The following is a 125,188-nucleotide window of genomic DNA, read 5'->3' as shown; positions in this document are numbered from 1 at the left end:
GGCAGTGCTGTGCCCAGCACCCAGTGCAGGGGTCGCACTGGAAGGCACAGCTCACACAGCTCCTTATTGAGGATGAAAGCCATGCATGCCAGCAAGAGCTGGCTCTCACACAAAGACAAAAACGCATCTCAAATCTCAGCCACGACTGCTAGGAACGAGCCCAAGATACAATCAGATGGGAGAAGCAAGGAACCGAGCGGCAGGAGCAATTCCTGCAGGCTCAGGGTGCTCCTGAGAGACGGTTCTGCCCCTGGCTGCCCTGCCTATGGCTGTGGGCTTCTCCTTCCCACCCCTCTGCCCTTCATTCCCACCCTTTTGCTGCTCTCTGCTCGGCCCAGCATCCAGCTCTTCCTCCCCCAACCTGGACGGCTCTCGGCGCTCCCTGCAGCAACAGAGGGAGATTTCTCTCCCTGTTAACAGCAGTGCAGTCAGTGCCAGGAGGGTTGAGCAGAATCGATTCTTGAAAATGAGAAGGCAAAGCAGAGCCAACGTGGTGCCAGACAGCTGGGGTTGGGTGCAGGGAGGATGCAGAGCAGCCCCTCACTGCTGCCTCCTCCAGCACTGCACCCAGTGCAGGATTCCTCCCACACCAGGAGCTGCTCAAGCATCACACAGCAGGACTGCACAAACCCCAACCTCCTGAAACACCGCGGTGGGGGAAATATTTATTATATAGCAGCCATCACCAGGAGCCTTCCAGTGGAATACGGGCCAACGTTGGAGCTCTTTGGGCCTCATAGTATTTTGCTCACCTCTGACCCAAGCAAAAAATCTTCCTGGAGGTCAGCTCTGCCCAGAAGGGCCAGCAAAGCAAACAGCTCTGCGGCTGCTGCAGGCTGAGCAGGGCACCGAGAGCCCTGTGGCACAGCCTCTGAAGGTGCTCTTCCTCAGCTGGGCTTTTAAATCCTTCTAATGCAAAAATGCAGCAATTACAAGTCTAATTAGGGAAGAGGCTAATTGAATTCTTCGCAACATCACAAAGCGTGGAAAACTGCAACAATTCCCCTTTGAGTCAGAGTGTAGTTTGAGCTTTAATTGTAAGCCCTTCCTCTTCTGCTCGGGGAAGAGCATTCTCTTGCTGCTCCCTAGTGGTGGGCAGATTGACAACATTAATAGAAGATGCTGAATTTTGCAGCTTTCAATGTTTCTGTCCAGCAAACCTGCTGAATTTGCACAGCGTAGAAACCAGTGCAAACGACTGTTGCAGAGAATTAACTGTACATTAGGAAACCTTTCAGTCATGCCGTCCTTCAGAGGACATCTGACACAAAATGTCTGTGCTGCCCCTCTGACCTCACCTTCAGTTCCTCATTTCCTGACTTTGAGGCACTCTGCAGCTCAGGCCCCCGTGTGCAGCACTGCTCTCAGCCTTTGCACTCTCACTTCTGGCCCCAGTATGAGGGGGCTTTCAGCTACCATCAACACACAGCTACCACAACGCTACCATCGCAGCTGGAAACAAAGCACTGAGTTGTTTTCCATTGAAAAGCAGCTTCTGCTCACACAGAGCTCTACAGAAGCCAAGTGACTGCATGTGCATCGCCAGGAGCAGCCTGCCCAGCTGGAATGAATTCCAGCTTTGCTTTACGTGCAACCTCAAGGGATATTTGAGGAAAACAAAACCAAACCCAGCTATTCTGACAGGCTGGATGGAGATGCCACACTTAGGCCAAAGTCTGAGCAGTGCAGGCAGGCCTTGAGCCTCTGGTGAAGTAAGTTTTATCCAGGAACAAAACCAAAACCACTGAAGCAGCAAAAAGAAACGTATTTGCATGGAGTTCTTAGCCCTAAGAAGACAACCTAAGTCAAAGACTTGAGGATCTGAGAATTTATGCCCCAGTAAACAGCAGGGGGGTGTTCTGTTGTATTCCAGTGGCACTGCAGCTGTTCCTTGCCATGGCCTCAGCTGTGGATACATGAGATACATGAGAAGCAATGGAGGAAAACAAAACAACCACAGAAGAAAACAGAGGTTAACATTTTTTGGGGAAAAAAAAACAAACAAACCAAACCCATGCACACAGCCAAGTAAAATCCTGTACATTAAAAACCTGTTTTATTGTGAAATTGCACTGCAATTGGTACCAAAGTTCTTTATAAACACAATATACAGTAAAATATTTTACACAACACGCTGGGCATATGCTTCAGTTACAAAATGCACACAATTCTCTGACAGCAAGCAACCTCAGGATGTGAGGCTGCCTTTAGTTCTACAGAGCAGGCCACTGTGCTACCATAACATGGCAGTTCATTTAAACACACTCAGCATCTCCTCAGAAAGGCCAGAAATGCTGTATATTCCACCTCAAGTTTATTTCACGCTGTTTAGAATGGCTGTGAGTAATGGACCTTTATTCCAACCCCCTCCTTGCAGAGAGGGCTCTTCAATTCTCACTGTTCAGAAACAGATTGTTTGTGAGGAAGAGCACAGGGTGGGTGAAAATCAGGGCTGAGATTATTTCCACCACTTTTCAGTTGGGCAAAAAAAAGCAAAAATGAAGAAGTAAAGCTCCACATCTCCTTTTCCTCTCCCACATCTGTTACTCACATGCATGCGTATGAATATGAAAAGGAAATGTGGAAGACATTCCTGTCACGCTGCCTCATGAAAGGCTGGGCCCTTTTTTTTTAATACATAAATTACAAATGTAAATTAGAGCTTCTGAACTTATGAAGCTAATAAATGCTTAACAGAAAATAACACACTGAAGGAAGCCATGGCTCCTTAGTGCTCTAAGTGCAAACAACTCTGTGCATCCCAACGTAATTAACGCTGCTGTCTTCTTACCTAACACTGCAGAAATACTTCATCTGTGCCTCCAGCTAACTGCAGCATTTCTGCATCACACCTACCACACATTTCCAGATGAAAATGTAACACTGAAACACGAACAGCATCCTCACAGCTGTGTAAGTTCCCTTAATGCTTAGACCAAGTTTGCATTCATCCCAAACCAAGCATGGATTTTGTGCTCCCAATTGCCATGGAGTGCTGAGTGAAACGGGAACAAACCTGACCACTGCTTGGAAAGCACTGGGAAGAAGAAAGCAGGAGCAGAGAGAACAACGTACAGCAGTTTGTTTACCTTCCTGATAATTGCTGGCAGAGATTTGCAGATCAGCCTGCAACTGACAGAGAGACAAGATGCAACTTCTGGCCCTACACAAAAACATTCAGCTCTCCAAGTACTGGAATATGCTTCGGCTTCGACTCGTTTGCTCTGTGCTGTCAACCCTGGGCCGTTTGGCAAGAGAAGTTATAGCTGCAGAAGGAGCTCTTTTTGTCACCTGCAGAGGAAGAGAGCACACGTGAAGCACTCCAAGATTCAATTCTGAAGGACAACAGAATTATTTGGTGTGAGATCACATTGCTGCACTGCAGGAAATCACAGAGAATATTTCCAACAGCGGTGCTCCCAACTGCCTGGCAGTGTTTGGTGTCTGCATGTTCAAATAAGCTGCAGAACTGGAGCACAATCGTACACAAATCTTTACCTGATGTTTTGATTTCTCCTTTGCCTCTTCATTCTTGTCTGGGGAAAGTGTGTGAAACACAAAGTTCCTGGAGTTCCGAGGTGCATTTGGGTTAAGATCTGACATTGCTGCTAGTTTCTGAAGGATATCTTTGGGTCTGTTCAAGAGAGACCCATTTTTAATCTGAAGAACAAAGAAATGTTGCATTAACCACTCGCATGAACAAGACAGCTCTTTTTAGCAGCAGATTACCCTCAATAGAGAAGAATATTGTGTACCAAAATGTTATTGCTACCACTATTTCCTCACTACCTTACAAACCAGTCATAGCTGGAATCTAGGCTCAGCTGACTCCAGTGTTCCAGATGCAGTTTGGAAATGCCATCTTCCAAAACCAATACCAACCTGGATGTCACTGGCAGGTCTGAATGCTTCAAATGGGTTCGTGGGCAATAGCTTTGCATCTTGTACCACTACTGCAGGGCTTGCTAGCAGACACAAACAGGAGAACATCAGTTTATGAACTTACTTTGCAAGAATACAACTTTATATCAAAAGGAGGAATTTAGAATTGACAACATACTGCAGACAGAAAAAACCCAACAAGCTGCACTGAGCTACACCACGAGCTGCACAGCTGGTAAGATTGCTCTGGCAATCAGTATTGACATTTAGAAGGGAAAATTTGGTTTTGAGACAATTTTGCACACTTGAAAGAGTCGTGCTTTTACTCCAATCGGGGAAAACCTGAATGCATTTTCAGGACCTTACAGTTTTTCCTTAAGTCACAGATATTTGGAGTAGCTGCTAGGAAACACATCACTTAGATCTGTGATTTAAAGGATGACAAAGAATGAGACTAAAAGATGCAGAGGAATTGACTTTAACTCCATAGCACTTGTTTTCCAGAGGAAACAAAGTATTTCTTAAGTACACACAACTACTAACAAGCTTGCAGATTGATGCTTTTCTGCCTTCATCTTTTTGAAGCTCAAATGACAAAACCTTGGGCTGGTGTAAGAAAACAAGGTACTGGGGCTTGCTGATCCCCAGCCTGGTTCCCTGGAGACCAGCTAACCATGACTGGAAGTTAAGCTCTCTTCTTTGGTTGTCACTTCAGTAAAAAAAGAAAAAAAAAAGATAAGCCCACCTCTCTTCTGTAGGGACTTTGCAGTCACTTTTTTGGCTAGTTTCATGAACTGACTGTCCTCACCAATGTCTTCCTCCTCCTCCTCCTCCTCCTGCTCTTTATTTTTTTCCTTCTGTAGCAGAGAGAAGATATTTTGTGAAATTGAAAGAGCTCTTATTAGGAATGAGCACTTCATTCAGTAATTTCATGTCTTTCCACTGTAAAGATCAATCTATGACTGGGTTTTTTTCCAGAATGCCACATCTGGTAATGCTACAAAGGACTGAACGAGGTGCCCTGCTGGTACCTGCTCACGAAGCCACTGCTCTCGTTCAAATCTCTCTTTCCTCCATTTTACTTCTGTTTCATCAAACTGTTCATTTTCATCTTCGTTATCAGAATCCCTCTGAAACAAGTCCATCTGGGAAGCATCATCTAGAAAAGGAAAAAAACCCATACATCTTCTCTCTAAGCTTCCATCCCAACTCCCATCTACGGATCAGAAAGGCACCTATGTTTTTCCATCTGAACCTCCTCATCCTGCCAGGCCCATCGCTGTGCAGGTCACCATCAATGAGGTACCTCTCTTGGTACAGGCGTAACTCACGCTTGTCAGCATCAAGCACTGCCTTCCTATCAGGGCAAACAAAAGGCAGAGGCTCAGTGCACATCACTTCTAAGCCATCACCTCAGCCACGCACACAAATGAACACCAGTGTGGCCACTGACATGTGTAATTTCTGTACTTGACTTTCTAACTCCGCTTCGTTAGGGAGGTCCTCGTCAATAACCTCTTCTTCATATTCATTCAGGTCTTCTCCATCATACTCATCCTCACTTCCCACGTCACTTCCTGACAGCTCTGCCTCATCTTCCATGAAATCCTCCAGTTTGCTGTCAAAGAACGGTAGAAGAGTTTAGTTTGGTAGATCAATTATTATCACATAAGTCTTCTGAAAGTCAGCTCTATCTTTGGATGGAAGATCAGCACATATTCTCAAAGAGAAATCATGACTCATAAGACCTGAAAGTTCTTGCACATTTACATATCGAGCCTGCCAACACACAACACCCCCAGATTATTGTCATGCTCTAGACTGCTTGTCAACTGCTTGCCAAATGTGAGATGATAACTGTCACCAAGATGTGTTGCCTGCTAGAATGAATAAAGACCTCAAGACTTGGAAAATGACAGCGATGCACTGCGACCCCATTTTGGTGAGGAAATTCCTGCACTGCTTTCATCCTGACCTTTCCATTTCCCTCTGTAATGGAAATTATAAGGGAAATTTATAATGGAAATCCTCTCCAGCCAACCAGCAGCACTGTTAACCCGTGCAGTTTGGCAGCATCAGTGCAAAAACAACCCCTGGCACTTACAGCTTTTTCTTCGAGCCCTCTCTACGTCTCAGTAGTTCTTCTTCATCACTTACTTCTGCTTCTTCACCATCATCATCTCCACTCTTTTCATCCTGTGAGAGTTTATGGAAATGAAGTTTTATCTAAAAGTGGATTGCTTTATAATGACAGCTTCTTCTGTCCTTCAGTCCATAAACACAGAATAAAACAGCAGGGAACTTAAAAAAGATTTACTTTGTTAATATTATGCTATTCTGGATCTTAAGTTGACATTTTAAATGGTCTAAATTGCTCTCTATTTTTTCCATTAACTTGTTCTGGATGCCATTGTATTTTGCATTGATAAATATATTTAAAAAATGATAAGCTGAGTTCTGAGTCAGAATGCCACATCATTCTGCTTCGCTTTATCATTTCATACCTCTTCACTCTCAAAAGCATTGTCATCTGTTACAAGCTGAAAGTCACCAAGCTCCTCGTGCTCCTCGTCTTCCTCTTCCCTAGGGGAAAATGAGTGAAATGAGACAAGTGCCACCACAAGCTTCTGTAAATCCCTGAAGAATAATGCTAACCTGTCTGTGGGAAAGGAGCCTGAACAAAGTGCCAGTGCTTCTGCCATTGGGTCCTCTAAGTCGCTGTCCTTTTCTGCCTTGGAAGAAACTGATGATGCCCACGTTGGAGAATCTGCTACAAGAAAAACAGTGAGGTGATGACTTACTAGACAGATACACTTTAGCTTTTAGAACGTTGGAGAACATCTTAGAAATGACAGCATGCACCAACAAATTATCACAGCTCTGAGAAGTCTCTCAAGTTCCACGTTCTGCGTTATTGCCCAGAACTGGAACGTGTGTTAGTGTAAAGCTCAGAAACCCAGCCAGCAGCAGAGCTGGGGACAGAATTCAGGACATACTCTGAGTCACAAATTTCCCAGAGCAAAGATGGAGCAGTTCTTCCATGTTTTGTTTCTTGCTGCTGCTGGTACTCGGCACGTGCTCAGCTTGACTGCTAAACTGCCCAGAACACAAGTCCAGTAATTCATCCATGTTGGCATCCATTGCATTCTCATCCATACTGGCTAGAGTCAGCCTGTGCTTTGAGGACTGGTATTTAGTTCTGTGTTGTCCAACATTCAAGAACCTGAAAGAAAGCCTGCAGTTAGCAAAATCTTGCTGTCCTGTATGTTCTACCTCTGTGAAAGGGCACCAAATATCATCCTTTACATCTGTAACCTACCCATCTGCATCCAGCAGCTGGCTCTGGGTGTCATCTTCCAGAGAAAACTGAAACTGGGATTCTCCAGCCCCTGGAAACAAACTCTTTGGTTCAGGAGAGGCATTATACAGGTCCTGGGAATCTTCTATGGGAAGAGAGGGCTCAGACATCTTTCCCGAGCTCTAGGCAAAAGAAGGTAAAGTAAACAAATTAATTACTTTGCAATCCTAGAAATCAAAAGCAAGAACCAGATAAAACATTTACAATATTTTTAGGGATAAAAAGAAGTGAAGGATTTCCAAGTTGCGCTGAAGTCAAATGCTGTGCAAATATATTTAAAGCAGAGATCAAAAATCAGATTACAGCATCTTTTCTTTGAGGCTTTAAAGACATTTTAAACTCCAGGGATGTTTGCTTGCCTGAAATCTTACTCATACAACTGCATTTGGCTAGATGCCTTCTCCTTGTGTTATTTTTCCCAAAAACATGGCAGGATAAAATGCATTTATTCATCGTGTTCATATGAGACACAGCCAGGAGGAGGAGCCTCACCTTGGAAGCAGAGCTGATAAAACTTGTTTTGAAAAAACCTGGGGAAGGTGACCTGAAACCTCCTGCTGCAGGTAAAAAGTTCCCTCCACGCGACGTCTGTTTGTTACAGGGCTGGTAGGATGGAATCATGGAGCCAATCAACTCAAAGCTGCTGTTGTGGCTATTCTCTTTTGCTGGTGTTGGTAGAGAAAATGAATCATCATCTTCTGAAAAGAAAGTTTAATATAATGCTTATTTTCTCTTCTGTGGTCCAGTAATCCCCAGGTACTACTTCACAGCACTGACACCTTGCAAAGAGTTCATGATTTTATGCTTAGTTTGGATTTTTTTCCTGCACTTTTGGAAACTGAATTTAATCTGACTGAATTTTGATTGTTCACATCTTTTTCCCCAGTGTTACTTTGAACTTTACTTTCCTCTTTGTTTTTTTCCATGCTCTCCTAAGTTTTCACTCCTAACTTCCATGGCGACGCCATGCGAACATGAAATGAGATCAGAGCAGTGCCAGAAACAAACCCCACATAGAAATATCTGCATGTGCCACGTGAAAAAAGTAAAAATGAAGCTAACACAGCACTTCTGCTTTACCTAACTTGGCAGGATCTTTGTCTGCAGCTTCTTCACCTTCGTGTTTCTCATCAGCAAGGGAGTACCTGTAATTAATTACATGAAAGGTATTTGTTAACGTACACGAGATTAAGTGCCATTAGCTATCATACCTAATTGCAAGGAATGAGGTATCAAAAGATCTATTAGATAATCATAATGATATCTATAACGTCTAAAATATCTATTGCTCAAGAACAGTTCTCTAAGTTTTGTCATCTTACCCCATTTTGGAGGAGCTGTCCTTGAAGAGCATCAACGTAGACTCAGTTGAAGGCAGTTTGGGAGCAGAAGCACAATCTGCAGATTGCTCCACCTTTTCTCCATCAATTGACTCTCTGTCAGTTTCTTTGTCACCGTCTTCAACTTGTTTCTCTTCCAAATCTTCATTGTCTTCCTCTGCCTCATCAAGCAGAGATTCCACAGCCTAAAGAACATCCCCAAATACAGCAGATACACTGTGGTTATTCTTGGAGCTGTCACCCTTCCTGCAAGTTTTTTTTCTAACACATGGAGGAGAACACTGAGCGACACCCAGTTCTTCCATCCCCCATTGGACTCTGAGACAGTCCAGAAGTGCTCAAAATGGGCACATTATTCTGACCCTCTCTAAAAACAAAGATCTGTGGCAAACTCCACCCCAGGTCAGACAGGTATGCATACATTCCATAGAAATTGTCCACTGCTAGGAACAAGGCCAGACATTTGTATGAGTGACACCAAAAATTGTTGTACATGTTAGCTTTTAATGCTTTTTAGGCAAATAAATACTAATAAATTCAGTTTAAAATACTAAGAAATCTGTACAAGATAACCATAGGGTTTTTTTGGTGTTTTCTAAGGAGATTTAGTGGCAATCACCCAACAGTAGTAGTGTACAAGAGCCTACTTTCACTGAGGAGAATCAGAATTGAGAATCCAAGTGGGTTATGTGGATATGTTGCACACAGACCTCATGATCGCCTTCCTCCTCTTCCTCAGACTCATCTGTCATCTCTTCTTCCTCCTCCTCCTCCTCCTCCAGCAGCTCCTCATTATCCAGTTTGAACAACGCCTGCCGTTTCTGGCGCTCCTCAGTCCTGCGGAGCTTCATGGCCTCCTGCAGTTTTGCTTTCAGCACTTGCAGCTTTTCACCTGGACAATGAATGAATCCATACATCATCAGATGCACTACACTGAATCCTTTACTTGGCCACTTCCAAGCATCCCATCCAGTGCCACTACACACATATCAAGGCTATTTAAAACCAACTCATTTGCAAATGTTCTCATTGATTTGTCAGCTGGAAGAGATGGAGAGTTAGCTTCCATAAATTCCATGTAGAGAGACAATGCCTTCCATGGGCAGATGTGCTGTAGCACATGAAATAATTGTGAGCAGCTAAAAATAGTGCATGCCCATAGGACTGCCCAAACAATTTCTTTTTCTTTTCATAGATACTGGGAGAGTCACATTCCACATACATTTTTCTTTGCAAATATATATATTTAGGAGCTGCAATACAGAATTAAGGAAGCACAAGAGATCTACGAAGTAAGAATAGCTCACAAGGAGCCTGAGAGTTACATTTGGAAGGGAGAACAGCATGAACATATGGCTATGTAAAAGTTTGGTAAAGATGGGGAGAAATTCAGAGCAGTCACAAAAATCTGACTGTGACAACCTGATCAACACTGACCAGTGCTATTTATGAGGCCTATTAAGATTCTTCAAAACCAAACCAAACCAAAACAACAGGATACACATTAGAAAAACATTCCTTCATCTCTCTTTTATGGGCAGCATTAGAAGAAGGGGAAACAGGGGAAAAAAAAATACAGGGTGATTTCCAATCAATCATCACAACCCCCAAACTGACCTGGCTTTGTGTGCACTGCTTCATCCAGGCTCTCTGCAGCTAAAACTGCTGGCACCACGTCTGCTTTTAGTTCCTCCTTTCCTTCAGCCGTGGTTTCCTTACGAATAATGTTCATGTTTATGGTCCTTTCTACTTTGGGTTTCGAAGTTTGAAGAGTGTGCTTCAAGAAACATGCCTTCAAGGCTTCTAAATCTTTAAATACATGTTGATTGCATGCAAATTAAATGAATTTGATAGTATTAAATTTGTATCGAGAGCAGGTCTTGAAATTTTTTCAAAAGGCATTAATTAAAAACTGTAAACCTCAGACATTTTGGTAATTGTAAAACAATTTGACTAATAATCAGTCATGACAGAATATTTTTGCAGTAGTAGTACTAAATGACATTCCCACTGAGTACAATGTACTCACATGAACTCAACTCTACACTTCCAGCCACCAGGAATCTCTAAGTTTCTGTTAACAAATATATTTAAGACTAATGGCTCATCAACAAAGAGCTGGGGTAAGCATTCCTTCAAGCACGTGAATATTAAGGAATCAGAATTTCCCTTTCCAGCATCAGTTAAAAGAAACACATCTATACTGGTAAGAAAACATGCCTGACTCTGCTCTGAACCTGAACATTTCTCAAGAGGTTTTCCTTTTCAATTCAGCTTCGCTCTGCACACTTAAGAAGATCTGACAGTATTACAAAAATAAAAGTGATACCTTTATTCAACTCAGATTCATCGAGGTTTATAAAAGATTCATTGCCAGAGCAGATTCTTGGCTTGATGGTCAAATCGATTCCCAGCTCACGGAGTTTCTCCAATTTGGACTTCTTCACTTTTTCAGGCAGTGCTGCCAACCCAGGCCCCACCTGTTGGTTGTTTCCCAGGCCTGGTGCTGTTTCATCTCTTTGCTCAACAGCACTGCCTCCAACTGGTAGAGGAATTTCACTCTCTTTCTGTTCACTGCAGTTGGTGCTTAGGACTGATTCTTGTTCCTCTCTTTCCCTGGCAGTTGTTACAGCATTATGAGAATCATCATTGTTCTTTCCAGACTTCTCAGCAGAGTCTCCTGTCAAGTTCTCCCCCACACCAAGGAGAGGATCTCTGGCAGCAGCATCCATGTCTCCACCAAGGTTTGCTTCTGGCTCATTAGCTGCTGATTGATCACCTTCTGTTGGCCCATCTTTGCAATCTGTGCTTGAGGTCTTCGTGCCTGCAGCCTCTTCATTTAGGGTGAACTGATATTTAGTGGACCTAACGAAGGCAGGAAGAAATACATCATCTATGGCTATCAGGAAAGGAGAGGAAAGGCTGAGAACAAATTGAGAGAAGAAAATAATTTCCTCTCATTGACGCGTAAGAAAAAGTGAAGGATAAAAGTCTGGAAAACTTCATTTTGAGAAAACCATAGTACAATTTCTCTACACTGTTCTATATAAACAAATTCCTAACAGATTTTACACCTATCTGAGTATTTTACTACATGTTATTCAAAACAAGGTATTTCCAGATGTTTATTGCATCAGAAGACTCTAACAAAAAAGCAGTAGTTTCTTTTTAAGGCTCACCAGCAACAGTGACTGCACAAAAAGCAGGCGTGCATGTGAGACAGCCCTGTAGCCCACAAGAAAGTCTGCTCATCCCCCAGAAGCTAAGTTGGGATATCCTAAATGTTTATGAAAATACATGAGGAAGGTTTGAGTCCTTACTTCAGCAATGCCATGGCATTTCCTTCATACACTGGTCGAGATCTACGCTTGAAGAATTCGTGAACACTTTTGGCCTCAGGCATGTGGTATGGGAGAGACACAGATGATTCTACCAGAGAAACAAGGTGCAAGAAAAATCGAAGTCATCTAAGGCATTTATACCTTTAAAAAGGTCCTTGATTAAAAACAGTCTTTTACTCTTCAACCCTAAATAATTAATGCCAGGTAAAAGAAAGATCTGTTCTTTCAGACAAATCCTTTCTGTTTCTCCCCTGAATTTCTTACTAGTTTAAATCCCACTACATACTAAAAATAATTCAGCTGTACCTCTAATAAGCCGCTGGGTCTCACTATGTAGCTGTTTAATGGCTTCCTTACTCAACCTTGCTGCTTTCCGCTCCTTAAGAAAAGAAATCTGAAGTCAGAATGGAAAATTTGGGATTCTCTATTCTCTGAATAGCTGTTTTTCCTCTTTCAAGTTACAAGGAGGCAGCACAAAACAACTAAATGAAATAGCAAAACAGCAAACCAACAAAAACATCAGATAGCATTGAAAAGATAAGACACAAAAAACTCCCAATGGTTTGAGTAACTGCAACAAACAGAATACTTCACCTTTCTTTTTGGTTCTTTTAATGCACGTTCCTCATTATCATCATCAAAGACATGTTTGTAGCCTTGGTCCTCAGAAAGCCCTTCTTTGTTCTGCAGTGCATAAAGGAGAGATCCATTTGTTTGATAGATAGATAGGCACAGTGAGGGCAAACAGGTCAAAATATATAATGACAGAATCATAACTGGTCACGAAAACAGCAAAAAAAAAAAAAACCAACGAGCACAAATCCTGTGTAACACTATGGCAGATTTCCAAAGCTTCTACTGTAGCCTTATAACTTTCCAATACCACTTTCCTCTACCTTAAAGAACAAAAACCTGAGGACTATTTTACCCTGTTATAAACAACTGTAAAAAGTACAATCGTCAAACAGTTTCACATATGCTCAAATAAAATGCTTCCTGCTAGTATCTAACAATGTTATGTTGCTATACCTTGTATTTCTTTATTTTCTCTTTCACTGCTGCTCGTATTGACTCTATTGACTCTTCATCCCCTGGGAAGGAATCGTTTTCCTCTTCTAAGCCATTATCGAAAAGTTCTTTGTCATCAAGAAGACACCCACTGTCATTAAAAGGAAACCTCTCACCACCATCCACCTGCTGGCCCTAAAAAGAAAATATTTGAATTATTTGTTCCAGGATTTCCTCTTCAGTTCTTTGACTTGCATTTAAGATTACTGTCAACAGATCTCAAGGAAACTTAGAAAAAGCGTATGCCAAACTTAGCCTAGAATCTTCCATGCCCTGTAAGCCAGGCATGTTCACTTCAGAGCACTGCAGAACAGATGAACTAAATTCATGGAGCAGCGTTCCCTAAATACACAGGACTCTCAATAGTCCTTGTGGATACCATACCCTATCTGTTGTAGTAATGAGGACACAAAGGATGCAGAAACATTGAAACAAAACAATAATACTGTTAAACATGTAATTTAATGCAGAAAGCATCTGAGATTTTCTGCCAAAAGCATGTACCTCCGAGCTTGGCTTCTTCTCTTTTATAAGCTGTTTGATGGACTCGGCTCTTCTCTCCCTCTCCTTTCTCCTTCTAGGTTTTCCTACAGATTTTTCAGCTGCCTCGTCTTCAAAACTATGTTTATGCTTTCTGGATTTTTTCCCAGATTTCAGTGGTCTCTCCTCTCTCAGCTCATTCTCAGACAAGACAGACTTCCTGCTCGTGTCAAGATTTTCAATTTGCAAATTGTCACCAGTGTCACTGTCATCGCTGTCCAGCAGAGCCTGGCGAATCCGAGATTTCTTGTTTTTCCGGGCAGTGACCTCTTTTTCCTCTCCATTTTCTGTGTCTCCACCCAGAGTGTCATTCTGCACAGAACAGTCACCATCCTCTCCATCTTCACTTTCGCTGTCCTGAAGCACCTTCTTGCCTTTTGCTTTTCTGCTTACAAAAATCTCTTCTTCTGAATCTGACAAATTATATTAAAAGAAAAGAAGCGATGTGTGCTATGGAAAAGTACATTCCACTGGTTAATTAACAAGCAATTGGTTACTTATAAAGCTACAAATGTTAAATTTTATAGATGTCAATGACTGTAACCGTTGACATCGGTTGTATCAGCATGAAAACAAATATTCAAAATCCACCTCTTCAAAAGGCTGGAAAAAAAGGCAAAACTGAAAATCCTTCACTGATAAATCAGTAATTTGAAATAATAAAACCATAGTTGGTAAAGCAAACCATAAAAAGGAAGGAAATGAGCCCGTTTACCACTTCCCTTTCCATACCTTGAAACCCCCTTTTCTGCAGCTCTCTGGCCACATCCTAAGCAACAAAAGCGGCACTTTAGCCTTGTACAGCAGCCCAGCAGATCCCCACCACCCAGGCAGCCCTGTGTGAAGTCCGGGAGCCCCATTACAGACCTGCATCCTGGGGACACACGGTGCCGGTGGGCGGCCGGCCCGGTGAAGGGGGCTCAGCGCTGCCCTGCCCGCTGTCTGAGTCACTGCCTGAGTCGCTGCCGTGGGCCTTCAGCACAGCCACATCCAGCTCTTCTGGTTGCAGCTACAAGGCAAAGGGCGGCTTTCCTGAGCACCGCGTTTATACACGAACGGCTCTTGGGGCCTAAATCCACCCCGAGGCCTTGGCTGAGCTCTTCCATAGGATCACGCACGCGTTATTGGCACTCATTTATTTATACACTTATTGACACACTCCGTCAATCTTTATTGGTATCTAATCGTGCTTCAGGTGACCTCGCACACAGACAAAACAAGGCAAACGGCGCTCAGGCCGATCCCCCCTGTGAGCGACGCGCCCCAAATAAGGCACAAGGCGCCATCCGAACGGCGGCACCGCCCGCGCGCCCTCCCTTCGTGCACTGCGCCGCCAGGCCAGACCCCGCCCCTCCCTCCTGCGCGCGCGGAGATAGGCCGCTATGAGCTTCCCAGAGTGCATCGCGAGGCGGAAGAGAGCGCCGCCGCTGGGCATGCTGGGAAGTGCAGTTCTGAAGCGAGGCGGGGAGTCGGTGGTCTGAGTCAGCTCACAGGCAGCTGAGGAGGCGCCGCCGTCTCGCTCGGTGCTCATCCCAACCCTCCACCGCGTCGCGGTCACGGGAGCTGCGAGGCCCCCGGTAGCCGCCAGCCGAACGTGCGGAACGGTACGAACTCACCTCAGAGGGAGCAGCCGCCATGGCCCGGATCGGACGCAGTCGCAGCGCTGCCGCGTAAGAAACCTCTTCAAGTCTTCGCGCGCTGCCCTAGCCCCGCCCTGCTTCCGGAACAGCCAATCCTCGTTCATTACGTCCCTTTAAGTCCCACCTCCCCTGTATTTGATTGGGAGATTTTTTTCGCCTTGCCCCGCCCTCTCCAGCTCGCCCAATCACCGCTTGCGCAGTGGGCGCCCTCCCGCTCTCCCCGTGGCGGCGCTCTCCCGGTCAGGGCGGAGCGAGGCGCCCGGTGTGCGGAGCTGCGTGAGGTCCTTCGGCTGTCCACAGCCGCGGGGCACGTGTGGGAGCCCCGGTGCTGGGCCTGCGGAGGTCGCAGCCACACCGTTACCCGAACCCGCGCGGTGTGGGATCCGGCTCACAAATAGGTATGACGGGTCTGTACGTTGTAGAACATAAAATGATTTGTATTTTTTTTTTTTCGTTGAAGTCAAATAACAGTCAGGTGCTGCCTGTCCTGAGGGGGAAGGAAAGGAAAAACAAAACAAAACAAAACTTCAGAGGCGTTTGGTCACGGATCTGTGGGAGATACGGATCTTTGTGGTGGTTCCCGTATCCCCAACGCACCTTAGAACGGAGGGAGCGAGAAAAGCAAACGCGACCTGCAGAGAGGCTGCGGGGCGGCCCGGCGCCTCTGTTACCTCACGGCTGCCTCCGAACAGAACCGGCCTTTGGGTCCCCGTCCCCTAATCGTGAACGGAGGCGGCGTTCTGAGGAGGGGAATTAAGAAAATTAAAAAAAAAAAAAAAAAAAAAAGTGCGGCGAACGGGAGCGGAGCCGCGCTGTGAGGCAGCGCCGTGAGAGAGGCGGGGCGGAGCGGGGCCGCGCGCTCACCTGTTGAAGGCCGCGCCGGCGCCCGAAGAGTGCGTAGCGACGTGCGCGCCCCCGCCGGCAGGGGGCGTTGCGCGTGCGCGAGCCGGCGGCGCCGAGCGGCGTGGAGGGGGCGCTTCTTCCTCCTCCTCCTGCTGCTGGGCCGGCGGCGGGGGGCGCGCACGGCGGGAGGCGGCGCGTGCTGGCGGCGGCGGCGGGGGCGCGCTCGGGCTCGGCGGCGCAGCGGGGGGATCGTGGGGATCGTTTGCGCCGCCGCTCGGGGAAGCGGAGCTCCGGCAGCGCGCCCCGCCGCAACCCCCCCCCGGCCGCCGCCGCTCCCCCCACCGCCGCCGCTCCCCCGGTTTCCGTGTCGGGTCCCCGCCCCGGAGCCAATATTCCCGAGATCAAGCGTTACGCGGCGGCGGCGGCGGCGGCGGCGGGGCCCGGGGCGGCCGGCGGGGCCGGGGGAGACCGCAGCGAGGCCGCCGCCGCCGCCGCCATGGAAGCACTGGGACCCGGTGAGAGACGCGGGCGGGGCGGGGGTTGGACGAGGCCCGGCGGGGCCGTGCGAGCGCGGGGACGAGGAGAAGGAAGCGGAGGCCGCGGCACGGTGCCGCTCGGACGGTGGCTGCGCCGGCGCGGCCGGGCCCGGGAGCCGCTGCAGGCCGCTGGGCCGCGGGGAGCGCAGGGAGCGCTGCGAACGGAAAGGATCGGCGTGGAACGGGCCGCCAAGTCCGCGGGAAGTTTGCGGGGCTGAGCTGTCAGTGGGGCGCGGCGCGTCCTTGGGGTGGGCGGCTGTGAGGCTGAGGTGGGCCGTGCCGGGTGTTGTGTCGGTCCGCAGCCTTTGGCTGAACGCTGGTGCTGTTCTGCATGGGGTGTTTTCCCGCTTGTGTTTCTTTACTGACGTGTGCCTTATCTTGGTGCAGTTATTGGGGTAATTGTTAATTTCGTTGAAATATGAAACGTTTATTGACACCGAGGGAACTGGGCTTGTTTAGCGTAGAGCTGAGAAGGCTCCGGGGAGACCTCGTGGTGGCCATCCAGTACTTGAAGGGAGCAGATAAACGGGAGGGGAAGGGCTGTTTGTAAGGGTGGATGGTGATAGGACAAGGGGGAATGGCTTTAAACTGAGACAGAGGAGGTTTAGGTTGGATATTAGGAGGAAGTTTTTCACCCAGAGGGTGGTGAGGCACTGGCACAGGTTGCCCAAGGAGGCTGTGGATGCCCCATCCCTGCAGGCATTCAAGGCCAGGCTGGATGTGGCTCTGGGCAGCCTGGGCTGCTGGTTGGTGACCCTGCACACAGCAGGGGGTTGGAACTGGATGAGCATTGTGCTCCTGTGCAACCCAGGCCATTCTATGATAATTGTAGGGGTTAGGAAGGACCTCCAGAGACCATCGAGTCCAACCCCCTGCAAAGCAGAGCCCTGCCACTCTGAACTCTGCTGTTAAGATAGCGGAGGTTTCTGACAGTCTGCTCTGCAGCTGCACCATGCAGTGTGTCCACACCAGCTGCCTGCACTGCAGGATCCTCTTTTGGCTCTGTAGAGTACTTCCTGTCTGAAGTAACATCTTGAGGTGTCAGAGCCTGTAAATGTCACACAGTGGAAGAAATGAAGAGAAATAGTGCGTATGAACCTCATCAGGCTGATGGGGCAGAAATCCCAATAAAATCAGGGTGGTCTGCAAGGAGGCTTTTAGCTTATTCTCCAGAATCCTTTGAGAAGTAACTCTAGAAAGGAGAAGGTTGCACTTCCTTTCGTCAGTGCTGACCTCCTGACAGCCATGTCTGCCCACAGAACTTGTCAATACGAGGCAGGAAAATGGGTAAATATAGTTGTCATTTAATCTCTTGTGGGAGGTCAGTGCTTGCACTTACTTCAGGCTAATTAGCGCAGGATTAATGGATCATCTCTCCCGTATCCAAATAAGCACTGCAAACTTTGATTGCCCTTGATGATTCACACTTGTCGAGATAGCTGTAGCTTTTTGAGGTGCTGACTGCTCCCTACAAGCAGTTCAACTGTGCTCCTGGCCTGGTGGCAATTACTTATGCAGGTGCAGAGGCAGCAATGCATCGTGTGGGACGTCTGCACCCAAACAGCCACAGTGCTGCAGCAGCTTTGGCACGGATGTGTCAGTGGGCTCCAGCTGCTCTGAGCCATTCTGCTGCCAGCCGTTCTGAGGTCGGTGCCCTCGGGTGGAATTTCAGTGTGGTGGCCATCGCTTGGCTTATAAACCCGAGTGCAGAAGGCTCCTTTCATTTGGTCTTAGCTTTAGTGCAGGATTGTGTTAAGCTTATTGTTGCACACTGAGGTGTACCCAAATATGAGCTTCATCCTCCTACGGCTTATCTGCTTCTCTGCTCTTCTGGTATAAGCTCTGAGCCCTTGATTTAAATGGATACTGGCAGGTTGACACTTTTGATACTGAACTTGCCCTTAGTTTTATTGTTACTTCATTGCTACTCTTTTACTCTGCTTTGCTGCTCAAGAACAGAGGGAAGAAACACTGATCACACTGCGTGCTGGCAGATACAGACAAAAGCCATGAAAAGATCAACTCTGCTTTAAATGCAGTGTGGGTTGTGATAGATTGAACAACAACAGAAAGTGTTTAATCTTGTTAATATGGTATCTCAGATCTTAGCACTTCGAGGAATTTACCTGAAGATTTACCCAGTGACCAGCTTGCAGGGAGTGCCTTTTTAAGCCTCTCCTGATTTCTTCCTTTGAACTCCTTCTGCAGCCCAAATTACCTTTGCCCAAATAAATTACCTTCTCCACACGTGTTAGGAGTCTGTACCTGTCTGTATGCTTGCTCCATTGCTCTTCAGAAGAAAGCCTAAGCCATGCCTCATTCCTTTCATTGTGTTAGAACTTGCAATCGGGTGGAATTCTGCTCCAGGGGAGAAGTGTTTCATTGTTAATAGAAGCGATGTGTTCATGATGTGAGGGAAACAACCCAACTGGTTTTTTAGCCTGGATCCAATGTGGAGATATGTCTTAAGTTTGGATTAGAGTAAAAGATCTACCTTACTCATTTCTAGATTACAGCAACTTTCAGGTAGAAATTGGGAATGTATTTCATCTGAAGTTTAAGCCCATAATGAAAAGGTGTGGCTTTTGGCTGGTTCTAGAAATGATGTTAGTAGTACAGTTATCTTTCCTTATATAAGAATAGATAATATATAAATGTGTACGTTCCATCTGGGGACTCTGTCGAGTTCATAAACCACAGTTTTGGATAAATGTCACTACAGTTCAGAGAGTGAATTGTGGCATTAACCTACACACATGTGCTTTAGGGAGCACGTTTTCCACTTGGAAGTTGAGAGCTGCTGGGAGGCTGTGGGCTGCTTGGAATGCTCCATCTGCAGGTGTGGGGAGCCCTTTAAGGTTCCTTTCTGCCATGCCAGAAGGATGTTCCAGCTGAATACACCTGAAAAGATGCTGCACTGAGTGATAGTTCTCTTCTGTATTTGACTTTGCAGGGCCCCCAACAAGCCTTTTCCAGCCCCCCCGTCGCCCAGGCCTGGGAACTGTTGGGAAGCCCATCCGCCTCCTGGCCAACCATTTCCAGGTGCAGATCCCTAAGATCGACGTTTATCACTATGATGTGGATATCAAACCAGAAAAACGACCCCGAAGAGTCAACAGGTAGGATCTGCTTCATGGTCATGACACAGTTGTGTCATCTGTTATACAGAGATGTCTGTTAGCAGCTGAGGTGAGGGAGTTCTGCTCTACATTGATAGGGGTGTTTTAGGTGTTGGTGCCTGTCAGTAGAGCCCCAATGAAGAGCACCCCAGCTCACCCCAGGGCAGATGCTTGTATTTGCTCCTGTAGGTGAACAGTTCTTCAGATGGCACTGCCTGTACTGAGTGCATCTCTTCTGACATCAGAGAGTTTGGACAAGTGCCTTGCATATTTATATTGACACTTCAGTGTCTGAACCTGGAGGTGACTTACAGCAGTCAGCAGCAGAGACTAACTGTGTTTTGGTGCATTGTAACTTTTCCTACCTTGATCCGTTATGAAAACATAGAAAAGGCATTTGAAACCACATCAGACCATTGCTGATTTTCCTGTTCTCTGACCTAACTTGCTACATCCCTCTGCAGGGAGGTGGTGGATACTATGGTGAGGCACTTCAAGATGCAGATATTTGGTGACCGGCAGCCTGGATACGATGGGAAGAGGAACATGTACACTGCACACCCGTTACCCATCGGCAGGGACAGAGTGAGTGTTACTGTGAGCAGCTCAAACCTCGTGCAGGAAACTGCCAGGGTGCCATTGGAAGTGTTTTTATTGGCAGTGGGTGGTGGTGGTGGTGTTGTTACAACGTTGCTTAGCAGTGTAACGTAATGTTATGGAAGTCTGCTGCAGTCCTTAACAAAAGCTTCTGCTTGGCTTTATCTGGAAGGTGGATATGGAGGTGACGCTTCCAGGAGAGGGGAAGGACCAGACTTTTAAAGTGTCCATTCAGTGGGTGTCAGTCGTCAGCCTTCAGATGCTGTTGGAAGCTCTGGCAGGGCATCTGAACGAAGTTCCTGAGGATTCTGTGCAGGCCCTGGATGTAATTACCCGGCACCTTCCCTCCATGAGGTGGGTACTTGAGGTGTCTGCAGAACTGGTCAGTCTTGTCTCTGTCTTACATTTCTGTTAGTTACCTGCTGCTGCTCTGCTGTTGCCCCTTCGTACTGCAGAAGGGTTGAGGGAAGCTGTTGTGTAATTCAACGCCTGCATTACAAATCTGCACTGGAATAGGGATATTTGATCTGAACTCAAGACTTGTATCTGCTGGTTGTGTTTCCAACTGGAATTTGCTGTAGGCTTTCCAACTGCTCTGCTCGGGTTTTATATGCTTGCCACGAGTTAGCTCTAAAGTTCTGGTGTGCCACAGAAGCGTGTTTCAAACACCCAACTTGAGGAAAGTCTGTTGGAAAGCGATGCTCAAATGAATTATTTCTTTTTTCAGGTATACTCCTGTGGGTCGCTCCTTCTTCTCCCCCCCTGAAGGCTATTACCACCCTCTGGGGGGTGGCAGGGAGGTCTGGTTTGGTTTCCACCAGTCTGTCAGACCTGCCATGTGGAACATGATGCTCAACATTGATGGTATGTAGGCAGTTGAGTCTCATTAATGTAATGGAGTTTGTGCTGCTTCTGAATTAAATATCCTCTTCTTTTATTGTAGTATCAGCAACTGCTTTCTATCGTGCTCAGCCTATCATTGAGTTCATGTGTGAGGTCTTGGACATTCAGAACATCAATGAACAAACCAAGCCTCTGACAGACTCCCAGCGTGTCAAGTTTACCAAAGAAATCAGAGGTAAAGGCTTGTTCTAAAGCCACTGCATCGAAATGCTGTCAATTTATTGTTGTTGTAGTGAGAATTTACGAGGCACTTGGGAAGCTGACCTTTCCTGTTTGCTCTCATCTTTCCCAAAGGTGATTCCCATGTCTGATTCTATTTAGGTGATTTTTATTTTGGGTTTCCAGGTCTGAAAGTAGAGGTTACTCACTGTGGCCAGATGAAGAGAAAATACCGAGTTTGCAATGTTACTCGTCGACCAGCCAGTCATCAGACGTACGTATGCCAGCACTTTGTGATCAGTTTTAAGATCTTGGATTGTTTTGATTTGTTATTTGTACAAGAAAAGTTGATTCTGAAGGGGAAAGAGCTGTGTGGATATGAAAGCGCGTTCAGCCTTAACAGGACAGAGAAGTAATGTGGATTTAGGCACCTGCTTTATTTCCATCAGAACAAGAAAACGGAAGAGTTATCAAAGGCTATAACTTTATAAATAGCTCTGATGGATTGAAATGCTATCATTAAGGAGAAATCCAGAAGCTAAGTAAATAATTGTTTTAAGCATTTCTACTCTGGATTAATTTCCCGCTCTTCTTTTCCCCTTTCAAGATCTGAAACAACAACAACAAACTAACCAGAGCAAATATCCTTCGTAGGTTTCCCCTGCAGTTGGAAAACGGGCAGGCTATGGAGTGCACAGTAGCTCAGTATTTTAAGCAGAAGTACAGTCTGCAGCTAAAATATCCTCATCTTCCCTGTCTGCAAGTAGGACAGGAGCAGAAACACACGTACCTACCGCTTGAGGTGAGGACCTGACTTGCTCTTGCATTGTGTTGTCCTTTGTTAAGTGCTGTGGTGCCACTGTTCACTGTCCCTGTGCAGGTGTGTAACATCGTGGCAGGCCAGAGGTGCATCAAGAAGCTGACAGACAATCAGACATCAACCATGATAAAAGCGACTGCGAGATCGGCGCCGGACCGGCAGGAAGAAATCAGCAGACTCGTAAGTGCAGCTTTGAGCTGACAGCCTGCATCTGTGAGCGTGACTTTGAGAAGCACTGGTGCATATGTAATGATAACCAGATGAGCCAAGAATTGCAGAAGATCAAAAAATCTGACTTCTGTAAAGTAAATCCTTTTAAACAGAAAAGCTGTTGCAAAGAAGACAGAGCCAGCTGAAACGCTAGGTGCAGTTACACAGATACTTCTCTTGTCACCAGGTGAAAAGTAACAGTATGGTTGGTGGACCTGATCCATATCTGAAGGAGTTTGGTATTGTTGTCCATAATGAAATGACTGAGTTGACAGGCAGAGTTTTGCCAGCGCCAATGCTGCAATATGGAGGCAGGGTGAGTCTTCCAGGTCTTGTGAAATACCTTGTTCTGAGGGTGCTGAAATTCATTAAAGGTTCCATGTTATCTTCTCACAAGGATTGCTTTTGTGTGAACTCTGGTTGGCTGTAGACAAAACCAGGCAGCATTTTATTTTTAATTTGCCTTTGGTTTTTACCTAGAACAAGACTGTGGCCACACCAAACCAAGGTGTGTGGGACATGAGAGGGAAACAGTTCTATGCTGGCATTGAGATTAAAGTTTGGGCTGTTGCCTGTTTTGCTCCTCAAAAACAATGCAGGGAAGACTTACTAAAGTAAGTATTTTCCTCTTTATTCAGGATACCTGTTTCAGGGTTTATTTTCCTCATATTTTTGAAAGATGATATGCAGTGTAAGTTAATGATGCATCTAACAGTAAAAAGAGGAGATGATAGTTCTGCAGTGCCTTAAATGTGTGCTGCTTGGGAGGAGGCTTAAACAAAGTTCATAACTGAATTGGCTGGCTAGGAGAGCAGCAATTCCCTTACCACTGAGGTTACATTTCAGGTTGTGGAGACTGCATTCAGATTCTGTCTGATGCTGTTTTTACAGAGAGCTGATGGTGATCTTTTATTCTGAAATCTGAAGTAGTTATAATTGATAGAATGTGATAAGTAGAATTAACAGGAAAGTGGAAGGTGGTGAAAAGACCAGGCTGCATCCATTTGTGTTTTATTCACAGGAGTTTTACAGACCAGCTGCGTAAGATCTCCAAGGACGCAGGGATGCCGATCCAGGGCCAGCCCTGCTTCTGTAAATATGCCCAGGGTGCAGACAGTGTGGAGCCCATGTTTAAACATCTAAAACTGACTTATGTTGGCCTGCAGCTGATCGTGGTGATTCTACCCGGCAAGACACCCGTGTATGGTATGTAGAGGCTGTGAAGTGTCAAGGAGTTGCGTGGCAAGCGGGCATCTCATCATGCATTCATTGGTAGGAGGGAGACAAAGCAGGCAGTGCCTTTTGTATTGTATATACAATGCTCTAATTGTATTTTGGAGATTGGATTATCAGTCCTCAGTGGGGTAGAATCGTAGTTTAGAGTTGGAAGAGACCTTTGAAGGTCCAGCTCCCCTGCAGTGAGCAGCAGCATCCATAGTTGAGTCAGGTTGCTCAGACCATGGCCCTGAACGTCCCCAGGGGCAGGGTGTCCACCACACCTCTGGGCAGCGTGCTCCAGTGCCTCACCACACTCAGCATAGGAGAACCTTCCTCGTATCCAACCTAAATCTCCCCTCTTTAAATCTGAAACCGTTTTCCCTTGTCCTCTCACCACTCGCCCTTTGGAAAGGTACAAAGTGCTTGTGCATTCCTGAAGAGCAGGCTGAGGCTTTGTCAGCGAGCCCTTAAGGGTTTGACCCAGTGTGACACCTGGGGAAAAATAAGAGGAAGATGGTGGAACTGATGGCTTTGTGTAACTGGATCCATTGTCCTGTTTTCTGTCACAGCTGAAGTAAAGCGGGTTGGTGACACTCTTCTTGGCATGGCCACTCAGTGCGTTCAGGTAAAGAACGTGGTGAAAACCTCACCACAAACGCTGTCCAACCTGTGTCTGAAAATAAATGCAAAGCTCGGAGGAATCAACAATGTGCTCGTACCTCATCAAAGGTAAGATGAGATTTAGTGCTTTCCTCGAAGTCTGAATTATCAAACAAAATTCTGGCAGTCTGTTTTGCTGCCTTTCAAAATAATGAGTACATTAGAAATACCTGCAGACTGAAGGGGGCATTTTCTTGCCTTTTCCTACCTTCAGTCTGCCTTTTTCTCTCACCACTTCCATGGCCATACTGTATTTCCTTCCAAACTGGAAGAGGAGACGTTGAGGTGTGGTAAATGCTTGTGAGTTTGTCTGCCTTTGATCCTTCTTTTTTGCTTTTGCTTTCTGTTTCATCTGGAATAGATTGAGGCAGACACCTTCATCTTTAAAGGCCTGGAATGGTTCTTGGATATGCCTTCCTTGGTTGTCTTTTTCTCCTTCCTCATCCCCCTTCTTTACGTTATTATTAAATAAACCTCACTCGTATCAAACAGGCCCTCAGTGTTCCAGCAGCCCGTGATCTTTCTGGGAGCAGATGTCACTCACCCTCCTGCTGGGGATGGAAAGAAGCCTTCCATAGCTGCTGTGGTGGGCAGCATGGACGGCCATCCCAGCCGGTACTGCGCCACGGTGCGGGTGCAGACCTCCCGTCAGGAGACCTCACAGGAGCTGCTGTACAGCCAGGAGGTGATCCAGGATCTGACAAACATGGTGCGGGAGCTGCTGATACAGTTCTACAAGTCCACGCGTTTCAAGCCGACCAGAATCATTTACTACAGAGGAGGAGTGTCAGAAGGGCAGATGAAGCAGGTACTGTCTGATGATTTCTTGGTGCCTGTGAAGGGGTTGGCCTTGATGCTGCATGTGTGGGATGCAATTTGCAGTTATGTTTTGTTTTCCTGCCTAGACAGAAGGTAAAGTTATCCTGGCTGATTGTGCTCCTTGTGAAGTGGCATTTATATTTGGAAGGAAAAATACTGCATGTACTAATTGTTACATCTTCTGTGTCCAGGTAGCTTGGCCAGAACTTATAGCAATCCGAAAGGCCTGTATTAGTTTGGAAGAAGACTACAGACCAGGAATAACCTACATTGTTGTGCAGAAAAGGCATCACACCAGGCTGTTCTGTGCTGACAAAACTGAAAGGGCAAGTATTGTTGGGTTCTTCAGTAAGGAGGTGATGGGGATGTGAATGGGAACGTAGGTGTTTGGCTGATGGGGTGGAATCCATCTCACCCACTGGCAGTGAACTGATTTGTGCAAACAGAAGCAGTTCTGTGCTGGAGCAGGCTTTTCTGTGAGACCAAAATAGCTGGTTCCTCCTGCTTTTTACTGCTCTACATCAGACAGTTTGTTCCCAGCCCCTTTTGGAGTGAGCACACTCAGTATCTCTGGAGCTGTAACCTGATTTTTGTAGTCTTTTGATTCCCAACACGAGCTCATTGCTCAGTCAGTTGTCTGTCCTGTTTTAGATGCATCTGTAAGGTTTGCCTGTGTCACAAATCCATGAGCCAACTAAGGAACCTTTTTTGGAAATGTCTTCATCTTGTGTTTGCTAGAAGAAGATGCATCTGTGGGGTGTGATTGCAAACAAGGGCGTGAAGCCTGTTTCAGAAAGCCTGCATCTTTTCATATTCTAAAATACTTTATTCCACTCTGCAATTTTAATGGTGCTGGCAAGAATTTCATTTTTCTCTGGTCGTGCACCAACTGGATTTGGCGAAGTTCCTAACAATGAACCCACAGAGAACGTTTTCATTCCTCCTATGTAAGTTACCTAAATTTCCCCACGTCTTTCAGCTATAAATTCTCAGGCAGCTGTGAGTAGCGCCTACCTGAGGAGGTATTTTTGGATCACTTCTAAAGGAAGGAAAAAAAAACAACCAACCAAAAAACCCACAGGCTAATAATGAACTTTCCACATTAGGTGGGTAAGAGTGGCAACGTACCAGCGGGCACCACTGTGGACAGCACCATCACGCATCCCTCTGAATTTGACTTTTACCTCTGCAGCCACGCGGGAATTCAGGTAATGCTGCAGCTCTGCCGTGCTCAGGCTGTGGGGCTGAATCCTGACCGCTGTCCTGATGAGTTGATGTTGCTTTCATTTCTAGTTTGGCACATTTACAGTTGCAGCAGTTCGGTGAGTGCCTGCTTGGCGCTTGCACTTCAGTACTGCTAGAAGGAGCAGCGTTCAGATACCTCCTGTGATTTTGCTGATGCTCTCTGGCTGAGCTGTCATCTCTCCTCTGCAGGGAACCAGCCGGCCCTCGCACTACCAGGTCCTGTGGGATGACAACTGTTTCACTGCAGATGAGCTACAGCTGCTGACCTATCAGCTGTGTCACACGTACGTGCGCTGTACGCGATCAGTCTCTATTCCAGCACCTGCATACTATGCCAGACTGGTGGCATTTAGGGCTAGGTACCATCTTGTGGACAAGGATCACGACAGGTAAGGGGCTGCACCTCGCCATCTCGGTAGCCAGACGGTGGACCTGAATCACAGGCTCAGCTGCTCACGGTTCTCTGTATGTGTCTGCATTTTTACAGTGCTGAAGGCAGCCACGTGTCAGGACAGAGCAATGGCCGTGATCCTCAGGCTCTGGCAAAGGCAGTGCAGATCCACCACGATACTCAACATACCATGTATTTTGCTTGAGAGCGTTTGGGAAGATGAGGCAAAGCCAACAACTCGTTCAGTCCTGACGTGTTTTCAATGCCTACTGCTCTAGCTAGGGCCCTTTCTTTCAGACTGCCCACTACCAGCAGCTCTGAACGGTCGCACTGAATCTGGACTGCAAACAATGTCTGATGCACCGACACAATTGAGCCATTTGTTCCGTTCTTTTACGTAATAGAAATTCATAGACTGTCTTTTCTGATGCATTGGACTGAATTTTTACCTCAAAGTGCAAAAGGCCGATCACCCCGACGTTTTTCAAGGACTTGGCACGAAAGGTTTCTATGGAATATTTTGCTAGCGATGGTCTTTAGGTTCCCTTCTCACCCCATGCGTTGATGGTGACGACTGATTCTCCGTCCTCACGCGCTGCTCAGTGACTGCGTAGTATGGCGAAACTCCTCCACTTCGATGTCATTGTTCTCTTGTGTGGGGCCATAGATTTTTTTAATGGAGATTTTAGACTTCACTACTGTAAATGCCTTTTAACAGACGTAACTTTCACAGGTCTTGCAGTTTTCGTCGGTTTTACTAATGACCTTTTTAACCTGCAGACTCGGGCTGCAAAGCAATTGCACTATTCTGCCAGTCCAGACCGGTGGTTCCTGCTCTGTGAATGTGTGACGTGCCCAGGTGGTGATGCCTGTCAGCAGGTTTGCATTGGAACGGCTACCAGTAACACTGCCCTGGTCTCATAACAAACACTGAACCATCGTTTTCTCCCCCCTCTTAAAAAAAAAAAAAAAAGATTTAAAAAAAAAAAAGCAAAAAAAAAAAAAGAGAAAAAAAAAAAAGCAAAAAAAAAAAAATTAGCTTTTAGATATTTTGCAGACTTTTACAAAAGTGCCCACTTTATGCTGCTGTGTGGTTTGATAAATCAAAGTGATTTTAACACTTTTTTCTCATAGGAGGTTGAACTTTGGCAATAAATATTTGTTTTCTAAGCCCCCCCCCCCCCCCCCCACCGGTGTAATTTTCTAGCTGAGGGTTGTGCATGAGTGACCCCACGTTCTCGTGTCGTTTTCTGAGCACACAATTTGGCAGATTCTGAAAAACTGATGAGAAAAGACGCACTTCCATGCTTTTGTTTTCCTTGAAGAGTTCTTTGGAACTGCTTTATATCCACTGTTGGTGTCCTGTCCGCAGCTTTTTGTGTAGGTTTGGAGCTGGGTGTTACGTGTAGGAAAGGCTTGCCAACCTGGGCAGTGCGCCGTGTTGTGTGACAGCCAACCTGAGGACTTGTACCAGCATTTTAAACTTCTTCCCCTGGGATTCTAGGTTGCACACACAACTGCGTTCAGCAGCACGATTAATCACCCTAAGTCTCGTTATTCCGCTTCCGTCCCAGCCTGTAGAAATTAGGGTTGTAAAATCTGCTTGGCTTTGCTCAGCTGCAGTGTGTGGTGAAGAAGAGGGGCTTGGTTTTGCCTTTGGGATCCGTAAAGGTAGAGCGTGAAGAGTAGGTTCCTCTTCAGCGTTAATTAGCGTTAATTAGCACAGATTAACAGCGTGCTCCTAAGCTGAGTAGAGCTGGCGCCACTCCTTGGATCGCAGTGTGAGAAGCCCAGCCATTGCACTGTGGTCTCTGATGCTTGCGTGGGGTTTGCTGCTAAGTTGTCTGCTGTTCCAAAGCTGAGGAACCGGCCCCTCAGATCAGCAATAGGAAATGCTGTTTCCTTCGGTCTTTAAGCTTGTAAATAAATGGAAGTTTACATTTCTAAATGCTGGTTGTTCTTCAGTTGTACCACAGTACACTGAACGTAGTCTTCAAACGGTTCTGTAACCTTCTTTCAGATAGGATGTCGCATTCAATTAAGTTTAAACTTTTTTTCTGTTCAGATGGGACTGAAGCAAACTACACGTGTAGTCAATGAGTTTAGGTTGGAAAAAGATGCATTTTTTGTTTGTTTTTTGCTTTTATTTTTAAAGAATACCTCACTTGTGTAATAAAATCAGGACATGTGGGTGGGAGACTGACCGCTGCTCCAGCTAGATGGCTGCTTTCTCAGTACTCGTTCAGGGAGAATACCAAAAAAAACCCCCTTTTTTGGAATGAACTCTGACTGACCCAACACACGTGGAGAACTTTGGCACCTTGGAAAGAAGCTGAGCGCCCTTTTTGAGTTCTAGAATCAAAGACAGCTGTTTGGGTTTGTGCACTAGGCAGGAAGGGGGCTGGTTTCATCCAGGGTGCGTGAGATGTATGGAGTTTTATCACCAGGTGGTTTGTTGTCCGGTGCCAAGCGCTCCCAGTTCGGATGGAGCCAAGCGAGAGCCTCTCTTCTGTTTGCCTGTGACTGCGCTGAGTGTTTGAGCTCAGGCAGTGCAGGTTGCTGGGGATTCCCATCCCTGGAGGTGCTGTGGATGGGGGCCCTGGGCAGGCTGAGCTGGGGGCAGCGGCCCATGGCAGGGGTGGGGGCTGGGGGGCCCAAAGGCCCCATCCAACCCAACCGTTCTGTGATGCTGTGTCAGATCTCAGCTGGCCTTGGGAAGCACAGCGAGAAGCCAAACTCAGCCTGGTGTTAAAACACCCCTGCAAAGAAAAGGAAAAGACAAAAGGATTCTGCTAAGGGTGCAGTGCTGTCGCTTGGAGCAGGGAGCGCTGAAGTTCAGGACTGCTGCTTGGTGATGAGATCCAAGTTTGGCAATACTGTCCTATGCAGGTCTGAAAGCTGAGTCTGGAGGTTGGGCTTGGTGATCTGAGTTGTGATGCATGTGTCAATCAATGGGAAGATGTGCATTCTGTAGGTGTAGTTTTAAGGTGTTTTTGTTTCGTTTTTGTTCTTTTTATAAATAAAGCCTGTTGGCCACTGTTTAGCTATGTGGTGTGGAGGATTTTAAATGTAGCAAAGTTTAAAGAGTTGGGGAAGGGGATGGTTGATATTTAATACAAAAACAAAAAAAAAAAGGGGGGGGGGGGAGGCAGAAATCCCATATTCAAACCAGTTCTGCTTGCTTTGTGAACAGCTGAATTCTGAACAAGCTCTGGCAGTCGCTCGTTAGCCTGTCTGCACCATTCCAACAGCCTGGCTTATCTCTCGTTGCTGTGAGCTGCATCCAGAGGGCATTCAGAGGTGCTGACATCAGGCACGTTGCTTCCTGCAGCGCTTCCCTTGTCCAGGCGCAGTGTCAGAGTTGTTTGCCCTGTACCAACAGCTTTGCTCTTCACTTGGTGAAGGCACCTTTGTTCAGATGGTGTTCAACAGAACCTACCCCCCAAACTACCTTTGTGGATGTGCTGTAGGATTTTTCTTGCTCAATAGCAAGGGAGTAAGCTCTGCTTTCATTTTAAGAAGGCGGGCTTTGGAGGGCATTGTATCAATACTGTTTCAACTGCAAGGTTTTTTCCTTGTGCATTTGAGGAAAGATCTTGTGATATCACTTACAGGTTTTCTTATACCTTGCTATTGGCGTTTTCATATTTCTATGTCTAGAGGCTGAAACTTCAGTGTAAAATGTTTGCATTTGTTCCTTTTGACCTACGATGTACTTTTTGTTTCTATATTGTTAGACTCGTAATGTTCAAACTGGTATTTTATTAACTTTGGGCTGGGTGTTTGTCTATAGCAATACGAGGTACTCCTTTGAAGCTGTTCTGGGTGGGATAGCGGCCCCATGTTGCGATGAGATGCTGGTTGTGTACAATTTGCAATGTATTATTATTATTATTATTATTATTATTTTTTAGCCTGCAGGGATATTTTGTGTTCATGTGTCCCATAATAAAATGAAAAATAAAAAGAAAAAAGAAATGGGCATTCCTGTGCCAAGTGTTGCTTTTCCTTCACGTTCAATAACTGCAGCGTTCAGTGAGCAACCCATAGTGGTGCCTGTAAGCAAATATCTGACATTATTTAGCTTGGAATTCCAACTCGTGCGTGTTGTGCACACACAAATCTTACTTGTGATGTGCTGGGATGTGGCAAGCAGTAGAAGCAGCCATGGGTCACACCTGCAGCTGCACGAAAGGAGGATCTGAATTCTGTTTCCTGAGGCTGTGCTGATCAGAGAGGAGATGTTCAGAGTGGATGAAGTTTTGAGTGGCTGCAGGAATGCTATAATGACGCCTGGAGAAAATGCAGTGTCAGAAGAGTCCATGCACCTGGAGGAATTATGCCACGTCCAGAGTCCCAGACGAGCAAAGGAAAGAGCTGCTTGCTTCTTCATCTTTTCTATTTCAGGTGAGGGTTTGTTGTTTCTTCAGAAAACTCCCAACTGTTTCGGTGAGGACAAAGAAGGCTTTTGGCTGAGGATGAAATGACAGCTCTAAATGAAGCGGGGCCACGTCAGCGCTTAAAATAACCTTCATCTGCAGCAAATCTGCACTTCCCCCTCCATTTATTTCCTTTTCTCGCAGCAGGGTTGAATTTCAGCACTGAGATTGTTCACCTTCAGGCAAACCCAAGCAGTTCAGAAATAGGGGACAGCTTCATCCCTACTGCCTTTCCAAGATGAGTCGCAGGTTAAGAGCGGGGCTGCAGCTACAGAATGCCTTTAAGGTGGAGCTGGGAAGGAAATGGAAACGTCCAACAGCCGAGGGACAGTGAAGAAGCTGAGGAGGCACTGGGCTGCAGCCTGTGGTTAGTGAGGGTTCAGATGGGCAGAGACCTCCTCTCCCTTCATCACATTCTCCTTCATAGAACCACAGAACGGCCTGGGTTGAAACAGACCTCGAAGACCATCTGGTTTCAACGCCCTGCTGTGGGCAGGGTCACCAAGCAGCAGAGCCACATCCAGCCTGGCCTCGTCAGCTGCTCCTGCTGCTCAGGGAGGCGCTGCAGCTCCCGGTTTGATGATGCCACGCGTTGGTGGCAATTCTTTAAGTTTGGGGGTGAAGCAGCGTGCAAATCCCACCTCGTGCTCCTCACTGCAGGCTCACTGTGTTCCCAGCGTGGGGTTTGTGAGCTCAGAGTCTGACAGCTGCAGCAGGAACAGCTCTGCTTTGAGTTCAGCTTTCACTGCGCTCTGCAGAGTGCCGGCAGTGCAGGTGAGGCGCAGCCTGAGCATCCACAGCGCGTGCAGAGCTGCCGTGTGCTGCAGGGGAGCAGAGCCTGCAGGGTGCTGACACTGCTGTGGGACCCAGGCGTGGGCCTGGCAGGTGGGCAGGCTGCAGCATGGCCATACAGCACTGCATTGCACTGCATTGCACTGCACAGCACTGCATTGCACTGCACCACATTGCACAGCATTGTTATTGCACTGCATTGCACTGCACAGCACAGCGCTGCACTCCGTGCCTCCTGCGCCCATCGCTCAGCAGCCCCGGCTGCTCCAGCAGCACTGACTCGCGCGCAGAGCTGTGAGCCGCCTCGGCCGCGTCGTTCCGTGAAGCAAACGCTTCCATTTTTGCGGCCTCCTTCCACGACCTCACACGGTAACAACGAAAGTCAAAAACCCGATTTTGCGTTGCGTTTGACCCAACGCTCCCGGGGTCGCCTCTTTACTCAAGCCGTGCCGCGCCATCGCTCCTCAACCCCACGCGGGGACGGCGCGGAGCCAAGGCGCCGTTCGGCCCACGGCGGTTCCGCCCGCGGTTCCCTTCGCCCCTCACACCGCCACCGGCGGCTCCGCGCCTCCCGCCTCTCACGGCGCGGCGGCCGATCCAAGATGGCGGCGGCGGCGGGGCTGCGGGGCGCCGCCTTTGTTGGGCGCGGGGCCGGGCGGCGGCGGCGCGTGCGCGCTGGGGCGCAGCGTGAGGCGGCTGCGGCGGTGCGGCACCGGCCCCGGCCCCGCGCCCCGGCCCCGCCCTGCCCGCGGCCCGGCTCGGAGCGGCGCCCGCGTGGATGGGATGGAAGCGGGACCTTCGGGAGCAGGTGGGGGAGCGGGGCGCCGCGCGGCGCTTCCGTCGGGGTGCGGCGGGGAGGGAGCGCGGCCTACGGCGGGGGCCGCGGAGGGGGGGGCCGCGCCGGTTCCCGGGCCCGGAACGGGGGATGCGGGGGGGATGCGGGGCGCGGGCATCGAGCGCGGGGATCCGCGGGGCTCCGCCCGGCCCGCTGCTCTCCCGGCGCCGCGCTGCTGTGCGATCCGGGCTCGGCGCGCCCCGCCGCCGTCGCGTTGGCAGCTGAGCCGGGCGGGGGGCCGTGTGGGGCCGTGTCACAACCGGCTGTATCGCATCTCGTATCATCTCATCATCTCATATCGTAGTAATATAATATCATCTCATCTCATACAATCATCTCATATCGTGATCATATCATATCGTCCCGTCCCGTCCGTCCCGGGCAGCGGCCCGCGGCGCCGTGCAGATGCCGATATCCTCGTTGCCGGAGCTTTGGGGCCGGTTTTTTTGTCGGAGCGCCGCACCCCGCTGTGTGCGGGAGGCACGGAGCGCCGCTCGGCCTCAAATCCAGGCCTGCGGGATTCGGGCTGTCATTAAAACCCGCTGGGAAGGGCCGTGGCCGCACAGCCCCCGGACAGGGAGCGCCGCTTTGGGCTTCGGGCTCGGTTTGCCGTAAGGATTTGCCGTAAGGATTTGTCCTTTCCTGCCCCAATGTGGCGCTGGGAGCTCAGCTCCATTACGGCTCCGCAGCGGCGGGTCGGTGTGAGGCAGGGAGCTCCAGCCCAGCGCCGTGCCTCAGCATCCCGTGTGCGTGCTGTGAGCCCGCTGCCGGCCCAGCTGTGTGCACCGGGATCGTGGAGCACGCGGAGCGTGAGAGCGTGTGCAGAGGAGTGCATGGAAGGCGGCTCTGAAGCCAAGCTTGGTTTTCCCCCCAACTTTCCGCGCTCTTTATCCTTCGCAAGTTTCCTGAACGCTCGTAGTCTTAACCGTTGTCTTCCTGTGCAAAGCCTTGCAGAAAACCCGGTGCTGTTCCGTCTGTCGGATCTCTTTATCTTCAGGAAACGTGCAATCACATGAGGGTGCTTCTAGGACAGGATTATACCGAGACACAAAGCCGGGAGCAGCACCTTGCCTGGAGACTGAGCACGTGTGGTTTCTCCCTGAATGCTTTCTGTAGTCCGCCTCTAAAGCTAGCAAAGAACAGAACGGAGACAAATGATCGAAATGGCCGATGTTGGAAGGAGGACAAATGGGCAGAAAGGCACTGCTTTTCAGCAGGGTGGCATCGGGGTCGGTAACAGCTGTGTGTGGATTTTAACCTCTCTTTGGGGGGAGGGTCCGGATTGTGGGGTCACTGGGGCTGCCCCACGGACAGGAGATACCCTCACATGTGGGCACGTGAGGGCGAAGCTGTCCTCGCCTTTGTCCTGCCTCTTCCCCAGGAGCTGGAGGCTTTCTTTGTCTGTCAGCTGCACTTTCTTCTCCCTGAAAGGCTACACCAGTGTCTGTGAAACTCTCCTGGAACAGACGGGAGAGATGTTATCTTCTGCCCTTTCTAGGCGCTGTTAGCAGAGACCCTGGGGCTGTGGTCGTGGATGAGTGGAGGAGAGCCTGGAGAGCAGTGCTGGCTGCCAGGCCCCGGCCCTTTGCTGCGGACACAAATGTGTGCATTCCCAGCTCTCTGTTCTCTGCCGGTTGCTGTGTGCTCCTCCACATGGCAGGCGGACAGCCGGGTTAGCAGCCTGCAAGGCTGTAGTTGGGTTTTTCCCAATCTGGGATGCAGAAGTGTTGGCCCTGCTGAGCCTCTGCTGTGGGTTGGATCCCCGACTTGCTGTGTTTGGAGGCAGTTGGGCTGTTGTGGGGTCAGATTGTTTGTCAGACCCCTTCAGAGGGACCAGGAGTGGATGTGGGGCTGCTTCAGCAGACAGCCCTTGTGGGTTTCATGCACTGAGCTGTGCCTGTGCTGGTTCACAGCCCTTATTAACAGCTGTGCAGACAGAAACAGCCTCACCTCTTAATGAGAGCTGTGATGGAGTTGGAAACATTGCTGCTGTTCTGTTAGGATCTTCTGTAGCATCACTAGGTTCCCTTTCTGCATGTGGGCGTCTCAGATGACCGACTCCTAGAAAATAAAGCATAAAAGGCCTTGGGAAGTGTTTATAATCTGAAATGCAGCTTTTAGTTGAACAGGGAAGCGCAGCATGCAGAGTTGGCTGTTTGCTCCCATGCTGCAGAATTGCACACTGTGGAGCAGGCAGGGCTGGCACGAGGGAGGCCTGCAGCTGCCCCGGTGCTGGGGGAAGTTTCTCACTTGATGCTTTCAGGTTTGTTGCCAGGGATTTCCAAGCTGGAGTTTGATGTGGTGTAACTTTGCTACATGAGATGCTCGGTGCAGGCAGTGCTAAGAGTTAAACTGCGCTTGAACCTGGCGGTGCTCGGGGTGCCAGGGCTGTGGGCATCTGGGTGTGCAGGGATTAAATCCAGAGTGCTTCTAGAAGCCTTCATGGGATGGTGTCTGGCACTGCTTCCTTAGGGCTGCTGCTTTGGAAGCGTGGGGTGCATCTAAGGAGGTCAAATGGAGCAACCAGGCTCTTGGGAGAGCGCTTAACACTGGGTAATAGGGAGCAATAGGGAAACTCCTTCCATTTAAAAAAAGGAGAGGAAAGAAACGAAGGGAAGGAAAGCCTGAAGCACCCAGAAACCTCATTGTTTTGTGTGCAGCCTTTTCAGAAACAAAAAGGCTGATTTATGGCTGGCTCTTTAGGGGCAGCAGATGACAGATGTTATTATTTGGAACCCATTCCACCGCAAGGGGAGAGCTGGCCGTGGGGAGGGCAGGTGCTGGTGTTGCTGGGTGCAGGTGGGGCTGTGGGATGCACTGGGGGCACAGGGCTGTCCTGACGTGGGACAGGCATCCCTGCAGCACAGCAGACGGGGCTGCTGGTGGTATTTGCTCAGCTCCTCAAAAGGCAGAAGGCCTGGCTCTCTATGCACCGTGGCCTTGGAGCAGTGGACTTTCCTGCTGGTGCTGTTGCTTGCTGTGCCTCCTGCTGGGAGTTTTCACTTGCAGTGGTTTGTGAGGTTGGTTTAGGGTGGAAAACGGTTCAGGATGAGGCCGGGATGCGTGATGTGTGGGGGCCCAGCGTGCACACGGCAGCCCTGCTGCTCTCCTCCGCTTCCCAGCTTCATCTTCGCGGTGCTGGTTGTGCAGGAGGGGCCGTCGCAGAAGTGATAAAACTTCCTTTTGTCTCGGCTCCATTGCGGCCCCTCTCCTGAATGCCGCCTCGGAGGGGATTTAAATGACATGGTAATTTCACGCCTTCCCACCGGTGCTTTGGCCCAGGCAGCTGTTGGTCAGCGGGTTGTGTTCACCGGCTGTTACCGTATCGGAAACAAAGCCTCTCCCAGCGCTGCTCACCCCAGCCCGACTCACCCTGGCAGCGCCGCGCTCGCTGCCATCCCTGCCCAGCGCTGCTTCCGAGCATCCGAGGCAGCCGCTGCTGCCCGCCGCGTCCCCGGGGCACGGCTTTGTGTGCCAAAGTCTGTGATTCCTCCCAGGCTGCTGAATTTATAATGGCAGGCGGATTTTCTACCGCTCACTGGCTGCATTGTGCTGCAGGAACAACACTCGCCCTGCAGCCCCTGGCCCTCGGCGCCCTCATTTACATGACAAAGTGGGAGTCTGTGCGGCTTTGCCATGGAGAGTCGAGGTATGCGGAGAAGCCCCTGTGTCTGGAGGTGGTTGGGTCGCTCTAACGAGGCTCCTTCCACCAAACGGGGACTCCGCTGGCCCTTTTTCTGCAGATAAGTCTGCGGTGTGGGGGTTTGGCGGGGCTCTGTCAGGCGCCGCTCTGCCTCCAGCACGCTGTGGCACGGCCGGGCCGTAGGGAAGGATGGGTCCAACACACGGGTTTCCTTCGGGGTCTCTGTCACGTTGTTGAAATGCACAGAGCCCGTCCCACAAGGCGGTTCTGGGGCCGTGGAGCTGCGTGCAGGTGCTGTGTGTTGCCTTCAGTCTCTGCTTTCAGATACAGTTCTGTCCCAGGTAGGCACTGCTGTGCCAGCTGCAAAGCCTACGAGGTAACAGCTTTTTAAGAATCCTTGGAACTCAAGGTGATTCGGAAAGGAAAAGTAACCAGCATCCTTCTTTTGCTGGAGGGGTGAAGCAGTAGTGAGCCTGGGGCTGCGCTGTGGTGGGCAACTGCTTCAGCTCCCCGTGATCCAGGACCTCTGCAGTCACCAAAATGAAACCCTCTGATGCAGCACAGACAGCAGCTTTCCCATCCTTGGCACTGCTGCCCTCGGCTTGGTGGAGCTGTGCTCTCCAGCAGGGGTGACCAGAGAAGTTCCACTGCATTCACAACATTCCGTGGCTTACATTGAACTCCAGAGCCAGCTCTTGTGTTGCTTGAAGTTGGTTCCTTAATCTGTGATTCACAATCTTAATTGTGAGGGTTCATGCTCACAAAGCATCTGGAGATCTCCAGGTGCAGGGAGGGCAGAGCAGAGCCATGCACCTCCTGAGGGGCCGCATGGTTTGTGCTCGAGAGGCAGAGCAGGGAGGTGGAGGCTCCATCAGTGCTGGCAAATACCTGCAGTTGATTGCTGCCTCTGATTTAAAAACATTTCATCTCGTAGCCAGGGTGCTGGAGATTGCCAAGAAATGTTCATCATGCGGAGACATGAATCGTACTGCGAGCAGTTGATCAGCAAATCAGCTCCTTAAAACGAGCTGCCTCTGCAGTGCCGCACAGCTCTTCCCTCCTGCGTTGTTCCCATCCACTCCTCTCCTCTGCCTGTGGCCCTGGGAGCATCTCAGGGCAGCCCTGATGGAGTCCTGGGGCACAGTGGCATTTCATCCACAGCAAATCTTGCAGAGATCAGGTGCAAAACTGAAAAGGACATTTGGAGTTTAAGTTGCTGATCTCACGTTCTTCTCCTTCCAGTATTTTGAGCCTGGGATCGTAATTTGGGTTTAAGTGGAAACTGGGTGAGAGTGAGGGGTGGTGAGAGTGTGTAACTCTGTGTGTTATGGATCCTAAATCGGAGCCGGGATGCTGTCTGGGGGTTGGCTTCGACAGTTGGCCCTGCAGATGGAGTGCTCTGAATATCTGATCTGCTGCATCCCTGCCCAGCTGGCTGAAGACCTCACTGGGTTTTGAGAAGCAAATAAGATGCAGACTGGGATGGATGGAGATTGGGAAAGTGGGAAGGGAGCAGGAAGGGCAGATCTTGCTTCAGAGAGCAGCGCCGTTCATCACATCTCCAGCTCCAGATCTCCACCAGTAAATCTGCATAATAATTTGTAACATGTAATAATGTGAGAAGAGCCACTGCATCCCCTTCACAGAGCTCACGCTGAAGGGGGGCTGGAGGTATTTTCAGCTGCCTCCCATAATCCAGAGGGAAGGTGCCCAGGAAGCTCCCTGCACCTCCAGCTGTGCTGCTGCGAGCCGTGCAGCTTTGGGTATGGGGTGTGGGTTTGGGACGTGGCGATGCGAGGGCTGTGGGCTCCAGCTGTGTGATTTTGGGATTTCCAGCCCTGCTGACCCTTTGCTTTCTCTCCATCAGCTGCAGGCGCTTACCTGCCACCCTTGCAGCAGGTATTTCAAGCGCCGCGTCGGCCCGGGATAGGAACTGTTGGGAAGCCCATCAAGCTCTTGGCCAACTACTTTGAAGTGGACATTCCCAAGATCGACGTGTATCATTATGAAGTGGATATCAAGCCTGACAAATGCCCCCGCAGAGTCAACAGGTAAGGCAAGTATTAGAGGTTTTGGAGTTCGTTCCTTGCTTCCAGTTTCCTTGCAGGAAGTGCCTTCCTTCCTCTTCACCAGTGGAAACCAGCAGGGGGACGTTATCTGTGCTTAGCTTTGTCCCCTCCGTGCTGAGGTGGAAAAGCAGCGTTCAGTGGTGTTGGAAGCAGATTTGGTGCCCCGTGGCCTCCAGCCCAGCTGTGCTCATGCCCAGCAAACACCTGGACGCTGCCAGCTTTGGTGCCTGGAGCTCCTGTGTGCTGAAGTCTCAGTGCTGCTCAACGTGTGCAGCTGGCTGAATGTTGCGAGCTGTGTTTGTGCAGCAGGGTTTGTTCCTGATAGCTTAGAAGGTCCTGAACTTAGCACACGCTCCTGCTTCTTCAAAGCAGCTGTGCAATTTTGGCAACAATCGCATCATTTAAAAATAGGAAGCCCCAGACCTTGGGCCATTGCATGGGTTTTTTTCTTTTTTTTTTTCCTTTTTTTTTTGACACCCTTTTCACTCTCCTTCCCTTCCTGCCCAAAGCAGCCTGGGTGGCTCTGTGTCCAGAGGCCAGTGAGCAGATGCTGTAGCTGCTATTTCCTATACTCTTGGCTGCTTGTGTCCATGGAGTGCGCTGCAGGTTGGCAGCCAGCTACTGCATGCTGTGTAAACTTGTTCTGCTGAAACTGATTTAACAAGCTGTGGGGCAAGGCATGTAGGTGTTGTGTGGGTGCTCTCTTGCCTTGGGAAGGACCTGGCTCTGCCATTCCTTGGCCTGCAGCACTGCAGTGAGAGCCCAGAGGTGCCTCAGGTGGAGAAGCTCAGCACCTGGCAGTCACACATCAGGCTGTGAAGAAACTGGCAAACCAAACCTCGCTCCTCTCTCCCCTGTGCCTTTCTTTCTTGCCTCTGCTTGTCCGTGTAGGGAAGTCGTGGAGTACATGGTACAGCACTTCAAACCTCAGATCTTTGGCGACCGGAAGCCAGTCTACGATGGGAAGAAAAACATTTACACTGTTACGGCCTTACCCATTGGAAATGAGAGGGTAAGAGTGGGATGGGGGATCCCCGAGCATGGGAAGAGCCAACTGAAAAATGAACCACCTCTCTTTGTGCTGTGACCGTGAAGTCCTGTGCCAGTGACGTGATTGCTTCCCTTCTGCACTCAGGTTGACTTTGAGGTGACAATCCCAGGAGAAGGCAAGGACAGGATATTTAAGGTCTCTATCAAATGGATGGCCATCGTGAGCTGGCGCATGCTCCACGAAGCCCTGGTGAGCGGGCAGATCCCTGTGCCTTTGGAGTCTGTCCAGGCACTGGATGTGGCCATGAGGCACCTGGCTTCCATGAGGTACGTGCACGTGGCTGGGGTGCCCCGCAGTCGCTGCCTTGCCCTGATGTGGTCAGTGCCTGTTGCTCCATGTGCTGTTTCCTCTGCTGTGCAGGTACACCCCGGTTGGCCGCTCCTTCTTCTCCCCCCCTGAAGGCTATTACCACCCCCTGGGAGGTGGCAGGGAGGTCTGGTTCGGTTTCCACCAGTCCGTCAGGCCTGCCATGTGGAAGATGATGCTCAACATTGATGGTGATGTATTTTTCATGCCAAAACGCTTTGCTCTCAAGCATGCCCAGCACAGTCACATTTGCCCACAGAAGGGAGCACAGGCTAGAACTTAGCACTGTAGGTTGGGGGCTTTTTGTTTAAGTCTGGCTGATGGGAATCCATTGTCCAGTGTTGAATGTGGTGGGGTGAGGGGTCAGCAGGAGGGAACTGCAGCACTGGGGCTGGGTGTGTTTGGGGAAACTGGACCTTGCCTGCTCTTGGGTCAGGTCTGACTGTTGAAGGAGAGCAGAGAAACATCATGGTGTCTGTTCCTCAGTTTCTGCAACGGCCTTCTACAAAGCCCAGCCTGTAATTGAGTTCATGTGTGAGGTGCTGGATATCCGGAACATCGATGAACAACCGAAGCCACTGACAGACTCACAGAGAGTGCGTTTCACCAAGGAGATCAAAGGTAGAGCCTCTGGGCAGAGCTGAGGGGCCCTGCTGCAGTGTTGACCTCAGCCTGGCGCTGCTGCAGACTGGCTTTGTCAAATCAGCTTATCTCCCACCCCGGCAGCAGCAGGGAATGCAGGGTTTGCGCCTTTAAAACGCTGCCTGGGGCACTGTTGCCTCCCTTGCTGCACTTCTCAGGCATCCACAAGCATACCTGCTCTGCAAACAGCTAATTATTTAAGGAAGGTGTTCGTAGTGTCACGGGGAGATCGGGCCAAAGGGAATCATTCCCATATTTACAAGTGGTTCTGCTGTGTCTTTCTGTCTGCATCAGGTTTGAAGGTAGAGGTTACCCACTGTGGGCAGATGAAGAGGAAATACCGTGTGTGTAACGTGACCCGGCGGCCGGCCAGCCACCAGACGTAAGGAGGATGGGAAGATGCCCTCGGAAAAATCTGAACTGTTCTCCTTTTTAGCAGCTGCCATTCGTGTTAGGGAGAGCTGGAGGGAAAACTCCAGCCTGTGATAGCAAAAGGAGATGCGCTTTGCACTGTGCAGCAGTCTTGGGCACAGGAGCTTGCACTGCTCTGTGTCATGTGCTGTGAGAGTGGGTGGCGAGGGGAGGAGGGTGGGAGTGGAGAGGATGCTTTGTCTGGCAGAGGCACGCAGCGGAGGGCGGGAGCTGACGTGCCAGGAGTTGTCCTAGTTTTTACCTCTGAGTTTGGTTTTCTTCTTGCTTAAAATAGACGCTGCTGAAGCAGAAGCTTTGGCGGGGGATAAAGCGATCCCCTGCCTTAAAATTATTTGCATGTGCCTGGGAGGGGAGTTGGCCAAGGAGTCCTTCTGTGCCGGGGGCTGTGGGCCAAGAGCAGCCCATCCTGCTCTGGGACTGTCCTGCTCCCCATGGACCCCCGTGGGGCTGGGTGGCTCCCACAGAGCTGGCAGAGGAGCCCTCAGTGCTGAGCTGTCTGCACGTCTGCTCCTTGTGCTTTCCCTGCCCCTATAAACGTTCAGGATCTGGTTAACCTTTGCCTGAATCCCAGCTCAACTCCCAAAGAAGGCACCAAGCACGGAAGTCCTTCGGAGTGCCATGTGGCTGTATTTATGTACCTGACAGCAGCATGCATGGCATGTCCTGTAATAAACATTTGCCCTGATTAGCTGGATTAGCGAGGAAGAGCTTTATTTAGAGATCACAGTGTTAGGCTGGGATCAGAGTATTCCTGTCTTGATTTCTGAAGATACTTCTGTTCTGCTTTTTATTTTCTTGAGTGAGAGCCTGCCAGTTCCCTCTCTTCTCAGCCAGAGTAAGGAGTGCTTGAGTTTTGGAAGTGTCTGTTTTGAGTAGGTGCATCCTTCGTGTCCTGCTTCTGCCAGGTTTCCCCTGCAGCTGGAGAGCGGTCAGACAGTGGAGTGCACAGTGGCTCAGTACTTCAAGCAGAAATACAACCTGCAGCTGAAATACCCTCACCTCCCGTGTCTCCAGGTTGGCCAAGAGCAGAAGCACACATACCTGCCCTTGGAGGTGAGTGCTGGCTTCTGCACTGTTGAGTGTTCCAGCTTTTGGGCACGGTCAGAAGCAAAAGCAGTGTGGCCTCTGGTCTTTGCTGGCAAATGCCTGACAATGTTCTGCAGCTAATGGGTAATGGGTGCTAAATACTGCAGTACTGACCTGGTGAGAGCTGCTGCTAAGAAGTGAGGGATGAGACTGTGCTCATGCTGTAAAGATGCTGCTCTCCTGTAGGTTTGTCACCAGTGGTGACACAGGGCAGGTTAGCCGTGGTCCTCACTTTTTAACACGTGGCTGCTTGCTTTCCTCTGCACACAGGTGTGTAACATCGTGGCAGGCCAGCGGTGCATCAAGAAGCTCACAGACAATCAAACATCAACCATGATAAAAGCAACGGCCAGGTCTGCCCCAGACAGGCAGGAGGAGATCAGCCGCCTGGTAAGTGCCACCATGGCAGGGGTTGGTGTTGGACCGGGGCTCTGGTGGCAGGCTGTGCTGTGTCAGCAGTGTGCCTCACTCTGGTCCTGCTGCTGAGCTGCACAGCAGGAAGCAGCTGTGGCCTGCCTAGAAGATGCTGGTTAATGGCTTGGTTATTCTTCTCTGACTGAATCCCCCATCCTTGGCATCTGCATGTGAGGGATGCTTGCACAGGAGAATGCAGCTTGGAGTGACAGGGAAAACTCAAATGCAGCGAATTCAGGTCCTCAGGTTCAAGCAAAGTGACACAAAGGGAGGTGAACTTAAAATAGAAAAGCAAATGAGAGAGGTAGCCCCAGATGTGTGTGGAGATGTGCGTTATCAGCCTGTGGTATGGAAACTGTGTCTGCAGGTCTCCTTGGGACAAGCAGGGGAATGAGAAACCTGGCTCTGGCAGCAGCTGGACAGGAGCTGTGTAGCAGTGCTGTTGTAACCAAACGAATGTCTCTGGGCTTTGGAAGCTGGGGATGCTTTTAATTCCCTTTGGGGCTTTTGATAACAGAATCTTGCTCTCCAAACTTTCCCATTGATGCCTTACATCTCAGGAGCCTGCTCTGATCTCAGTTACATCAGTCAGTTCATTCAGAGCTCAGGTCCTCCACAGGTCAGTTTGGATGGCAGAGTTTGGCCTTTTGTGTTCAATCGCTTCCCCTTCCCTACCAGGAGGAATTCAGCTTTGTAGAGAGCAGAACTTGAGGTGCCCTTGTTTCCTGGTCAGCTGAATGCTGCATGGCACGAAGCAGTCGGTCTCATTCCTTTTTCCTTTTTCCATTGGCCCTTCCTTCCCTCTGCAGATGAAGAATGCCAGCTACAACCTGGATCCATACATCCAGGAGTTTGGGATCAAGGTGAAGGATGACATGACGGAGGTGACGGGGAGGGTCCTGCCGGCGCCTATCCTGCAGTATGGAGGCAGGGTAAGCAGGGCTGTGCTGGTTGGCTGCAGTGCACAGGGATGGATGCTCTCACCGTGGGAAACACTGTTTTTGACTGAAATCTGTGCTACCTTCAGATTTATAGATCAGAGGTGGGATTTTTTTATTGGAGCACCTCCGTGTTTTTTGCAATATGACTGTGCTGAAAGTTGTAAGCGGGAGTCATGCAGTGACAGGGAAGTGGGCTGAAAGGGAGAGGGATATTTGGGGTCAGGCTGTGGTTCTCCCACAGTCTGTGTGGTTGACACGTGGATGGGCTCTGTGTCCACACCCAGAGAGATGCCTGGTTCTCAGGACTCTCTGCTTTGTGATGCCCTGCGAGAGCAGCTCAGGTGAGTTTTCCATCACCTTGGAGGAGCTGAAATTCTTAACTACCCATGGCTGAGAGCCACAGTCGTCCTTGGAAGAGCAGGGAGCAGCTTTCAGCAAGCACAGCTCTTCAGGGCGTGCAGCTTGATGAGTGCAGACACAGCACGTGCATCCCAGGGACTGCCGGCGTGGGGCCGGTCCTGCTGTGCCTCGTGGCCCCTCGGCGGCAGCGCTCTGACCGTCTGTTTGCCTTGCAGAACCGAGCCATTGCAACTCCCAACCAGGGCGTGTGGGACATGCGAGGGAAGCAGTTCTACAACGGCATTGAGATCAAAGTCTGGGCGATTGCTTGCTTTGCCCCGCAGAAGCAGTGTCGAGAAGAGGTGCTGAAGTAAGGAAACGGGCAGCCCGTGAGGGTGGGAGGAGGCAGGAGGAGCTGTGCTGGCGTGCAGTGCAGCGCTGCTGTCTGCAGCCCGGGGCTGCGCTTCCCTTCCTGCTGACATTGGATCTGTGTGTGGCTGAACGGCTTGCTGGTACAAATTTGATCCAGGTTCAGGCTGGGTGTTGGGTGCTGATTCTTGTTAGTTTATCCGGAGTGCACGGCTGTTTATCCTGGCGAGGTTGAAGCCAGCACATCATCGCTGTAACACCTGTGGGCTGCCAGTCTCTCTTTCCTCGCTCTGTCCTTTGCATCAGGTGTCTCGTTCTGATGCTGCCAGCCCTGAGGCCGGTGGTGCTGCACTGAGCTCTTCTGACCTGTATTTCCTCAAGGAGAAGGTGGATGAGGTTGTCAGAAATATTTAGTTAAAAGTTTCTGCAATAACCCAGGAGCTCAGGATTGAATTTAATTTGGCTAATGAACTTTCTGTCCCACTTTACTCCGTGATTTACCTTGGAGAGGTTTTCCTTTGTGCTGTGACATCACTGGGTCTCTACATCCTCACATTACCCTTTGTTATCCCCCTGTCCACTGGATTAACCAATGTTTCCCCCTGGAATAAGATGCCTCTCCTCTTGTCTTCAGTGGCCAAAGCAGCATTGTTCCTGCTGCTTTCAAGGACACACAGTGCCTTCTGGAACAGAATGCTTCCTGCATGGATTACACTAACATGCCATGGGTTTTTATGATATAGGAGTCTTAGGGTAGCTGTCTGATTTGATAGCAAAGTGACGCTGAGCAGAGAGAGTTCATGTGATTTAGAGAGCTGTCACCTTAGTTTTGAATTCTGGTGGGATCCCAAGTTTCTCCTGACCAAGAGTGGAAGCAGTGAGGTGAGCGTTCTGCGTGGCTCTCTGGCTGTGTTTAACAGCGTCATTTGGGATGGGTTGGAGCAGCTCAAAGCCTCTCTGTCTGCGGTAACTGTGTGCAGGTGGGAGTAGCACTGCACTCCCCTTATCACCCCTTCAGGGTAGGCTCTTCCACTGGCAGAGCTGGGAGCTCCCTGCATCACATTTATCCTTGGCAATCCTTGGAAATCTATCTTAGTAGTGTAGCTGACCTTGCGTGCAGCAGAGCGCTTTGGTTTGATAAGTGAAGGCTGCTCTTGGCTTTGCAAATCACCTGGAAATCAACCTTCCCCAGAGAACAGGTCTGTTCCCCTTCTCATTTCTAAATAGGAATAGCTCACAGCTCCTTGGGTCCTCAGGAAAAGTCTTTACTGTGGGTAAGAGAGCACTAAGAGAGGATGGCCAGGCCGGGGCCGCTCAGCTGCAACACGTGTTGGACTTCTGCTGGCATTCACCATGTGGGCTGATTTTGGGCTGCTTTTTCTTTCCTCTCGGGCACAGGAACTTTACAGACCAGCTGCGTAAGATCTCCAAGGACGCAGGGATGCCGATCCAGGGCCAGCCCTGTTTCTGTAAATATGCCCAGGGTGCAGACAGTGTGGAGCCCATGTTTCGGCACCTCAAGAACACCTATTCAGGGCTTCAGCTCATCATTGTCATCCTGCCAGGAAAAACACCAGTGTACGGTGCGTCTTGGGCCGGGGCGGGCGGGGAGAAGTGAAGGGTTTTGCTCTGGTTCAGGAGGGCTGGCTGTGTCCCTTCCACTTTCTCCCTCCATTTTTGAGGGCGATGCTGAAAGCTGTGCTGTGCTGATTGCCTGCCCGTTCCTATGCTTCCTCTGCCCACAGCCGAGGTGAAGCGTGTTGGGGACACTCTCCTGGGAATGGCCACGCAGTGCGTCCAGGTCAAGAATGTGGTGAAAACCTCCCCACAGACCCTTTCCAACCTCTGCCTCAAGATCAACGTCAAGCTTGGCGGGATCAACAACATCCTAGTGCCTCACCAGCGGTTCGTATGGCTGCTGCCTGTCGTGGCTTTAGGGCTTGTGTGCTGTGTTCCATGTCATCCCTTCCCTCAGACTGTGCAGTACTTGCAGCTGTGTAAAGCAGCTCCCTGAAATGAAGGCTTGTAGCCCATCCTGCCTTGTGACAAGCTGTTCGTATGCCTGTGTCCACCCCAGAGCCTGGAGGTTGGGAGATGTCCTCTGGCCATCTGCTCTTCTCTGTTGGGCTGTGCACTGTCCTGAGATGCCCCCAGGAGGCTGACTGCTGCTTTCTCTTCTTTCCCACCAGCTCTGCTGTCTTTCAGCAACCAGTGATATTCCTCGGGGCTGATGTCACTCACCCACCTGCTGGAGATGGGAAGAAACCCTCAATAACAGCTGTAAGTTCCAGTTCTGGGGCTGGGCTCAGTCGTGCTTGGTAGGCTTGCTGAGAGGCAGGAACTGGAGCGAGACTTGTGTGCTACTTCATCACCGTGGTGACGCTTCTCAGGGTGGCCCCATGCCCTGTGGGCGCCTCCTGGGGAGCTGGGGAACACCTGAAGGTGCTGCGCTGCAGAGTTGTTGGGTTCCTTCTGAGCTGCAGGGAGAGCTGGCAGCAGCCAGCAGATGGGGCTCGCGATGTGCCGAGCCCTGCAGCGCTGTCGGACGGCCGCGCGGGGAGCTGCGTGCTGCCATCGCTGGAGGCATCGCAGTTCTTCCACGGCAGCCCTGGAGGAACCTTCTCCAGATGGGAGAGTGGGGATTTGGGAACGGGAGAAATGGAGTGGCTTTGCTTATTCACTCCAAGCCCGTGATGAGCATCCATGGAGTGAGGGATGGCTGCTCGTGTTTTTGGTGAGGCTCTGACAGCTTGCCTTGTGCTTGGTGCAGACAAGGAGAGTGTCAGGTTCTCGCAGCGTCTGTTTTAATTAAGCACTTCAGCATTTTCCTATTAAGTTCTTAGCTTTCCAGGACTCGTAGCTCAGGTTTTCCTTGGCATGCAAATGTCTTTGGAGGATTGTTTTTTCTTCTTAATTAAAAGGGGTTGGGAAATGCTTTTGGCTGTTTGTTCATAGGTGTGGGTGGGACAGAACAGTCTGTTTCCTGGCGGCGGCGCTTCCACTCTGAAAACATCCTCTGTGTCTTTCTGCACAGAACCACTGTGGAGTTTTAGTTTTAATTTCTATAAAAGCTTTTTCTGATCTGCAAGGGCAAAGGGGTGGAGCCTTCAGATGGCCTTGTTCTTCTCCTTGGTTAGTTGTTAATAAGACCACAGAAAAGGGCCCATCACAGGGGCCAGAGGAAACATTCCTACTGAGTGTCTCAGCAGGCCGAAGCCTAGAGCTCCTTTTGCTAAGCAGCAGTGAAACTGAGTGTGAGGGCCACGGGGCAGGAGCATTGCTGTGCAGGATGTGTGCCTGCGGTGCTTTCCCTGCCCTGCGTGGTGGGACACAGATGACACAGCAGCATCCCCACCAGCACTCTGGCTGTGTGTCACAGTGGGGGCCAGAGCCACCCCGGTACCCGTGACTCACGCCGTGCCTCCGCCCCTGCATCACGGCCAAGCCTGGCTGCTCTCAGGACGTTGCCTGACATCTTTGAGGTCTGCCCTCCGCAGTGCCCAGCTGCTATGGGTGACTCCCTGCTCAGCAGCTGCCACGAGGTGACTCATCCCACTGCGTCCTTGGGGAGGGCAGACTGCCGCCGTCTGGGGCAGCGCCGCTGCCTGCGACTGAGCAGAGCGTGGGGACGTGGGGATGTGATGCTGCCAGCTGCTCCTTGCAGACATTTGAGCAGAGAGCCTCCTGGCTGTCCTGCGTGGGCAGGGCGCTGGTGCTTTTGCTGTGGTTGGAGAGCTAAGAGCTGGTATCAGAGCTTCTTGTTGTAAGCGTAATAAAGACTTAAGCAGCATTTACAGCAGTGGCGTGGTGGTGGTAGGGGAAGTTTTGTACCTGGAGATGTCACCGGTGCAGCAAAGCAGGTTCAGCATGATGCTGTCATTCGTGGAAGCCAAAAACTTCAAGTGAGGGATGGAGAGAGAAGTGTGCCCATAGGCAGAAAGGGCATTCCCCTTTCAATCATCTGCATTTGTGCAGGAGTGTGGAAACAGAGCAGAAACAGCCCCGTCTCAGCCCACACAGCCACGTGGCTCAGCAGTGCCCACCAAGTCACCAGAATTTCCCCAAAGTGCCACACAGGGCTCTAGAGAGCATGAAACTGGGATGTGGCTGCCACCAGGGTTGTCCTTTCTGGGTTGCACTTGCCTGCGTGGTATTTGCTGCCCCATCTCCTGAGCTGTGAGCTCGAGGTGCTCTGCCTGCAGTCAGCCGTGGGTGTTTGAGACAGTCAGAGGATGGGAAAGTCCCACGTCCCCTTCGTCCATGCTGTGGTAACACGTGGGCCTGTCCCACCGCTGTCCCTGCAGGTTGTGGGCAGCATGGACGCCCACCCCAGCCGGTACTGTGCCACGGTGCGCGTGCAGCGTCCTCGCCAGGAAATCATTGAGGATCTGTCCTACATGGTGAGGGAGCTCCTCATCCAGTTCTACAAATCCACGCGCTTCAAACCCACCAGGATCATCTTCTACCGTGACGGTGTTCCCGAGGGGCAGCTCCCACAGGTGAGCAGCCTTTGCTTCTCCCTCAGCCTCACGTGCTTTTACTCGATGAAGAAGGCCAGCAAAGAGCTTCAGTGCCCCGAGTTTGCCTTGCTCACACTTGTGTTGCCTGGAATTTTGGGGTTTTGCTGAAATGCTGTGGGTGTACTGGTGGTGTAGGGCTGATTCAACAGTGTGGAACTGAGCCAGAGCCTTGCAAAGCTGGTGCTGGGCACCTGGCAGTCACTCAGGACAGCTTAGCAGTGTGAGGACACCAGACGGCTGGTGCTTGGAAGCTCCCCATGAGGCTGCGTTTGAGCACTGTCCTCTTTTCCCACTTGTGTTGGGGATGCATTGTGCTGAGGGGTGCTCATGGCTGGCAGTGTAAGATCTCTTGGTTCTGCCTGCTGGTTAGCCTAAAGCTGCACTAGCTGCTGCATGGAGAAGGCTGGGTGCAGACACAGGCCATTGGTCCACTCACTTTACACTGCCTGTCCCTCTAGATCCTTCACTATGAGCTGCTAGCAATCCGAGATGCCTGCATCAAACTGGAAAAGGATTACCAGCCTGGCATCACTTACATCGTTGTCCAGAAAAGGCATCACACCCGCCTCTTCTGCGCAGACAAGAATGAGAGGGTGAGTGCTGGGCCTGGGGGGGGCTGCTTCATTGCCAGCTTTTAGGAGCAGCCAGCCCTGGACTGAGTGCAAAGCTCACCACTGGCAGGCAGAGCACTTTCTTGAATGAAATGTGCTGCTCAGCTGACTCCTGTATCTGTGAGGATTAGGCTTCTAGAAACTCAGACAGCTGTTTGCTGTTATGATGAGTTACTGGGTGCTGACGATCCTGGTGACTCCTTGAAATAGCCTCTGTCAGCCTGAAAACATCTGTTGTTTTGGTGATAGCTGCAGTTGCTGACGTTGTGGTGGGATGAATAACCCCTTGCTTGCCCACAGCTCACACAAAGTTTGTGTGCTCTGTGCTGTGCACTAAGGCACTGATCGTTGTAGCTTTTCCTAGATTTGGTCCAAATTTAGGGTTAAACTGTCATGTAGCCAGACTCAGTCTCTACCTGGGCGTAAAGGCTTAATGTTGGGACCTGAGGGCTGCGTTTGATCATGGCCTAAAGCCCTCATATCTTGTGGCAGAGGCCCCAGTGCACCTGTCTGCAGAGATCCCTGGTGTTCTGCTCACTGAATTTTCATCTGAGCAGTGGGATGGGCCGTGCCCAGACCTCACCCTGCCTGCTCCTTTGATGTCGTTTGCTCTGTGTGTACGTCATGCCTGGTGTTGATGCTGGCAGAAAATGCTGGCGAGCTTGTCGGGACAGGGAGCAGAGTAGGATGACCTGATTCTGTTCCCCTGTAATAAAGTGGCTCTGCACAGTGCTTTCCAACTGAGACATGGAGATGGTGACCCCGTGCTGTGGCCCTGGTGCAGGGCAGCTGTTACAGACAGCGCTCTGGATAGCAGGAAGTAGCCAAACTCTGCAATGCTTGGATCTCTTTCTTTTCTCTGTAGATTGGGAAGAGCGGAAACATCCCAGCAGGAACAACAGTGGACACAAACATCACCCACCCTTTCGAGTTTGACTTTTACTTGTGCAGTCATGCAGGCATTCAGGTACTGTGCTGCAGGGCTGGCTGTTGTGATGCATTGTTTTCCTTTGGTTCTTGTTGCAAATTTCACTCTTGTGCATCTGAAGGAGACATGGAGACGTGGGTAGTTTGATCCAAGCTGCCATCATGATGGTTTGTGCTGGCAGGTGCCGGGACGGCCGCTGCATGACGTGGCATGTGCTTGGCTTCTCTCCTGGAGCCAAAGATCTCCTCTGAGAATTTCCTTCTTTGGAGCAGCCAGTTCAGCAGCTTGTCAGATGGTGCCCAAGCACGCAGGGCTCGCTGGTGCGCCTGGTCATCAGCAGGGCCCTGCTGTCTGGTGTGGGCGGGAGAGCTGCGGCCAGCCGTCCCTGGAGGAGCTGGCTTGCTTTGCAGCTGCCTTTCATCAGGCAGCCAAGATTAATCAGAAACCATACAGAAGAAATTGCACTCCATCTACAGCTGCTTCCACAAGGGAGGCTTTTTGGCATCCACTCCTCCTGCAAGGAGCTGGCTTCGGTGGGAGCACTGGGGGAGCTGTGTGCTGGTGCAGTGTGATGCAGTGGGGCTGTGCGGTGTTGGGAGCCTGGGCAAGCAGCACAGAAGCACCAGCAGTGCCTGGCTGTAGTTTATGCTTCAGTGCAAAGTGCTTTCCTGCCTGTTCACTTTTAGGGCTCCCGAAGTAAAGGACCATGGGCCCCTCACCTACTGAGATTGTTTTGACAGCTTGTTTAGATTGAGGAGGAGAGTGACCAGGATGCAGGGCAGCTGCCTGCAGATACCCGGTCTGCGGGCACCAGCAGCACCTCTGCCAGCACTGTGTCTCCTTGCAGGGTACGAGCCGGCCCTCCCATTACTACGTGCTCTGGGATGACAACCGGTTCACGGCAGATGAGCTGCAGATCCTCACGTACCAGCTGTGCCATACCTACGTGCGCTGCACTCGCTCGGTCTCCATCCCAGCCCCGGCTTACTACGCCCGGCTGGTGGCATTCAGAGCCAGGTACCACCTCGTGGACAAGGAGCACGACAGGTGAGGGGGCTGTGCCTGTGGTCCCAGGGAGGAGAAACCCTGCGGGAGGGCAGTGGGGCCCGAGCACCTTGCTTTTGTGTGCAGCAGGGCCTGCTGCTGAGCTGCTCGGCAAAAGACCTTTGGTTGAGAGTGGTTCGCCCATGGCTGCGTCCTCTTAGGTCTCAGTGTAGGAGGGAAGGGGGATTAAGGAGTGTGAAATCCCATCCTGGGCATCCCTGGAGTGTCTGAGCATTGCTGCACTCCTCAGGGTGCCAGAATCCCTGCAGTGCTGGGCTTGGCTCACGTGTAGCACAAGGCAGAAATGCAGGTGATTTCCAGCGCAGCAGACTGATATCAGAGGGAGTTCTCAGTGTTCCTGGGTGGGGGGAATTTCAGTTAATTACACAACTATTTTCTTGCACTTTCAGTGGCGAGGGCAGCCATATATCTGGACAGAGCAACGGCAGAGACCCCCAGGCCTTGGCGAAGGCTGTGCAGGTTCATCAGGACACTTTACGTACCATGTACTTTGCTTGAAAGCCTAACTTTTGTTACCTCACTCAAGAAAGCTTTCAGATTTGTAGGAGCCATACAAAAAAGGAAGCATTGGGACACCTTGTTTTTTTTTTTTCCAATGAGAAATCACTGCAGGGCAGGCAGCGTCGGTTCGAGGCAGGAGACCAGCACCACCGGACGGGAAGATCCAACACCTCGGTAGGATTGGAAGAGACTGATTATTTTTTTAATTTTTTTCTGGCTTTGCAAAATTTTGACCTGACCAAACACCTGAAGGCATTGGAGGAAGGGATAAAAGTCCCAGGAGGCGGAAGCAGGTTTTCATGTTTAAGATGCAATACTAGAGACTCCTGACTGTGAAAGGCGGATTTTGGTCCTCCGTTGCCCATCAGGCGCTGGTAGGTATTTTTTGTGGGGGTTGGGGGGAGGGGATTTTTAGAGCCTTAAAACAGAAGACTAGATTTATAAAACTAATATTTTAGAATACGAGATGCTTTAATGGGTTAAGGGGAAAAAAAAACAGCTAGTTTATAGATAACTCTAACACTAACAGCTCCCCGCCCCCGAGTTCCCCCCATATGACGTAAGGCACCCTAGCACTTAGAACTGAAAACTGTCTTCCTTGTGTTAAAAGCTAGTTAGCTGCTGCCATTTGAAGCAACAGTCACAGACTTTTCCGTGGGTGAGTGCCTTACTACGATGCTGCAAAATTTCAATGTTTTTAATCTTGTAAGGAAAATAGTAATCTTGTCTTGATGGTGGTCCATATTTCCATCGGAAGGAGTTAATTTCTATGGTCCTGAGTTGCAGTTTGTGTTAGATCACAACCTCGTGGTGGTTGAACTCCGTTGAAAGATGTGCACTTTCATATAGGACACGTTTGATGGCTGCTGACCCATTTTTGTTTCCAATGTACTACTTGTTATTTAAACCCGTGTCTGACAAATGGGGGCCCTGTCATCCCATGAGGACAGAAATCACTATCAGTTTCTTTTTTTCTTCTGTCTTTTTTTTTTTCTCCTCAATTTCTATGATGGACACCGGGATTTTTTTACTGAGCATTATTTTTATACGATACCGAGTCTGTTGCCAAATCACAGTCATTCACATCCTCACAGTTTACATCGCCGCGCTCGCACCAGAGGTTCCCAACGTTTCCTGTGTGTTGCACAGTGTGGCCGTGCAGCTCGGGGCCTCTCCACCGTTGTGCTGCTATCTTGTGCTGCTCTTTGTGTCGCCCTATCGCCGATTTGTGTGCGGGGTTTTTATTCTGAAAGCACACCAGAGGCGTTCCTTAGGCAGGATGATCACATCCTTGTTCTCGTCGTGGGGAAGCTCCTCCTGATCTCTTTTGGACAGGGAGAAAAAAGGCCTTGTTTGTTTGTTTGTTTCCAGCAGTAACGTGGTGGCTGCTTTTCAGACTCGTTTTGCTGCACAGAATGACCATCACGCACAGCAGGGCAGCAGTAACAACTCATTACCAATGGCATGTGGGCAGATGGGTGGGTTTTTTTTCTATATGAAAGCTTTGCACAGCACTTCCTTGAAGAGGGAAACTGTGTGCACTCCTACCGAGCTCTCAGCAGAGCTCTGTCACCATTTTACTGCCAAAAGTGTTTCTAGAGCAGATCTGTCACCAGCGCTGCCCCTTGTCAGTGCACGGATGGAAGCACACCTTTTGTTTTCTGCTTTCTGATGTTTAAACTCGCCTTGCCTTCATGACATCCACTCTAGTCATGCTGGCCCATTGATCTGTCCTAATACTGGGAATTCACTCTGCCTGTTTTCTTTCTGGGCAACGTGTTTGTGAACAACGAAGACATCAATATGCTATGCAAACTAAGTGCTGAGCCCACTGATGTCACCCTTGGTGAAGATCCTACATTTAGCACAGTTGTCTTTTTCCTCAAGATATTTGGTTCACGTTTTCCTTTGCACCTTGTGTCAAACGCCACTGCTGTCTGTCTGCAGGGTGGTGGGGAGGAGACCAGGAGCTCTTCGTGGTCAGTAGGGTGTGAAGTCTTAGGAAAGCTTTTAGAGAGCAGGGAATGCCTCAACTCAAAGTGTCAACGCGAGAAGCCTACATTCCTATACACAAGTGCCTGCATAGTGACACAAATCCAGCACCTCCCCATTTCATCCTCACACCTCTGGCTTGTGTTCCTCGAAAGCCAAACGCTCTCAGAGGGGCTGTGCCTGCTCACCTCGGATGAGAAAGCCCCTCGTTAAGAACCACACCGGGGTTGAGGTCAAGGTTCTCTCTGTCAGTGGGTTTGTTCACCAGCATTACAACGGAACGCACCCAGCTGCTGGCGGCAGCGAGGGCCGAAGGTCTTTTGGTTCCTAGTTCTTCTTTTAGTGTTTTAGTTGGGTCTAGAATCCTGAACCGTCTTTTAGGAGCTGTGGCATAGCGCGTGCCATTTTTAACCCTTTGAAAAGAGATAGTGTGGGCATTTACAAAACAGCTTGTTGCTCTGTAACGTTTTTTTTTTTAACCTTGAGACTTGAAATGTAAAATGGACCTTTAAGATTTGCACTCATTTGTAAGGTGGCTGTTCATAGAGAACTATGAATGAAGACTTGCTGATGTAGCACCTACTTTTAACAGCAATTTTAACTACACAAAAGCTTCACAGCTTCTGAAATGCTCAGCTGGTGACTTGCAGATCGTGTTCTGCCCTTATTTCACCCTCTGCATTAGGTTTTCATGGTCTTGATTCAATAAAGAAGCCAAACTCAATAGCTGCTGTGCCCTTTAAGCCGCATTTCCACTTTGAAGATGTTTAGGAGGGGTGTGATTACCCGCATGTTTTCTATAACAGACTATGCACTGTACCTCCTGCGCCGCTCCAGCATTCAGTATTTCGACCGTTTTCTCGCCCAAGATGCACCCAAATAAGTGCATGTCGAGGTGCTGTGCATTTTGCTACCTGTAGCAGATAGCTGTTAAGCCAGAGGCGTATCAGGATTTGTAGTTAGCCACAAACCCCACGCGGACATCCCGAATGGCTCCGAGTCTCTCTGCCTTCTCAGTGCGCCCGCGTTCCTTCTGCAACTGGAAACATCGCCCAGTGCATGCAAGCCTTGTGGGAAGAGGAATAACTTCCATTTACCTGTGGGTTGTTGGATGCTGTTTGATTCCCTTGTCTCATACCTGGACGTGACGGGGGCAGTCGGGGCGTCCCGAGCCTCTGACCTGATGCCTGGTGTCACAAAGCATTCAGCGTTGCCTCGTGGAAGGTTTTCTTCTTGGAAAATGAGCGTGAATAAAGAAAAGAAGGTCGTTCTTTTAGGAAGGGAAGCCAGACAGCAGGACAGCAATAAACACATGAAATTCATATCTTGCCTGAGTGATTTGCACTTCAATAGTTGTGAAAGAAAATTGATGGGGACTCCAGTGCTTTTGTGTTCAGTTCTAGCCCCTTTCGTACCTCCTTTATACAACAAGTGTTGAACTGCACACGGGGTGTTTGCAAACACTCCTTGGGTTGTGATTTTTCTTGCGGTTATTTTTTTTGCTTTAGCTTGAACTCTGTATGGTCCATTTGTTGAATAGATGTGAACAGTTGATGTACAGTACTTACTAAACAAGCAGCAGCACGAAACTTATTTTATTAAGAAAATATGGCGTATATTTTAAAGGTTGGGTATCAACTTTGGTTTTTTTGTTCTTTTTTGTACACGTGGAATTCAGACTGGTAAAGAGTAACAAAACCCCTGGATTAGGCCAAAAGGTAACGCTGTAAGATCGTAACCACCTCTTTATTAAAGAAAATGGGATGATTAAAGAGCTCCAGAACATTGTATTTATATTTGATTTCATCGCTTTTGTGGATTTTTTTTTAATTTTTTTTATTTTTTTTATTTTTGCCTTAATCCTGATTTTTGCTTGCAACTTTGACTTTGCAGTCCCAAGTGTCTGTTACCCTGTAAGTGTTGGCAGAAGACCTAAATAAAAGCAATGTGAACATGTTGGGGTGACACTCCTGAGTCAGATCGCGTGGGGAAGGAGGAAGCGTGCGTGCTGAGTGCTGAGCTCAGTTGCAGAGGGCCTGGGGACGAGCGGTGAAATGCTGACTGTAGCTGAATTGCATCAGATGCTGTGGAGGATCCAAAACCCCTCGCTTTCCAGCTTAGCCCAATTTAATGAGAGAAACACTCAAGTGAACAACGACGCGCTTAAAACTTCTTGGATGATGACAGCGAATTCCACTTTTCATTAAAATACCATCTGTCCCAGAAAGGACTTCATTGGAGCTCCTTGGGTTATTAAATGGCAGAAACACACACCAAAATACGCTGCCACTTTGGGCTTTTGGCTTTGGAGCCTTAGCGTGACTCGCGTGGTTTTGAGACAAGTAATATAAAGGCAGGACTGTTCTCTGGATTTGCCTGGACTCAAATCTGAGACCTGATGTAAAACCGCTACTTGGTTTCTTACCTGGATCTTTTGTTCTCTGTTCAAACAGTCCCTACAGCTGTAGGTAAACCTGGGTGCGTTTACACAGCTGACTTCAGCTGTTTGCAGGTTGGATGGGTTTGATCTCTGGAGCACACTGCTCCTGCCCTCGGCCAGTCGGTTTGGCCTTTTCTGTTGGAATGAGGCTGTGGAGGGATGCTTCCAATGGCCGTACGGCCCTGCTGTGCAGCTGCACGTGCTCTGTGTGAGGCTCACTTCATGCTCAGAGGGCTGTAAAGGGCAGCTGGCTCCAAGATGCTGTAAGAAAAGTTTTCAGACTCCTTTTGGATCGGGGTTAAACTTTATCCTCTGGATTTCTCTACATTTCTCAGCTTTGGAATTATCTGCAAACTTCACAGTCCTCTGCAAACCCATGCCAATAACTTGGTGTGTGTCATGGGTACAGAAGGGGAGGTTGTGTGCCATCCTCTGAGTTCTGTGGATCTGTTTGTGCTTTACCTTACAAACATGTATCCACATTCCTTGGGGCACTGAATTATTTAGCAGTTGAGCTGTAACTCTGGGTTTTTGAATAATGCGAAGCAATTTTAGGGAAGCGTTTGCCAATGGCACGCAGGTACTTGTTAGCTAATTGATGTGGACGTACTGCACAGAACTGAGCATCTTTACGAATTCTGTTCATCTTCTCCTGCATTTAACATTGTAACAAACAAATAAAAAGAGCCCTACTCCATAGTGGAAATCTTTTTCAGCAGTTTCAGGGGACTTGTTTCCAAGTGAGATGTAACAGAAAATGGTGCTTTGTGCTGCTGGGTCGAGGTCTGGAAAGCAGATCTCTGTCAGCCCGTGGTGTCAGGTGTTGGGTTGGCATCTGAGCTCTGGTGCTGGGCTCCAATTACAGCAGCCCGGACTGCAGGAAGTGCCCAGATGAGGCTTCGCCCTCAGCCCTATGGCTGCATTGTGGTGATCGCATTTCCCCATTTAAATCCTGAAAGAAGGAAACATTCTAGTGGTTTGTTTTAAGCATTCACGCTTTTAGAACCCTTACAGTATCACCTCCAATAGCGGACTGGTACTGAACGCTGCTACAATCACTGCCAGACACAGAGCAGGGCAGCCCTATGCTCTGAATGTACGCAGATCTGGCTGGTCAGCCTTTATTCTTCTCCCACACTCCAGCCGCGCTCTCACAGCCCTGCAAATGCAACAAACACACGCGAGCCGGAGGGCAGCCCTGGGTTCTGAGGGCAGCAGAGGACAGGGCGTGAGGCTTCAGGCCTCTGTGTGCTGAGGGAGCAGGGCTCTGTGCTGCAGCCCTACATGGGAACTGCTCGCTGTTGAGCTGAACCAGGGCCAAGGCTCCACTCATTGCTGTTCTTTTGGTGACGACTAAAAAAACCCGCAGCATAATTCATTGGGACGGCGGCTAAGGAATCCAAAAAGTCATCGTAACCCTTGAACGGCTGCCACGGGGCACGTCTGGTACGCTGCAGTGCAGACACGGCGTCGAACTGGAACAGCTCCCGGCTGCAGCGGCGCAGCGCCCCGCGCTTCCCCTCTCGGAGGCGCTCCCGCCACCTTTCCCGCCCACAGCGCCGTTGCCCGGCAACCACCCAGCCTCACGCACTCCCCGCGCCGCCTCTCACGCACTTCCGGTCCCGCCTCTTCCCGCCCTCCGCGGAAGCACCGCCCCTCCCCGGAAGGGCGAACGGTTCGGCGTGCGGGGGTGGGACTTCCGGCGGCTGGTGGTTCGGCGGGCGGGCGGCAGCGTGAGTCGGGGCTGCGGGGCGGCCACGCAACTTCCGCCCGGGGGGGCGCCGCCGCCGCCGCTGCTGCCGCCGCCTGAGGGGACGGGAGCGGCCGAGAAGAGGCGCCGAGCTGCGGCCTAAAGGGAGCGGGGAGCCGCCGCCGCCTCCCAGCGCAGCCCGACCGGGGCCCGGGCCCGGCCCAGCTCAGCTCAGCGGCGGAGCCCGCAGCCCCGAGCGGCTGCGCCCAGCTCCATGAATGGAAATCAGCAGCGCAGGTGAGCGGCCTAGCGGTGCTCCGAACGGCCCCGAGTCGGGAGGGGAGAAGCGGGTACCGCCGCCCGGCCGCGGCGGCTGGCGGTGCTGCGTGCCCCCGCCGCGTGGTTTCACGTCCCGAGGGCCCGGCGCGGCGGAGCGGCACTGACTGCCGGGCGGAGCGGCACTCCCGGGGGAGCGGGATGGCCTTCCTCTTTGCCGCCCGCGCTCTGGAGCTGGGAACACCCGCAGGACGAATCCCGGCGTTTCGTAACGCCGCGGGCCGGCGCGGCGCGCAGCCGCCTTGCGTAACCCGGCAGCGCGGGGTGCCGCGGGGCATCGGCCGCACAGCCGCGGCTTTCAGCGCACAGCGCATCGCCGCTCGCGATGTCGGTGTCTCCCGGTGGCTGAACGTACGGCTGTGTCCGCGGCTACTGGGCCTAGGAGCAATTGCAGGCGTCTCGGGGCGGCTCGATGCGAAGCCCTTCGGTTGGGCTTTCGTGGTTTGGGAAGCGCGGGCTCGCTATTTGTGCGCCGCCTGTTTAAAATGTGGTTTGAGATCTAAAGAAGGGATTTGGGTGTGTTGGAAGGGCTGCCGTTCAGGTGCTGTGGGGATGAGGCAGGAGCTGGAGGTGCCAAGCAGGGCAGTCCCAGCTCTTTGCACATGGGTGCCTTTGGTGTTTGTACAGAGGCTGAACTTTGTGGTGGATTTGGCTGGAAAAGCTCGCTGCCCGTGTCCTCGCTTAATGAGCTTAAGTGATGGATTTGAAACCATTTTAGGAAAGTGCTGGATTTTAGCAATCCCACGGAATTTGGGTGGTATGCGAACAATCTGTGTGTGTTAAGTAAACTACAGAGACAACCCGGCGTGAATCGAGCTGCTTCGTAACAGGGCTCAGATTTGCAAGAATAGCACAGGAATGAGTTGGTTTTCTCTTTGGAATGATTTTCCCTTTGGTTAGGTTGTAATGTGATGATTTTTACCAGGGTGTGTTGAAGTGGTTCAGTGCTGGTTCTGGGGTTGAGCGTTCCTCCCTGTGTGTCCTCTGTAATGAGGAGGTTCCGTGCTTGCTTAATGCCCTGAGCACCTGGGAACTCTGCCATCAGCAGTGCTGGGCACAAACCATGCTGGGCAGTGAGATGAGGGCTGAAGTTGCCTTGTGTCAGAGGAAGGACATTCGGATGCACAGCCCTTCCTGTGAAGGAAAGTCACAGAAGAGGAAGTGGAGAAGATGGATCAGTGAAGCACAGTGAAGGCAGCTCCCAGCTGCAGTGTGAATCTGGTGCCCGGCATCACGCTTCTTCTGGAGGTGTGAGGAGAGCTTCTGCAGGGCTCTGTGAAAGCTCTGCTGCTGTGAGTTGGTGCTCTGTGCTGTGACTGTCAGAGTGCTGTGTGTCCACATGCTTGTGAATTGTCCCTTCCAAGCCCAGAGCTTTTAGTGTTAAGGTGTGTTGTTGCTCTCTTGACTCTGTTTTGGTGTTTTTAATGAAGCACAACAGGCATCGTTGCTTAATCTTTGTGGGCTGTTTTCTGTAGGATCTTAGGGCAGACAGAATGCAGAGCGTTTGCCTTGCTGTGTTGAGGCTGGTGGCTTGAGAGGACCATTAGAAGTTGTATTTTTGTGGGTGGGGTTGAGAAGAAAGGGGGAATGAATCATAAGTGCCTTCAACAGTTACTCCAGTCAGGAATGCGTGTGATGTGAGTTACAATGGAACTTCGCCTCAGTGGAATTGCAGTGGAAGCTGTTGGAATCAGAGTATGAACTTTACAAATGGTTTCTTCCCCTTTGCTTTACTTCCATAGTGATTTAATTGTCAGGTAGGATATAGCTTGAGCTAATTCCCAAGCTAATTTTGAAGGAATGGCAGGAATATGAGGCTTTTCAACACATCCGGTCTGCATTTAAATGACAGCAGATGAACAGCAGTGCCCCACTGTGTGCAGCTCCAGTGAGTCCTGCAGCAAGGAACCGAGAGGCAGCATCTGGCTGATGCTTGGGGGCATCTGAGAGCTCTGCAATGGTCCCAAGGCTGGAAGCTGCAGTGAGGACAGACAGCAGGGGGTCAGCAAGATCTCACTAATCCACTTTTCTCTTGCATTGGGATGGGTTTCATAACTGGAATGCCATGGAAGCATTTACCTTTAACTAAGCTTAGAGCTGGATACCAATTGATTTGGTCCTCAACGTTCATCAGGCGTTGTTTCTCACTTCTTTGTGCTGCAGGGTTGTTGTGAAAACAAGAAAATCGACCATTAATTTTTTGCTCCTTTTAATTTTCCTCACACGCGAAACTCGCGGAGGGCGTAGAGCAGATTTCAGCGCTATGTCTAAAGAAGTGTTGCTCAGTAACTGTAAGGAATTATTTTTATTTTCTGGTAGTGTAGCTCTAAATTTAGTCCTACGCCGTGTGTCTGGGTTCTTGCTGTTCTGCTCTCAGGCAGTTCTTGGGGAAATGGCAACTGCTTGCATCTGAAACTTGAAAGCCGAGCAGCGGCGGATGGATGGCGCGATGAGTTCTAACAGGACTTACGGTCTGCAACTATTTGTTTTTTAAAGTAAAGCCTAAATTGCAAGTAGGGATGTTGAGAAAACGTGGATTGCATTACTCATAAATAATGTAATGCCACCCAGAGAGGTTGCTGCTGCAGAAATAAGGCAATTTGTGATTTCTGGCATAGGGAAGGGGCACGATTGTGGAAACCAATGCTTAACCAGGATCTCCTCACCCTGTTTTTTCAATCTAGAGTTAACTCATGTCTTGCTGGTGGTAGGATTTTCTCTGAGTTCCGCAGGCTGGGCCTCTGAGCCCAAGCAGAAAGGGGCCCTCTGAAAGGGGATCCTTCCCCTCCTCTGCCTGCTGGATGCTGCTGGGTCTCTGTTCTGAGCCCATCCTGTCATGTCCTCCGTCACAGCCTCCAAACTGTTCAGCCACCCTTCGTTGAGAGGTCTAGAACTGTTTCATACACAAAAATAAAGCTATTAACTGATCGTATTTTGAACTTCTGTAATGCTGAAGCCCACAGTGGGAAAACGGTTAATGTCTTGCAGGAAGCCTGGTACTGGCTTCCCTTCCCTTCCCTGCAGAAGGATCATGTAAGGAAGCCCTTATCTTCTGTTAGCATCTTGCTAGAAAGCAGTATTTCTTCTTGCTGTAAAACTGCCTTGCGTGCCTGAAGCTTCAGTTTTTCTTAGCATGGTTTGCTGCAAGTGCTTGCAGGTCCTGTGCGTGCTGTGCTGAGCTGTGGGGTCGCTCAGTGGATGTGAGCCCAGTGTGCACAGCCCTCAGCAGGGCTGCCGGCGTGCAGGAGCAGTGCTGGGGCTCGGATCCCAGCAGAGCTGCTGGTATCTTCCCCATCCTTCTGGCAAATGGTGTGGCTGCAGTGGGAGCTTCACAAGGGGGATCTGGCTCCAAAGTTCTGCATTCTTCCATATTGTGGGGAGGTCCATGCGTTGCTGCTGCAGGTACCGGCTGAGCCCACTGGAAATTAACGTCATGTCCCAACCAGAAACCATATTTCTGGTGTATCTGCAAGCATCAGATTGTTTTCTTCAGGATGTTCCACAAATAACAGTTACCTTTTCAGCACTTACTTGACTTCTTGACACGTTGGTTTCCCCCCTCAGCCCTCTAGCAGCATCAGTTCCTTTCCTTCCCTGTGAGCTCTGTGGAAGCTGTGTTCCGTACTGCGGGAGGATCTTCCCTTGTTCTGGAGGATGCTCACACGCTCTGGTTTCAGCAGCTGCTGTGATCAGTAATAATTGGTGAATGCTTTTTCTTGCGTTTGTGAGATGTGTTCGTACTGATGCTGTAAAGGCAGAGTAGCAGCAGTTTGTCACACGCAGGTGGGTCCCAAACCTGCCATGGTCCTGTGCTGCACAGCACCGTGACAGATTTCCTGTGCTTTGCCTTCCTATGGCTGAATTACATGGAAGAGCAGCTGTCAGTTGCACTCAATGCTGTGTAGAGCAATCCTGCACTCAGTGCTTTGGCTTTGGTCACTGGCAGTACCTGACGTGGGTCCAAGGCTCTGTGAGTCACCGGAGCCATTCGGGAGCTGTGCTGTGCCCACGGCCGACTCAGTGCTGGGCTGGGGCGGAACAGAGCTGCAGCTTGCTTGTATTCCTTGTGAACTTGCCCGAGGGATCCTGCACAAATCAGCAGAACGTCTAAAAACTGTTCCTGAACAGCACGTAGTCTTGTGCTTCTCGTTCCTTGGTTGGAGCAGCTCCAATGGCTCCGATCCCAACGCCTTCATCTGCAGTTCTCTGCTCCCCGCGGTGCTCTGTGGGCACAGCGCTGCTTCCCTGGGCCTGGAACGTGTCCCGTGTGTGGCATCCAGTGCCACCTCTGTGCTTCAGGCTTTTGCTCTAGCTGGGATTTTGTTAGTGCAGGTGATGGGACAGCAGTGCTGGGATAAAGCTGTGCAGGCTTTTGTCTCATCCAGTGCTTTTGTGCTCTGCTGAGGAGCTGAACTTGGAGCGGCGCTCACCCAGCGGTGCTGCACCCCCTGCCCAGCGCTTGCAGCTTCAGTGCTGCCTTCAGCCCAGCTCTGTTCCTGTAGCTACAGTGACACAGCTTGTATGTGAGCTGTGGTGGGGGACTGGGCAGCCCTGATTCCAGCAATCAGCCCCTTTTAATTACCTTTATTTCAGCGGTTTTATTCACGTTTCTTGTAGATAGAAACTATAGATGAGCCATGCCACGCGTGTTCTTTTAATATTAAAACAAGCTATTGAGTCACTTATGTCACTCAAATGTTTGGTAGTAACTTTTCACATATGCTTATATTCTGAAAATATGTCTGGAGTAAAACGTAGGGCTGCTTGTACTCATTTCATAGTATTAAAATGAAGAAAAAGTGAGGAGAACAGATGCTTGGAACTCGTTTTGCATAAGCATTGGCTGTGAGGGTGTTCTTAATGATGCCTCTTGTTTTATGTTTTTGTTCTGTTTTATGGCTTGAAGCCAACCCACGCTGAATTTTTTTTGGTAGGTTTCTGGGTAGAGAAAGGCAAATGTTACCGTGGAACTTTGCTCTGGTGTTCACCTATGGTCAGCATGCAGCCTGTTCCAGGAACGGGGGAGATTAATCAAAAGACAAATGAGACGTTTTTGTACCGGCACTTGACATTTCAACTCTTCTATGAAAAGAGTGGGCAGGAATTGCTGTCTGCGTCACTGAGTGGGAGTGGAGGGGAGAACTTCTAACTAATTGAATCAAACGCTGTGACATTTGTGTGATGAGTAATTGGTAAAAACTCGAAGCAGGTCGGGCTGCAGAGCACGTTGTTCTTATTGCTGCAACAGCAAGAGGTGCTTTTAAATGAGCATTTCTGCTGGCCATGTCAAGTGTGGCCCATGTTTTACTACTGTTTGGTTTTGGAAGGCACGAGTAAGCAGGACCTTGAGCTGAGGGCCCTCATCTCAGCACACAGGATGCATCTCACCGGTGATGTGTCGCATTGAACACAGGTGCCTGCCTGACCTCTCGGGGACTTGATTAAGAATGAGAAAGTGGATTAGTGAGTCTTAATGGGAGGCCAGCAAGCGTGCCTACAACTGTGAGGAGCCTTTCAAACTACTGAGAGAGAAGCTGGTAGCTTTGCAGTGCGGGTTGTTTGCTGTGCTCGTCTTCTAACGTGTTGCTTTGCTCTCTGACAGGACCCGTCGGGGCTCAGCCCCTGCTCATGGTGCCCAGGCGGCCTGGCTATGGCACCATGGGCAAGCCCATTAAACTGCTGGCCAACTGCTTCCAAGTTGAAATCCCAAAGATTGACGTCTACCTCTATGAGGTGGATATCAAACCAGATAAGTGTCCTCGGAGGGTGAACAGGTAAGAAAGTGACGTTTCTGAATTCTCTCGTTGCTGATGTTTTTAAGCAGGGAGGCGTACTGGAGCAAGTCGAGTCCCTGTGTAGCTTAGAACCTGAGATGGGTACAGAGGCTGCTCCAGGTTCTGGTTGGTTCAGTTGTGACCAGGTGCTGTAATGTGGGCACAGCTTTGTGACTGCTTCAGCAGCACCTCTGTCCTTCAGGGCATCAGAAATAGGGCATAGCTGGAGGCAGGGACTTTTCCTGGTAGAAATACTGGCTCTAAAGTGTTTCCATTAGCCGGCTGCGCTTGTTCTGGAGGATAACTGAGCACCCAGTGGTTCTTTTAAAGTGGCTCAGTGTGGTGCTGTGCCTGTTGCCAATGGAAAAACTTGAGTTTTAACACTTCTGTGATAGAGAAGCGCAAAGCGGAGAGTTTGACCTTCTCCAAGCTCCACCTGCAAGGTGCAGGAGCTGCCATGAGCCCTGCTGAAGAGGAAGCTGGTGTTTATTGTTGTGATGAAGTGTTTTAGGGTAATGTTGCCTGGTCAGGAAATGGCATATGAGTAAGCTTCTGCTTTGTGAGAGTGCTAGTTATGCTTCAGAAGGAAAATGTGTAATTTCTGTAGAATGAGGGAATTGCAGGGCATGAAGAGAGTCTGCAGTGCCACCGAAACACAAAGAATGTCCAAAGAATTCAAAACCTGAAGGCGTATTTCAGAGGTGCTGCAAAAGTCCCTTTGCAGGGGATGCGTGTGCTGCTTGTATCCAGAAGGCTTTTTTCATATGAAAAAGGAAACAAAACGCTTTCATCTCAAGTGCAAATTCAGTGCTTCCATCTATTTGCTGTAGGTTACTGCTTGCTTTATTGCTGTCAACACACGGAGAAGAAAACCGGCTGAATTGAACCGTGCACAAATCTGATCGTTTTTTACTTGGTTTTATTGTGAAATATTAAATAATTAACGACAGAGCAAAGACTTGGGACGCTTTGTTTTGTTTTGTTCTTATAAAATGTAAACAGAATCCAAGAGTTGTTAGTTGGAGAGCAGGTTGATATTATTAGGTATGCAGTGCAGTTAACTTCTGCCGCTGCCACGGCCTGGCATTGCTTCCAACTGTGGCCTTGTGCTGGGTTTTCCTAATTGTGTCTTTCCTCCCAGATCAGTGCATCTTTGCCTTGTATAGTAAAGGTGAGAGAGAGCCCTCAGTCATTTCTGGTACTTCCTGAAGCTATTTCACCAACAGCATTTTCTGGTTCTGAAGCATTGAGTTGGTCAAGGCTTTATTCTTTAGCGTAGATCTGTTAGCATAGCTGTGATGTGAGAAGGACCTTCTTGGAATATCAGCACGTTCCAGTATGAAACTTCCCTGCAGTCGTTTTCAGTGTCGATACCAACCTTTTTTCCAGGGAGGTGGTGGACTCGATGGTGCAGCATTTTAAAGTGACCATATTTGGGGACCGTCGACCAGTTTATGATGGGAAAAGAAGCCTTTATACAGCCAACCCACTTCCCGTGGCCACTACTGGGGTAAGATAAGTGGAGAAACAGATGGTACTTATTACAGCTTTTTAGAAAAGCAAAAGAAAACCCAGCTTAACTTTTGAGAGACGTTTAACGGATTGGAGGGGAGTTTTGAGCTATTGAGACTCGTTTCTTCCAACTTCTTCCATTTACTTTTCTAAGTTACACCCAAAAGCTTTCTTGAAACTATATTTTCTAAATACTGTATTGAAAAGTTGTTACTAAGTGCTTTTTTCCATAAGTGTTGTGGTCTTGTAGAAGTGTGGAGGGATCTAAGCACATTCAGACCTTTGGAAGCCAGCTCCAGAAAGCCAGGGACTTGAAGAACATGTTTTGTGCCCTCCTGCAGCACAGGGAAGAGTTTCACTGTGATTAATAGCCACGATGACAAAGTGAGCCATGTGTTTGAAACCACTGTTTAGAAAGCAAGTGTCTTGATCCCTTCTCTTAGGCTGGTCTCAAAAGCTGAGGCAACTTTCAGGTTATGTAGACTTCTTTCCCAGCTTTCCAGCTCAATAAATGCAAAGAAAATGGTTCTCTTCCAGCAGTGCCTCTTGTTTTGGGTGCTACATAGAGAGGGCAGGCTAGCAAACTCAAGAATTCAGCTGCTGCTATTGTTTTTTTGCCCACCCAGGTGGATTTGGATGTGACATTACCAGGAGAAGGTGGAAAAGATCGTCCCTTCAAAGTGTCAATAAAGTTTGTTTCTCGGGTGAGCTGGCACTTGCTGCATGAAGTTTTGACAGGAAGAACCTTGCCTGAGCCTCTGGAACTAGACAAACCTATCAGCACTAACCCTGTTCATGCTGTCGATGTGGTGCTACGACACCTGCCCTCCATGAAGTAGGTTCACTGTCTTCCTGCTGTCTGTCTTTACCTGAAGGATCCCCACTGGGACACCTTCATCCTGAAAAGAAAGAATGGTCATTCCCTCACACAGCTGATGAGCTGAGCTGGGGAGATAGAAGCTGATGATGCTTGTGTATTTCTGTAGATATTTAAGTTGCAGAGCAGGTGATACACTTGTTTGAAAACATCAAGAAGCAGGGGATGCTTGTATTAGGTCTGTGCTGAACTATGGAGAGCTTACAGTATGCTTAGCACTGCTCCCATGTTTTCTGTTCCAGTTGAGCCAAATCCCACTCATTTGGTGACTGTCTGAAAGCATGAGTCTTTTTATTTGATTGATATACCCATCAATGGTGCATGCTTCTTGTGATCTCAATGCATCATTGAGAGTAGATAGCTGTCCTAACCATGCCTGTTACTTTTGAAACATTGGGGGAGGCTGTATCAGTTTTGCTGTATTTGGGCAGTTGGGGTTCCTTTTTGGTTGCTGGCTGTAGCCAGCATGGTGGATTTGCACGGGTGGTTTTCATTGGGTGTAACTGGGAATGTTCTGATGTTCTCCAGCTACCCTAGATCCTGAGCTAAAGGCTGGAGATATGTAACAGCAGCCTGGAAAGCATTAGTTTCTGTATTTCTTTGTTACCACCACATTTTAATGCAGTATACACTGAGAGAAGTTTGCTTGTAAAATATGCAAAATGAGTGCAAGGATCAGCCCAGTGTGCTGCTGTAATGGAAATTATACTGTGCTGAAGTTGGAAATTGGAAAACAGAAGTTAACTTGCTGCTTGCAAAAAGAAGTAAATGTTTTGTCTACATTTAAAAACACTGCAATGCATTGAGAGCGCCGTTTAAATTTGACAGAGGTTCCTCGTGCACAGAATTGCAAACATCATAATATTTAGTTACAATCTTATGACAGAGATGTTTATCCTGTGTTTGGAAGGTGGTGTGTTAAGCTGTGCTCATCTTTTCCCCAGGTACACCCCTGTGGGCCGCTCCTTCTTCTCAGCTCCAGAAGGCTACGATCACCCCCTGGGGGGCGGCAGGGAGGTCTGGTTTGGGTTCCATCAGTCTGTGCGGCCTGCCATGTGGAAGATGATGCTCAACATTGATGGTGAGTTGAGATTCAGAGCTAAGAGTGGAGGTAAAGCTTCTCTCCAAGAATACGAGTCACCTTGGAATTCCATCAGCCTCAGCATTAAAAAGCACAGCAGTTATTCTTGGATGGCTTTTTCAGTCCTTTCTATGAATGAGACAGTCCAGAGCTTTGACTTCATTACGGCTTGATGACCTCACGTTGTGGTTTGAGGTTCTGAAGGTGATGTTTGTACCCCGCCACGTGCTTTTGTTGCTGCTGAAGCTCATGCAGGGTTCTTTACAGAGTGTTTCTCCATCACTTGTGTTGCTGTGGGAGCGCAGCCGCACGCTGCTGGTCTCTGGGTGTGAGCTGTGTGTGTTCATTCACTGATCAGCATCCGGAGGCGTTGGCTGGGCTGTGTCATGTAGGGCTGGCAGGCTGCTGGGGTGACGCATGTCTGAAGAATGTTGTGTTGCCTTAACACAGGGATGTGGTGGTTTTGGTGCAGGAGATCTGGGAGCTCAGCGAAGCGCTTGTCAGCTGTCCCGTGTTGCTGCTATTTAAGGTTTTAAAAGTATGGATTATATCTACCGTGTTGGGCTGTAGCTTGTGCCACATTCCTTACTAGAAGTTATTTCATCGCTTGCTTATAACTTCTCTAAGCAGATTGTGATCTTACTTCCATGGAACAAGTCAGCTGTTTTGTTTAAAAACATTATTGTCTCTTCATGTGATTTGGTTGCTGGTGTGCAGGATGGTAAGAGATGCTGGTAGACCAAAGGTTGCACTAATTACTATGCTAACCTAATTTGTGTGTAGTTAAAATAGTGCTCATGTGGCTAACAAATACTGTTTCAGTCCCTGGGCAGATCGTATCATTGATAACATCATATTGCATCTTGAATAGTCTCAGCTTTACACATTGAAAAGTCTTCAGCAGAGATGTGGGTGCTGGCTGTGCTTGTAGCTCAGAGTCTCTTCAGGACATGACAGCTCTCTAGAAATTAATGTTATTTGGAGAAAAACCTTTCCAAAACTCAGAAATGCAAAGCAGCTGTACGATGACGAAGCTGGAGACAGATGTGTCACTGTGGTTGTTGGAAGGAAGGCTCCTTAATCTGTTCTGAGGAATGAGTGCTGCTCAGCATTTTCTTGAGGGTTACTTGGAATCTGAAAAAAACATGCATTTATCTGCTGTTTCAGGGCATTCTGACTTTGGTTTTCTTGGTATTTTGTTCCTTTTAGTTTCTGCCACTGCCTTCTACAAAGCACAACCTGTGATTCAGTTTATGTGTGAAGTTCTTGACATTCACAACATTGATGAACAACCAAGACCTCTGACTGATTCTCATCGGGTAAAATTCACCAAAGAGATAAAGGGTGAGTAGAAATGGGTCTGTGCTGCCCTGCAGGGTCGTTCTAGGGGCTCGGTTTAACTGGAAACGCCCCTGGTCGTCACACATCAAAAGAGACCTGCACCTGCCAGGAGAACTGCAGTGCATCACATTAGTAATTCTAGTCCTGGATGAGGCAGTGTGGTTCTGCAGAAAGGAAAGGTGCAAAATGAGAGATGTTCCCATGGCTTGAAGAGAGGAAGGGGGAGCATTCGTCGCCTGGTTGGCGGTAGGCAGCTTTGCCTTGCTGGCTGCTAACCTTTTAGAAGCACTGAGGTTGTGGTGGTGTTGTGCTGTAGGTCTCCTGCTGTTTAAATGCTGAGGCAAAACGAACATTGATTTTGAAGCTAACTTAATTGATTCTTTGAAAGTATGCTGTTTGCAGAGACTTCTAATAACTGTTTGCTGTATGGAAAAACAAGTACTGCTTGATAACTTGCAGCTGAAGGCCAAATTCCATTCCAAAGGAATTGCATAAGCTACTGTTTAGCGTAGTTTCACTCCATATATGCTCCTTTGCTTTGCATTTTCCCATATCCTTCCATTCCAGTGTGATTTGCAGAGAGAGGTGCTTTGAAGGAGTTCAGCTCTTCAGAGCTCTGCTCTGGAACACTTGTTACTGATGAAAGCTTGGACTCTGCTGAAATACTGGCTGGCAGACAAATAGATCTCAGCTATATTTACAAAGCAGTATGCTCATGGAATAGCTGTTAGCTGGGGAGGGGAAACGTACCTTCTAGGACAGATGTGGTAGTCCAAACATGTCTCCTCCTTACACCCATCTTTGTTCATTCTGAGTGGCCAACAGCTGGAGAAGGAGACGCTGTCTCTTCTTAATCTTGGATGTCTGAGACACTTTGCTACCGCAGTCAGAGAATACGAAGAGGTTACCTTCACTCTTATTGATGTACTGCCTGGGAACTCCAGCCAAGATGTGATCATATATAGTGAAACAAACCCTGCCTTACAGAATTTGCAGCCTGTGTGTGCAGCTCGGTGGGAGGATGGTTCCTTCTGTAGTGCCACGGCAGATTGATGACAGAGCACTTGATGGGTTCCAGATACGCATTCACAGCCCTTTTCTACTTGACCACAGTGCTTCATGGCTCCTTTTCTGTGTTTTCTTTAATGCTGTGTTAGCTTAGTTGTAGTTTGTTTTCTGGTGATGCCTTCTGAGTGATGCTGGTGTTAAATGTTGTTGGGAATCAGTGAAGCACACTTAATGCTTCTTTGGGATGTCTGTGCACCAGGTAAGCTAAGGGTGACATCTGCTCCCTGGGACTTGGGGACCTGCTTTGATGGGTTTATTCATGGCGTGGCCCACAGTCCACACAAACCTGGACAGGACACATCACCCAGCTTTCTCAAAAGCCTCAACTGGTGGAGGGTAGGTGAAATAATTTGAGTGGCAGTGCTGTTTCCAACTGCCTTTTCTGCTGAGATGAGCTGCTGGGGTTGCTGTTGGCATTGACTGTGCATAGAGAGCAATGCCTGGGGTGCCAGTGAAAGTAAAGGAAGTTACAGACAGAGTATGGCGACAAGGCTAGCAAAAAGGAACAAGGAAAAGGAATCTGCTTTTGCCCTTTCAATTACTGTAAGTGCAGTTTTTAAGGGGAATGCAGCACTGAGAATGAGAACAAAAAAACCGTGGTAAAAACAGCCCTGTGTCTACCAGAGATTGGTCATGTTCCTGTTCAATGAAGCTGCCTTGAGGAGTTCAGGTGACATCGAACGCTCAGTGCTGTGCATTATGATGTGTTTTGGAGGAAAATACCTGATTAGTCAGAAGTCCACTTGTAATTTAAGAAAAGATGTGGAGAATGATGCCTCGTATTTCGCTATTTGAGCTCTGAACGTGTTGGGTTAGAATGCACTGCTTCATAAGAAACCTTGTGTCTCCTGTGCGAGTTGTTTTGTGGCTGTGACATCGGGTTTTTTGGTGCTTGTGTGCAGGTCTGAAGGTAGAAGTGACTCATTGTGGAACGATGAGACGGAAATACCGCGTTTGTAATGTGACCAGGAGGCCTGCAAGTCATCAAACGTAAGATGCTTTTTTGTCAGGGTGTAAGATGTGCAGAAGCTTAGCACTGAATATCTAATGGGATCTAATTTTATTCATTCTGGGAGTGCTAATAATTGCCAGCTAAGCTTTTCATAATTTTGATTGATGAAAACTTGTCTCTCTGCAGCTTTCCTTTACAGTTAGAAAATGGCCAGACTGTGGAGAGAACAGTAGCACAGTACTTCAGAGAGAAATACAACCTCCAGCTGAAGTATCCTCATCTGCCTTGCCTGCAAGTGGGACAGGAACAGAAACACACCTACCTGCCTTTAGAAGTGAGGAACTTATTCTGATATAAGTCAGCTCGTTATTTCAGGCAGTGTCTTTTTGCAGACGAAGTAATGCACTTTGCAGTGCAGGTGTGTTGCATATTTACAGATTCTTTATGTGCCCTTTGTTTTATTTCACTAACAACCACGTTTTTAAAGTGCTTGAACGATGGGAACTGAGGGAAAGCGTGCAGTTGCTTAAATGCTTTGGAGGTTTGTAGAATTCTCTAATGAATTCTCTGGTTCTAAATGCTCTGTATTAATGCTGCTGGTGTTTCCTCAAGGTATGTAACATTGTGGCTGGCCAGCGGTGTATCAAGAAGCTAACGGACAATCAGACATCAACTATGATAAAGGCCACAGCAAGGTCTGCTCCAGACAGGCAGGAGGAAATCAGCAGATTGGTGAGTTCTTCAATTTCTGTTTGGCTTGGTGCTGTTCAGCAATGGTTCTGAACCCCAGCCTGGCAACTCTTCTACAGGCCATAGCTGACTGCCTTACTGGCAAGCAGTGTCTTCATTTGTGGGGTTGAGGGTTTCCTGGGTCAGGGGCTTCTGGTCACACACTGACAAACCATTTTGTTGTAAGACATTCTTAAATTCTTCAGTCCAGCGTATTTCTTTCATTCCTTCCTCTTATCATTCTGGCACTATAAATTATTGCTATTTTGAAATTTGCTCAGTATCACCCAAGGGATCTGTATCAGAAAAGTGAATCTGGGTCTCCTGAGCCTCAGTCTTGTTTTTCAACTGTTGGACTGCTTTCCTCAGCACACGTTAAATGTTGTCACTCCGTGACTCCACTGTCTTCATCTCTTATGTATCTGCTGCTGAATTCACCCATCCCAGCAGTTTTCTCTTATTCAGAATGTAAGACTTAAGTATTTTTGGTTGAATATTCTGATAAACCGATTTGAAATGGTCTGATTTGGAGCTGACAAGTGAACCAACATTTTTCAATTAAAATAAGACTTCAGGAAAATACAGAAGACAAGAATGTGCAGTAATTGAAGGAGTTAAAGTGTTCTTATTTCAAAAGGAAAACGCTTTTTGATCTATGCAGCGAGCGAACGAAATGCTCTTGGATGAGCATAATGCAAGTGAGCCCCCAGAGTAACTGAGGGAACACAAAATCTCATCCAGTGTCTCATGGCAGTTGAGCAATCAGTGGTTGAATCGGAGCCTTTTCCAATGAGAAGAGAGATTGTAGGATGTTTCTGCTGCATTCCTACCAGGCTTTTAGAACAGAGCGGCTCCGATTTGTTGCACGAGTGACATTTGTGTAACGCAGGGAAACTCTTGCAGGTGAGAAGCGCGAATTACGACGCGGATCCGTTTGTTCAAGAGTTCCAGTTCAAGGTGCGGGACGAGATGGCCCACGTGACGGGGCGCGTGCTGCCCGCGCCGATGCTGCAGTACGGGGGACGGGTGAGCTCTGCACCTCTTCTTTTTGCCTCTGTGCCAAGGGCTGATGCGCGATTCCCAACGTGCGTCGGCTGTTTCAAGCCCTTCAGTTGCCTTGTGCAGAACAGGGAGCGGAGTTTAGATTGCAGGCTTTGTTTTCTCTTGTTCTGAAGCAGTAAATAGCACAGCTCCTTGCTCTCGCTCACGTGGATATTGCTGTGTTTCTTCTTCCTGCAGAACAGAACAGTGGCGACCCCAAGCCATGGAGTTTGGGACATGCGAGGGAAGCAATTCCACACCGGTGTTGAGATCAAAATGTGGGCTATCGCTTGTTTTGCAACGCAGAGACAATGCAGAGAAGAAATACTGAAGTAAGGCATGTCATAGTTCAGGCTTTGGGCTGCTTTTGTGATGAAACCATTTAGTGAAAACATGGATGTGAGAGATCTAATGATTTTGAACTGGCTTTAATCATCTCGGATGTTAAGGAAAGAATCCAACCTCCTTTCTGGAAGCTACAGCCAGAACACTGTTTGAGTCTTGTGATATTGCTGCTCTGTGTTTGCTTTCATTTAGTGTTATGAATGCAGTCCTAAAAGCCCCCAGATTTGCTGTTTTCCATTCTGACCTGTGTTGTATCAAAGCTGCCTGGCCTTCACACGAGTGCTTTAAAAATGCTACTTTGAAAGCTCTGTGAAATCCTTCTCATCATAGGAGTAACAGAGTTCTCCTACCTGTTTTTGCTTTGGTTGTTGTGTGCTATTGCCAATGCAAAAATCCAGTAAACTCCTTATCTGTAGGGGTTTTACAGACCAGCTGCGTAAGATCTCCAAGGACGCAGGGATGCCGATCCAGGGCCAGCCCTGTTTCTGTAAATATGCCCAGGGTGCAGACAGTGTGGAGCCCATGTTTCGGCACCTCAAGAACACCTATTCAGGGCTTCAGCTCATCATTGTCATCCTGCCAGGAAAAACACCGGTGTACGGTAAGGGAATCCCTTGGACTTCACCTGTTTGGTGAAGCATCGTTCAAACGTATGCATGGCGTGTCAGAAAACTGTTCTGGAGCATTCATTAGGCATAGGGAACCAGTGCTGTCTGAAGTTCAATTAGAAGCAAGTCTGAGCATTCAGCTAAATAGAAAGCTGTTCTACAGAGTATGTATGTCTCAACTGTTGTGATGTAAGCTAAGATCAAAATGTGGCAATAGTTCCAAATGGACTCAGTTTGTATCCTGATTTTGGTTTCACAGCGGAGGTGAAGCGTGTGGGAGATACACTGTTGGGAATGGCCACGCAGTGTGTTCAAGTCAAAAATGTCATTAAAACATCTCCACAGACCCTTTCAAACCTGTGCCTGAAGATCAATGTTAAATTAGGAGGAATCAATAACATCCTTGTACCTCACCAACGGTAAGAATCTGCGTGGAGATGTATTGGGGTTTTCTTTGATACATGGCACCCAGCATTTAACTGTAGCCAAAACTTACACTGAATTGTCCTTCTGGTACTATGTGATGTGAGCTAGAGTTGCATTTCTTCTTGTGTGGGCCCTGAATAGTTGTTGGCCTGGGAGCTAAGGCTCCTGTGTTTTTCCATGCTTGATCAGTATCAAAGACTTGAACAGCTGCAGTTCTGGAGGTGCTGAAATACTGTGTCAATTAGAAGCTTTCTGCAGGTTTAGGAGTCTGCCACACACCACAGGACTATCTGTTCTGATTAGTGTGCCAATGTGCTGTCAGCAAGGGCAGAAGTATACTGACAGCACCCTGCTTCTCTCACACTGTTAGGCTCAGCAGTTCATTCTTTGCACAGGTAATCTCTATGCTTGTGTTCCAGGTGCTTTGAAGCCCTCAGCGGGGTTTGGGTCTAAGCCATGCTCCCCTCTTTCTCACATGCTTTCTTCTGAAGAGTCTATCAGTCCTGAAGACAAGAAGTGCTGGTGGTCTCTAACTGTTGTTAGGAGCATATCAGTTCTTTAAGAGTGAACATACACACTAAGCAAGCCAGGCAAAAACTTCTGGAGTGCAAAGGTGTAGAAATTCTTCCCTGAGGATTCCTGAAAGAATGGAATTTGAGTTTAAGCTTGAAGGAGAAGTGCATGGAAGAATATCTTAAAGCAGTGGGAGATCGTGCTGGTCCTTGTCTCCTGTAAGCCAGACCAACGTGCGTGCTGCTGCGAGCGCAGCCATCTGTTGCAGGGCTGAGGTAGCACTGAAGTGTTGCTTAGCTGGCCTCCCAGCACCAGTGGAATCAAATGGTAGAATAATGGTTTCTGTAAGAGACTGCCCGCATTGTTAAGGTGCAGCTCTTTGGCTTCTCTCCCCTAGAATCATGCCTGCAGTTCAGTGGCAGTGTTTCGCAGTGACCGTTAGCGTTGTGGAAGTTTGCTTTCAGCACACAAAGATCTCATTGTTCAGGTCTGGCTGGAGTACCTGATAAGAAAGTCTCTCTGTGTCATGCAGCTGAAATAGAAACAAAGGCCCATTTGAGCACCAGCTGTTCATCTGCAAGTGTGACTTAGCACTTTTCTTTTTCTTTCTTTTTTTTTTGAAGACCTTCTGTGTTCCAGCAGCCAGTGATCTTTCTGGGAGCCGATGTCACTCACCCTCCTGCTGGAGATGGAAAGAAACCTTCCATAGCTGCTGTAAGTTCTATGAAATCAACGTTGTTCTTTCATCTCAGGTAAATGTTAGAACAGCAAATGCAACTCATGGCCTGTGTTTGTCAGGTGTCTTTCAGGATTATGCCCTCACTCTTGCTACACCTTTCCAGTGTTACAAAAAATAGTGTCTTTAAAAGAAAAATAGTGCTTGATACTTTGTGCTCAGAGCGTTTTGATTTTTAAATCAAGGCAATCATGTTAAATAGAATGCTTTTGCAGAAGTAATATGAAGGAATTAATACTGCTTGATGATGTTAGGGTGTTTTGTGTAGATTTGAACTGGCTGCTTTTAATCGTGCAACGTTCTCCCAAAGGTTGTAGGCAGTATGGATGCTCATCCAAGCCGCTACTGTGCCACGGTGAGAGTTCAGCGGCCCAGGCAGGAGATCATCCAAGACCTGGCCTCCATGGTGAGGGAGCTTCTCATCCAGTTCTACAAGTCAACGCGCTTCAAGCCCACGCGTATCATCTTCTATAGGGATGGGGTCTCTGAAGGACAGTTCCGACAGGTTGGTTCATTTGTGAGCTGTCTGAAACACTGCATTGCTGCCCTCCTGTTGGAATGAGCTGCACTGCTGCTTTTGTGCTGAGGTACCACAAAAGATTGAGCCTTTTTAGGAGAGTTTCTTAAGCGTGTTGGGTAAGGGAAGTTGCCATTTCCTTGTTGTCTAGGAAGAGCAACTCTTACTCTTGGGAAACAATATATTTCTCAGTGCTTCCTGAGCTCAATAATTGTGTGGCACAGCTGAACTTAGTGTTAACTGCAAACTGTTAATTAGGTGCTTTGTGTAGAATATAATGTGAGGAAAACCTGTTCTGTTCTTGTGCTTCTAGGTTTTGTACTATGAACTGCTAGCAATTAGAGAAGCCTGCATCAGTTTGGAGAAGGATTACCAGCCTGGAATAACCTATATTGTGGTGCAGAAACGACATCATACACGGTTGTTCTGTGCTGACAGAACAGAAAGGGTAATCATTGTCCTGCTCAGTACAAGCTTGGTGTCAGTACTTGTGCTGCTAGACAAAATGTTAGCATGGGCTTCACTGCCAGTCTGATTCTGTTTGCTTTTGGGGAATATGTTGAATTGATTGGCACAAATTGTGGCACCAAATTGAAAAATCAGTGACCTTAAATACATTAAAAACAAAAACAACCACCATCAGGCTTTGTCACAGTACCCATGTGCACGATATATGTGCAGCTCTTCTGGCTTTCTGAGATTCTGGGTGCAATATTCTGCGTTGCAGTGGTGAAAAGCCATGCAGTGTCCACGTCAGACATCCCAGGTTGCTGTGTTGGCACATTGCAAACAAAGCTGAGGCAGTTCATTCACTGAAGTGCTGTGTGTATTGAATAGGAGCCTGTGTTGTTATTTACAGTTAAAGTGTAGAAGTTGTTAGCTGCAGTTTTTAACAAAACTTCTGTTTAGGTTGGACGAAGTGGCAATATCCCAGCTGGAACAACTGTAGATACAGACATTACACATCCATATGAGTTTGATTTTTACCTCTGCAGTCATGCTGGAATACAGGTATAATTGTTATCTTGTAAGTAAATGTGGATTTAGAACATAGAGATGTAAATGTATTGTTATAGCAAGCTAGAAGTGAGTCTTAGCTAAATAGAGTAAATCTGTATGTGTGTATATATGTGTATTTTAAATTATGAATGTTAAAAAGTGTTTGGTGTGGATAAAATACAAGTATTGCCATAACTTGGTTGTGCTGTAAGGTTCAGCTCCAGTGTATAACATCCCCTGGGGGAGAAGCAGGGGGAAGATGAGCACTCATTTATTTCAGAGCAGTGTCTTCCAAGGAAACTGCATGGCAGTTTGCTGGAGAACTTCTAAGAGTTCCTAAGAGCTGCACTCAGCATTCAGTGGCTGTTGTGGTCTGTTGGGAAATGTGAGGGTGGTGGTAAAAACCAGCGTGCTGATCAGTTTAGTCATGTTGGAAGCAGGTTTCAGTTGTGAAGGGTTATTTAGAAGGCGTGTGGTTTTCTTTTTCCCAAGCAAGGCTAATTGAAATAACATCATATGAACATTAGACTCTTTTAATCTCTGTGATACATTTATTGCTGACATAATCCGGAAACTTCTTTGGCTGCTGTTACTTAGGAATTCAGACTAGAGAGTCTGGCCTTTTCTGAACTTAAACATCTGACTTGATTGCAGGGAGAGTCAAAAAAGAAAGATAAGTGAACCGATGTTCCCTTCTTCTTAGGGTACCAGCCGTCCCTCACACTATCACGTTTTGTGGGATGATAACTGCTTTACTGCAGATGAACTGCAGCTGCTGACTTACCAGCTCTGCCACACATACGTGCGCTGCACGCGGTCAGTTTCTATACCTGCACCAGCCTATTATGCTCACCTGGTAGCATTCAGAGCACGGTACCATCTTGTGGACAAAGAGCATGACAGGTAAAGAGAAATACGTGTCCTTAAACGTGTGTCCTTGTTGGTTGTCAGGCATAAAGCCATTTCACTGTTCATTTTGCAGTTGATTCTTGTAACCTTGGCAGCTAGGCTTTAAGATGCTCATTCCTGACATCAAGGCTGTGGCTGGTGAGGGTGGATTGGTGTTTTCTGCTGAATAACACCTGGATTACAAGAACGAAGTTCAGCTTCATTAAGTATTGTTCCGGCATCTCCGTGGTGTGAAGGAATCCAACACACGTTTGGCTTTTTGCTTTAGAGTCAAAGCATTCGTCAGTGAAACAGATGTGAAGTGCCTCACGTTTCTCTGGCTCTGCTTTGGATGTCAGAATTATTTGATAACGTTAAGGCCATCAGTTTGTTTGCAGGGGGGGTTTTCTGGACAAATCAAGGAGCTGAGGGGAAGGGGTTTCTGTTGTTAGCTGTTCTTATCTGTTACTCTGCAGCCTTCAGGCTTTCTGTTGATATTGCCACCTTCCCCTCCTGCGTGGCGAAGGGATGCAGAGTTAAATCCCAATTAACACAGTGCACAGCTCCTCTCGTCTTACTTTCTCCCGTTTTCTTGCAGTGCTGAAGGAAGCCACGTTTCAGGACAGAGCAATGGCAGAGACCCACAGGCCCTGGCGAAGGCTGTACAGATTCACCAAGACACCTTACGCACGATGTACTTCGCTTAAGTCAGTAACAGGGGAGCGTGCTCGCCGCGAGGAAGAACTGACAAATTAAGCCACATACAATGTATGTTTCCAGTGGGGTTGGTTTATGGGGTGCGCCTCCCATCGTGCAGGGGCGAGAGGCTGACCCTTAAATTGACACAAGGAAGATTGTTTACTTCACCGAGGAACACAGCACTATTATGCAATATGAAACCAGCCAACTGCTTTTGTGGCGCGGTCTCCTGTAGGAAGCACCGCCATCATTTTCCTCCTTCTGTTTAATTTCTCCTAGTTTAACCCTCTTCTGCCTTTACCTCAAGTTGCTCGGCAGCACAACTCTCTTTGCAAAAAAAAATAATTAATAATAATTAAAAAAAAAAACAAAGGATGGTGTAATTTGAGAAAAGCAACCTGTATAAGAACAGTCACAGTGATTCTTTGGGAGAGAAAAGTGTGCAAAAAGTCTTGTTTCGCCCAGTTGAGGAATCTTTCTCTCAGTGTTGCCATCAGCATTCGAATGCGACCATATCTGAGTACATCTGAATGTACAGCACTAAGTAGAGAGAAAATGGAGGGGAGGGAAGATGTTTTGCACACTGATCCAATCATTTGAACATAGTTTAGCCAACTGCTGCCTTTCTTCACAGCTTTGGAGTCCTCAGCTCCAACAGTTCCCTTTTAGAAGCAAACAAAGCTAGCGGTGTTACTGCAGGCAGTGGTGATCCCAACTGTTCTTGCTCCCTGGTGACTTTACTAAAGCTGCTGTTTTACCTAGTCCAAAAGTTTCAATTACTTTCTATCTGGCAAGTCAAATATCGTGAAGCTTCATGTGAGGTTGGGCGTCCCAAGCTTTATGGGATGGCTGCAGCAAACACCAGAACTGAAACTTTAGAGCTAAGGTCGTCTTGACAAAAGAAAAATGCTAGTTTACTTGCTGCCTCTCACACCTTAATGTGATTTCATACGTACGTGTTTTTGAAGTTTAGCTTCCTTTGTTTCCTTTATATTTATTAGAGTAATAATAATGCTTTAATTTAATTATTACAGAACATATGGTCAACATCAACTTTTATTTTTTAGAAATGTAACCATGTTTATTTTTAAAGAACTGACAACTTGTTTTTGCTATCTTTTAGTGCAATAAGCGTTCGAAAAGAGAACTGTGTCCATTGAGCTGTACCACAGCCGTGTTTGTACCGCTGGCTGTGGCGGAATGGACGCCTCCGGTTTTAAAAGGACAAAGTCAAAGCCTTAATTTTGAAAGGAAAGTTTTATAGTCAGAAGGAATCTCGGATTTTCCTTTTTTAAATCAAAAAGTAGCAAAAATGCTTCTGGATCTCTGCAGGCTTCAGCGCTCGCTGCCGTGGTTTGGTTTAACAAAGGAACCGGCCGTATTTTTGGCTTTGAGACGTGGAAGATATTTGAAGTAAACAAACAGATTTTTTTATTGAGCTCTGAGTTTTTACATGCTTAATTAAACCTGTTTGACATCAATAAAAGGTCTGGAGTTATTAAAAGTTTTTAGGCTTTTTTCCTCTTTGATAACGACTTTCCTTTTAAAATTAAGTTATTGGTAACTTCATTTCACTTTGCAAATAAAAAGAGGGCTGGGATAGTTCTACCTTTAAGTCACTGAAATGTGAAGCAAACAAACGGGACTCTTTCATTCCACTTTAAAGGCAACCCAACGTTAAGATGTCAGAGATGAGCATTTATTCTGCGAGGGGCCTGGGAAGTTTTGCACTTTGTAAACTCGTGAACTGCGTTTTTTGACTGTTTTTTATTTGCACTGGTTCATAGTATATATACTGCAGATCGTTTCTATGGGCATTGCTGTTATCCCAGCCCTTCTGAACCCCACCTGCTCTCCACATGAAAACCAGAGGGTCGCTAAAGCAGCTTTATCTCCCGGCGTTCTCACCGAACGCTGTTTGCCAATATTCTGTGTTTTGAGCCTAAAATCTGAGCCCGTTTCGCTTCAGCAGGCATGACTCTGCCCATCTCTTCTGCCAGAACACAAAGTACTGTATTTGTGCGTCTGTGTGTCGTCCTGCAGTGTGTGTAGTGCTGTCACAACGCTGTCTCGCAGAGCTCTGCTCGGCGGTTGGCGCGTAGGCATTGCTTCATCTCCCAGCACCAAGGAAGGGAACGTCAAGATTAACCTTGTGAGCATTGCACTGGAAAAGTCCTGAGGTGGGCAGCTGTTGGGGAGCACTGGGGGGCGGTGGGGCTGGGCTTTGCCCTGAGCCCCCATTGGGCTGAGCTCCAGGATGGCTCAGCTCTGCTCCAGGTGCCCACAGCGCCCCAAGGCAGAGCTGCAGGGAGGTGGTGCTGCAGTTGTTGCAGCAAGGAGGGCTCCGATCAGCCTCTGAAACGTTGCCCTCAGTTGGGGGCCTGCTACCTCTGCCTTGGAAGAGCTCTAGCTGGCAGTTCTGTTAATACAAGGTTCAGGTTAGGCTTTTTACAGAAAGCTAACGTTTAAAGAGGAGTAGAGATTTATAAAGCAACTGTTTTACAAAGCCTTCTTGTGGATTTCTGGCGTCAAGATGAAAATTCCTTTTCAAAAAGTCTTTTGATGCTCCTTGCAGAGATGCTGTGCCCTTCTCACCCTGCCCACGCTCAGTGACTGGGAGCCGAGAGGCCTTTGGCTTTCAACTCTCACCAAAAAACAAAGAGACTTCATTGGGAAGGTGACTTTAGATGCCAGCTCGACAGCTGCTGTGCCTGGTTTTCATGTGAAGAGTACGTGGAAGCTTGAATCTCTCTTCTTGGTTTTGCAAATATCTACGTAAAGTGCCGATACTTATTTGTATTACAATATCAACTTACTGGCGTTGTGAGGGCCACACATTTATGATGCTGTAGCTGCTATATTTATTTAAATGGAGATGGACAATTACTGCACTAAGGAATGAGGAGATAAGCAAGGAATCAAGGTTAGTTAGATATCTTGGGGTTTTTTTTTTTGGGTTTTTTTTTTCTGAAAGAGAATTAATGGTGTGAAATATCAAGTGTAACAAAGGGTGCTGTCATTTTAACTGAGATTAAATAGCCAGATATTCTTCCTTTGTTTAAAAACATATATATTTTGATGTTTGCAGTTTGGGGGTGGGGGGTCGGGATAAATGGTACCTCATCTGTGGTGGCAGTTTCCGGTATATTTTCAGAGTATATGGATTTCTTTTATTTTTGTACCTGCTCTCCTTTTAAAAAAGACAAAAAAGAACAAAAAAAAAGACAAAAAAAAAACAAAAAAAAGAAAAACAAAAAAAAAACAAACAACACAATCTCAAATTTTATGTGCTGTGTGTGGGGGGGGGGGGAAAATGTCGAGCTGCTCCCCAGGTCCCCTTTCTCTCTGGGAGCCCAGGGCTGCGCTTCTCCTCCTCCCTTTGCAGACACGCTGGCCTCGTGCACTGCCCAGCTGGGTGCGTGGCTCCCGCCCTGCAGACGCTGTACCAGTTCACCAAGACCTCGTTTGTACTCAAAGTGCCACTTGCTGGTGGGAGCTGCAGTGCTGGTACTGTGCCAAAGGCGGGCTGTGCCGAGCCCTGCAGCGAGCACTGGGAGCTGAGAGGGAGCAGAGCGTTGCACAGAGCATTGCTAGGAGGTGTGCTGACATTGCTAGGAGGTGCGTTAACATGCTGGCACAGAGCATTGCTAGGAGGTGTGTTAATGTACTGGCAGAGCGACTGACCCCATGCAGGGGGCTTCTGAGGGTGCTTCAGCTGTGGCCGTTTTACTCAGGATTGCTGTGTTACTGTTCAATGTGTGATTTGGTTGAACGTGTCCAAAAGTTGTTTCTGTAGGGGTTCGTTCTGGCATCCTTCTGGAAGTTTGGCCTTAGAAATGGTTTTTCTGGAGTGAGGTGGGTTTCTGAAAGCTGTCGGTCAAATTATTTCTAGGTGCCATTGGTCCTAAACCAGTTTTGCTTTGTGTACCGAATTCTGTCCTTTACAATGCTCAGTGTAAGGCACCAGGTACCTTCTGTACAAATTCCAGCTACAAATACTGGCTTTTTCCTAGCCTGGAAGTTTGCTCTGTTGAAACTCGGAGCTCAGCCTGCCCTTCAAACAGCTTGAGGCCTTTTTTCTTTCTCAATATTCCCTTCCCATCTTGTCCTCTTGTCATATTCTCCCAGTTTTGTGAGTTGAGGGTTTAGGACCTTCCTCCGAGCACTTTTATAACCTAGGAACCCAAAGCTCTGCTGCCGTACCTTGCAGTTATCCATTCCATTTTCAGAGCTGCCGTCCAAACGGCCGTCCCTGTCCCTTCAGTGCTGTGGAGTTCTGCTGCTGATGGCTTGATTGAATCTGGTGGAAAAAATCCATAGGGATGTGAAAGGGAAGGATCCCAGTCTCTCCTTTCCCTACCCAAAGATGGTACTTTACATTGATATTGAGTGTTAGGACGCTCGTCTTGTCTTGGCACATGTTTAATTAAGACATCACCTAGCTAATTGACTCGTTGTGACCTGGAACCGTAGAGGTTAGAGCTTGAGCTAATTGCTGCTTGCTGCTAGCAAGAAGTTGTGTGTATTTCAGTAGCTGAGTTACAAACAGATTGGGGTCCTGCACTTCGCCTCCTGGGCAGAGCCCCAAGAAGCCTCATCTCTGTAACACTAAAACAACGTTTGTCCCTCAGTAGGCAGTGTGTGCAGAAGGGCAGGGGCTGCAGGGGAGGACATCGAAGCCTCGGTACTGCAGAAACATGTCCTGCCTGCCCTGGCCTTTCTGGCTCTGTCTGAGGTCCCCCCTCACCTAACACGGGTAGTTACCATAGGGTCCTTCAACAACAGAGTGGTTCTGTTTAAAATTTGGAGTGAATATTTTATTTTTGAGCAAGACAGTCCTCAGAAAGTGCCTTTGTAGAAGACGGTGCTGTAGATTTTATTTTCCAGTTGTACGTGGCTGAACATTTAAGGTAAATAACTGTAAATGCCAAGTGTCTGACGGTACCTGTAGGTACTTTAGGCATCAGGTCTCTGAGTCAGGACCAAGCATAACCAGGATGGTGGTTTCCTTTGGAGGGAAAGGCATTGGGGAGCAATCACCAAACGCTGCTGGGGAGGAGCAGCTCGGATGGAAGGTCTGTCTCCCAGGCATTACAAAGTCCCAAGGACAAAGCAGACGAGCTGAGCGCTGTCTGGTGATGCAGGGATGGTCAGTGCTGCAAGCAGGCGTCCTGTGGGTTGTGTTCTAACAGTGTGTATTTGTGCTTGGGACTTGTCATTCCTAGCTGGGAGAGAGATGCTGTGGGCCCTGCCCAGAGGGCTGGCAGTGCTGTGGGTCCATGGTGAGCATTGCTTCCATTGGGAAAGGCTGTCAGCTAGACTATTAGCCACTGCACCTCAGTAACCTCGTAATGCTGCGTTAATAATAGCAAAGTTCTGCTTTGATGGCACTGCTGTGTGCTTGCACATGTCTGCAAAAATGCCCTCTTTCACTTTTGTAACGCTCTCTGTTGCAGTTACCTGCCTGCTCCTTGGGGAGCCATGTCCTTCTTGGGGTGCTTCTGTGTGTAGCTGTGTGTCCCATCTGCCTGTTGCTGCTGGCTGCTCTTTTTAGGTGCAAAACGTTTCTGAATGGTTGTTTTTTTTTTTTCCTTTTCTGAAGTCAGCTCGACTCTTTAAGATGCATTTGAGAAGAGAACAAACAGAACAACTCAGTAGACAGGCTGCTGTGTGGGGTGCTTTGGTTTCACGTTGGCCGTTAAAATGAATTTGTGTTGACTTCAATCACTGTTGATGCAGTGTTGGGCGCTGCAGATGTCAGGATGGTTTTCAGTATCAGCTGAAGCATAAGATTCTGCTTCCCTTGGGAGCAGCAGTGCTGCAGGCACACACTTGTACCCAGGCGTTTCCTAGGAGCGAGCAGAGCTGCTTCACGTCTGTTGAGCAGAACAGGAGCCATGAAACGTTTGGGTTTGCAGTGCTGGGGCTGCGACACCGCTGTGCTTCACATCCATGGCAGAGCTGCTGTGCACAGAGCTGCACACAGAGCATCGCTTCTGGCTGAAGTTAAAGGCAGCAGTTCCTTTTTGTTCAGCAGCTTTGTTTTAGAGCAGCACTCAGTGCTGCTGCCGTAGTGTTTAAGCTTTGCAGTGGTTTGTTCCTGATTTCTGACTGCTGTTAGGCTGGGGTTTAGAAAGCATTTTGTCAGCCTGGGTTCTGAATCTTTTAGACTAAAAAGGGCCAAAAATCTCGTTCCATCAGCTTGTTTGCAGCAATGCTCTCCATCTCTTCCCCTGCCTATGAACCAGATTATTTTCTATCTGTGCTTAGCCAGTGCTGAAGCTGTTGAGAAGTGCATGTTCCTATCTCCTCTTTCTCTACGTTACAGATGTGATCAGAAGCAATGGAAGGGCAGAGCTGTGTCTGAGGGTTCCTGCTGGGTGCAGATCCCTGCTGAGGTGGGCTGTAGCACATGAGGGTTAACTGCAGTAGCAATGTCTGTGTGCTGCAGGGTGTGATGCAGTTCAGCTGGGTGCTTTAACACGAGCCAGTTGCTGAAGGTGTAAATACTGAAGAGGCAAACTTGTTGGAAACGGCATCATTCCTCCTGGCAAGGTTTATAATCAATGCTACTCATAGTAAATGGTGCTGTGCTGGGGTTAATCTGAAGCTGAAATGACTCAGCTGTGTGTTTTATGAAGAGGAGGAGAGGAGGTGCTGACTGTGCTGTCAAACCAGTAGTAAAAAGCTGGGAAGGCAGGAGGGAGAGCTGACTGTGCTGAAAAGCTCCAATGCTGCTGGGGCCATCTGAACTTGTCCCTTTGCACCCACAGTTTACTCCAGCACCCACCAGTAACTACTGCAAAAACTGAGAGATGAGCAGAGAGGTTTTTTCCTGTCTGTTGGTAAGCAGGAGTGCCTGCTCACCTCCACAGCCGTGCTGAGCAGCAGCAGCAGCACCTGCGACAGCCGTGCATTCGATCCCATCTTCTGTGTGCTCTGAATCCCAAAGCAGCCTTTCCTGGTTCAAAACAGAGATTCAGGAGGTGGGTGATGTTCCAAACAGCAGAGCCATGGGTTCTGTGAGCAGTGTGTGGCCCCTTTACAAAGCACAGACGCTCCAATGATTTCTGGCTGCAGTCTTTGGGCGGTTGGTACAGCAGCTGCTGAAGGAGCTCCCATGTTAGCTGTGGTGTCCTGGGCTGCTTGGGTCAGACTTGAACTCGTTGAGAGCAAGCATGTGCCTTTTTCTGATCCGAGACAGAAGCTGGAGGAGCTGGCAGCGCTGCTTGACAGTGGGGTCAGTGCTCTTGAGCTGCTTGAGGCTTGGTCAGGACGGAGTCGGTTTGGTGTTGAGTTGCTTAAAGGGAGCCCTGAATTATTTGTGAATGTAGCTACCCAGAGAGAAGAAGCTTTAAAGTGAATGGTTTCTGGAGAGTAATGTCATCAAACATATTTGGTGGTAGAGTTGGTTTTTTTCTTAAATGAAATTGAACACTGATACGTTTCTCCATAGAGAGCCATTAATTCTGCCTTTATCTGAATGTTGCCTGTCCCATAACGTCTCTGCTGTGCTCCTGCAGCTTCCCTGCTGGCTGTAAGGACCTGAGGAACGTTGTTGGGAAGTGGGAACGTGGTGCTGAGGGCTGAACATCACTGCAGGTGGCTTTAAGGAGCGGCCTGCCAGCAGCTGAAGGTGCTGAGTCTGGGATAGGATGTGAGGCAGCGGGGTGCTGAGAAATGAGAATTGAGCCTCTCCTTTCACATCCAGCTATTCAGCAAAGGCTGCTGGCTGCCTCAGGTGCTGCTTCAGGCTCCAGGCTGTGCGTGTGGATTGTCAGAGAACAACAGAAGAGCTTTTCGAGGTGTTTGCTGCACGTTGAGGTACTGCAGGGTTCCCAGCCGGCAGCTCTGGCATCGGCGCTGGCTGTGAGATGGGTTCCCTCCCTGATTTCAGGGAATTGATTTTTGCTTTCTGCCCTATCTGGAACACACACAGGATGCCGTGCGCTGCCTTACGAGAGCTCAGCTGTGTGTTGTGAGCATCAGCCGTGCTGTGAAGTGCTCCATTCCTGGTACAAACCCCTGCGCCTTCCTGCCAGTGGCTGTTTGCAGTCTGTCCATCTGACACAGCCTGTGCCCTCGCCTTTATCTCAGCACCGCTGGCCCAAGGAGCTCCTTGGGCTCGGTCCCACTGTGTGCTGCTTTCTATGAGCTTTTTTTGCAAATTAGGGATGAGTTGATTCAAATAAAAGGTTTCCTTTACATTGCTGAGAATCTCAGAGGTCTCTCAAACGCATTTAGCAGCTGAAAAATGAGTTCCTACTGTAAGGCTCTCCAACAACATGGAGAAATGCGATTATCTTGAGATGATCTCACCTGAATCGTGGGTCCACAACCAATTTTGGTACAGCTGTGCGAAAATTAGGCATTAAAATAGTTACTAATCACCTTTCATAGTGCTAACACTTGCAAATCTCTTGAGTGCATTCGGAAAGTTTATTTGGGCGTCTCACAGGTTAGTGCTTGCTCCGCTGGCCCAGCAATACCAATGGAGCAGTGCTACAGCTGAGGAGCCTTTGGTGTTTGGAGCACGCCAGCAGAGCAGTGTTTGTGTGCAGGGGAGAACGGGGCGCCCAGCAGAGCCGCTGCGTGGGGCTGAGATGAAATCTGGCTGCTGGCAATTTGCACACAACTGCCTTCCTCAGGGCTCTGGTTGTGTGCATCGCGGCCTCCTGTGGCTGTAGCTTTCGGTTTCCTTCGGCTTTGATTTCTGCTCCTCAGCAGAGCGCTGCCTTTCCTGCCCTTGTCAGTGTTCAATCTGTTGAATCTCGCCTTGAGAAAACTCCACCTTGTTTTCCTGTAGGTAAACCTGCTTCTAGACAGCTGCGTTTCTGCTCTGTTCCACAGGCAATCCTGCAAAGCCTCAGCGCAGCAACAGCAGCTGCAGAATGGGTGCTCAGTGATCAGCTGTGAGCAGAGGCACCGTGGGGCCTCGCCATGCAGCTCTCCTGTCCGTGCCGTTTCCTCCTTTGCTGTGAGCAGTTAGGCTTCCCCAGGTGCATGAAATTGGTGGAGAAATGGCACTGCTGCTTGTTTCTTTGGGGAGGGAGGGGGGAGAATTCATCTGTCAGAATGCACTGAGGCATCAGATCATAGATCAGGATGTTGTCATTGAGAGGCATCGCCTGAAGCTTTCATTGTGACTGGTGATGAGCCAGTTCTGACTGTTGGAACATCTCTGGTGGCAGCGTGTGCCACAAGCATTGCTGTGCAGGAGGCTGCGGGGAGCAGCATTGTGCAAATACACCCTTTGCATATTTACCACCACCTGTTCATAATGACAAACAAAACTGTTGTGCTGTTTGGGATTCCTTCTCAGAATAAAGTTCTAATAAACGAAGCCGGTTGCGTTGCGATTCCCTCTGTGTGTCTCGCTCTTTCTCCTGCCTTAGCAGCTGCTCTGCTTCCAGCTCATTGCTGGGCCCTTCCCACCGTGAAGCTCCGGGAGTTTCTCAGAGCAAAAGGGAATTAATCCAAGAGTAAAGCAGAGCTGTGACTCGAGGCACCGCACAGCTGTAGGCAGATGGCAGACGAGCCGGTTGGTCGAAGCCTTTCTTTTTTTACTTACCCATCTCAACCACGTGTGCCTATTTGTACTGCGGCCGTGCAGGGCCATGGACCCTTCGGTGAGTGGTGGAGGTGGATGCAGTGCTTTGTGCTCTTTCTCCCCTTCTAGACAAATTGTTCTTGCCAAAATTTTCTACCTGTTGCAGGAGTTGCTTTTCTATTCAGCGCAGCCCCACGTCAGCCTTGTAGGCAGCTGTACAGTGCACACAGCAGTGCTCAGATCTCTGCAGGCTTTAATACCATCGAGTTGGGTGTATTGTAAACCAACTGTATTAAATAATAATAATTTCTTTTTTTTAAATGCATATGCACTGTTCTATTGTTTTTATCCTCGAGCTGCTGCCCCCCCCCCCCCCCCCCGGCTGATGTTTGGGGGCTGCATCCACCCGCCTCCATTTGCTTTCCTGCCATGTAAAGGTCCTCAATCCGGCTTTCGTTGTCCATGCTGAGCTCCACGTGTGGGGCTGCGGGAGGCACCGCTCTGCACCAAACCCTCCTCTGCTGCTCTCGCTTCGGTTTTCACCCCTTGTAAAACATTACAAATGATGAGAAATTTCCTGTGTTTGTTGTTTTTTTTTTCCTTTTTCACGTCGCTTTGCTTCAGGTTGAAGTGTAACTCACTAAGAACTGCAATAAAAAAAGACGAAAGTTTTGCTGCAGCCCCCCTCGCTCTGTCAGCGGCGCGATACCCGGTGCGGGGGGGGGGGGCGGAGAGGGAGGGGAGGAGGAGGGGGAACGGCTGCGGGGCCGCTTAGCAACGGGACCGCGCGTGTGGCAACGGAACGGGGCGGCACGGAGTGCGGTGAGGGAGAGCGGGGGCTGCGGGGGCTGCGGGGGCTGCGGGGGCTGCGGGGGCTGCGGGGGCTGCGGGGGCTGCGGGGGCTGCGGGGGCTGCGGGGGCTGCGGGGGCTGCGGGGGCTGCGGGGGCTGCGGGGGCTGCGGGGGCTGCGGGGGCTGCGGGGGCTGCGGGGGCTGCGGGGGCTGCGGGGGCTGCGGGGGCTGCGGGGGCTGCGGGGGCTGCGGGGGCTGCGGGGGCTGCGGGGGCTGCGGGGGCTGCGGGGGCTGCGGGGGCTGCGGGGGCTGCGGGGGCTGCGGGGGCTGCGGGGGCTGCGGGGGCTGCGGGGGCTGCGGGGGCTGCGGGGGCTGCGGGAGCTGCGTCCTTTCCCAGCTCTCAGCTCCAGCCCGTTTGTCCTCAGCGGTGCGGGAGGAGCTCCAATCCCGCTCCAATCCCGCTCCAATCCCGCTGAGGGCACGCGGGGTGTCCCGTTCCTCCTCCTCCTCCTCCTCCTCCTCCTCCTCCCCCCCCCCATGTCTGCCCAGAGCGGGGCCTGCGGTCCCCTCGGCTGCTCTGCGCCCCTCCCGTGGTTTCCGTGCACCCCGAGAACGGCGGCAGCCCCGAAAGCGAAGCGGCACCGCGAGTTGCCGACAGCCGCCCGTGCAGAGCGCGGTGCTCCCGGGGCCGGACGTGGCCGTGCAGCCGAGCTGCCCCCATCGGAGCGGCTTTCTGGGGATGCAGATACCGCTTCCGCACGATAAACCTCCGCGAACAAACGCAACGAACGTCCCGCTCCCTTCCAGTCGCCCCTTCTGCGAGATGGCAGCGCTGAGCGTCAAACCGGGGCAGCGGTTCACCGTGCCCGACTGGGACACCAACGCCCGCCTCATCTCCGCCGACGCTGAGAGCCAACGCTCCGCGTCGCATCAGATCCGGCAGGAAGCCAGAGCCCTGCGCAGCGAAACCAACAACCAGGTGGGAGCCCCGGGTTGGCCCAAAAGGTGCCCAGAGGGCAGGAGAGAACCCAGGTGTGGAGGGGAAGGGGAGAAGGCTTCACCTGTGAGAGCCTCCCGAATCCCCTTGCAGAGGGTGGGACTCTCGTGCCCTTGGTAACTCGCATCACTTTCTGCCCCTTCTGCTCTTCCTGATCACTGTTAGAGCAAGCGATGCGTTATAGAGAGCTCCATCCATCCTGAAAGCAGGAAGGGCTTCGGCAAGTTTCACGATTTGGGTCTCAAAAAGGAACAACAACCAACAGCTCAGAGCGCTTTTCTTCCAATTCCAGGCGAAATGGGATGAACACGACAACCAAACCCGCCTGGCTGAACGAATCAGCAGTGTGAACAGATGGAAGGAGACCCTGGACAAATGCCTCGCAGACATAGATGAGGAAATCAATGCTTTGGCCAAGGTATGTTGGGAAGACAGATGGCTGGAAATGAACCACGCTTTCAACACGGGATGTTAAATAATTGAGGCTTGCCTCGTGCAGTGCGTAGGCCCAGATGGTGCCCGATGGTGGGGGCTTGTCACAGGTATTCTGGGATGGATACCTGATGAAATTACATCCTGATGTTCTCGGCTGAGCTGTGCACTGCCTGCTCCTGTTCTTGCCTTGTTTTTATCTTTCAAGGATAACAAGAAATACATTCAAACCACGATCTGAAAAGGTTTGATTTGAAATGGAGAATGTCAGCGGGGTCAGTCTCTGCTTCTTTCAGTTCTAAACATGCAGGCTGCTCCGTTTGGAGCCCTGGGCCTCCAGCAGGGTCTGAGCCCTGACCCAACGCACGCGGAGCGCCGCTGTGTTTGGCTCCCACAGATTTCCTTCCAGATCTGCTGAGAGCTCCAGAACTGCGATGCAGGCGGCGGCCGGTCCTCTTACCGAGGGTGGGGGTGGGTTTCCTTCTTCCTCTTCTCCCATCCCTGAAGGAGAACCGCCCCACAGCCCAGTGCTCCCTGCAGGTGAAGGAAGCAGCAGAACGCGCCCTGCAGGCCAAGAATTTGTCCCTGGATGTGGCCACAGAGTGCCTGACGCTCCGAGAGAGCCGCCGCGCCATCGATGTGGTGAGGGACCCTGCGGAGGAGGAGCTGCACAAAGAGGTGAAGGTGATCGACAGAACCAAGAGGGAGCTGCAGCAGAGAGTGCACGAAGCCTTCGAACGGCTCTGGTGAGGCAAACAGCACGCTGCTGGTCTCACGGAGATGATGGAGGACGTGATTGAAAGGCTTTGGAGGTGGGGAGCTGCTCTCCTCCTTGTGCTCCCTGCGACCCCAGCCTTGTGTTCTGCAGCCTCCTGCAGGAAGCCCGCCAGCAGCTCAGCTTCGACCACCGCGGCAAGATGGAGGCGCTGGAAATAGACCGCACGTGTTTATCCCTCAGCGTGAACTCTCCCAACATCTCCTTCAAGGTCAACCCAACTCGGATCCCAAACGGGTGAGTAAAGAGCCTGTGCTTCTGTCCAGATCCGTGCGAGTGCTTTCCAGAGCCCAAGGATGCTTTTCCTTCCCGTGCTGCATCCTGGCTGATGAGTGCAGTTACTGAGAGCTCAGTGCAGGAGCTGGGATTTGCTGTCAGTCCTGGGCTGTGAAGCCACAGACCTGTTGGATATCAGACCTTCCTTAATCCATGCCCATAGGGAGCTGATGGCTGGCGATGTGTGCTGCTATCAGATCCCAGGATGTCAGGGCACACCGAGCTCATACCACCATCACCATCAAATAAATAACATCTCTGTAGTGCAGAAAATTGGAGCGCAAACAGTGAACAGGTTATCAAAATTATCACTGCAAAAACAGAAGCTGGCTGCCCTGCCTCCCTACGCTCGGCTGTAGGTGACAGTAAGCAGTATCAGCCCCCGGCAAGGCTTTATGGGAGAGCTGCTGCACATTTTTCACTTGGTGGCCTTTCATAGCGTGCTTTGGATGTGTCCCCAGTTGGAGCAGATGCTGGGCTCAGTGCAGAGCCATGGGGCAGCGGCCTCCAGCTGGTGCACTGAGATCAGACAGAATGCGACCTCCAAATTCCTGAAGCATTCTGCACTGCAGAAAGCCTTCGTGGCCTGCAGCAGGTGGTTCCCTTTGAACTGCCTTGCAGACACTCCACTTGTTTTCATAACTGCTGATTTGTTCCTAGATCAACTGCGGTTGGTGAGTGGGAACAGAATAGCCAATACAACAAAGATCATGCTGAGGAGGAAATGAAAGCCTCAACTAAGCTCCGAGAAGCAATAGTGCTTTCCATTGCCCAGGTAAATTAGCCCCTGGGTAGTGAATTACTGGTGCCCTCCTGTTTATAAAGAAGACCTGGGCTGTGCAGAGGGTGCAGCAGACCCAGCAGCCTGGGAGACTCACAGCGATCCATCGCTGCTGTTCCTTTTGGCTGTGGGACCTTCCAGCAGACACAGCCTGGATGGCTTTGCTTGTCCCAGCCTCACGGGGAGCCGTGTCGTATGTGACCATCAATGTGACCATCACAGCAGCAGCTGCTGGGAGGGAGAGCCCCTCCAGATGTGTGTGCTTGGAATCTGTTCTCTCTTCAGACAAACAACGAGCTGGAGGCTCAGCGTGTGGCCACAGAGTTTGCCCTGCGCAAGAGGATCAGAGACATGGAGAGAGCCTACGATGAGCTGAAATGGCAGGAGCAAAATGTAAATGGGGCTCATCTATCAGCCACAGCCTCGGGTGGGGATTGAATGCAGAAGAGGTCCTGTGCTCCATAGCAGCACTATGCCTGCTCTGCCTGCAAAGCCATGAGCAGGGAGCTTCAGAACCCATCAGCTCCATTTAAAATGCATTCAGAGCACATAAAAGCCTATAGCAATTGGGGGCCGTTTCCTAGTCTGTCTCCTACAGGGAACTGTGGCTGTCCCTTAGGATACGTGTCTTTTTTACCTTAGACCTTGGAGGAAATTGCTGAGATGGAAGAGGACATCCGACGCCTGGAGGAGGATCTTCGAAGGAAAATGCAGGACCTGAAAGTGGCACACAGCCGCCTGGAGACGCGCAGCTACCGGCCCAACGTGGAGCTCTGCCGGGATCAGGTATCAGCCCTGTCACCAGGGACTGGGGAACCGAACAGGATGGTCCTTGTTTGAGGTGTGGCTGCACTCCGGAGAAAATGCCATGCGGGCCAGCAGGGGGATGCAGATCTGTGGCCGTTGTAAAGCAGGGAGTCGGCCCCATTCACTGCCATGGGCATCTCCATCACATCACAGGTGCAGTACGGGCTCACAGATGAGGTCCACCAGCTGGAAGGGTCGATCCGTGCTCTGAAGCTGAAGCTCGCAGAGGCGCAGTGAGTCTTCTCCTGTCTGCATCAGGGCGGTGGCACAGCACTGCCTGTGTGAGAATCACAGAATTGTAGGGGTTGGAAGGGACCTCCAGAGATCATCGAGTCCAACCCCCCTGCCAAAGCAGGTTCCCTAGGGATGTGGTACCCGGTGCTTCCAGGGGCTGCATTTCAGAACTCGTGTCTGTTCAGAGGAGGAATGGAGATATGGTTGGGTTTGGTGGGAGCTGCTCTGGGCAATGGGCTGCGGGCAAGGGTCAAGGTGTGTGTGCCGGAGGATGGAGGGGGGTCCCAGCTATTCACAGACCCAAACAATGCTGCTGCGATGCCCCAAGAAATATGATGGCATCATAGAATCACATTGGGTTGGAAGGGACCCCAAGGATCAGCAAGTTCCAACCCCCTGCCACAGGGCTAACAACCTCCAGATCAGGTACTGGACCAGGTTGCCCAAGCCCCCACCCAACCTGCTCTTGAAGACCCCCGGGATGGGGCAGTGATGGAGCCCATGGGGTGGTGCTGGTGATGGATGTGGTGCTTCAGCTCTTCAAACAAAGGCAAAGGCCACGTGCTTCCCATCCATTCTGGGTGTGAATCCATCTAGCTCCCATCTCCTTGTTCCCAGGGATGCCCTGGATGCTCTGTACCGACAGCTGCACCGCGTGCAGACCGACATGGCCTACAAAGCCCACTCCCTGGTGCTGGACCACAAGTGCATGGACGGCCGCAGGAAGCTCGTGGTGCCCGCTGAGAAGTTTGTACCTCAGGTGGATTCCTTCAACCGCACCACGAACCGCGTGCCATCCCCACCCAGAGCCGGGCAGCTGGAGCTGGGATAAGGCAGGGTGAGCACCTGGGTGCTCCAGGATTGGCCTGACTGCCCTGGTTTGTTGTATAACCGTCTGTTCCGTGTGCTCCAAGGAGCGTTCAATAATAAAGAGTGTCTGCCAGAGCGGCTGCGGTGCATTGGAAGCGTTTCGCGGCGGCTGAGCCCATCGTGTGCCCTGGGCAGTTCTGCCTCAGCCCTTCCGTGCTGGGAACAGAAGCAGGGCTTGGGATTCCTGCACTCTGATGGGTCTTCCAGGGGTTCTGAACTCAGATGCACTGATCTGCCCCACTGCGCAGGAACAGCGCGACCAGCAGCGCCTGCGTTAGGAACAGTGCGGCCAGCAGGAGCAGGGAGGCCGTCATCCCCTGTGCTTGGCACTGTGATTCTATGGTTCTATGCCACTGGTGTTCAGTTTTGGGCTCCTCACTACAAAAGAGACCTGGAATGTGTCCAGGGAAAAGCAATGAAACTGGTGAGGGGTCTGGAGTGCGGATCTGAGGAGGGAGCTGGGGTTGTTCAGTGTGGAGGAGGCTCAGGGGAGACCTCAGTGCGCTCTGCAGCTTCCTGAAGGGACGATGTGGTGAGGAGGGGTTTGGCTTCTTCTCCCATGAAACAAGCAGGACCCGAGGAAATGGCTGCAGGTTGTGCTGTGGAGGTTTAGGTTGGACATGAGGAAGAACTGTTTCTCTCAGCAGTCAGGCGCTGCAATGGCTGCACAGGGAGGCGGTGTCACCGTCCCTGGCAGAGCTCGAGAGGCGTCTGGATGAGCAGCTGCGAGTGCCTGTGGCAGCGGGGTGACGGGAGGGCGGTTGGAGCGGGTGATCTCGCAGGTCGTTTCCACCCTTGTGACTCCGTGACTCCGTGACTCCATGATCCTCTGACCCCCATGCGGTTCCATAGCGCTCTGCCCTCCGTGCCGCAAGGGGGCGCTGCTTCCGGCCCGGTGGCGGCACGACTCAAGATGGCGGCGGCGGGCGCGGGCTCTGGGCGCGCGGCGGTGTCCCGTCCTCGGCCTCCTCCCGCCCGCTTCCGGGGCTGCTTGGCCGGCGCGCTGCTGGGCGACTGCTTGGGAGCCGTCTTCGAGGGCAGGAGCGTGGTGAAGCTGCCCGATTTGCTGAGCTTTCTCCGCGGCCTGGAGCCGCCGGGCGGTGAAGGGGAGCCGGCCGGGAGCGCCCGCAGAGGTGGGAGGAACGGCGGGCGGGGCGGGATGTGAAACGGTGCGGGGAGCGGGGGGAAAAATAACGTAACGTAACGTAACGTAAGGTAACGGGTGTGCGGTGCTGCTGCGACATGGAGAAACGGATCTGTAACGGAGAGCGAACGGGAGCTGTGCCTGAACAGCTGCACAGAGGCTGCGATGCCCCGTCCGTCCCTGGAGGTGTTCAAGGTTGATGGGGCCCTGCGCAGCCTGGGCTGCTGTGAGATGCGGAGGTTGGTGGCCCTGCGTGTGGCGGGGGGTTGGAGCTTCATCCTTGAGGTCCCTTCCAACCCGGCCGTTCTGTGATCTCTCACTTGTCCCCATGTACCTGGAGGAGAACATGTGTCCCTTGGCTTTATTGCCTTGCAGCACTCTGCATCCTGTCCGTGCTGCTGGTGCCTCTCCTGCTCTGATCCTGGCTGCTCAATGAACACAGCTCAGGGTGCCGCGTGTCCTCCAGCAGCGCTGCAGCCCTACGGGCAGGCGGTGCTCGCAGGGAGCTGTGAGCTGAATGGTTACATGAAGTTGTAACGCTCTGTTTCAGAAACGCTTTCCTACACGGATGACACGGCCATGAGCAGATCTGTGGTGCAGTCACTGCTGGCCAAGCGGGAGTTCGATGAAGTTGACATGGCCAAGAGGTGAGGGCTGCAGCGAGAGCAAAACTGGTTGTGTGTCAGACGCTTAAAATGAAGCCATCGTGTAACTCTGCAAAAAAGGACAGAGCTCAGGCAGAGTCATTGCTAATTAGTGGAGAAAATAAGAGCGATGACCCTGGAATTTATTGTGTGCTCTGTCCTGGAGCATCCAGCATTGTTAGCTCTAATGTCAGTTCCAAATGTACTTTGGAATGGAGCGGGGTGGGACTTGCTGTTTTGCCATTCTGTATTGGAGCCACATACATTCAGCCACCTTTGTGGAAGATAACGCCTGGATGAAAAGCATTTCCTTACATGTTTGTTTGTTGCTATTTATGTCTGTACTTAATTTAGCTGGCGAATATTAGTGAGGTCAGCCTCAGTTTGTTTATGATCCATTTCCCTTTTGGATCCACAGCCCTGGTAGCATTTGGTTCCACTTAAGGGAGAGCATTTATTTGTTTAGAAAACACTTCCATTGAACTCGAACAAAAGACTTTCTTTGTGGTTTTGACCCAGGGAAATGTTTCGAGTTTGCTCCTATTTCAAAGAAATGTGGAGAAGGAAACAAGTGGGTTGTGGGAGATGCCTGTACACCATTCATACACCCTCCCCTCTTTTCACACCATTTTTTGGAAGTGACATTCTTTCCCTGCAGAGCTGAATCAGTTGAGCCATGGCTATCACAGAGTGGTCCCTATGCTGTTAACTCACCTGCATTTGGAAACTCCACAAATTCTTTCTCGCCTGTGTAACTGCTGCTGTCTTTGCCCACACAGGTTTGCTGAGGAGTACAAGAAGGAACCCAACAGGGGCTATGGGATGGCTGTTGTCAATGTCTTTAAGAAGCTGCTGAGCCCCAAGTGCAGTGATGTGTTTGAGCCAGCAAGAGCTCAATTTAATGGGAAAGGCTCCTATGGCAATGGTGGTGCCATGAGGGTTGCAGGCATTCCGCTCACCTATTGGGATGTTCAGGATGTTAAGAAGGTACTGTGCCCCCTGGGGCGCCCTGGCTCTGTGACTGCCTGCTGCTGGCTGGGTCCCGCTCTGCTCTCACTTGGGTTTGCTAATGATACGTTTTCGTTCACAGTTTGCAAAGCTCAGTGCTGAGCTGACCCATGCCAACTCCTTGGGCTACAACGGGGCCATCCTGCAGGCCCTGGCGGTGCATCTCGCCTTGCAGGGAGAGGTGAGCAGGGAGACCTTCCTTGAGCAGCTCATCAGCCACATGGAGGACGTGGAGGCAGATGATAAGTCTCTTACTGATGCCCGAGCGTAAGTAGCTGTGCGGAGCGCCCACCCCACAGTTCACTCTGACTCTTCACAGCCTCTCTCCTTCGTTGCACTCTTATTTTCAGGCTGGGATTTGAGGACTTACCATTTTCGAGGCGTCTGAAGAAAATAAAGGAATTTTTGGAGCTCAGCAGTGTTCCCAAAGCAGATGTATTGTTTGAATTAGGTATGCAATTCTTTGACTTCCAACCCAGCGACTCCTTCCCTCTGTTTGTGGGAAGAAAATTGTCTTGCTACCAAAAACTATCTTGAATAATATTTCTTAATATTCTAAGATCTCATCTTAATGGCTCTCAGATCATAATGTTGGATAGGATTAAGTAAATGTGTCCTGCCAGCCTATTCTGATGTAGCTGGGATGTTCTCTGGGGTGGCAGCAGTACTGGGGGGCTGTGGGGAGTCTCCTGCAAATTCAGTTTTGCTCCTTGTGGTGATAAAATCAGTAGCACGGGATTGATGGTGATTGGCAATGGGACGTGGCAGTGAAAAGGGAAGGGGTGCTTCTGTGGGGAAGAGGACAAGAGTGTTGTGCAGCACTGGAGCTGATTGGTTTTGTTAACAGGCAATGGCATCGCTGCTTTGAGGTCTGTCCCCACTGCCATTTACTCCTTCCTGCGCTGTATGGAAGCTGACCCAGATATTCCTGAACACTACAACAACCTGCAGAGGACCATCATCTACTGTATCTCTCTGGGTGGAGATACAGACACCATTGCTACCATGGCAGGAGCCATTGCAGGGGCTTATTATGGGGAAGAACAGATACCCCCAAGTTGGGAGCAGAGCTGCGAAGCTTTTCAAGAGACACAGAAGATGGCAGATAGCTTACATGAACTGTACTGCCAACGGCTCTGAGCCTGAAGGGAGTGTGTGTCCAGAAGGCAAAGCAGGTGGTTGCCTCTGCTTTTCTGGTCATAAAGTTGGTGGTGGATCCGTGCCATGCAGATGCAGCGAGCCTCCATTGAGGAGACACCTGCTGCTGTGAGAAGAGAGGTGGAAGCACTAGCTGGGATTGAAGAGATGGCACATAGCCTTCACTGACAGTTGTGCTGGGAAGCGGCTGCATGTGGTGCCTTGCACAGTGGGAGCATCTCTGAAGTACAAGAGCATCAAGTTTTCATGAGGCTGCTGCTTGCTTTGGCCCACCCTTCTGTAACTGTCATTTTGTTATTCCTAGGTGGTGTCTGAATCCACAAACTTTCTTTTTTTACTATTTTCCCCTACTGCCACGTCCTTCATTTCTGTTGGTAGCAACGTGTCAAGCATTGGTTTTCATGGGCTGCACGTCCTTAAAACACTGACAAGTGTGAGCGTTCGTTCTCAACTGACAAGCAAGAGGGTCGGGGTGGGAGCCTGCAGAGGAGCAGCCATGGGAGAGCTGGAGGATTTGCTGTGTGTGGGGACAGGTTGCCTCCTTCAGTGCGGAGTGAGGATGCTGCAGAGCAGAGCTCACAGGGAGGTTCACTTCATTAAAGGCAGGATGAAAAGTGCCTGAGAAGGGAGGAGGGATTTCTTTGCACTGCCAGTGGCATTTGAAGAAATGCATTTGGTGCCTGCACACGGAATCCCAGTAGGCAAACTGTTACTGCTGGAAGAAGAATGGAATCTAGAATGGTTTGGATTGGAAGGGATCTTTAGATCCTGTAGTTCCAACCCCCTCCTTTAGGCAGGGATCACTAATGATGTCCCTTTGGTGCCCTTTGCTCTGCAATCTGCCTGGCACTGCCCTGACTGACTGCACTTTGTCTTCCCTTACATAGCTGGCTCACGTTTCTGCAGCTACTCCAGCCATTTCTTAGTTCTAATCCTCACATTCTGTGCTTTTAATTCTGCCCTGTGAATGTCCCGAGGGAGATTGCTATTTAAAAATAAAAATTGTGAAACATGGTGTTAAGCAAGGACTGAATTCTTGGTTCTGCTGCAGTCAGTGACAGAAATGGCTTCAGCTGAAAGCAGGAGTTGCTTCTCATAGCTTTCAAACTCTTTATTCTCTGTGAAAAGCATCTGAAAATAAAGGGAAAGGTTAAAAGATGACAAAACATTGGGATTTGAAGCTGGTACTGATGGGTGAGAATATTGCAGTGCAGCTGTGTTGTTCCAGAGCTGAAAATCTTGACACTTTTGCCCAAGGGAGCTGGTCAGAAAGGGAATAACAGCTTGTGCATGGCACGTCTGAAGGGGGTTACAAGCTTCTAATAATTAAAACCAAAAGGGAAGAGGCAAGCAGTCGTCATATGGAAGTGCTTGTAAATGTGAACGTGGCAATGTAACCCTGTTATCTTGGATTGTGGCACGTGAATGTTGTGCACAAATGGAGTTTGCTGCCTTTTGGTCACAGCTCGTGGCTGCTGTGCGTTTTGGACTGCATGCACGTGTGGAACATCTGGGTGTGTGGGGTCATTCCAGACCTTCCTGCCTCTGCTTCCTTCAAGTGCCAGTCTTGTGTGTGATGCTTTAATGGGTTTTACTTGTTTAAATGAATATCTTGTTCTGAGGTGGTGTGGAATTTTGCTCTTTTGTATATTTATGTATTGTGCTGCAGCTCTGAGGTGTAAAATGTCAGATTTTTCACATTTTCCTGCCAGAGGTGTCAACATATCCACAGAGCTGTTTAAAAAAAGACATTTTTCCTGTTAAAGGAGCTGGAGAATTTTAAAGTGTTTGGAACTCACAAAGGACTGAAGTTTCCTGTTTAAAAAATAGAGCCCATTTTAGGCCAGCCGTGAAAGACTGAAACGTTCAGCTCTGCCCCACAGCTGTGCTCTCCTGTCCTGTGCCCACAGCTCTGGGGGGCGAGGAGGACGAAGGCACAGCCAGCCCCAGCTTTGTACAATAAGTTTTATTGATGGTTTGTCAATACAATCAAGTACTGCAGTTTTAGTTCTGAAGAGAAGGCCAGTTTCTGATCACAAAAAGAGTGCATTTTAAACCAACTTTTACTATGGCAGACAGTGCATGTAGTAAGTATTTACAAAACTAGAAACCTCTATATACTAGGTTAGAAATGGAGATACTAGAGGCGAATTAAAAAAGAAAAAATAGTAAGGATTTGTATATAAAAATGCACATTGTAATGCAGTTTTCATCATTAAAAATAGACCTACTTCATCCAACCCAACCTGTTTTCTTGAGTGTGACCGAAACCAGAATCCCACACGCTCACACACCGCACAGCAGCCCTTCCTGCTGGCGGATCTCACACGCTCAGTCCTGCAGAACACCTTCCTGGCCTGCTGAGCAGCCCCTCGTCCTCTGCTTCTTTCTCGGAGCCCACGTGTGTGCGTGTGTCACAGCTCTGCCTTTCTGCTTCTGCATGCAGCAGCTGATGCAGGTTGGTGACGGTTGATGGCTGTGCGTGTGAAGGGAGAGGTTGCAAAACAATATCTACAGCGCTCAGGGGATCCTGGTTTTTTGGTGACAGTGTCTTTTTTTCTTGCCAGAACACGACGTGTGCGGTAAACCAGAACAGAGCAGAAAGGCTGAATGTAGGTTAGAACACAGTATAAATAAGTCGCTTTGTTGAGGAAGAGGACTTGAGCTTGCAGCTGGGAGCGCATGGAAGCTGCTGGCCTCCTGCAGGTACTGTGCACATCACTGTGCTGCAGAGCAGCGTGCTGGGATCCCACCTCAGCAGCTCCAGTCTGTGCTGTATCCCCAGGAATCACTGCAGTGGAGGAGACCCAGAGACACAGGCTCTGTCCTTGAGCCCTCCTCCCAGCTTTGAGGAAAGCATTCGAGCTTCCACTTTGACATTTTGGGTATTTTTTTTTGGCTCCTGTTCCTGCTGGGAAATAACCGGCTGTGAGCAGAACCCAGCAGGCCTGGCACCTCCCTGCTTCCAGGACTTACGAGGTCCAGTGGCATCAGAGCTCTGGGGCTGCGTTTCAACTTGAGAAAGTTTCATCACGCCACGACTTGCAGCTCTGCACGGAGCAAAACCACCGTGGGGAGGGACGCCAGCCCCAGCTGCTGCCCCTTCAGCTTTACACCTCCTTCGTGTTTGTTCTATGCAGGGCCGGGGTGCTTTTATGGGGAAGCCCTGCATGGCAAGAGGCAGAAACATGTGACAGGCTTAAGGAAAAGAAAAAGAACACAACCAACCAAAAAAAAAAAAAGAAAAAAGTTGTTTAAATATTTTGTACAGTCCATCTGAAGAACAGTCCCAAGTCTCATTCTTGCTACATTTTGTTTCTTTGGCCATAGAGAAGGCTTTAGGGAAATGTAAGGCTGCCAGCTGCTCAGCTGGTGACCAAATCGTTGCTGTTTCCTCGGGGACGTTCCCTTGCAGAGGGACACGCAGCGGATTGCCTCCAGCAGCATGCAGCTTCCTGGGATGAGAACTGCTTTTCTCTACGTGCAAGCGGCGATTGCTGCTCTGCCATGAGAAAACCTGCAAAGCATCAGTTTGATTCCTCCCGCCAGCAAGGACAGAGCAGCCACGTGGTCAGCATCCCACGTTCCTTCCCCAAAACCTTGCAGCTCCTGTTCGGGTCGGTGACATCTTCAAGCATTAGAGAACAAAGTGGCAATGACAAATGGGAATGTTTTAGCAGAGGAACGCACCCGGCACGGCGCATTCACAGAACCATATTGCACTACGCTTGTACGTAACTTCGTTAAGTAGGTCATAGCACCGCTGTGTGACGACGGAATGGAAGGTCGGAGTGATGGCTGCTCCTCGGTTGAAAGAAAGAGAAGATGGGAAACACCAGTGTGAAAGCTGACGCGTGGTGAAGGAGTGGGACAGCACAAGCAGGCTGGCACCTGCAGGAAAGCTGAACTCCATCTGCTGGCACAATGCAGCGCCGTTGTGTTGGATGGAGAGACGTGCTGCGAGGCCAAGCCTTTGGGCTGCAGAGAAACGTGCGGGATAGGAGCAGCTCTCAGGCTTGCTGGGTTAACGCGAGAGAGGACCCAAGGGTCCCAGTGTCCCTGCAACAGGCTGTCGTCCTCCCAGAGGCCGATGCCTGGATGGTTTCGTTCCTAAATATGCTGGGGAAGGGCTAAAAAATAATATTTACTTATTCTAAGAAGGTGCTTATGCATAGTGTTCCACGTTCTCTGATTGTAAATCCAACCACACTGGATCCGGAGTGAATCAGACACTGCTTCAAAGCAGCTTGAAGAAACAGGCATCAGGGAGACTGGAACTTGGACATCGGATGGTTTGGGAAGGAAATCCTCAACCCAGCAAGGATCTCTGCTGCTGTATGCGTTTGTGGTAAGTGCTTGGGACCCCGTGCTGGTTAGCAAACACACCGTCCACCACATCGGCTGCCTTTATTTGACTGAACTCAGAATGGGAAACGAGGGCACTAATTGTAGACTGGAGGGGTCCGCTCCAGTCCTCTCTGGATCACGGAGCAACAGGCTGCATTACCAGATCCTTGCCATCCCAAGCGAGTTCCTGTGTTTGATGTGCAGTCACTAGGGGAAAATCTATTCCAAATACACTTTGCTGAGAAAGTTGCTCCCTCCCTCCCTTCCTCCTGCCCCTAAAAAGAAAGGAAGAAAGAAAAACTTCTCCTTTCTGATGACCCTCTCGACTCATGGATCAAACAGCGTGAAGCAATGTCCCGCGACAACGGCTTGCGCGTTCTTCCCAGTGATTTTCTTTTTGTATTCATTAAAAAAAAAAAAATTAAAAAAAAAAAAAAAAACAACCAAAAAAAAAAATGACAGTTTATGGCTAAAGTGTGTGGAAAGGAAATGCGCCCAACAGCCGTTATGTGGGGCAAAGCAGGAACCCAGAGAAGGAGGAGTGGATGTATTCCGTGGAGTACAGCCCGTTGGCCTGGTCGGAGGGCATCTGCACCCAGACCTGGTCGTTCTCCTTCAGTTCAAGCACGGCACTGCCCGACGCCTGGTCCAGGTAGCCCTTTTTGTACTCATCGTAGGTGTAGGTGGCGGGCACGTTGTTCTTATAAAGAGCCACCCAGACGTTGGTCCCTTTGACGTGCACGTGGTAGGCGAAGTAGTAGATGCCGGAGATGGGGCAGGTGAATATCCCTGTGACCGGGTTGTAGCCGTTGTGCCCGTTGTACAAAGTCCGGTCGAACTTGACGGGCATGCCGGACGCCGGGAAGGGGGAGGTGAGGATGGCGGTGAAGGCGGGCGCGATGCGGGCAGAGAGCTCCCCGCGGCCGTACTGCGGCTTGCCCGGCTTGCCGTTGCCCAGCACGGCGCCCTCCACGCCGCCGTCAGGCAGATGCAGCCCCGCAATGCCCGTCTCGTCAAACACCCCCGGTGCTCCCGGTGGCCCAGGAGGCCCGGGGGGGCCGGGCGGCCCGTTGAGCCCCGGTGTTCCTGGCATTCCTGGTGGACCGATGGGGCCGGCCACGCCAGGCTCGCCCATCTTCCCCTCGCCGGGAACACCGGGCAGCCCCGGCTCCCCTTTGAGCCCTGGCAGCCCCTGAGGCCCCATGGGCCCTGCAGGTCCCTGCAAGCCGGGGATGCCAGAGGGGCCCCTCAGCCCCGGCTGCCCCGGGATCCCACCGTCCCCTTTGGGCCCGGGGCCGCCCGTCAACCCCGGCACCCCAGGGAGGCCGATGAACCCCGGCTCTCCTTTGGGGCCCGCTGGGCCGGGGGGGCCCTGTGAGCCGGGCAGACCCCTCTCTCCTGGTACTCCTGGTTTCCCTGCGAAGCCATTCGGGCCCTGGTCACCTCGCATCCCTGGCATTCCCGGCGGCCCGCTGGGCCCCACGTCGCCCTTAGGGCCTGGCAGCCCGTGCTTGCCCGGCAGCCCTGTGGACCCTGGTGGGCCTGGTGGCCCGATGACGCCGGCAGGGCCCTGCTCGCCCGGCTCACCATCGACTCCGGGTTCCCCTTTATCGCCAATGGCTCCCGGCACCCCGGGCTGCCCGCGGTCTCCTTTGAGGCCGGGCAAGCCTGGCTTCCCGTAGCCTGTGGCGCCTGGCAAACCGGGGGGGCCGCGGATGCCCGGTTCCCCCTTTGGCCCCATGGGGCCCTGTATCCCTGGCACCCCTGCGGCACCGGGGACGCCGATCCCATCGATGCCAGGCGGCCCCCGTGGCCCCGCAGGGCCGGGTTCCCCACTGACCCCTGGCCCCCCGGGGGGGCCCATATCACCCTTCTCCCCCGGCGCGCCAGGCAGCCCATCGAGGCCGGGTTTGCCAACGCCGACAGGTCCTGGTGGCCCCGCAGGGCCAGGAGGGCCACCATTGCCCCGTGGCCCTGGCAGCCCTGGTTTCCCCACCCCATTTTCACCCTTCATCCCTCTCTCCCCACGGGGTCCTGGCTCTCCTTTGGGGCCAGGCTCACCCCGAAACCCTGGCAGCCCTGGGCCGCCCTGGGGTCCTGGTTTCCCATTGACTGAGATGCCAGCGGGCCCTGGCAGCCCTGGGGGGCCGGGCAGTCCTCTGGGCCCTTGCTCTCCCCGCATACCAGGCTCACCCTTGGCTCCAGGCATCCCCTTCATACCCGCTTTGCCAGGCAGTCCTGGGATGCCAGGTTTCCCAATGCCGGAGAAGCCAGGGGGCCCCGCAGGCCCTGGCTGACCATGCATGCCTGGCTTCCCTGTGCCTGGCTTTCCTGGGTAGCCGGGGGGTCCGGGGGGGCCACGTGGGCCAGGCTTCCCAGGTGGTCCTGGCTCCCCTTTGAGGTCCATGGGCAGCAGCGGCGGCATGTCTGCAGAGAGAAGAGAGCACGGAGCTTTACTGGGGCGGCAGCCGGCGGGGGACACGTCAGGCTGCCGTGTCGGGGTGCCTCCAGTTGGCTGCACCTCCATTTTGCCACATGCTGGGGCTGAGGGATGCGGTCAGCAGGCACGGTGGGATGGGTTGGGGTTGGACTGGGTGATGTCAGAGGGCTTTTTCAACCTGAATGATTCCCGCATGGGTTGAGGCCTGGAGACCCACGCATGGTTGGGTCTCCTTTGGGATTAAAAAGAAAACGCTGACATGTTCTTGAGAACCCAGAGAGGTGATTCGTTAAGACACGCCAATGCTGTTCTCTGGCCCCGCTCCGCCGTCCAGCGAGGTGGAGAGAAACTTACAAAGGAAAAAGCGCTGAGGATGGAGGAAAAGCTCCAATAGCTGCGAGGGAAGCGCAGCCCCGACCGCGTCCAAGTGAGTCAGCCCAGCTGGGAGCGGGCCGCCGCCGCCTGACATCTCAAGAATTTATAGAGCTCTTTTGCAAACGGATATAAGAAAGAAAGTAATGGGCTGAGAGACTACAAAGCGAGCAGGGGCTGGATTACATGCCCACCGCAGCTACGCGCGAAAAGCGCAGACGTGAGCATAAATCACCCCCTGAGTGCAGGCGGGTGCTGCAACACATGACATGGAGAATGGGTGAGAAAGGGTGAACGCAGCAAAATCCCTCTGGGGAAGCTCAGAATGAAGGGAATGCTTGGCAGGACCGCCACGAGAAATGTGAAGGGCAGAGACCTCAGCACCTCGAGCTCACCCAGCCCAGCTCAGAGCAGGGCAGCAGCTGCCAATGCATTGATCCCCCCCTGGTCAGCAGGAGGAGATCCGGGGGGATTTGAGACACATGAGAAGCATAACAGCGGCAGTTCGCCTCTGCTGAGAGCAGCAATGCACCATGGCTGTGTCCCAGCTGGGTGCCCAGTGTTTGTTGGTGATGGAAGCATTCTCAGTGCTCATCCCCACCGCTCAGCCAGGCCCACGCGCTGTGCTGCAGCACAGGGCACTTGGCAGCACGCGTTAAGGAAATGCTCATCTGCCCTGGCATTGCTGCTGGGTTTCTGCTCCTCACCCCAGAAAGCGGTGTGGGAAAGCAGGGAGACATGAAGTGCTGCACTAAGGCACATTTCTGGGGCTTGAATTCTGGAAAAATTTTTATCCGGAAAATGATTTCAATGTGTTTCCTCCCCCCCCCCTTCCCCTCATCCCCCGTCCCCAACCCGGTTTTATTTTTTCCCTCTTGCCACGGTTTGAAAAGAATTAATTTTCTAGGTCATTTTGCATGGGATCAGAACAAGGATCTACAGCTGAGCCCATGGAAGAGAGAAGCGCGCGCACGCAGCCGCACGGCGCAGCACAGCAGAACGCCAGGCATGGGCTGCCAGCGTGCAGGCGGCCAAAAAGCAGACGGGAAAACCAAACCGGGGACGTTAGTGGGGAGAAACTGGGACATTGCAGCCCCGGCGGTATCCGATTTCAAAAGCCCATGTCTTACCACAGACGCATGTCTCGGAGCTCTGCATTTCACAGCAGCAGCATGGGGTTATGTGTTCCCCTCGAAGCATGAACAAAGCTGCCATGAATGCTGATGCTCCGAGCCAGCTGGGGCAGGGGAAGGGGAAGGAGTTCTGCGAGCTCTCACCTCGGCCCCGCTGCGCGTGGGCACTGCTGTATGGATCCTAGTGGCCGTCCCCTGCCCGCGGCTGCATCCATTCACCCTGGACTCTATTTGGGGAGGGGGAGGCACTCTATTGCTCAGCACCCCGGGGCAGGCAGCCCTGTCCGTCTCACTAGGTGGCACCAGCAGCCCCAAAGACCGGCCCTGCTCCTCCCCACATTGGGGTCCCAGGCTCTACATCGGGCTTGGGAGTACCAGAGTGCTTGGCACGGCCCTGTGTCCTGAGCAGGGCAGGGAGCCAGCAGGGATGTGCCTTGCCAAGGGAGCCGTTATACAGGAGCTCAGAGGGATGTGGGAGCTACCGGTATTCCCACCTGCCTCCATCTTTCCCATTGTTATTTTGGGCAGAGAAAGCTGGGGGGCTCAGCAGGGTCCCTCCACGTACTGTTTGCTTTGCTCTGTCCTGAATCGGTGTGGCTCTGTGCCCACTCCAGCCTGGCACCCGTGCTGCCCCCCAGCATGCTTGTTCCACCACTGCATAGAGGTAGGACAAGCCGCCCTGACGTGTGGGGAAGGAGGAGGAAAAAAGCAGGAAAAGCAGCAGGGAGATATTGAATCCAGGCCCATCAGCAGCTGAAGTGCTGCTCTTTGGTGAGGCTGTGCTGGAAGGTTGTGTCTCTGGCTGGGATTCAGAGAGCAGCTCTATAACAGCTGAGAAGGGGGCAGGGAGCGGGGGCTCCCAGCACACTTCAGCTCCAGGTTTTGCTGTGTGTTTTCTGACACATGTGCTGAGCTGAACTCCTGATAAGCCATTCCTCCCAGCAGTAAATCAGCCACCGGCAGCTGAGCTTTCTCCAGTTCCTCCTCCCAGAGCCAACACTTGGGCTTCCTGGAGGGTCCAGCTCTGAGTGAGCCCGGGGGGTCCTGGTGGCTGTTAACTGCTTGGACTGCCCAAGGGATCTGCCCCATCCTAGAGGCTGGTTCCAGAGGGAGATGCTGTGATGGTACCAAAGGTAGGGCTCGGTCACACTTGTCATTCCCCCATCGTGACTTGCAGATATCACCTGGGTGCTGGGTTAGGGTCCCTTGGCATGCGGTCTGTGCCAAGAAATGCTGCAGGAACTCAGCCACTCTCAATGCTAGCTGTTTGCAGAGAGGGTGTGGAGTTAACGAGTGCTGATAACCTCTGGGTCTGGTCACTGATGGACCCACCTGTGCCTTCTGTGCTGCACGACTGGGCACAAAGAGAGCAGGGCTCTGCAGCAAAGGCAAGCAGGGAGTGCATGCATACATGCAGGGCATGGAAGCAGGCAGGATGTGCGTGCACTCTGTGGAAGCAGACAAGGTGGAAGCAGGGCAGCTCAAAGCCAGCAGTTATGAAGGGCTGTGGCTCGGTTGGAAGCTGCAGCTGGGCTGGCTGCTCCCTGCAATGACCTCAGCGCCTCTGCCCCTGCGAGCAGCACATGTCGCCTGGTGGGGATTGATTTAACACGTGTGGCAGAGGAAATCACTCTCACTTGTTCTCTTTGTGCTGGGCTGGGTCTCCCAGCTCGGGTCTTGGCCCTCTCTCCTTTCCCAGCTGGTGTGAAACACAGACAGGGAAACAGGATAGGTGGAGGATGAGCCCAGAGCCACTGCAAATGGGCAGGATGGGAGGAAGAGAGCAAAGGGCTGTGGGGCTGCTTCCTACACAAGGTCCCAGAGTGAGACACCGGGGGATGTGACCAGGAGGGGCACAGGGCAGGAACCAGGAGACCCCCGCTGCCTGAGCCAAGGGGCTCAGCTTCTCTCTGCTGCAATCCCCTGGGCTTTTTTGAGGGGTGGAAGTGCTCAGAGGGCACTGACTGTGGGGTTTGGGTGTGATGGGGAGAGCTTAGCGGCTGAGGGATGCAGCGAGATGCCATGGGGCGCTATGGGATGCTGCAGGCAGGTCTCCTGCTCTCGCAGTCAGCATCACCCCCACCCTCCCAACCCTTCCAAGCGCGCCCCTTACCGAGGTACTGCCCTTTGCCTTCCCGAAACGGGGGTCCCAGGGGCCCCTTCACCATGGGCTGCATGTACTTGACCTGCGCGTATCCGGCCGCTCCTCCCGCCGCCGCTGCACGAAGGCCAACCAGCAGCAGCAGCAGCAGCAGCACCGCAGCGTCCGGCAGCATCCTGTTCCACAACGCTCCTGTGGACAGAGCAGCAGTGAGGGGGGGCCCCGGCAGCACCGCGATGCGCAGCCCCACATCCCGTGAGGATCGGTGAGCAGCGCACAGCCAGCCCTCCAGGAAAGGCCCCAAAGGGAGCAGAACCCCCCCCAGTGCCATTTCCCGTTGTTTTAGGCACCCCTGGGTGCGTGGAAAACCCCTGTGGGAGCAGCAGCCCCAGCCTGAAGCGCCTGCTTTATTGGATGCAAACAGCTGTACAGACACCTCTCCCCCAGCCACGTTTTCATTGCCAGATTGATTTGCACTTATTTTTGGAAGCTTAAAGAACACGTGATGGCAAGGAGCTTTGCTGGTTGTTTCCCTCCTCCTCGCATTAATTGACCCGTGGTGGTAATTAATGAGCATTAAGCCCTTCTTCGCCTCTCCCCGCCGGGGCAGGGCTGCTGCAGCTGGGATTTCATCGGAATTTCCTGGATGTTTTTTGCTGAAACAGCAGTGAGAAAAAGAAGAAAGCTGCGGCGCAGAGGGGAGAAATAAATACATCAACACAAATAAAATTAAAGCAATTAAGCAGAGGGAACAGGGCTGCTCCCTGGACAGGTGTTGGACGGGTTCTGCGTGGTGCTGGGCAGTGCAGGAGGAGCGCCGTGCTGCTGTCTGTCTGTGGGGTTTAGCAGAGGAACGCTTCTCTTTATGAAGCATTATTTTACAGGGATCTGTGTAAGGGGGGGAAAAATCCCATTTTAAGGGATTGCAGCTGTAAAAATACGGTTTCTGCTAAATAAAAGAGGAGAACAAACCCCTGAATCAGCTATTTATTTGTTTGCCTTACCTGGAATGACCCCCGTGCCTCTGGCTCTGACTTCACCCCATCCCCTCCTTCCCCATCTTTCTTCTCTGGCACCCAGGCCTTACCCAGCCCTGTCCCCCCGTGACACAGTGTCCCCATGGGATGCTCCTGGCTGTCCCACTCCCTGGGAGCAGTGCCAGAGCAGAAGGGGATGTGTGCTCTCCCTTAATACAGCTGAGCGATTTCGCCCCGTGGGATGGGATGAGGTTTGGGACCAGGGGCTGCAGGTCCCACAACACCCAGTCCTTGCAGTTGGTGACTTCATAACAACCAAAGGGAGACATCTGGAGATCTCTATGATGAATAAAGTGCGCGCAGTGTGTTTGAGGCTCTTTCATGCCCAAGAGCTGCGTTACGCAGCGCTGATTAATTGCTATTAGCAGCTGCGCAATGGGTCCATCCTTTGGACGCTGTGAGCCAGAGCTGCTCCTCCCATAGGGCCAGGAGCCAGCTGGGTGCCACCAGCAGGGATGGTCCCCATGCTCCCAGCTGTGGGGAGATGACCTGAAGGCCCTGGTATGGCACAGAGATCTCTGTTATGGAACGGAGAGCCCTGGTACGGCACAGAAACCTCTGGTATGACATGGAGACCCCTGGTGCAATGCGGAGACCCCTGGCATGGCACCAAGATTTCTGGTATGGCACAGAGACCCCTGATACAGTGTGGAGACCCCTGGTATGGCGTGGTGGCATGGCACAGAGACCCCTGGCACAGCACAGAGCCCCCTGGCACAGCTTCAGAGCGCACAGCCGCTGCACTCCCCCAGCACCGCGTGAGCAGGACGTGTTAAAAACCCCTGGCACGCAATGAAAGCACCAGGGAAAGAAAAATCTCACACTTTGAGTCCAAGAGCCGAGACAAGAAGTGTCACCTTGTTCTCACAGGAGAGTGGGGCCAGGGGAGCCCTGCAGACAGGCTGTGCCTTGTGCTCCCAGCACCATCCGGTGCAGCACCGGCACCTTCTCTGCTTTCGCCCCCAGCCCCATGTCCCAGCCCCCGGCGCGGCCCCGCTCACACAACCCCGCACTTGTTCATAGGGCTGTGGCTGATTTATGGTTGCTGTTATTTAAATATTAATGACGGGGCCAGCAGGCAGCGCAGCGCCCGCTCACTCCGAGGCTAATTATTTTTAAGTCAATATAGGCGGTCTGCGGGGGACCTGCGCTTGTGGTTGGAGGTCAGTGAAGAGGAGGAGTTGTTTAAACACAGCAGTAAAAGCCCCATCAATGCTGGGCACAGCAATCCCGAATCCAGCCCTGGATCCTATCGGAGCTGTACCAACCTCTGGCCACATTCATGAGCCACCAAGAGGGCTCATGATGGGCTGCTCCGTGCCCATCCCTGTGCCATGTGCTCGGGCACGGGGATAACTGAGCATGGGGATGGGTGCAGCACTGCATAGCAAAACACGTCCCCCATCTCTGGGTGGACACTGCAAGGAGAAAGCTTGGGCAGCATCAGCACGTGGGTGGGCTGCACTTGGCCGCCACCAGGTCCCATCCAGCAGCTCCATCCCCGGTCATTTGCAATAAAAAATACAGCAGGGAGGATTTCCAAGCCCAACACGGGGCTGGATGGACTCCAGCAGGAGGCAAATGATTGGGTTTGTGCTACGCGTGCTTTAAAAATAATAATAAAAGGAGGCGAAAACGAAAAGTGAGCTATTGAAAGGCAGAGTGAGCATGGTGTTTCCGCAGGACGGGCTGTGGGAGCCAAAGCAGCGCACGGCCGAGCAGCGCAGGAGCGCGGGGAGAAGTTTGGCACGGAGAGCCCCTAATGCATGACGCCGGATCGCAGCCAAAAGCTGCTGTACGCGCCGCGCGGATCCAGGGCCTCGCCCGGCCTTCATCAGAGGGAACAAGAAAACATTTTCTTTGACGAAAGAAAAACATCCCACCCCATCTGCACACAGCTTCCTGCTGCCCTGGTGCACCCATGTCTGGCATTAGTACAGGGCTGGCACGGCACGGCATCACACGGCACAGCAGAGCGCGGCGTGGCACAGCATCCTATTGCATGGCACAGTGTGGCGTGACGTGGCACAGCATCACTGCTTGCTGCAGCACAGCCTGGCATGGCATCGCATTGCACAGCATGGCACAGAGAGGCACGGCACGGTGTGGCACAGCACAGCATGGCACCACATCACATGGCACAGCACGGCACGACGTGGCGTCACATCAGATGACACAGCATGGCACAACGCGGCACGGCATCACCACAGTTTTTGGCCAGCATGGTGCAGCATGGAATGTCACAGCATGGCCTGGCATGGCATGGCACGATGTGGCACAGCACGCTGCACTGCCCTTTGGCCCAGTCACCACAGCTCACAACGTGCTGCAGTCAGTGCTGGCTGTGTCCACACACTGCACTCCGATCCAGGCAGGGGCTGCAGCCAAATTAACTGCAGAGCTGGGGGCTCCGTGCTAATTAACTCCTGCTGCACTAACAACGATCGCAGGCAATCAGAGCGCACGGGGCAGCTCGGGGCACGGCGAGGAGCAGGGCTGCAGCGGGACGAGTTGGAAGGCTGTGAGCACAGGGCTGCAGGAAGCTGCACTCCGACCAGCTGCACTGTGCACAGCTGCTGCAGAGATGGCTGCAAACCCCACGCTGGGAGCTTCTCCCCGTCCTGACTCGCCTCCCTGCACACCCAGGCCATGTGCAACAGGGAGCAGAGGGAAGGACACCCTGCCCCAAAGCGATGTTCCAGAGGATGACACATGGGACGTGGCATGGATGCACATAATGCACGCTGCCCGTGGTGCCAAGGAGCCTGGATCCCTGCAGCGATGCTGACACCGATGTTGGTGCCACTGTTGATCCCACAGCTGTGGGGTCAGGGGTCAGCTAAGGCGGATTAGTGACCCTGGGTGTGCGTGTGCCGCAGAGCAGCAAGGCGTGAGCCTGCCACAGGGCACAGCTCAGGCCTTAATCCCTCACCCCCAGCTGTCAAAACCCAGGGCTGATCACGGCTGATGCACACTGTGATGGTGGCACCGCAGTGCCTACAGAGCTGTGGATGTGTGTTGGTGGGGATGGAGATCAGCACGGAAAACTAGTGCCCCAATGTGTCCAAATGTGGTGCTTCTGCTTTTATGGCCCTTATCACTAACTGCTGTTTCGCTGCATCCAGCAGCAGGTGGGTCCTGACTGCTGCACAGAGCGGTGTTGGCAACGCTGTGCCCACAGTGCGATGCATCCCGGCCATGTGGGTGCTGGCAGTGCTGCAGGTCTCCGCACAAGGAGCACGCCTTTGGGCTCATGAAGAGCAGCTCCTCACCCAGCTGTGCTCAGCCAATTAGAACTGCTCAGGACTTAAAAGCAGCATGCTGGGTCTGCTCTGCAGCTGGGTGTAGGGTGCTCCGCTTTGGGCTCAGTCTGCCTCTCTGCACCCTTAGGGGACACAGGGATCTATGTGACCTGTGGGCACGTCCCCCTGCACCCAGCCCCACGAAGGGCTCCGGCTCCAACCCAGCTCTGCCAAATCTCAGACTGTGCAGCACTAATAGCAGGGTTGCCTGCCAGGTGCATAGTTGGACCAGCCAGACTGCACATGCCAAACCACAGGTATTTTATGAGACGTTTCCTGTTATGAAGACATTTTTGTGGGGTTTCTTTTTTTTTTTTTTTTTCCTTCCCTTCTTCTTCCCCTCTCCTCCTCCTCCTGGTAGAATGGTGCCTTCCCAAAAACAAAGGCTTGCTGTAGACTGGGAGCTGAGTGCCATTCAGTGAGGGTGGTGGTGCCAATGGGGTCACATCCATGTTGTGCATCACCTGCTGGGCACTATCACCCTGAACCAGAGCTGTGCATGCTGGTTTGGTGACAGTGTGCTCTAGTCCAGGCTGGAGCCTTCAGCCCTACAAGCTGTGCTGTGCTGTCCCACACTGGGGCCCCAGGTTGGTTCTGCAGGGTGGGAGATGCTGCCCAGCCATGCTGAGCAATGTGGGCGCTTTGAAGGCATTTTGTTATTTGCTGCAGGTTCTCAGCACTGCTCCTTTTCCTTGCAGTGGTATGGGAACACCAAACCAACAGCTGCACAGGATCAGCCCTGAGCATCTCAAATCCCAGGCACCTGCTCAGCACCCTGCTGCACCTGCCCCTGCATCACTGGGGCTCAGTCCCTGCACTTTGTTTGGGGGTACTGAGGTCCCAGCATCGCCCACAAGCTGAGCCACAGGTAGTGCTGGGGGCTGTGGGGCTGCTGGGGGCCAGAGAGAGCTGTGGCCACTTGCCTACACCCTGGCCAAAGCCACAGCTGAGCCCCAAAGGCTGAGCGCTGGTTTGAGGCTGGGCAAAGTGGCTTGGCACTTCTCACTCCTCCTCCAGAGTGCTTTTTTCCCCCCCTCTTTGATATGGTATATTTTATAAATAAATGTAATCGCATCCGTCTGCTCCCATAGGGATGGGCTGACTTGGTTTCTGGGCAGGTGCTGAGGATGTGCTTCAAGTTTGTGCCTGGGAAGCCTTCAGTAGATGTCACAGGGTTAGCACTGCTGGGAGCCCCAGATGGCAGCCCATCCCTCCCCATGGCTCTGTGCTGAGCACGGAGCAGTGAGCCCTGTGCCTGACTGCCTTCCAAGGGCTGGATGTGCTCCATCCATCACATCCTCCTGCCACTGTGGGGACACCTCCAGGTGAATCCCTGTGCCCTGCAGCATCCCACTGTTCCCAGCCTGAGCACCACCGTGCTCCCTGTCCCACCCCAACAGATGCATTCCCTCCTGTGTTTGCTCTGTGCCACTACGGGTGATGAGGACCTGGTGGTCCCCAAACCAAGATGACCCCCATTTGGGGACACAAACGCTGCCCGACTTGGGGCTGCTATGGGCTCATCCCACACTGGGGACGTGTGGTGCCACCCCAGCACCCACAGCCCCACCAGTATTGGGGTAAGGGCAGGGAAATCTTGTTTGTGCTCCTCTAATATCGGCCTTCTGTTTTGCATTTGCTCTTTCTTCAAAGATACGGCGCAGCCTCTGCCAAGATTCCTGAGGAGATATCCTCAGCAATGCAGACCACGCTCCCCACCAAATTCAAAGAAAACAAATGTCAGGCCAAGGATTGATATGAAATAGTTTAAAAATGAGAAAAAGCTGCCTTAGAGCTAGGTTTACATTAAAATAAATTTCAGGACCGGGAGCCTCGGCTGCTGGGAGGGGGGCAGGAAGGATTGGGTTCCCGGGCAGTGAGGTGCTGGCCTCGCTCCCCAGGGCACTGCTCCTCTTTGGCTCCGTCCTGCCCGTCCCCATGGGGCGCTGGGGATGGCACCAGGTGTGAGGCTGGCGTTGTGGGGGGACAGAGCCAGAGTGGGGCCCCTCGCCTGGCCCTGCCCTCGCTGTGCCCTATAAGGATGACTGACAAGCCCAGCCTCAGCCGGGGGATTTCATGGGTTTAAGGCATGTGACTTTTTTTCTGTGTTCTGTCAATTCACCCATTAAAAAAACCTAAAAAGTGTGATGGCTTCCCGCACCCATCCAGCCCCAAACGTCGCTGTGGCTCGAGGCACAGCACCCTGCATGTCCCCATCCCCGCCACCCCCTGCGCTTTGCTCCACATCCCCGCTCCATCACAGCACTCGTTTTCACCCACCCTCATCCCCCTTCCCGAGCAGATCTGTGCCGGGCTCGTTCGCACCGCGATTCTCAGACACCCTTCATTTATGTTATTTCATGTAATTGAATTTATGTGAGCCGCCGCGTGGTCCCAGAAAGCCTGAGGTGTGCAGTGGAAACTTTGACACGGCGCTACCAGAAACCGCGCTCCCACCCCGCGCCGCCGCCGGCTCCGGTTTCACATTTTGCTCCATGCTGAGGATGGGGAGGGGGGAGGCTGGGGGGCACTGCGTTGTGTGCGCTCCGCTGTGTCCCCCCTCTCTGCAGAGCTCAATTCATGGTGGGGTGAAGCAGTGCAGCAGAGCTCTGTTCTGTGCTGGGGAGATGCTGCGTGCGCCCTATGGCACGTGCGCAGCCGTCGGGACGGAAGCGAGTTGGGTAAAATCAGGTCTTCTCAATTTTTCCCAGAATCTTGTTTGGAAAAAATGTGTCTGACACTGTCACAAGATGTTTCGACACCACTGAATCAGCTGTTTTGATTTTTCAGTTCAAGTTTTTTTTTAATTTTTTTTTTTTAATTTTTTTTTTTTGTAATTCCCACATTTCTTTTGTCTCAAAGCTGAAAGCCTTGAAGGGAATTCCAGCTTCTCTGGGGTCCGGGGAGTGCTCCAAACCTCCCAGCTCCCTCTGAACCTCTCAGTCGAGGCACTGACCCAGTGCTCATCCATCCACCCATCCATCCATCCATCCATCCATCCATCCATCCATCCATCCATCCACCCACCCATCCATCCATCCATCCATCCATCCATCCATCCATCCATCCATCCATCCATCCACCCACCCACCCATCCATCCATCCATCCACCCACCCATCCATCCATCCACCCATCCATCCACCCATTCACCCATCCATCCATCCATCCATCCATCCATCCATCCATCCATCCACCCATCCATCCATCCATCCATCCATCCACCCACCCATCCATCCATCCACCCATCCATCCACCCATTCACCCATCCATCCATCCATCCATCCATCCACCCATCCACCCATCCATCCATCCATCCACCCACCCATCCATCCATCCACCCACCCACCCATCCATCCATCCATCCATCCATCCATCCATCCATCCATCCATCCATCCATCCATCCATCCATCCACCCATCCATCCATCCATCCACCCATCCATCCATCCATCCATCCATCCATCCATCCAGTGTTGACCCCCCCACCCCATCCTCAGGACCCAGTGCTGACCAGCACCACCACCCTGATGCTCAGCACCACGTCCCCAGTGTTGGCCAACGTTTCTGTGCACCACTGATGTCTGGGCTGAACACAGAGCCTTAAACCCCAAGTGATGCCAATCTGCAGCTGTCTACCTGAAGCCATACTACTGAGGCTCCAAATTCCCAGCGCAATCTAAACACTGCTCTCAGCTGCTGTAAAGTTTTGGGTCCCAAAGCCTCCCCCTGCCCAGACCTCAGTGTCTGTCCTCATTCCATCAGCTGAGCACTGGGTGGCTGTGCAGAGGAGGACAGCAGTGACCGTCCCAAGGGGAAAATGAGCACTTCTGGCCCTGAATTGTGAAGGGAGCTACAGGAGCAGCTGGATCCAAATGAGTAGTTTTGGAGAGCTGCAGAGAAGTGGGAGATGTGTGTGAGTTCAAAGGTCTGGCAGCACCGCAGCCGGCCCTGTGTCCCAGTGCAGCAGAAAGCTCCGGACTCAGCCGTCTTTACGACCATTGATGCACAGCCAAGCAAAATGTGGGACCTGGAGTTCAAGCAGCGGTGCAAATCAGCAAAGAAGACACAGAGTATTTGCTCCATGCAAACTCTACTTGTTTCTGTCAGATGAGTGGGCAGGGTTTCTCTGTTCCTGCTAAGGACACAGCCACATGCCCTCCTTGTAGGAAATGAAGCCCAAACCCTCTGGGCATGGCTGGCTGGGGCCGATGGGTCTGCACACCCCGCTGCTCACCTCCTTCCCACATTTCTGCACCCTCCTTTGGCCAACAGCACACAAAACCCCACTGAAGGAGCTTTTATGGGCAGGTTTTGCATGAAAAAGCCAAAAGCTGGCGGTGGCGCGGGGCAGTGCCCCGTGGCACAGGGGCATGGGACACTTCTGCCCTTTGGCCCCCGTCCTGGCAGCGCCGGGTGCAGAGCTGGGGCCGAGGGATGCATTTATTACAAAACCTTTTGTTTAGGCTTCAAGCTGGAAAAACACTCAGCTCCTATTTTCCATGCAGAGCTCCGCTCCGGGCGGTGTCATGCGGGAGCCACCCTCTGCCCACGCTCAGCACCCGCTTCCCAAACCCCACGCACAGCCCAGTGCCAGCCCGGCCTCACCACTGGGGCCACTGCTTGTTTCCATTATAAACCAGTCTGGCAGCGAGACGGAGCTGCAGGGGCTGAGGCCGGGGGCCGTCCCCTCGCTGTCCCTTTGCTACCTCTGCCCCATGCCAGGGGAGCGGAGATGAGGCAATGCGCGGTTCGCCTCCGCTTCACACGGTGTCCTTTGGCACGAAGCACCGGGACACCATTCAGCCATCCGTCCCCACGGGTCTGGGATGCCATTGGGCTGCGGAGGCGGCCAGGCACCATGCCTGCCCAGGGCTGTGACCTCAGACCAGGCGCCTTCCGAGGACTGGAAATCACATGGGATCCTGGAGCGGGGCAATCCGTCACCGCGCAGCGCTCCGGAGACGCACTGTCCCCAGGGCAGGCGGGCGGCTCATCAATCCCATCTCTGTTACCAAATTGTGCAAGTGGCAGGGATGACATCCAGAGAGCCCAGGCATACAGGGCACCCCACGGGCTGCCAGGAAAGCACGGCTCCAGGGCACTGCTGGGAAACAGTGCACCTCTCCGAGCAGCAAACGGCCCAGGTGCCGGGCAGAGCCATTCCAGCCCGTGCACTCAGTGCCCGCGGGAGCAGCCCTGGGTGTGTTCACGTCTCTGCCTTCTAGGAAATGGGGAGAGCAAGGTTCTAGGAAACAGAGCAGCATCAGAGCCCCTGGATTGAGCACGCCATGCCATGGAGAGCTCTGGGTTTCTGGCTGCTGCACTGCTGGGCCTGCATGGGATTTATGGGACTTCACATGCGGCAATGAGACATGGGGAAAAAATTAACTCGACCTATTCATCCTATTTTTCTAGAGGACAATTCTAAAAGAAAATAATGCAAGAGCAGAAAGCCATCCACATCCAACCCAACAGCTATTGTGTGGGGAACGGTGCAGGGAAGGGCTCTGGGAGCGGCGGGTTGGGCTGGGGGCAGTGCTGGGCTGGGTGATGCCAATGGAGCTCTGAGCTCAGCACCGAGCAGCACAACCAGCCCTGCCCCACGCCGAACATCGCGGCCACGCGAGCCTTGGCGGGGCTGTGAGGTTATTTCGGGAACTTTCAGCACCACCCAGAGAGGTGTCCGATGCTTTTATTTATAAACCCGCTGGCTCCTGCCCAGCTCCATGCAGGAAAAAGCCCCGCGGAGCCAACATAAGCGGAGCCAGCAGCATCCCTGCATGATGGGAGGCGATGCTGGCTAGGGTGAGGATGCTCCAGCTGAAGTGGTTCAGAGCTGCCCAGCTCGGGGTGCTGCAGAACCAGCCCCCATCCCTGCCTGCTGCTGCGCGGCTGTGGGTGCTGCAGCCACCCAGAGGTGAGCACAGTTCTCTGGGGACTGGCCTATAGGGGTCCATTTGCTGGGTAGTTCTTGGAATAACAAATTGTATCATCCAAAACAGCAAAACCACAAAAGGGGATCAGCTTGCAGCCCGCTTCACCAAAGGCCCTCGTCAGGGGCCCCGCGCTCCCCAGTCTCCAATTGGAGAAAACTCAGTGTAACCAAATGAAGCAACACAGCCAGCCCAGAGCTGCTCCAAAAGCCCATGGTGAGCTCCTCCCAGCCGGGATCAGACCCCAGGGAGCACAACATGCAGAGCAGGCGACGCCGGATCCGTCCCACCCTGCAGACAGCACAGCACCCAGCACCAGCTGCTGCTGCCCGCCTGGCAATCACCCACAGCGAGGCCTCACTGGCATTTCCCTGACCTTTGGGACAAATGGGGCTGTTCCTCCCACAGCCCTGCAAATGCCAGACAGGGGGAGGCGGCTTCTGCCTGCACCCCGACCCCACAAAGGGACTGGAGGCCAAGGGGGCAAAGCTGCCGTCGCTGATGGGCTGCCAGGAAAAGCAGCAAAATCTGGGTGTGCAAGGGGAAGAAAAAAGCCTTTCCTTTGCTGTGGGACAGGGCAGAAGCTGCACTGCTCCCTGTGTGCTCCTGGAAGGGGGCACCAGGGAAGCCCCCACCCCATCCATGCACCGTGGGGAATTCGGGTCTGCCCGGCAGCGCTCCGGGTGCATTCCTGCCATAAGCACCGCGGATTTGCTGTGCTTTAAGAAAAACGAAAAGAATGTTTCGAATGAAATTAATTCTTAGGAGCCCCACGTTTCATCAAAGCGCTGCCTGGGCACGGCTTGGCACGGGGTCAGTCCTATAGGCTGCATGGGCCTTCCCTCGGGGGAGGAAAGTGCTGGTATGGGTATAAAATGATGACAAATCATTGCCCATCCGCTGATGGAGGAGCTCATCTGAGCTCATGGTTTGCATTCAGCACTGACACTGCACACCCTGTGGGAAATAACTACAAGAGAGAGACCTGCGGTGAGGAACACCGTGGGTGCAATGGGAGGCAGGGAGGCAGGACTTGGGCACGGGGCTCGTGCTGCTCGATGCCATGGTGAGCAAAGGTGAAACAGAACAGCAAAAGCCACGCCAGCTTCCTTCGTGCAGACAGGGGAACTTTCACAACCACAAAGTCCCCCCCGCCCCAAAGCTGCTCAGGATGCTCAGTGCATCCCTGACCATGCATCAACCCAAAGCAAAGCGCAGGCGAAGTTTTGGGGTTATCAGTGGGACCTCTCTGGGTCCCAGAGGACTGGGATTAATGGCAGGGAGCAGACAGAAGTCTCGCTGCTGTAACCCAAAGCCCCGATGTGGGGGATCGGACCCGGAGTGCCAGGCTGTGCTATCAGGATACAGCAAGAACAGGGCGCTTGTTTCTGGTGCAGAGAATACCTTTCTGAAATCATGGACAATGCGTGTTTGAGGCTGAAAATATGCTGCTTTGGCAGAAGCCCACATAGTTAACCTCGGTGGGCACCGGCGGCTCGCACAGAGGTGGGATGGCAGAGCTCACTGCTGACCCCACGGCGCTCAGTGCAAGCAGGAGGCACGGCGATAAGTGGTGAAATTAAAGCTACGTGGAATGCGGGCAGAGCTCTGCAGCTCCTGCTGTGCCAGGGCTCTGCTGCCTTATCAGCACTGCTGTGATGTCCTGACACCGATATCCCCTCGGCAGCGACGTGCCCCGATGTGCACCCGGGCTCTGGGTTCTCACCCTGAGGAGTGGGGCTGGAGCTGAACCAGCGTCGCCAAGGGAAAAAAATGCAACCCCAGCAGCTGAGTGCAACCACAGCATTCTGATGGGAAGCCATAAATCGGCCCCGGGCTCCCAGCCCCTGATGAATCCCTCAAATAAACCTGGGCTGAGAGCAGGTGAGCTGCCTTGCACACCAGGTGCCGCGTGCAGGGCTGACCCCAAAGCTCAGCTGTTTCTGTGGCAATGGGGCACCCCCAGCACTGCTTTGGGGGGCAGCCCCTCTGCAGCTCAGGGCCGTGGGGAAGGGGAGAAGCCCCGCGTGGCTGCAGAGCTGGGCACGAGGCGGTCCGGCTGCGGGGCTTTGGTTCCAGGGCGGAACAAAGAGGAGGCTCTGATTTAAGCTAATGTGCCCCAGAAGAAAGGCTGTGTCCTTGTTTGCTCCCGCGGCCGCATTGTCTGTGCATAAAGGAGGGGATCGATCTCACCTCGATACCGGAGGTATCGTCTCATTCATCTGGATGGGGCTCTTTACAAGACCCCTTCTTTACAATTTAGATCCCTGGGAACTTGGAAGGCAGCAGTGAAATAAAACCCTCTGCGGGAACAATAAAGAGGCTCTCAGCAGCCGCCAAGGGAGATCTGCACGGGAGGTGCAGCCCCACAGACCCGGGCTTTGGGGTCTGCAGTTTGGGGGCATTCCTGGAGCCGTATCCTCCCCAGGATGGCAGCGTTGCTATGGGGCTGTGAGCACTGAGCTCCAGTGCAAGAGCAGAGCACTCACTGCAAAGTGGGAGAGCCCCGGCTGCGCCTCTCCATCCCCTCTCTGCCTGCGCAGAGCAGCAGGTGGAAATGCAGAGGGCTTTCTCCCTCCCTGCCAAACCCTGTCCTGCACAGAGGCGCCTGGAGAGTCTCTAAGGACAAACATCTGTGGATGGGACCGAGGGACGGCTCGGCCCCGGGGGAGGCAGCGCAGATGAGACTCTGCTGTACAGCAGCCGGGGATTTGGCGGAGGTTCCTTCCTGAGCACCGCGTGAACTCAGATGACACCGGGGCCACGGGAGGCCACGGAGCCTCCGCAGATGTTTGAGGGGATGGGAGAACACCCCCATGCAGCTGCTTCGGAGCTGCTTCCCCTTCCTAGCTCTCCTACCAACGCTCAGCTCATGTCTGCAGCACTCGCGAGTATTGCTGGGGGGATCCGGAGGGGACACGGGGGGGAAGGAACATGTGGGGAAGGAAGGGTGCAGCTCCTACAGCAGCGGGGACGCAGCCATGCGAGGTTTGCAGCCCACGGACCGCACTGCCCGGCACGACCCCGAGCAGATGTGCTCAGGACATTGAAACCCGTCCAGCCGAGAAGGCCCCGCGCAGTTGGGTTTGATCTCAGTGCTTTGATGTCCGCAGACGATGCGCGGGGTTGTGCAGAGAGCAGACAGCCCCGGGGAGGGGGAGAGGCACAGGGATGTGACTCAGGGACGGCTCGACATAGGAGGTGAAGGAAAAGGGGCTTATGGTGTCTGCTGGCATCGGCGTTGGGCTCAGCCACGTCCCCATTGCTGGCATCACCTGCAGCCCCACAGGGATCTGTCCTATGGGATTCCTGCAGGGCTTGGGATTTTCCGGTCACCCCCAAAATATCCAGGAAAGAGCAGGGCAGAGGGGCAGAGAGGCCCTGGGTGTGAGCCAGCGCCCCCCAGTCTCCCCAGGCAGGCAGTTAATTGCCATAATTAGTGCCCAGGGCAGAGCACAGCTGGGGAGATCTGCATCAGTCCGACAGCCTGTGCTCCTCTGAGAGGGGAGAGCTTGGGAGGGAGAACTGGGGAAAAAAAACAACTGAAATTTGGCATCTCCTCATCCCTCCCCTCCCGGCCTATTGGGTTGTGTTGTCACAGACGCTTTCTTTAGCACAGGGGAATGGAAACTCTGCCGTTTCCCGAGCTGCGGACAAGTTGAAATATGAGAGAATGACAGGGGGAGTGTGTGAGAAAGGGGAAGGGAAGGGCCCTTCACGCCCCTTCCATGGGGTTAATGCGTTCTGCAGGTGGCCGTGCCCGGCGCCGTGTGTGCAGCACATGGGGAGCTCGGTGCAGCGCAGCACCCGGGGGCATGGGGACCCACCAATGGAAGTTCTGTCCCTCGTGTCACAGATGCTATAAGGGATGGAGCATTGGAACCAGGTGCATGAGAACCAGCATCGCAGGGGATGCTGTACAGCCCACAGGCAGCGAGCGCTCGGGTGCACGATGCACTGCCCACAGCCCGCCAGCTCCGAGACCCCTATAAACCTCTGAGCATCCCACAAACCTCTGAGCCCCCTACAAACCTCTGGGAACAAGGCCCTGCAAAGCCATACGGCTCCCTTACAGCTCCTTCACAGAGGAGTGCCCCACACCCACTGCGTGGAGCTGCCTGGAGACGAGAAGCCCCCCGTGGGCACCAGCCCCACACCTGAGGGCACCCCGGCTCAGGCATCATTGCTTTGCTTGAGTTCCTCCCAGAGCGCTGCCCCCCAGCATGGGCTGCCAGCTCCTGATCCTAATCCTGATCTGAGCACACAGATACCCCCAGGGCCGTGCTTGACCCCCTGACACTTTGACCATTGCTGTGAGCCCGATTCCCCCTGCAGCACTGCTTGGGAGGGATTTCTCAACCCCATGAGCACAGTGGGTGCAGAGCAGCCCTGGAGGGGAGCAGGGATGCTCGCCCTTTGCCAGGCTCCCACCCCACAGGAGCAGCCCAGCAGTGCCTGAAGCCCCACGGATGCTGTTGGGGGCTGTGACCCCAGTGCAGACGGCCGCCGCTGCGCCCCCCCCGCGCCGCTCTCCGAATGGGAAACCGAAAACCCGAGGCTGTGCTGAGCCCCTGCCAAGAGCCACGGACAGAAATATCCTTGATTTCACCAAGGTGTGAATAACTTCTGACACTTCTGGGGCTTACTGCCTTCAAAATCCCCCAGCAGTCCCCATTCACACTCCGCACAACTGCGTTTCATATGAATGGAATATATGAATCACTGCAAAGAATTTAAATGCTCGTACAAAGGAAAGCTCCCTCCCCGCAGCCAGGCTCTGCACAGCCTGGAACAAAGGCATGGAGGGGAAGGAGCTCAGCACAGGCTCACCCAGCACGGTGACACCCGTGGGCCCCGATGGGTCCGATGTGGCATCACCTCCCGCAGCTCCGCGCTGAGCCCCCCCTGATGCCAGCACCTTCCAAAGTTCTGAGGAGCCCCTGTCAGCTCTCAGCTTCAATCCTCAGCCCCGGCTGGAATGAGCTGAGAGGGAAAAGTGCTTTATTTTCATTCCTTTGCCCCGGCGTGTCAGGGAGCCCCACACCCTGCAGTGCAGCAGCGCGGGGTTCTGGGGGGGCCGGGGCGGCTGCTGATGGAAACCGGGTGATTCTTCCTGCAAGAATCTCTTTTTTTTTTTTCTTTTTCTTTCTTTTTTCTTTCGGAACAGTTTTGTTTTCACTGCTTCTCTCCCCCCCAGGCAATAGGGCGAGGAAGAAAAATGTAATCCGAAGCCTGGCTGGGGCTGGGGCTGCCAGAGCTCCCTGGCATCGCGCTGCCTGCAGCAGCACGGCGGTATCCGAGGGGCAGCGTCCCCCCCTCCGTGCTCACATCCCCCCCTTGACACTCACATCCCCAGCTCAGCACTCAGCCCCAGCATCACGGATAGCACTGTGCCACCCCTGGGGTCGGCACTGCCCCTGTGGGGGTCTCGCAGCCCCCTCCCCCCCAGCCCTAAGCACGCAGGGTTCGGTCCCCGCACGGAGCCGCTTTGTTTCCCAGTGTCCCTCGCAGACAGATCAAAACTGCATTTTTACAGAAGCAATAAAAATCCCAGGAATTCACCGGCCTTATGATTTATTAAACATGTTCCCTGTAGCAAAGCCGCCCGCAGATGAGAAAATAGCGGCAGCGGGTTATTGCTGCGCCCGCGGGGAACGGCCGGGGGGATCTCGGTGGGTCATTGAGAATGCTCAGAGCCGGGACGCTCGACGGAGCAGGAGCCAATTAGCAGCAGCTCTTCAACGCAAGAAGCACCTTGCTCTGCCCAAAGCGTTGGGAAACGAGCTGCCCCCATCCCGCCCCACCCCTGCTCGCGGCAATGTTTTAGGGTGAAGCTGCATCCCATAGAGCCAGGGCAGCCACAGCCCCGCACTGGCACAGCCTCGGAGGGCTCAGCCCGTTCCCAGCCCCTTCTGCCCGCACAAATGCCCGCACGAAGGTCGGAGCGCGATGCGGTCGCGCAGCGCCGGGTCGCACCGGGACAGCGATTGAACGGGATCGGGGGGACGCGGGGGTGACAAAAGCTCGTAAGAACTGAAGAGCAGCGCCGGGGCGAACAGCTTCTCCCGGACACAGCGTTGGAAGAGCCGTCGCGGTGCGCTCCGCACGGGGAAAAGCGATCAGCGCGATCAGCGCTCCGTCTGCCGAGCGGCCGGGCCGGAGCTCAGCGCGGAGCGCGGCCACACGTGCGCGCAGGTGAGCGCGGGGCGACCTTACCTCGGGCCGGCGCTGCTCAGGATCGCATCGGGGGGCGTCCAGGCTCGGCTCGGCTCGGCTCGGCTCGGCTCGGCTCGGCACGGGTCCTGTCGGCACGGCTCGGCACGGTACAGCCTGCCCCGGGCGCGGCGGGGCCGGGGCCGCTCTGGCTGCGGGCGCGGGGCGGTGCGGGGGGCGCGGAGCGGGGCGGAGCGGGGCCGTGCGGGAGTGCGGGAGGGGGCGAGGGGCCGGGCCGGGCTGGGCGGGCGGCGGGCAGGCTTTCCTCTTCTCCTTTCTTTTTTCCTATTTCCCCCCTCTTTTTTTTTTCTTTTTTCTTTTTTTTTCCTTCTCTTTTTTTCCCCCCCTTTCTTATTTTTCTTTTCTTTTAACTTGCTTCTACATTTATTAATATTTCAATTTACTTTCATTCTTTACTTTCATTTCTTGAATTACTTTTCGTGTTATTACTTTTCAGCACATTCTTTCCCGGCGTTACTCCTTCCCAATCACTGCATGGAGACAGCGAGCAAAACCAATCCATAAATGCAGTCACTCCCATCTCCCCCAATCCCCGGCCCCATCCCTGCTGTGCCGCAGTGATCACTGCCTTGGTGCCCTACAGGTC

General features: G+C 51.3%; 7 protein-coding genes and 1 long non-coding RNA gene across 13 annotated transcripts; 5 read left to right on the top strand and 3 right to left on the bottom strand.

Annotated features, from left to right (window-relative positions):
* Positions 1-2,029: 2,029 nt before the first annotated feature.
* Positions 2,030-15,561, bottom strand: CLSPN (claspin). 3 transcript variants are annotated; one of them, XM_048969216.1, is made up of 25 exons: positions 15,146-15,561; positions 14,397-14,538; positions 13,494-13,942; positions 12,951-13,124; positions 12,516-12,605; positions 12,228-12,300; positions 11,901-12,009; positions 10,910-11,445; positions 10,198-10,389; positions 9,291-9,472; positions 8,563-8,765; positions 8,321-8,385; positions 7,733-7,938; positions 7,202-7,362; positions 6,879-7,105; positions 6,538-6,652; positions 6,387-6,465; positions 5,987-6,078; positions 5,336-5,500; positions 5,118-5,239; positions 4,914-5,041; positions 4,628-4,739; positions 3,883-3,965; positions 3,499-3,660; positions 2,030-3,291 (listed from the first exon to the last, which is right to left on the bottom strand). In XM_048969216.1, exons 1-25 carry the CDS (start codon positions 15,164-15,166, stop codon positions 3,178-3,180), a joined length of 4,002 nt encoding a protein of 1,333 aa, XP_048825173.1. In that variant the 5' UTR covers positions 15,167-15,561; the 3' UTR covers positions 2,030-3,177. The 3 variants fall into 3 exon arrangements, with proteins under 3 accessions (XP_048825173.1, XP_048825174.1, XP_048825175.1); XM_048969217.1 differs by having other exon boundaries at positions 6,538-6,649; positions 15,146-15,243; XM_048969218.1 differs by having other exon boundaries at positions 7,733-7,935; positions 15,146-15,243.
* Positions 15,451-27,653, top strand: AGO4 (argonaute RISC component 4). Of its 2 annotated transcripts, none has more exons than XM_048969220.1 (18): positions 15,451-15,567; positions 19,502-19,667; positions 20,132-20,252; positions 20,437-20,618; positions 20,992-21,128; positions 21,208-21,342; positions 21,513-21,600; positions 21,981-22,128; positions 22,207-22,326; positions 22,544-22,672; positions 22,837-22,970; positions 23,378-23,562; positions 24,144-24,303; positions 24,727-25,042; positions 25,245-25,379; positions 26,160-26,261; positions 26,488-26,687; positions 26,786-27,653. In XM_048969220.1, the coding sequence occupies exons 3-18, from the start codon at positions 20,148-20,150 to the stop codon at positions 26,892-26,894; spliced, it is 2,385 nt and encodes a 794-aa protein (XP_048825177.1). In that variant the 5' UTR covers positions 15,451-15,567; positions 19,502-19,667; positions 20,132-20,147; the 3' UTR covers positions 26,895-27,653. The 2 variants fall into 2 exon arrangements, with proteins under 2 accessions (XP_048825177.1, XP_048825176.1); XM_048969219.1 differs by lacking the exon at positions 15,451-15,567 and adding an exon at positions 16,262-16,527.
* LOC125703991 (uncharacterized) lies at positions 15,558-16,134 on the bottom strand. Its single transcript, XR_007381006.1, has 3 exons — positions 16,034-16,134; positions 15,767-15,909; positions 15,558-15,656 (listed from the first exon to the last, which is right to left on the bottom strand). It is a non-coding gene; the product is annotated as an uncharacterized LOC125703991 (long non-coding RNA).
* Positions 27,654-32,624: 4,971 nt separating the features above from the next.
* LOC125703989 (protein argonaute-1) lies at positions 32,625-55,620 on the top strand. Of its 2 annotated transcripts, XR_007381005.1 has the most exons (20): positions 32,625-32,728; positions 38,266-38,449; positions 39,359-39,479; positions 39,603-39,784; positions 39,879-40,015; positions 40,311-40,445; positions 40,761-40,848; positions 41,804-41,951; positions 42,255-42,374; positions 43,208-43,330; positions 43,915-44,048; positions 45,446-45,630; positions 45,793-45,952; positions 46,237-46,327; positions 48,352-48,546; positions 49,026-49,160; positions 50,044-50,145; positions 50,954-51,153; positions 51,561-52,046; positions 55,558-55,620. XR_007381005.1 is itself a non-coding variant. In XM_048969223.1 (19 exons), exons 1-19 carry the CDS (start codon positions 32,704-32,706, stop codon positions 51,667-51,669), a joined length of 2,574 nt encoding a protein of 857 aa, XP_048825180.1. In that variant the 5' UTR covers positions 32,625-32,703; the 3' UTR covers positions 51,670-55,620. The 2 variants fall into 2 exon arrangements, 1 of the variants encoding a protein (XP_048825180.1); XM_048969223.1 differs by having other exon boundaries at positions 51,561-55,620.
* Positions 55,621-57,808: 2,188 nt separating this feature from the next.
* AGO3 (argonaute RISC catalytic component 3) lies at positions 57,809-87,579 on the top strand. Its single transcript, XM_048969221.1, has 19 exons — positions 57,809-58,091; positions 63,733-63,904; positions 65,294-65,414; positions 66,043-66,251; positions 67,238-67,374; positions 68,584-68,718; positions 70,686-70,773; positions 70,922-71,069; positions 71,348-71,467; positions 72,368-72,490; positions 72,704-72,837; positions 73,267-73,451; positions 73,718-73,877; positions 75,021-75,111; positions 75,444-75,638; positions 75,964-76,098; positions 76,560-76,661; positions 77,353-77,552; positions 78,136-87,579. Exons 1-19 carry the CDS (start codon positions 58,073-58,075, stop codon positions 78,242-78,244), a joined length of 2,583 nt encoding a protein of 860 aa, XP_048825178.1. The 5' UTR covers positions 57,809-58,072; the 3' UTR covers positions 78,245-87,579.
* Positions 87,580-88,536: 957 nt separating this feature from the next.
* Positions 88,537-93,816, top strand: TEKT2 (tektin 2). Of its 2 annotated transcripts, XM_048969225.1 has the most exons (10): positions 88,537-88,608; positions 89,385-89,556; positions 89,867-89,992; positions 90,547-90,752; positions 90,875-91,018; positions 91,718-91,832; positions 92,124-92,231; positions 92,481-92,624; positions 92,799-92,878; positions 93,498-93,816. In XM_048969225.1, exons 2-10 carry the CDS (start codon positions 89,401-89,403, stop codon positions 93,709-93,711), a joined length of 1,293 nt encoding a protein of 430 aa, XP_048825182.1. In that variant the 5' UTR covers positions 88,537-88,608; positions 89,385-89,400; the 3' UTR covers positions 93,712-93,816. The 2 variants fall into 2 exon arrangements, with proteins under 2 accessions (XP_048825182.1, XP_048825181.1); XM_048969224.1 differs by lacking the exon at positions 88,537-88,608 and having other exon boundaries at positions 89,098-89,556.
* An 830-nt stretch (positions 93,817-94,646) lies between these two features.
* Positions 94,647-99,943, top strand: ADPRS (ADP-ribosylserine hydrolase). The gene is made up of 6 exons (XM_048968996.1): positions 94,647-94,882; positions 95,444-95,540; positions 96,317-96,524; positions 96,628-96,812; positions 96,896-96,996; positions 97,393-99,943. The coding sequence occupies exons 1-6, from the start codon at positions 94,663-94,665 to the stop codon at positions 97,683-97,685; spliced, it is 1,104 nt and encodes a 367-aa protein (XP_048824953.1). The 5' UTR covers positions 94,647-94,662; the 3' UTR covers positions 97,686-99,943.
* A 120-nt stretch (positions 99,944-100,063) lies between these two features.
* Positions 100,064-124,691, bottom strand: COL8A2 (collagen type VIII alpha 2 chain). Its single transcript, XM_048968994.1, has 3 exons — positions 124,585-124,691; positions 108,109-108,288; positions 100,064-104,477 (listed from the first exon to the last, which is right to left on the bottom strand). The coding sequence occupies exons 2-3, from the start codon at positions 108,269-108,271 to the stop codon at positions 102,556-102,558; spliced, it is 2,085 nt and encodes a 694-aa protein (XP_048824951.1). The 5' UTR covers positions 108,272-108,288; positions 124,585-124,691; the 3' UTR covers positions 100,064-102,555.
* Positions 124,692-125,188: the final 497 nt, after the last annotated feature.

The sequence above is a fragment of the Lagopus muta genome, chromosome 23 (assembly GCF_023343835.1).
Source record: "Lagopus muta isolate bLagMut1 chromosome 23, bLagMut1 primary, whole genome shotgun sequence".
NCBI classification, from domain to species: domain Eukaryota; kingdom Metazoa; phylum Chordata; class Aves; order Galliformes; family Phasianidae; genus Lagopus; species Lagopus muta.
The sequence above is the reverse complement of the archived record's forward strand: the minus strand, read 5'-3'. Positions and strand labels throughout refer to the sequence as shown.

Bases quoted from the DNA above. Each gene is read 5' to 3' on its own strand.
- CLSPN (XM_048969216.1), bottom strand. From the start codon at position 15,166: ATGGCGGCTGCTCCCTCTGAG. The intron at 4,740-4,913 runs GTACCAGCAGGG...TCTCTGCTACAG, and splicing joins AGCAGTGGCTTCGTGAGCAG to AAGGAAAAAAATAAAGAGCA. The intron at 3,966-4,627 runs GTGGGCTTATCT...TGTGTCTGCTAG, and splicing joins AAAGTCCCTACAGAAGAGAG to CAAGCCCTGCAGTAGTGGTA.
- AGO4 (XM_048969219.1), top strand. The intron at 21,343-21,512 runs GTAAAGGCTTGT...TTGGGTTTCCAG, and splicing joins GTTTACCAAAGAAATCAGAG to GTCTGAAAGTAGAGGTTACT. The intron at 22,327-22,543 runs GTAAGTGCAGCT...TCTTGTCACCAG, and splicing joins AGGAAGAAATCAGCAGACTC to GTGAAAAGTAACAGTATGGT.
- LOC125703989 (XM_048969223.1), top strand. From the start codon at position 32,704: ATGGAAGCGGGACCTTCGGGAGCAG. The intron at 39,785-39,878 runs GTACGTGCACGT...TCTGCTGTGCAG, and splicing joins AGGCACCTGGCTTCCATGAG to GTACACCCCGGTTGGCCGCT. The intron at 45,631-45,792 runs GTGCGTCTTGGG...CTCTGCCCACAG, and splicing joins AGGAAAAACACCAGTGTACG to CCGAGGTGAAGCGTGTTGGG.
- AGO3 (XM_048969221.1), top strand. The intron at 72,491-72,703 runs GTGAGCTCTGCA...TTCTTCCTGCAG, and splicing joins TGCTGCAGTACGGGGGACGG to AACAGAACAGTGGCGACCCC. The intron at 77,553-78,135 runs GTAAAGAGAAAT...GTTTTCTTGCAG, and splicing joins GTGGACAAAGAGCATGACAG to TGCTGAAGGAAGCCACGTTT.
- TEKT2 (XM_048969224.1), top strand. From the start codon at position 89,317: ATGCAGATACCGCTTCCGCACGATAAACCTCCGCGAACAAACGCAACG. The intron at 92,625-92,798 runs GTATCAGCCCTG...ATCACATCACAG, and splicing joins TGGAGCTCTGCCGGGATCAG to GTGCAGTACGGGCTCACAGA. The intron at 92,879-93,497 runs GTGAGTCTTCTC...CCTTGTTCCCAG, and splicing joins CTGAAGCTCGCAGAGGCGCA to GGATGCCCTGGATGCTCTGT.
- ADPRS (XM_048968996.1), top strand. From the start codon at position 94,663: ATGGCGGCGGCGGGCGCGGGCTCTGGGCGCGCGGCGGTGTCCCGTCCT. The intron at 96,525-96,627 runs GTACTGTGCCCC...TTTCGTTCACAG, and splicing joins ATGTTCAGGATGTTAAGAAG to TTTGCAAAGCTCAGTGCTGA. The intron at 96,997-97,392 runs GTATGCAATTCT...TTTTGTTAACAG, and splicing joins AGATGTATTGTTTGAATTAG to GCAATGGCATCGCTGCTTTG.
- COL8A2 (XM_048968994.1), bottom strand. From the start codon at position 108,271: ATGCTGCCGGACGCTGCGGTGCTGCTGCTGCTGCTGCTGCTGGTTGGC. The intron at 104,478-108,108 runs GTAAGGGGCGCG...TTCTCTCTGCAG, and splicing joins AGGCAAAGGGCAGTACCTCG to ACATGCCGCCGCTGCTGCCC.